This window comes from Oncorhynchus mykiss, chromosome 17 (genome assembly GCF_013265735.2).
Source record: "Oncorhynchus mykiss isolate Arlee chromosome 17, USDA_OmykA_1.1, whole genome shotgun sequence".
NCBI classification, from domain to species: domain Eukaryota; kingdom Metazoa; phylum Chordata; class Actinopteri; order Salmoniformes; family Salmonidae; genus Oncorhynchus; species Oncorhynchus mykiss.
In genome coordinates this window covers 35,232,827-35,375,944 of record NC_048581.1, presented here as the reverse complement: position 1 = coordinate 35,375,944, position 143,118 = coordinate 35,232,827, and the positions used below count along the sequence as shown (strand labels likewise).

The following is a 143,118-nucleotide window of genomic DNA, read 5'->3' as shown; positions in this document are numbered from 1 at the left end:
TTACTCAAGTTCAAAATCTATAAACTGTTGTAGGCGTGACATATTAGAGTGGTGAGAAAAGGACAAACAGACTGATCTTGGTGCAATGTAATTACTGCACAAATAGCCTACAATTGTGTATAATTATTGTATTTTACTGATTCAAAAACAAAAATATTTATCCTTTCCGTGCGGCCCGGTAGCGAATGTGTCCGGTTAGAGTCTTTGCTGCTCGTCCCCTGGCTTGAGATGTTGAACGTTTGATGCAAATTTAAGTATCAAGATTTAGGAAAACACAACATGGTGACACAATGCACTTCCATGTTGTCTCTGTTCTTGGCTACCTGTCAAACTTTCGCTTTTTACTCTTAACCATTTAATCAAACTCTGTTTACCAAGATCTTAGTTTTGTCCTCACAGAACTTTTTAAATTAAACTTTGTCACCCCGGACGCTTTATCTGGACATGGATTTGCAGGACCTCCTCTGAACAAAAAAGCTCAATTACATTATGCCTTGTCATTGCAGCTTGGATTCAAACTCAATCATTATACAAGGGCAATTTAAGTGTAGGAAAGCATGATAGGGGAATTCCTTTGTACAGCTCTTGAAGATTCTTGATATAGCTCTCCTGTTGCATCAGTATTGTTCCATCAACTGTTATAAACTCTATACCAACATAACGAAAATGATCATGCTCCTCACGGCCGACCTGGAAAACAACTGAGGTGTGGAATCACAGTTGTAGCAAAGGTCTGTGAGCCACCCCAGATGAAGTCATCAACATGACTCCAGTCACATTGCAGTCTTGATCAAGCCAATAAAAGACTGCAGCATCCACTTGTGACATGTTTCCACCTGTACTCAGCATTGTTGCCTTGACTTTGTTGTACCAGTGGAGTGATGCATCTGCCAGGCCATACACACACTTTTTTTTAGTTTCCAGTGTTCCTTCGCTCTTAGCTTCAGGCGGAGGTCAGATGTGAATGTCCCTTGACAGCTCTGTTCCCTGCAAAAATGCAGATTTGATGTCTATGGAATGAAGGTAAAAAAAATTCTGGCAGATCATCAGCAATCTGAGAGACTCTGAGGCGCATGTAGGGGAGTCTTTTGGGAGTTCTTTAGCAGCCAGCTCCTCAAAACCTCTAGCCACTAGACATGTTTTTGGCACTATTCCAGTTAAGGATTATTCAAGGGTTCACATCCACCTTGTTGAGACACATTTTTGGCCAATTTCTTTGACTTCCTCAAACACTAAATTTTTCCTCCTGAGCTCATCTAGGTCATCTCAAATGACACGTTCCTTGTTTCAAGTACATCATCATTTTGAATGTCATTCTATTTTTCTCGATTTTTCATTGGTTCAATTTTGAGATTATCTACAAGTGACAGGTCAGATGATCCTGTTTTACCAGAAAGTGTAGCTGGTTTAGAGTACTGGAAGTTGTGCCAGTTCTGGTATTTTCCTTTGTGTTCATGTTCTCTATCTGATGTTTTTCTCTAAAATGTTTACACAATAGTGGCCTGAGGTCGTAAATTCAAGGGTCACTGATTGCTTAAATATCACTGCCTTGTAATTTTGTATGTCTAGTACAGCCCCTTCCTTCTTGAGGGAAGTTTTGCTTAACAGTAAGGGGATATTTGTAGGGACCACCTCTGTTTCAATGTGACACTTACTCTGACCATTTTTTTGCTGGTATCTTAACTCTCTTGGTAGAATGGACGATTCTCCCATCTCCAAATTTGAAAGCTCTGTTGCTTGGCGTGTCAATCATATTTTGTACTTCTTTCATATTTAGTTAGCTATCAAGCTATTTTGCACCACACGCTGTGCGTGTACATGCAGTATCAATCATATCAGATCCTAAGGATTCAACTATAAAGATCTCAGTATCAGAAGCAGATTTGTTTGAAAACAGTGTAATGTTACACTGCTCTATCTCTGTTTACATTTTCCTCTGTTAGTTTAACTTGTTCATTTTTATGAGGGCAGTCTTTAACCCAATGGTAAGTGCTTTGACAAATAGCACATTTTGATCTCCTTCCATATTTGTCTAGTGGATTTGTGCCGGGCAATAGCACCCTCTTTTGGTTTTCTTGAGTACGTGACTTGTTGGCACCTTTTCTATGCTGCGTCACTCACTTGCATTCCATCTGTTATTGCCTCACCAAAACATTTTTTTTTTTAATTAACGCAAAATTCAGCACAGTACAAGCAGTCAAAGCCAGCTGTTTCTCCCTACCATCCAGACAGGCAGTATCTAGCAACTTGAAAGCTAACACTGCATCCGGGAGAACCATGTCGTACTTGCGCGTCCTATTGTACCTCTGTTCGAAATCAATTATGTAGTCTGTCATTGCAACTGAAAAATCTCTAACACTGTCCAAGTTTGAATATACCTTGTAGGCACTGTCTTTCTCTTCTTTAAGAAACACAGAATCCAGTGCTCTAATAAGTTCCCATACTATCATCCTTGTTCAAATCCTCAACGGATATTTCCAGTGCTGAAATATAACAATACTTAAAACATGAATGTAACATGTGTTAATCCCCCTGCAAAGTCCCACAGCCTGACAACTTTCTGGATAGAAATGTCAGCATGCTCAACTGGTGTCGCTCATTCAGCTGGTTTTCCCTACTAAGCCAGGAGATCAGTCAGTCTCAACAGGTTTTCCACACTAAGCAAGATCAGAGTCAGAGCCCTTAGCCTTATCAGGTCTCTCCTCCACCCGTTACGGGGTTTGAGCCACCATTAGCTCTGACACATTTGAAAACCCTAGTCATTGGCGACTCCATTACCCGCAATATTAGGCTTAAAAAGAATCATCCAGCTATTATTCAGTTGAACTCAGAAGTTTACATACACTTAGGTTGGAGTCATTAAAACTAGTTTTTTAACCACTCCACAAATTTCTTGTTAACAAACTATAGTTTTGGTAAGTCGGTTAGGACATCTACTTTGTGCATGACACAAGTAATTCTTCCAACAATTGTTTGCAGACAGATGTATCACAATTCCAGTTCGTCAGAAGTGTACATACACTGAGTTGACTGTGCCTTTAAACAGCTTGGAAAATTCCAAAAATAATGTCATGGCTTTAGAAGCTTCTGGTAGGCTAATTGACATAATTTGAGTCAATTGGAGGTGTACATGTGGCTCTATTTCAAGGTCAACCTTCAAATTCAGTGCCTCCTTGCTTGACATCATGGGAAAATAAAAATAAATCAGCCAAGACCTCAGAAAAATAACTGTAGACCTCCATGAGTCTGGTTCATCCTTGGGAGCAACTTCCCAATGCCTGAAGGTACCACGTTCATCCGTACATAGAATAGAACGCAAGTATAAACACCATGGGACCACGCAGCCGTCATACCACTCAGGAAGGAGATGCGTTCTGTCTCCTAGAGATGAATGTACTTTGGTGCGAGAAGTGCAAATCTATCCCAGAACAACAGGGTACAAAAGTATCTATATCCACAGTAAAACAAGTCCTATATTGACATAACCTGAAAGGCTGCTCAGTAGTGAAGAAGCCACTGCTCCAAAAATAGAACTGTTTGGCCATAATGACCATCGTTATGTTTAGAGGAAAAAGGGGGAGGCTTGCAAACCAAAGAACACCATCCCAACCGTGACGCACAGGGGTGGCAGCATCATGTTGTGGGGATGCTCTGCTGCAGGAGGGACTGGTGCACTTCACTAAATAGATGGCATCGTGAGGATGCAAAATTAAGTGGATATATTGAAGCAACATCTCAAGACATCAATCTGGAAGTTAAAGATTGGTCGCAAATGGGTCTTCCAAATGGATAATGACCCCAAGTATACTTCCAAAGTTGTGGCAAAATGGCTTAAGGACAACAAAGCCCTGACATCAATCCTATAGAACATCAGTGGGTGAGCAAGGAGGCCTACAAACCTGACTCGGTTACACCAGCTCTGTCAGGAGGAATTCTCCCAACTTATTGTGGGAAAATTGTTGAAAGCTGCACGGAACATTTGACACAAGTTAAACAATTTACAGGCAATACTAATTGAGTGTATGTAAACTTCTGACCCACTGGGAATATGATGAAAGAAATAAAAGCTGAAATAAATCACTCTACTATTATTCTGACATTTCACATTCTTAAAATAAAGTGGTGATCCTAACTGACCTAAGACAGAATTTTTTTACTAGAATTAAATGTCAGGAATTGTGAAACTGAGTTTAAATGTATTTGGCTAAGGTGTATGTAAACTTCTGACTTCCACTGTCTGTTGATATCCCTCTAGTGGTGTGGGTGGGGCTATATCCTGCCTGGTTGGCACATCGTCGGACTGGGCCACAGTGTCCCCCAACCACCCCTGTCTCTGTCTCCAGGATGCAATAGTCTGTGTGCCGGGGAGCTAGGGTCAGTCTGTCCTATCTTGTGTCCTGTGTGATCGCAAGTATGCTCCCTCTCTCTCTCCTCCCGGTGGACCTGAACCCTAGGAACATGCTTCCGGACTACCTGGCCTGACAACTCCTGGCTGTCCCCTTCCCCAGTCCACCTGGTCATGCTGCTGATCCAGTTTCAACTGTTCTGCCTGTGGCTATGGAACCCTGACCTGTTCACTGGACATGCTACCTTGTCCCAGACCTGATCTTCTCAACCCTCTCTCTCTTGCTCTCTACCACATCTGCTGTCTTGACCTCTGAAAGCTCGGCTATGTAAAGCCAACTGACATTTACTCTTGAACCCACTACAACCACTGTGATTATTATTTGACAATTTGGCATTAATGGCCATGTACTCGTATAATCTCCGCCCGGCACAGCCAGAAGACTGGCCCCCCTTTCTAGGAAGATGTTCCAAGCGACCGTGCTTCTACGTCTGCATTGCTTGCTCTTTGGGATTTTAGGTTGTATTCTGTATAAGCACGTTGTGACATTTGCTGATGTAAAAAGAGATTTATAAATACATTTGATTAGAGGACTTTTCAAATGTCGGTAGCACCCAAATGTCTACCCTCTTATCGGCGAAGTTGTCGACATAGTGGAAGATTCTCTGAATGTCCGATGACTCCCACACCATGTTAATTGTAGTCAAAATTATTAAACTAGAAAACACATTATTTAAAACATGCGCTGAAAAGGCACAATATTTTCTCAGCTCTGTTTTTTCTATTCATGATACAGCCTACTACTTATTATTTCTTAAATACCTCATGAACACTTGCATCCCCAATAATAAACGGAAAACAAAGTTGTATTAATCTTAAAGAAAAGGTGCACGTGTAGGAACTTGAATGTTTCTCTGCAGATTTGCTCACTATCAAGGAAATATGATGTCCTCTGATGTTTTGTTTCTCTTTGGTTTGCTCCTTTTCGACATGACTGAATCTGAGGTTCATGGAACCAGCGATCTTGCCAATGAGCACTAGATGTTTTTCAGTCATCGTCATAATCTATTCCAGCCAATACAACTACACATAACCTGCACTCATTGAAATGCATGCGTGAACACACACACCCACACACAGGACCCATAAATTATTAGCTACATCCCCCACTTCTTGCTCTATCCCTCTCTCCCATGCCACATATTCACTCTTACACATACACACACTTGGCTTTAATACGTTAGCTAGCTAGTCAGTCTACTTGTGCCTCATCACACACACATAATACGTCATTGAAAATAAGAATTTGTTTTTAACTGACTTGCCTAGTTAAATAAAGGTCCAATAAAATTACAGATTACTCACTCACAGCCAACAAAACTTGACTAATAGTTGAACGGCAAACACTTACCATTAGTGAGATAATACATCTGGACAGGTCTCTTGACCATCTCCTTGGGGACAAAAAGCAAACACCAGGGCTTCCCTTCATTGTACTTGCAAGTGCACCTGAACTCACAAGCCTTTTCAATTTCCTGCCTAGGATCACTGACATACTGTATTCTCCTTCGACTGACTGAAGCGCCGTAATTGACGGATCCACCATTAACGGCTGGTGTTCCTCGGTTGCCTCCTCAAGGGGCTCGTCAGTGTCTGTGGAGTCGCTGATGGAAATGCTCTCTGGCTCAGGTGCCAATAACTTGACGCTACTGATCGTCTGAACCAGCTTCCAGCACAAATGTACTATTTAAAAATCTAGCGATTTCCCTCTCCCGGGAATCCATCGATGCAGTAAAAAGCTAAACTAGCCAAGGTGTAGGCAGTAGTGACAGTGTGAAGGGCTTTTGACCGATCTGAAGAGTGGAGAGAGTGTAGCCTGAGGTGAACGTTTTTATTTTCCCGTGGATGATGCGCTACAGTAGCTTTGATTGAGCAAACAGGAAAATCATGGGGTTAAATAGCCTATTGCAGTTTGATTCAAAGTATATAGCTAGCTAGTTTGCGATTTATTAATGATTTCGGAATTGAGGGGGGATTTGATAGTGCCGCGAAAGTCTGATGTGATGTTACAAGTTAGCTTCCACCGAACTGATAACTATATCTATACTCTGAATTTGGCAATAAAACATTCAGATTATGAAAGCAAATACATTCATCTGGAGATTCATCTGGTATTAACAGAACAAACAGCGAAAAATCAACATTTTGACAAACACAAAAGATAGTGTGTCACATATATAATGTATTATCGTAAAGAGTTGAACACTTGAACACTTATTTTGGAAAAGGCTACAGAACTGAATGTCATTGAATACAACAACCATGTCTCTGTAGCTAACAAATACAGTCATGGGTGGTAACTACAATTCACTCTAAAGGCAAGGCACACTGGGAAATATGCAAATAAGATAGAATAAATTCTCATGTAGAATTGTATGTTCACTCAACCTAAAATTCAACTTGGGAATGTGTGTTGGTTCAGCTATATGCCCAAATGTTGAGCAAACTCATAATCCTATTGCAGCTGGTCGCATATTTATTTTACTACAGTGTATGTGAGAGTGCTCCCGAGGCTTCAAAAAGGATAACAACCACTCACCTGAAAGAAAGAGTAGATGGAGTAGAGTAACCCAGAGCATGACACCAGCCATGTGTGTGAGTGTGGAACAGTGATACAGAGAGTGTGTGTGAAACAGCAGGACCATCAGAGAGTGTGTGTGTGACGAGTCCAATGTGCAGGCTTGTCTGTGAGTGTTCGTGCTGTGTGCGCAGAGAGGTGCCAGAAATGATAGTCATCCATTATCACCTGCAACGACACTACAGGGAGAGAGGGGAGGGGCTTTGAGACACTTGACCCGGGCACACTGATTTGGTTGTGTGGGCCAGCAATACTTTTGATTGATTTTAAAATGATTAGAGTGACTTTTGATTGGTTTAGGGTGGTCTGACTGAGAGATGGGTTTAGACCCAGCAGAGAGAAAGAGTCTGTATCCCAAATGGGCTGCAGCTGCCTGTAAACATGGATCCAAAAACAGGCCCATGGGACTTTGGTCAAAAGCAGTGCACTATACAGGGAATGGGTGCCATTTAGGACAGAGCCCTTAACCATTGAGGGAAGGAGTTCGCCCACGACTGTGTGGCCATGCACACCTCCAACACAATCATCAAGTTTGCAAAGGACACAACAGTAGTGGGCCTGATCACCAACAATGACGAGACAGCCTACAGGGAGCAGGTGAGGGCAATCGGATTGTGGTGTCAGGAAAACAACCTCACTCAACGTCAACAAAACAAAAGGAGATGATCGTGGACTTCAGGAAACAGCAGAGGGAGCACCCCCCTATCCACATCGAAGGGACAGCAGTGGAGAAGGTGGAAAGTTTTTTAAGTTCACATCACAGACAGTGTGGTGAAGAAGGCGCAACAGAGCCTCTTCAACTTCAGGAGGTTGAAGAAATTTGGCTTGTCACCCAAACCCTGACAAACATTTACAGATGCACAATCCTGGTACGGCAACTCCGTCTCTCCAGAGGGTGGTGCGGTCTGCACAACGCATCACCAGGGGCAAACTACCTGCCCTCATCACCCAGAAGACAAGGTCAGTACAGGTGCATCAAAGCTGGAACCAAGAGACTGAAAACAGCTTCTATCTCAAGGCCATCAGACTGCTAAACAGCAATCACTAACTCAGAGAGGCTGCTGCCTACATTGAGACCCAATCACTGGACACTTTAATAAATGGATCACTAGTTACTTTAAATAATGTTTACATATCTTACATTGCTCATATCACATGTGTATATACTGTATTTTATACCATCTACTGCAGCTTGCCTATGCCGCCTCGGCCATCGCTCATCCATATACTTATGTACATATTCTCATTCACCCCTTTAGATTTGTGTGTATTAGGTAGTTGTTGGATTACTTGTTAGATATTACTGCACTGTCAGAACTAGAAGCACAAGCATTTCGTTACACTCACATTAATATCTGCTAAACATGTGTACATGACCAATAAAATTTGATTTGATTTGTAATTTGTATTTTTTTAGCCCCCTATTAACCCACATTTGCAAAATAATTAAAATGTAAATTAACTCTGGGTCCCCACCAGTCTCAGAAGGAAGGGGTGAGTATAAAAACCTATCCTATGCAGGATCAGCTCCGGGATCTACAATTGGGGATGATCTCACTCCTCAGTCAAAACAAACAGCAGAGGAGCAAGAGTCACCGGAGCACAGCCGGCCTTATCCCACAACAGAGACAGGAATAGGCCACACTCAGTCAACAACTTCAACTGTTGCAGACAGATGTGGACAGTAGGTGTGCGTGGGTAAAATCACTGGGGAACCCAAGACAGAAAAAAATGCTGTAATTGCATTGTTTGCTCTATAACCTGTTAGTACATTTGCCTTGCGACCGTGATATTTAGGCCTAAGGCAGAGACAATAAGAAGACAGTGGCAGAATAAGCTTCATCACGAAACCGGAAAGCAACAGCTGTCCAATGAAGTCCACAAACAGTTACACAACCTACTGCATGGTCAAGAAAGTACATGTTTCCAACATTTTCAGACCACTAAACAACTATTGATTTAAAACCACAGAGTTACTGCATGTCGCAAAGAAAACAAGAGCTGCCTCCTATTCCAGCACCATTTCAACATCATCAAATCACTTATTGCTTAGTCTAATACAGTAACAACTAAAAGATGCCAAAAATAATTTAGGCCAATCAATGTAAGCTAAATATGTGGCTGTCCATGGTTCTGATTTATGTGTGTGCATGTAGAAATAACATGTTGACTCGCCCTACTTGTAGAGAAACTCCAATGCCATCCTCCCTTTCTTTCATGTTGATGAAACGGTCTATGACTTTGTCATACAGTACATGCTTTTATCTCTTAAAACAAGAGAAGCCAAATGCTCGCTGGCTTCCCTTGCGCTCAATGCTACAGGAGGCAAAACAATGTTATACTCTTTATGACCAGACAGCATCAGAGGGGCGCTGTTTCGCCTTCTCAGATGAGATACAATCAGCTTCTTACGAATTGAAGGAAAATTATGAAAACACAGAGGGACGAAAGATAAATTATTTGATGTATTTTTTTCTTGGGTCAAATTTTTGGGCTTCCCTTCACATCCATGAATACACAGTGTGTGGATACCATCAGGAAATGCCAATGAGGCACAGTAACTGAGCAGACTGTGGCCCCCACTGTAGAAAACAGGCCTTTCCCAGTTTTACTTCTTCAGCTCTGCTGCCCCAGGGGCTTGTCGGGCCAGCTACTGTCGTTCTAGTTAAAATCAATGGGTAGTTTTTTTACATTTACATTTTAGTCATTTGCCATAGCCATAGTAATCATAGTCTTGTGAGATAGTGGCTCCTAAGTTACTATATTTTTTAGGACTGGTTCCAAGCACACTTGGGGCACTTGCCTGGAAGCCTGTAGAGGGTTTAGCTATATGGGGACAGTAGTTGCCCTTCTTGTGGCTATGTGGTCATTGAGTTAGAATTCCCTGAGGACGTAGCTGGGGTCCAGAGACCAAATGCCAGGACGGGGTTCCCATCCCATCAGTGCCTTAGCCAGCTGTGTGAAGAAACCACGGCAACGTACTGACCATCCACCCTATGTTTTCCATGGCCTACATCAGAAACCGGGACTGTATGATGATCCAGCTTGGTGAAGTCAAGTGGGTGGGGCCAGAGGCTTCAACTATTTCAACTGACTCTGTATACATTCCCTGCAGTGTGGGGCCACAGAAGAAGACACGTTGCCCGGGGGGTTGTTTGTTCACTGAAGTGACGTTGTGCTGTCTATCAGAGTATGTAATGCTACCAAGAAGGAAATTGTACTGGCAAAAGGTATTAACCATTGAACCTCTGACCTCCTCCACACCTCCATCCTTAGTGTCTCACCCTGCCGCGAACCCCATGATTTTAGATTTGGGGATTCCCCTATCACTAGCCAAGGATGTGATCCATAGCATCTGGCTTTCAGACTCTAGGCCTTTCAGAGAGAGATCTCAAAGGCTTGCACTAGTGAACATTGAGGATGTGAGAAGGAACCTGAAGGAGCTGTTGGTGACTGGAATAATTTCTGTCACAAAGTCTATGTCTCTCCTATTGTAGTGGCCAGAAAGACATGGAGCCATAAGGATGTGTGTGAACTACAGAACCTTGAACAAACGGACTATCCTGATCAATACACCATTCCAAGGATTGACTATGCTGAGTCTGAGAAGAGGTGTCCGGTTCATTGGTTGTAATTTTTGGCTCTGGCAGGGGTGGACTGGACATCCACCATTTTGGCAAATGCCAGATGGGCTGTCCAACTTGGGGTTTTCACTCAAAATGATCTGGCTAAATAGATGCCTTGAGGTAAAAAAAAAAAATGGACCGGTGTGGGGGCCTCAAGGGAGGTGTGTTAGAAATGCCAGGACCAATTTCTGGGGCCAGTTTTGTTACATGTACTGACAACAATCCCCTCACCTACATCTTGACCACAGCCAAACTCAATTCCACTGGGCACAGGTGGTTGGCCAGCCTTGCCAACTACAACTTCAGTCTCCAGTACCACCCGGGCAAGATCAACATTGACGCTGATGCCCTTTCAAAGTGAACCAATTCACTACCCAGCCCTGAAGACAACTTGTCAGTACCGGCCAAGGAAGTCACCACAGTGTGTCAGAAGTTGCATGAGGAAGACCTGCCAGGATGTGTGGCAAACTTACTTGGGGTACCGCCAAACTCCAGGTGCCCAGGAAGGAAGCAGACCTCATTCAAGCACAACAGTGACCCTGGATTTCAGACGGCACTCCTCCACCAAGCACCCAACAGCTCAGTACAGAGGAACTACCTTAATCTCCCCCTGTACTGAAAGGGGAAGTAGTGTGCTGCATGAAAAATACCTTACCCTGGTCCTGCCCCCACTGCCTGATGAAATGGGGCATATGCACATTGATAGAACAACAACTCTGGTGAAAGATGGGTTCTACTGAACAGAATACGCCCAGATCTTCCACAAGAGACCAGAATGCTGCCACTGTGGCCAAAGTTCTCTGTGAGTCCTCTAGCAATGCTAAGAGGAGTCAGAAGGTCAAGTCCATGCATACAACTGAATGAAAAATTATGCCACTGGATTTCCGCCATACTTCTTGATGTTTGGGAGGGAGGCCTGATTGCCCATAGACAACCTCAGAAATAAACGGCTGTGTGACCAGCGGGGATGCAGGACCTCCAGGTGGACGACAGAGTGCTGATCCGAAACTGGGGAGGACCAATCTCTCCAAGAGATGAAAACCTGAACCACATGTGGTGGTCACCAATATTCCTGACCTACCCGTCTACAACTAGAGAAAGGCACTGGCGAAGTGAAATCAATTCACAGGAATCATCTGCTGTCCATAGGAAAAATGGTGAGGGATGGTCAGTGAGGACCAGGCCTCGGATTTCCCACCCCCTTATGTGGCCTTATTGCTGTGACCAAAGTGGCTGTTGTGCTCTTGGGCTGAATGTAAAAATGTATAATTTTCCCGGCTGGCTGCACTCAGATATCTCAATTCTTATTGGCCAATGTCCTTCCTTCATATGTACAGTCATTGGGTCCTTGCAATTGCAGCTCCGAAAACAGTCAAGACCGTCCTTGAATTTCAATAAGACTTGCAAAAGCTACACTAGAAACAAGAAGGTAACCTTATATTTTCATAGATAAAAAACAACAATGACTCACAGTATTGACCCAGTGTTTATGATGCTCTGTAATGACTTAATTTGTAATTGGCTAACCTAGCTACCGTTAGATGGCTTACAGAGGCGCCAATTGTTGAAGATGTAGCTAGTTTAACCTAGCTAACATTGTAAGCTATCGTTACGTTATGGTGCTTTCATTGTTGTTATAGCTATAGTTAGCTTACTCAAATGTAATCATCAAAATTATTACCAGTCAATGACGTTCACTTGATAGTTACCAGCTGCTCTCAAGTACTAAAATGGGGGAAACAATTTGGAACCTAGCTGAAAAGGCTCTATAGAGTGTTGGAACCTTAGCCACTGCAATATATGTATATAATGTTATGGCTATGATGTAACCTTTTTCCAGGTTTGAAGGAGACAATGTACCTTATACTTTCAAAAAAGTTGTTTTATTAATATTACATTGATTGTTTGTCACATACTGCCAGAGGAACACTCTAGTAATCAAAACTCGTTGCAGTTGTGCGTCCTAATGTACTAGGCTGACTGCTCCCGTATGTATTCTTTAGTTAAGAGTTAACTAAAGTTTATTGCAACATACCAGCCGCCTACTCATCTTTTTTCTTTGGATTACCTGCCGTTTAGGGGTCTACCTTCCCACTGCCTTCTTCTCATTCTGTCTTTCCTTAACATATGTAAGACACAATGCTATTTATCATTTGGTTAGGTTTGGGAAGAAAACATTGATTTGTATCATGTTTTCATATACAGTTGAAGTCTACATACACATTAGCCAAATACATTTCAACTCAGTTTTTCACAATTCCTGATATTTAATGCTAGTAAAAATTCCCTGTCTTGGGTCAGGATCACCACTTGATTTTAAGAATGTGAAATGTCAGAATAATAGTAGAGGGAATTATTTATTTCAGCACATTCCCAGTGGGTCAGAAGTGTACATACACTCAATTGGTATTTGGTAGCATTGCCTTTAAATTGTTTAACTTGGGTCAAACGTTTCGAGTAGCCTTCCACAAGCTTCCCACAATAAGTTGGGTGAATTTTGGGCCATTCCTCCTGACAGAGCTGGTGTAACTGGAGTCAGGTTTGTAGGCCTCTTTGCTCGCACACGCTTTTTCAGATCTGTCCACAAATCTTCTATGGGATTGAGGTCAGGGCGATGTGATGGCCACTCCAATACCTTCACGTTGTTGTCCTTAAGCCATTTTGCCACAACTTTGGAAGTATGCTTGGGGTCATTGTCCATTTGTATAACCCATTTGCAACCAAGCTTCAACTTCCTGACTGATGTCTTGAGATGTTGCTTCAATATAGCCACATGATTTTCCTGCCTTATGATGCCATTTATTTTGTGAAGTGCACCAGTCCCTCCTGCAGCAAAGCACCCCCACAACATGATGCTGTCACCCCTGTTCTTCATGGGATGGTGTTCTTCGGCTTGCAAGCATCCCCCTTTTTCCTCCAAACATAAAAATGGTAATTATGGCCAAACAACCCTATTTTTGTTTCATCAGACCAGAGGACATTTCTCCAAAAAGTACTATCTTTATCCCCATGTGCAGTTGCAAACCATAGTCTGCCTTTTTTAATGACTCCAACATAAGTGTATGTAAACTTCTGACTTCAACTGTAATATTCCTAGCCTACAATTCCTATTTCCTGCCTTGATTCTAATTGTACGATGTTTTATAGGATTTGTTATTATTATTTTTGCCTATGTAGAGCTTTGAGAACACTAATAGAAAATGCTATAAAAATCTCTACACAAATTAAATGTTTTTTTATTTTGGAGTAGTCTGACTGCGGATGTCTTTTATTTAAAAAAAATGGTAATAGATCAGCTTTATTATTGCAGATTGTGGGTTCTATAAATGTAATTGTCTGCATAATTTCCAATCCCCCATATATATTTATGATTTATCCCTAACCCTACAACCCCTCCCTTAATTGGAGGCAACTAATGAACAACAATACTTATACTTATAGTATACATTTTACAGATATTTTATATTAGTTACCTTTTTTTTGTTTTTAGTCCCACCCTTCAGCTACCCACAACCCTTCCCTTCTATATCTATCTGAAAACCACCTTTCTGTCCTCAGTTTCTACAGGTTGTAAATTAAGTATTATTATATTGATTGACTTGATTGACTGGATTGATTGACTGGCTTTTCAAGTCACCGAGCAATGTTATTTGCAGAGTTGGCTCCGGGTAAATGTTGCAATTCTTCAGCCGTTCTTGAACCTGCGACCTAAAGCAATTTCCTGCCTTGATTCTAAATGTATGATGTTACATATGGACAGTACCAAAACAAATAAGTGATCTAATGATTCTGTCTCTTCACAGCAAAATCTGCAGAGCTGGGATGGTTGTATCCCACTAAAACATAACATTCAATTGGTTGCAATTTACATTGAAATGTTTTGAATCCATGTGCCATGGAATCAGCACATCAAATATATCTTCCTAACTATTTTGAAACGTGTGGCACAGCTGTCAATTTTTGGATCCTTAAATTGAACTGGTATACTTTTTTAATTATTAAAATGTTATTTGTCCAATTGTGTACTTTAGCAACCATTACTTACCATCAAGGCCTCGGTCAAGACTCCGACAAAAGACCAAAATTGGTTAATCACTGTTCGAGTCGAGTTTAGTGAAGGGTCAATTGGCTATCTGCTCCTGATATATCAGTAATTTGGTTGACTAAAGATTAAATCTACATTCTGGGATCTGGGAATCTGTAAAATTACCATTTAAATTCTTGAAATAGGTCAACCAATTGATTCTTGAATTCAATAACATACCTTCACCGGACAGTTTATTAGGTACACCCATCTAGTACCGGGTCGTACTCTCTTTGCTTCCAGAACAGCCTGAGTTATCCGGGGTATTCTACAAGGTGTCGGGAAACGTTCCACGGGGATGTTGGTCCATGCTGACGCAGTAGTTGCAGATTGGACGGCGGTACATTCATGCTGTGAACAGCCTGCTCTATTGGTTTGAGGTCTGGGGACTGTGCTGGCCACTCAAGTAAACTGAACTCGCTGTCATGTTCCAGGCAATGTTTCCACTCCTCAGCTGTCCAGTGTTGGTGATCTCACGTGCCCACTGGAGCCGCTTCTTTTTAACTGATAGGAGTGGAACCCTGTGTGGTCGTCTGCTGCAATAGCCCATCCGTGACAAGGGTGGTGTACCTAATAAACTGGCCCTGCTTTGGTTAACCTCACTAGGGTATGTGGGACGCTAGTGTCCCACCTCGTCAACAGCCAGTGAAACTGCAGGGCTCCAAATTCAAAACAGAAATCCCATAATTAAAATTCCTCAAACATTACAAGTATTTTTAAACATTTTAAAGATACACTTGTTGTAAATCCAGCCACAGTGTTCGATTTCAAAAAGGCTATGACGAAAGCATACCAAACAATTATGTTACGTCAGAGCCAAGTCACAGAAAAACACAGCCATTTTTCCAGCCAAAGAGAGGAGTCACAAAAAGCAGAAATAGAGATTGTATCACTAAACTTTGATCTTCATCAGATGAGACTCATAGGACTTCATGTTATCTGAGTTTCCCTTGGCGTGTTATGTTCAGTAGTTCCAAAACATCTGGTGATTTTGCAGAGAGTCACATCAATTTACAGAAATACTCATAATAAACACTGCTAAAAGATACAACTGTTATGCATGGAATTTTAGATCCACTTCTCCTTAATGCAACCGCTGTGTCAGATTATTTTTAAACTTTACGGAAAAATCACACCATGCAATAATCTGAGTACAGCTCTGACACAAAAACAAGCCATACAGATATCCGCCATGTTGTGGAGTCAACAGAAGTCAGAAATAGCATTATAAATATTCACTTACCTTTGATCTTCTTCAGAATGCACTCCCAGGAATCCCAGTTCCACAATAAATGTTTGTTTTGTTCAATTATGTCCAAATACCTCCTTTTTGTTTGCGCGTTTAGCCCAGTAATCCAAATTAATGAGGCGCGAGCAGACAAAGTCAAAAAGTTCTGTTACAGTCCGTAGAAACATGTCACGATGTATAGAATCCATCTTTAGAATGTTTTTATCATTAAATGTTCCAACCGGAGAATTCCTTTGTCTTTCGAATTGCAATGGAACGCAAGCTAACTCTCACGTGAACGCGGGTGGTCAGCTCATGCCACTCTGGGCAGACCTCGGACTCATTCAGCTCCCATTCCCCCCTCCTTCACAGTAGAAGCATCAAACAAGGTTCTAAAGACTTGACACCTGGTGGAAGTGCAATATAGACCCCATAGACACTGTATATTCAATAGTCAATGACTTGAAAAACTACAAACCTCAGATTTCGCACTTCCTGGATGGATTTTTTCTCAGCTTTTTGCCTGCCATAGGAGTTCTGTTATACTCAGACATCATTCAGAGTGTTTTCTAGCTTTTATGGCTGAGAAGCAGCTTTTCATCCAAATGCTGCCCCCTACCCTAGAGAAGTTTTAATCATGTCACATGACCCAGATTTTTTTATTTACCCCCTTTCTCCTCAATTTCATGGTATCCAATTGGTAGTTAGTCTTTTCTCATCGCTGCAACTCCCGTACGAACTTGTGAGAGGTGAAGATCGAGAGCCATGCGTCCTCTGAAACAAAACCCAACCAAGCCTCACTGCTTCTTAACACAATGCCCACTTAACCCAGAAGCACCAATGTGTCGGAGGAAACATCTTACACCTGGCGACCATGTCAGCCTGCACTGCGCCCGGCCCGCCACAGGAGTCGCTAGTGCGCAATGTGACAAGGACATACCTGCCGGCCAAACCCTCCCCTAACCCGGACGATGCTGGGCCAATTGTGCACTGCCCCATGGGTCTCTCGGTTGCGGCCGGCTGCGACAGAGCCTGTACTTGAACCCAGAATCTCTAGCGGCACAGCGATGCAGTACCTTAGAACACTGCGCCACTCGGGAGGCCTACATGGCCTGGATTTTAACCTTTTATTTAAAGCTTTTCCATGGAACTGTCCCCTTTTCTTTTTATGTCAGATGGTCCAGCACCATCCTCAGACAATTGCTTTAATTTTTGGTCTTGTGACATGCTTAACCAAAACACAGGGCCATACTTATAAATGCTTCCAAAAAATAATTTAAACCATGTATAGCTTCCAAATGTTAAAGGATGTCATGCATGACATGGGCTGTCAGTCCTTGCATCTAGAGCATGGTGTACATTTAAGGTGTTACAGCCATCACAAAGGGGAATTCGAGAACGGATTTAATGTCAAAATGTATCAAACGATTGCAGCTTCAGGATAGAAAGAAAAATATTGCAAACACAAAGTAAAGGTATTGTTAATCTTGTGGGGGGAAAAATCCTCACTTGAGTGGGAATATAAAATAAATCATATCTATTGACTCTTAAATTCAACAAAAAGTGATGTGAAAACAAAACACCTGCAGGAAAGATTGCTGATGAGTATGTCTGTTGCTCTGCTCCAAGGGTCCAACAGACGGAGACAATTAATTTATGTAACTGCAACAATGAGATGAGTGGCAATGTCAAGTCATCAAACCAACTATGATGCAACAGAATCTTCTGAATTATGATGCCTTGCCGTTTAGAACTCTGAGCGACAATGGACCAACCTTTTTACTGCACAGTCAGAGGTTTAGTTTATTAGGATTACCATGAACTACTGCACATGCAGCACTCTTCCTGGGGTCCACATAAAACACAAAAATACATGACCAAGTACAGAAGAGTAATAGACAATAACATAAGATATTGCATTCAATTCAAAATACACAATTAAAATAAGAGTTACGTATAGGAAAGACACCAAGAGAAAACAAAAACACTTGACATTTGACACTATTCATATATACAGCACAGTTAAGTGTGTTAATTGGAAAGAGGAGAGACACTTTGATACAATATGTTTTTTAAAGCTGAACTTGCTTTTTGCATGTGTAACCTCTTACGGCAGAGCATTCCACGATGACATGGCTCTATGCATTAAATCTGTTTTTGGTTTGGGTACCGTGAAGAAACCCATAGGGGCATGTCTGGTGGGGTATGTATGTCTGTTTGAAGTGTATGCAAATATATTATACAAGTGGTTAGAACTAAAAAGACTAGAAGAGAAGTAGTCAATTTCTCCTCAACCATGAAAGACTGTCATGTATGTTGTTGATGAAAGTTGTGTGTGTTGTGTGTGCTGCTTGTTTTGAGTTTTTCAGAGTAAATAACTCATGGACACTAGAGAAGCTTAATCAAGTTTAATTCTTCCCAAAGGGTCGTTTACAGCTGTAATTCAGACACACAAAAAACAGTTCACACAAGCACTGATATTTAACCCTTTCTCCTAGGCTTAGTCTCCTCCTCCACAACCTTAATGATATCTCTTCTTTCTCACTTCATCTGACCTGACCTCCACCCCAACTCAAGGTTTTCATGGTTATTGGTACCAGATTGTCTCTCTTCTCCTCCCAGAGGATCCCTGATGGCTAACAATAACATATCCTGACACAATGTAAACGTTATACATTACCCCCTCTCCCCTCAGTGACATTGTTGGTTTCTAAGATCTCCACCCGTCTCCCCTTATCAATGCCTGCCACATGTAATCACTTCTCTGCACTCAACACATTCCAAGCTTAGTTGCACCCACTATATACCTTCCTCCCATAACCCTTAACTTCTGTTGTGGACCCTCAACCTTAGCACTCCATCAGTGACACGAATAAGTAACATTTCATATTCTCAGAACCCAACACCTGACAGTAATCAAGATGGGACAAGATCAAAATCTGAACAACTAGTACAGTTGATCTTTGTGTCAAAACACAGAACATCTTTTTCAGAAGACATACTGTACCTCTCCGCATCTCCACGACTTGACCATAATAACTGGCCATCCAATGTTTCCTTAGATAAATTAATAAGTACGTTTTGAGTCCTTAACTATTTTGAACCCTGGATTTGATTCAATGCAATGACTGGCAGGCACATTTCTTTTTAAAGACATGGTAACTCTACAGAATTTGGAAACCTACTGTAACCCCCCAAACAACAAGCCTTATGTGGCAAGTAATAAATGGCCATTGTGTTTTTAAAAGTGGGACAACTCTCACCCTATTGACATAAATATCTGCACGAATTCCCATTTACCCTTAAGTTGCTTTATCGGTTTGCTTCTACCCTTGAGTAGAGATAAAAATGATGTAGGTCTACACCAAATTGCTGCTGTAATGTTTTCGTCACAGGAATACCTTTGCATAGCTACAGCACTCATGGATAATAGTTTTAAGAGAAACTATTTTGATTGCACAAATTGAATTAGACAAATGTTTTTAGAGTATATCGTGTTGTAGGCTCCCTAAAACGATGGATAGAATTAACAGGTTATTTTTATTCAGCATTTTCCCTCTACATGTTAATATACATGACCTTGAACAGCAATCTTCTGTCCACTATACAGATAATGTATCCAATAAATGTCGTTCCACTTCATGATTGTGTCCCACTTGTTGTTGATTCTTCACAAAAAAATACAGTTTTATATCTTTATGTTTGAAGCCTGAAATGTGGCAAAAGGTCGCAAAGTTCAAGGGGGCCGAATACTTTCGCAAGGCACTGTACTTTCTCATATTGTTGTGAATGGGCTTCAAGATAACTAAATTCATGAAAATTAGCTGAAGTTATTTTAGATCAAATTATATTTAATTATATTTTTATGGATGCATTTACTTCTACCAAATGCCTTTTCATATGACCAAAATCTAGACGTTAAGATATTTCAACATGTCCAGGCGATAACCCGAGCTTGGGTCCCAAGTTTCTAAGTCATACCCAACCATCTTTGGTATAGTGTGATCATAATCATTATTTTAGCAATCCGATAGTAGACGTCCTAAAATATCCCCCAAGCCTGCAGACGAGACCTAAACAGCGCACTTGCACTTGATGGTTTTAGGCCAGGCTTTGACAAATACACAGTACCAGTCAAAAGTTTGGACACACCTACACATTCAATGGTTTTTCTTTATTTTTACTATTTTCTGTAATCAAGGCAAAGGGTGGCTACTATGAAGAATCTCATATAAAATATAGTTTGATTTGTTGGTTAGTACATGATTCCATAGTTTGTCTTCACTAGTATTCTACAATGTAGAAAATAGAAAAACCTGGAAATTAGTAGGTGTGTTCAAACTTTTGACTCGTACTGTATATATAGTATTTGAGTTGAAAGTATATCCACAAATGTAAAAAAATAAATCAAATCGCTCCAGAAGGAATGGCTGCCGTTTTACAGGCTGCTAACCAATTCGCCGTCTTTTCACATTGTTTCTGATACCGTCTTATGACCGAAAGGAGCTTCTGGTCATAGAAAACAATGTTTTAAAAAAAACCACAAAGTATCACAATTGGCCGGGAGCTCGTAAAACGGCAACCATCCCCTCCGGCACCATTCTCACATTTGAGATCGTGTCTCAATGTCATCAAGGTATGAAATAATTGTTATTTTCAAATACAATCTCTTTTTGGGCATAGTTGGTCAATGTGCAGTGTAAAAAAAATGACCGACATGGACGGGACATAAATTACAGATGTGGTGATTTGTGCTTGTGCACATAATTAGGCCTACATAGCGGACAGTCTAAACTCCACTCCAAGGGTGAAGGAAGTTTCAGATGACTCCACCAATAGAGGGGAGCAGAGACCAGACTTTGTGGAATCTAACTGACTACATGATTAGCCCAAGGTCAATACTTCAAAATTGTATAATTATGAAACGCCTGCCTACCTTGTACTTATGTTTGTCCTCTGTAGTTGTGTGCCTTTCTTTGCTTAAATACATACTTTTTCAATAAAGGTTAATCAAATACAACCACTAACTGTTGATTTAATTGGCACATGCGCTTTAGCGCCGAGTTTCCATCTTAGAGCAACAGGAATGAGCAAACAGTCCGTGGTTGCATTTGATTAAGCTGGTATTTTGGCAGGTTAACTAGCAACAAACTCCACAACCAAAAGTATGTGCTCATCGAACATCTCATTCCAAAATTATGGGCATTAATATGGAGTTGGCCCCACTTTGCTGCTATAACAGTCTCCACTCTTCTAGGAAGGCTTTCCACTAGATATCTGGACTTGCCTCCATTCAGCCACAAGAGCATTAGCGAGGTGAGGAACTGATGTTGGGCGATTAAGCCTGGCTCGCAGTCGGTGTTCCAATTCATCCCAAAGGTGTTCGATGGGGTTGAGGTCAGGGCTCTGTGCAGTCGAGTTCTTCTGTATGGACCTCGCCATGCTGAAACAGGAAAAGGCCTTCCCGGAACGGTTGCCACAAAGCACAGAATGCCATTGTATGCTAAAGCGTTAAGATTTCACTGGAACTAAGGGGCCTAGCCCGAACCATGAAAAACAGCCCCAGAGCATTATTCCTCCTCCACCAAACTTTACAGTTGGCACTATGAGGGAAATAGTGCTGTAACTGGTATTACACTACTGTTTAGAGGTGGGCCGATATCAAGTTTTCATAACAATCGGAAATTTGTATTTTTGGACACCGATTTGGCCTATTTTTTTTTTACACCTTTATTTAACTAGGCAAGTCAGTTAAGAACACATTATTATTTTATATGACGGCCTAGGAACGGTGGGTTAACTGCCTTGTTCAGGGGCAGAAAGACTGATTTTTACCTTGTCAGCTCGGGGATTCAACCTTACAGTTAACTAGTCTAACCACCTGCCTTTCATTGCACTCCACGAAGAGCCTGCCTGTTAAGCGAATGCAGTAAGCCAAGGTAAGTTGCTAGCTAGCATTAAACTTTTCTTATAAAAAACAATCAATCATAATCACTAGTTAACTACACATGGTTGATGATATTACTAGTTTATCTAGAGTGTCCTGCGGTGCGTATTTGCGAAAAAGGACTGTCCTTGCTCCAATGTGTACCTAACCATAAACATCAATGCCTTTCTTAAAATCAATACACAGAAGTATATATTTTTAAACCTGCATATTTAGCTAAAATCCAAGTTAGCAGGCAATATTAACCAGGTAAAATTGTGTCACTTATCTTGCGTTCATTGCACGCAGAGTCAGGGTATATGCAACAGTTAGAGCCGCCTAATTTGCCAGACTTTACGTAATTATGACATAACATTGAAGGTTGTGCAATGTAACAGGAATATTTAGACTTATGGATGCCACCCGTTGGATAAAATACAGAATTGGGTTTCACTGAAAGAATAAACGTCTTGTTTTCGAGATGATAGTTTCCGGATTCGACCATATTAATGACCTACGGCTCTTATTTCTGTGTGTTACTATGTTATAATTAAGTCTATGATTTGATAGGCTTGAAGTCATGCTCTATCAACTCTCGAGATTAGGCTGGTGTAACCGATGTGAAATGGCTAGCTAGTTAGCGGGGTGCCAGCTAATAGTGTTTCAAACGTCACTCGCTCTGAGACTTGGAGTAGTTGTGGCTTTTGTGGAGCGATGGGTAACGCTGCTTCGAGGGTGGCTGTTGTTCCTGGTTCGAGCCCAGGTAGGAGCGAGGAGAGGGGCTATACTGTAAGCTATACTAAGCTATACTGTCACACTGGCAATACTAAAGTGCCTATAAGAACATCCAATAGTCAAAGGTTACTGAAATACAAATGGTATAGAGAGAAATAGTCCTAAAACTTCTTACCTGGGAATATTGAAGACTCATGTTAAAAGGAACCACCAGCTTTCATATGTTCTGAGCAAGGAACGTAAATGTTAGCTTTCTTACATGGCACATTTGCACTTTTACTTTCTTCTCCAACACTTTGTTTTTGCATTATTTATTTGAGGCTATATTGGTTTTATTGATGTATTATATCAAGTTAAAAGAAGTGTTCATTCAGTATTGTTGTAATTGTCAATATTACAAATCAATTTTAAAAAATTGTCAGATTAATCGGTATCTGCTTTTTTTGGTCCTCCAATAATCAGTCGCCCTCTACTACTGTTAGACCCATCATTGAATATTGACGGATCATCTATCTGCAAGTCAGATTAGTATGGCTCATGTTCTTTCTATCTGCTGAGAAATCAGTATAATATGTATTCTAACCATGGTTCAGTCTGTCCTCAGCATAGCTGACGGGAGGACTTGAACTAAGTGGAAAAACTGCAGGAACGATGGACCGGTTTCCTTCAGGTCCGCTTTTTCCTGTTAGTGACTGACTCCTGACTGAGAGATCAGTACAGTAGAGGTCATGTATTCTAACCTGCCCACAAGTCTATGTTCGGGCGGAAGGATGAGGGAAATAGTTTGTAACTATATTACAGTGCTATTAGACCAATCATTGAATATTGAAGCATCATCTATCTGCTGGTTCAGATTAGTATGGCTCATATTCTGTTTATCTGCCCACTAGCCATTGACTATGTCTCTGGACTGAGTGGGGCGGATTGTACTGAGGATACAGTATATTGTGACTATAATTCTACATCGTGGAGCTCCGCCCCATAGGGGAGCTCTGCTCCTAGTGGTTTAAGGCGGAGTGAAACGCTGCCAAAATGTCCTCCCTGCCGAGCCAAAAACAATTTCCACTTAAGAAAAGGTCAGCTCAGCAATGGCTGCGACCAAATCCCACAGTACTGTAACTTACAATGTACTGTGTCTTTGATCTAATCCGCTCACTCAGTTTAAAGGCAAAGCCAATGACTAGTGAGCAGATCATAGAATATGAGTCATACTAACTGTACCACAGATAAACTCAACTCTATTGATATTCAGATTGGTCTAATAGTACTGTAATATCAATTACAGAACTATATCCCTAATCCCTCTGTCCAACCCAGTCATAGACTGGTGGGCAAGATATAACACATGACTCAACTGTGCCATTCAGCCAGGAGTAATTCGACAAGTAGACAATGGACCTGATCAGACAGCTCAGAGCCTCTGCTCTTTTCTGTCCATAAGAAACAATTGGTTTTGGTGGAAGAGGCAGGGCAGGCCAGGAGCAAGGGAGGAGGGTGTGGTCAGCAAGGCATCCCCCGAGGCTGAATGCCCTAAGGTTTTTATCAGAACGGTTGTAGATGAGTTTCGCCTTTTTGCTTTTCCCGACATGAGTTTGTGGTGTTTTGTTTAAAAATAGAAGTAGAAAAAAAAAGAAGAAAAAAAGAACGTCATTTAAATTATAGCTCACAGCTGTGCATGGGGAGATGGGTGGAGGTGCTAAGGAGTGCATTCACATATATCTACACATTTTCGTACACTTTTTTTTGTATTTTTTCTTCCTCTCTTCTAGGTCAGCTTCAGCATTATGGACATGGGTGTATCTGTGGTCCATTTGGCCTGTCCCACTGCTTCCTTGAGTGGCTCTGTTGATGAACTTCTGGCCAATGATTGACTGTCTATTGTTGATTGATGTCAGTCCAGATATGCTATTAACGTAGTGGTTGCTGATGTATCTTGGTAGTCTGTAAGCCATCTTTATTGCCATGTTTTGGACTATCTGTAGCCGATTCATCTGCTGCGGTGAAGCTGTTATCCAGGCTGGCAGGGCGTATTCACAGAGGGGTCGGATGTAGCTGATGTAGACTTTCAGCACTGTCTGCGGTGAGGCTCCATATTTTCTTCCGCACAACCTTTTTAGTCCCTCTCTCTCTATGTTCGCTATATGGGTTGTCCAGCGCATGTTCTTCTGGAAGGTGACTCCAAGGAATTTAGCTTCTTTTTCTACTTTTATTGTTTCACCGTAGAGTTTGAGATCTATGGGTTTCCTGTTTTTTTTTTTGGTGCTTCTTGTGGGTTCAATTTTACTCGCCACATGTTAGACCACGACTCGATCATTTCAATAGACTTCTGGAGTTTTTTTGCAGCAAATTGAGGACATTTGGAGCTGGACCAGTAGCAGAGGTCATCGGCAAACTGTGAGACTTGACCTACGGTGGGTGGAGGGTAGTAGATATCTGATATGTGTTGATGATTAACTTACAGGAGAGTGAGACCAAATCATGGACGCTGGACAGAGTGGATTTCAGTTGTAACAAAAAGGCAGTTTATTGAGTCAAAAGATATCTTGTCCTGCAGTTTTAACGTGCTGATTCATATAGCTCAAATGGAGTTAGCTGAAAAAGGGACCTAAACAAAGGTTACAACAGTTTTTATACATAGAATAATGTAGGTGGAGTCTTGTCGTGGTGGTCTTCTGACTGGTCCCGAAGAGTTGGAGGCGGACCTGCTCTAGTCAGAGCAGGAGCTCCATTGGTGCGCAGCAGAGTCTTCTGCTCTGGGCACCCGACCAGTAGAGGGGGGGATGAAGTGTGTGTGTTTATGCAAGAAGGTATGTGTGTCAGGGGATCGTGTCTGTGTGTGTCCTGGGATAAGAGAACTGAGAGGGGCAGTTTATGGCTGGGGGTAGGGTACTTCCTGTTTGGACAGGGGTGTGTGCAATGACTTGAGTCAGGCGGCTTAATATATGTGCTTGATATATGAGCTATATATATATATATATGAATGTGTATATATGACAAATCCCCCTCTTCACATCTATTAGACGTGAAAACTATATAGAAATAGAATATGGAGCAACCAAACAATTTGGTAGAAACCAAATTTTGGAGTCCCCCTCTTCACGTCTTTTAAGACGTGAAAACTATAGTAGAACCGAGGAGGAGATGACGAAAACAAAAACCCCCTCTATTATGCAGCGAAACTAGGCAATAAGGTGGTGCTTCTAACCTTGTATGGAGTGCATTGTTGGTCTGTAGGTGTAATTCTGCGTTTGGGACGGGAGTGATTGGAGTGAGTGATGTTAGGGACGGTGTCAGGGATAGGGGACTGGGTAAGTGTACGTGATGTGGTAGGGTGTGATAGTTGTTCTATTACCCATGTGAAAGTGCCCAGGGACACCTCAAATATCAGTAGGAATATCACAAACAAAGGCCCAGATGTTCCTAGCCTTGCCTAGGGAGAGAGAAATATCCCTCTAACTGGGTGAGGTTCCTTTGTCAGGGGAGATGGAGTCTTAATTTGGTATCGAATTAGGCTGCTCAAATCAGCTCAGACTTCAGTCAGTGTTCTGGAAGGAGTTTGGGCTGGGGTGCAATGTGTAAGGTGGTGCCAAGGTGCGCCTGATTTACCTTTGACCTGGACTGAGTGTGAAGTAACCTCCTTCACTTCGTACGGTCCAGTCCACCTGGGTTCCAGCCACTTTCTCTTGTGGACTTTAACCTTCACCCAGTCACCAACCTTTACCTTCAGTGGTGGCGTGTCCCCCAGCAGCTCCCCCTCTTGGACCTTGTGAACCTGGGTAGAGAGTGCTGCAGAGAGTAGCGTCAATTTTTTCACATAATCAGACATTACAATTTGTTATACATCAAGAGCGGGCATATGACCTCCCTCCCTTGGTGTACCAGGCATGACTCTTCCAGTCATTTTCTCATGAGGAGAGAGATGGGTGCCTGCTCCTGGTGAGGCTCTCATAGCCATCAGTGCCAGAGGCAGGACTTCAACCCATGTCAACTTCGAACCTGCACACACTTTAGCTATCTTAGCTTTCAACTTTTGGTTTGACGTTCCACCAGACCTTGAGATTGGGGCCTATACACAGATCCAAATCTGTGGGTTATGCCAAATCTTTCTTCCACCTGTCTTAGGCTACTGAAATGTGAGCCACTGTCAATATCCCTGGGTATTAGTTTGGTTTGTAGCCACTTAATGACTGACTTGGCATCCTCTTTTGCTGTTGGTATTGCCTCTAACCATTTGGACACCTATCTACCATAACTAAGAGATAGCGTTTCCCTTTGGTTACATTGTCTGCACCCTTTTTTTTCAGTAAGTTGGCTCCCTTCTCCTGCAGCGGGTGGTGGGCATCGTCATGGCCAGGGCATAGCGTTCCCTGCCATATCTTGGAACTGAGGTTGATTGGTTGTATGCAGGTGCTGGCTGCTGCAGGTGACTGGGTCCTGGTTGATGGTGTTGCAGAGGTAGGTGTCCCCCGGCTCCACTACCACGTCCCCTACCTCTCCATAGGCGTTGCTGAGTGGAGAGTGGCTGTTGACAATTCCGTGAATAATGGCCAGGAGTTCCACAGTTGTAGCACACCCCTCTGGGTAGACCGGTGTAGGTGCCCCGTTGTTGCCAATATGGCTGCTGTTGTGGCGGGCCATACTGCTGTGGGAGAGGGTATTGGGGTGGTGGGGCCCCAATAGGAGCAGTGAGTGGGATTGCCTGCTGTTGGATCATCTGAGAGACAGTCTGGGCCACTATTTGAAAGATGTCTGTTTTATGTTCAGGATCCTGGGTTTCTTCTGCCATCTGTTTCTTTGGGTTTTCACCTTTCTGTGCCTCCTTCAATTGGAGCTTCAGGAGTTGTATCTGGAGGGACTGGACCTGGCTCTCAGCACCCCCCTTTTCCTTGTTGTGCTGGGTCACATGGTGGTGCACATGCGTGTTGAATTGAGTCAGTGGGAGTGAGATCAACCCTACCGTTCCTCTCAGTTTCATTTTCACATCTCCAGGACACCCGTTCACCACCATTTCCTTCCACATGCTGAGTGTGGTGTCTGTGTGATCGTATGGTTCTTCGTGGACCGATCTCCATGTGGTCTTAGCTCTGTCCAGGTATGCTGCTGGATGCTCACCTGGATTGATGGTAAATGAAGACAGGGTAGCATGGTTTCTTTCTGTAGGGTATGCTCTGCGCAGTTTCCCCCCATAGTATGGTCCTAAAATGTTCCAGTGGCAGGGTAGGCTGGTCGTCGTCCAGGTTGGCTGCTTTCATGAGAGCGGTCATTGTGCCATGGTCGGTTGCTCTGGCTAGTAGTGCTTTCATATCTCCCAGGCAGAGATTCAGACCCGAAGTCAGAGTCTGAAGTTGGAGTAGCCATGCTGAGGCCCCTCCATGCAGACTAGGCATTTGTTCCATCAGTGTGGTCAGGTCAGTCATTTTCCAAGGTTGGTACTCTAAGAAGCGTGGATCAGCTGCTGGGCGTAGGGGAAACATGCAGGCTCCACCCCGTTCGGAGTCCCAGTGTTCTCTGGCGGTCACTAGTTTAGCTCTCAGTCCGGCCTGCCGGGCAGACATCCGGGTGGTGGTAGCCCTCTGGGTGTCGGTCACGTCCGTCACCTTTCCCTTCACTATGCCTTCGATGTGGTATTCACCCATCCCTTCTCCTTTGTCGCCCATCAATCCTCTTGCTAGGGCTATGGATTTATTCAGTTGTCTTCTTAGGTCTTGTATATCATATTCTACCTCTACACTGGTGGGTGCGTGTCTGTTACTGTCCTCATCATCTTCCATTGCCTGGCTCACCTGGCTCTGGCTGGATCCTTCCTCACCTTGCAGGCTGTGCGGGGAACACTCTCGGGAGTAGGCGGTGTTAGGTGTGAGGAAGCGCACACCGCCATCTGTACTCTTCGGACTCGTGAGAGAGCCCACAGACCCCCTGAGGTCTATCAGGAGTGGTCCGGTTCCGGGGAAAACCCCGGAGTTGCATTGTTGGTCCTGTTCCTGGGAGGTGTTCCCTGGACCTGGAGTACTGGTGGTGATTTGCTCACACATAATCTGCCCTCCTGTTATTCCAAAACTCATAGCCCCATTGAGCTGGCCTGCCTGTATGCTTAGGACTGGGGCCTGTATTGCGGGCTGGGTCCTGGTGAGGAAAGGGTTGTTACCGTGGAATGGGTTGTGTGACGGGCTCAGCCCCCTTTGAGTATGGCGGGGGCTGAACTGCCTCCATTGACAATTTTGGGTATAGTGAGGGAGAAGCAGCCTCAGGGGGAGCCGTGGGCTAGTTCTCAGGCGGGGCTTTAACATCCCCCGACGCCACAGTAGCCACGCACATCATGTCTGGTTTGTTTTTTGGGCTGCACCCTCCTACACTCCTCTATAGCCCATGTCCCTACCTTCAACTCTGCTTCTGCCCGTTCTTTCTCTCTTGTCCCTTTCTTTTGGAACAAATTAGCTTTGTTCCTCTCTGTCTCACTTGCCATTGCTTTCCCTACGTCTTCCTGTAGCTCTCTCTGCATAGCTTTGAGCCGCTCCTCAACAGGAGGGGCTCCGCTAAGGTAACCTGCCTGGGTCCATTTTAATTTTATTCCCTCCCATACCGACTTTATTTTGTTATACTGTTCTTTCCCTCCAGCTCTATCCATCATGCTCTGATCTAAAAAGCCATTGAATTTAATTTTGGGCGTGGTTGTTGCAGCCATTTTATTTAGTTCGTCTGATAGTGTATAATGCGTTATTTAGGTATATTCAATCCTTACTATGTGGTGTTTATTTCTATCGTTGTATGCTTAGCCCGTCCCTGGTCGAGACCAGGGATGTACTGCTGTGCTGGCTCAGGCTTCCACCCCCACCCTCGCATACAAAGGGGGTTTTCAGTATGTGACGCCCAACCACGTGTGTGTTTCTCCGGTATTTTATTTGAATTTGTTCAGCGATTTATTTAGGTATTTTCTAGAAATGTTTCGGTGATTTCCTTTTGGAACAATATATTAGTGAAATCAAGCGATTCTATAACAATTGTCAGAATAATTTTATCACTTTGGGAACCGGTATTTTTTATTCGGATTTGTTCAGTGAATTATTTAAATACTTTCCAAAAATAATTCAGCAATCACCTTTTGGAACAATATATTAGTTAATTCAAGCGGTTCTATAACAATTGTCAGAATAATTCTATCTCTTGGGGAATACCGACAGCAGAAAGAGGGAAAAATAACAACCAGTCAGCATTCAGCACGGCGGCTGGGTTAACTCACAGCTCGGCGACTGGTAAGAACAGTATTCAGCTCAGTGTCCGTCAATATTACACCGTTTATCTATTCACAGTATGGCAATCATTCCCCAACAAATGTTCTCTCTGAATTTGGCACAACAAAATTGCGGAACGTCAAAACTGGTTATATTATGTTACAGTTTGATGTGCAATGGTCACATCATTCCCGATCTCTGTCTTGTGGAACGCCAAATTGACATGTACTATATCTATTCGACTACACCTCTAACATAACCAATTAAACAGTCTACAACTTATTTAATAGGATATTTTACATGCAGATTCAGTCGATCTAACAATTAACTATAACCACACCTCCAAGACCTATTCGATAATACAACATATCAATAGGACATTTTACATGCAGATTCGGTTCATCTAACAATTAACTATAATCACACCTCCACAAGACCTATTCGATAATACAACATATCAATAGGACATTTTACATGCAGATTCAGTTAATCAATTATTCAGCTTCACTTCATACACAACCTGATCAACAGGACGGTTTTCTATGCAGATTTCAGCTCATCAATTATTCATTTGGTCAACACATTAACAAATCATAAAAAGTTATATTATGCACAAGATATCTTCTGACCTATGCCTTCAACAGTTTAGTAGCAATTTTAGCAACGATTCATACTCACCCTCAGTACTACTGATCAAAATTTGGTTGTAGGCTAAGATACAATATGCAGATTTTGATTTAACAGGCTCTGCTTACCTTTTATGTCGAGCGCTCTGATCAGTTTCCTGAGGCAAGTTGAATGGCCGACGTCTCCTAGCGAGAGGTCACTTCTTCCGTTTGTTCCGAAGGATGTGCTGTGACAGTCTTAGAATGTTATCGGTGGTTGATCTTGCTTTCCTGAAGCCAGCTTGGTGGATTCCAAGGAGGCCCATTTCCTTGGTGTGGCCGCTCAGTCTTTGGGTGAGTACTCTCTCAAACAGCTTCCCGACATGACTGAGGAGGCTGATTGGTCTGTAACTTGTGACGTTGTATGGGTCTTTGCGACAACTGCAGATTTCCAAGGTGGGGGGAAGTAGTCTTCCGAGAGACATGCTGTGAAGAGGTTGGAAAGAAGGTGCAGGTATTCGTCAGGTGCTTGTTTGATGAGTGTGCTGTCAATGTTGTTTTCCCCTGGGGCTTTGTTTTTTGTTTTTTTGCGGGTGAGGGGATGGTCTGCTGGTGTCAGATTTGAGGTGTACACCGTTTACTGCATTTCTCTGTCGACGATGGTTTTCCAGTCTTTGTCAAAGAGAGGATCGTCGGGACAAGAATGAACATTTTGTAGGTGGTTTCTGAATAATGTTGATTTTGAGACTTTTGCACAGGTATGATGTTATTGGTTGTCTCCATTGATTGTTTAGATTTTTTGCCAGAAGGTCCAGGGGTTGGTGTCTGTATCTAGCTGGTGATAGAAGGCAGTCTACTGTTTCTGTTTGTGGAGGGTGAGTTGGTGTCTGTGATTCTGCAACCGATTAACTTCTGTTTTCAGGTTGGGTGCTCTTGTTCTAATAAAGTCTCTCCGGATCTTTCTTTTCTGCTTGATGAGACTGAGGATATGTGGTGGGAGTTGTTGTTGTAGTGGTCTGGTGGTGGTAAGTGAGATGGTCTCTTCCCGGGCCTGGATGAGGATACTCACTATTCTCTCCGCCAGCTGGTCCAGATCTTTGGGGTTCTGCGTTGTTACTGCAATATTTGTTTTCTTGTCTGTAATGCAATTTCTGTATTTCTCCCAGTCTGCTTTCTTGTAGTTGTATCTTTGCTTTTTGGGTGCGTGTTGGAGAAGGAGGCAAGGACGGGAAGGTGGTCACTTCCCTCGTCGTGGCTGACAGAGAAGCTTAGCAGCCAAGTCCGGGGAGCAGAGGACAAGATCAAGTATGTCTGCCGTGGAGTTTGAAGAATGGATGTGTGTGGGCTCTTTGGTGTTGAGGATGGCCAGGTTTGTGCTGTCGAGGATATCCCTTAATACTCTTCCCGATGTGTTTGGCTTTAAAATCTCCCATTATGATGGTGTGGCAGATGTTGTCTGCAAGGGTGGCGATCAATTTTTCGGAGGGTGTTGTTGCGGCTGGACAGTATATGGTGGCTACCAGAAGAGTTGTTTGTGCATTTTGGCGTATTTTCGCTGCAGTGTACTCATTGTTGTTGAGTTCTTCTTTGGTGAGGTTGAAAACGGTTTCAGAGTACTCTATTCCTTCTTATAAAAGCAGTGCCACACCCCCTCTGCATTCCTCTAGTCGATCCTTCCTTAGAATGTTAACGCCAGTGTTACGAATCCCTTTTGGCCTGACAGTCTAGGGGGGATGGTAATGAGACGCGTAACATAACTCATGCAAATTATAATTGTGACAAAGTAAAAGTGTGAACGTAATAACCAGGACAACTGAAATCTACCGTCAAACTCAAGGTTTACTTGAAAACACAGGGTAATGGGGGGAGCAGGAAAAGGGGCTGAGCTGGACCCAAGGAAAGAAACAATAAGTATTCAAAACACCCCTAAGCTAGACTAGCCTATTTTAACAACAGCTAACTAACTAACCAAAAATACAGTGGGTGGTCCGCCCAGTTCTAACTAGTGTATTTAACAAAGTCTACCTACGGGTAGTGTATGCCCATGGGCGACTTGTCTTGGTTTCCCCTTTTCCCACCAGCAATCAAACACAAACACCATAACCAAAAACAATACTCACAGGTGATGACAAAGTGCTATGGAGGTGCTCAAACAAAAGAGAGGTTAATACACAAAGAGAGTGAAACAGAGAGATCTACATGCATGGCATTTACAGAGAGATTGAGCTCTAGAGCAAACAACTGATGGGGTTTTTAAACCAAGGGAAAGGAACTGTGATAGGGTAGGAAACAGGAGGAGGTGTGTATTCTGATTGATGATTGATTGTTGACTGATTGGGGAGTGATGATTTTCACCTGTGAGGGGAGAAGGAGAGAAAAGAAACACACACACACAGGATACACACACAGGATACTTGTATCCGTAACAGCAAGGAATATGGAATCTTGCATTAGTACTTAGGAAGGTTTCGTTGATAGAGGCAATGCTGGTTTGCTTTTCTAGAATAAGTTGTTTCAGCTCCTGCTTGTTTCTCCTTAACCCTCTGATGTTGATATGTAGAACATTTATTGGAGTAGCCATTTGGTTTGGAGTGTAGTTAACTTGGAATCGCCTTCTACAGCCTTAAGAGGGGCCATCTCTGTGTTTCCTTATGCTGTCCATAACTCTCTTTACCATTTCTTCATCTCCGCATATTCCTTTCAGATCCTCCTGCAGGCGAGTGGTGCTGGTGAGAGGCTGGGAGCCGGAGAGGCTTGGTGTTGTGGGATGGTTGGTAGTGGCTGTGCTGGTGGTGGTAGTAGTCCTGGTGGGCTTGGTGGTGGTGAGGGCTAGATAGGTGGGGCATTGTCTGGAGACCGATGAGTGGGCGCCGCCACAGTTGGCACAGCTGGCATCATTTTTCTCTTTGGGGCACTCTTTATGGTGGTGGTTTTCAGCACATCGCAGACATTTGACCTGGTTTTTGCAGTCGGTGGATACGTGGTTGAATTCTTGACATTTGTAAGCACTGTTTGATAATGGCGGGGGGTGGCCGTGCTTTTTCCACCCTGAAGTGGAAGTAGTTCATGTAGAATCCCTCTAGCAGTAGGCCAGGCGCGTCGTCCGGGTTGCTGAGGTGAATACGGATGAAAGTGGTCGGTTGCTGTGTGGCTCGGCTGACGATCCTGTATACTTTAATGGTTGTAATGCGCTGCCTCTCCAGCTCCTGCTGGATTTCGTCGCTGGTGGTTTCCATTTGGATGCCCTTGATGACAAGCTGTTTAGTGGGTTTGTTGTCTTGGGTGGTTTGGTTTCCTCTCTGTGCCAACCAACACTTTATCATTGTCCCATTAAAGGCTCCTGTGGGCCAGGAGGGAGTTCAGGGAGTGAATATCCTTGACAAATACAAGGATTCCACCTCTTCTCATCTGGATGAGCTTTTGCAGCTGGATATTAGGTTTATTGCGTAGGATTTCTTTGTAGATGTCTTTGTTTGAAGGAGGTGGGAGGGCATCACTGTTCAAGAAGTCAATTACCACAGGAGACAGTTTCTGCTTGTCGCTTGTGCTTTCCCTTCTGCCCTGTTTTTGTGGGTGGCTACTGTGCAGCTTCCCATATCTTCCCATATTCTGAGTGAAAATATCAGAATAGGTATCTTGAGGTGGGGATTGAGGTAGAGCTTGTGGAGGGTTAGTTGCTGTGGTATCACCGTGTACACGCGCCGTGCCCATTTCCATGAGGGTATCTTGTAGTTGGAGAGAAAATGGGGCAAGAGGGGTTGATTGGGTATGTTTGCTGAGTTCGCTGGCAAGATATTGGAGCTGTGGAGCACCCGGTCCCGCTCAACATGCCTTAGCTCTTTTGTCCCACCCCACACACATGCGGAGACCTCACCTGGCTTAACTGGTGCCTCCAGAGACAACCTCTCTCATCATCACACAACGCCTAGGTTTACCTCCACTGTACTCACATCCTACCATACCATTGTCTGTACATTATGCCCTGAAACTTTTCTACCACGCTCAGAAATCTGCTCCTTTTATTCTCTGTCCCCAACGCACTAGACGACCAGTTCTTATCCTACTCCTCCTCTGGTGATGTAGAGGTTAACCCAGGCCCTGTAGCCCCCAGTTCCACTCCTATTCCCCAGGCGCTATCAATTGTTGACGTAAACGTAAAAACCTTGGTTTCATGCATGTTAACATCAAAGCCTCCTCCCTAAGTTTGTTTTATTCACTGCTTTAGCACACTCCACTCTTCAGAGTTTGTACTGTTAGGTGGGATATGCTTAGCAGTCCTGCAATCTCAAGGAACCTACCAGGTACAACCCTAAATCCGTAAACACGGGCACCCTCATAGATATCATCCTGACCAACCTGCCCTCTAAATACCCCTCTGCTGTCTTCAACCAGGATCTCAGCGATCATTGCCTGCGTCCGTAATGGGTCCGTGGTCAAACGACCACCCCTCATCACTGTCAGACTCCCTAAAACACTTCAGTGAGCAGGCCTTTCTAATTGACTTGGCCCGGGTATCCTTGAAGGATATCAACCTGGATGCGTGGTTGCTTTTTAAAAGGGCTTTCCTCGCCATCGTAAATAAGCATGCCCCATTCAAAAAATTTAAAACTAAGAACAGATATAGCCCTGGGTTCACTCTAGACTTGACTGCCCTTGAACAGCACAAAAACGTACTGCATTAGCATCGAATAGCCCCTGCGAAATGCAACTTTTCAGGAAAGTTAGGAACCAATTTACACAGTCCGTTAGGAAAGCTAAGGCTATCTTTCTCAAACAGAAATTTGCATCCTGTAGCACTAATTCCAAAAAGTTATGTGACACTGTAAAGTCCATGGAGAATAAGAGCACCTCCTCCCAACTGAGACTAGCAAACACTGTCACCAGCGATAAATCCACGACAATAGAACATTTCAATAAGCATTTTTCTACGGCTGGCCATGCTTTCCACCTAGCTACCCCTACACAGGTCAACAGCTCTGCACCCCCCACAGCAACTTGCTCAAGCCTCCCCATTTCTCCTTCACCCAAATTCAGATAGGTGATGTTCTGAAAGAGCTGCAAAATCTGGACCCTCTCTTTCTAAAATTATTCGCCGCAATTGTTGCAACCCCTATTACTAGCCTGTTCAACATCTCTTTCATATCGTCTAAGATCCCTAAAGATTGGAAAGCTGCAGTGGTCATCCCCCTCTTCAAAGGGGGAAACACTCTAGACCCAAACTGTTACAGACCTATATCTATCCTACCCTGCCTTTCTAAAGTCCTAGAGAGTCACGTTAGCAAACAGATCATCGACCATTTCGAATCCCACCGTACCTTCTCCGCAACGCAATCTGGTTTCCGAGCTGGTCATGGGTGCACCTCAGCCACGCTCAAGGTCCTAAACAATATCATAACCGCCATCGATAAAATACAATACTGTGCAGCCATCTTCATCAACCTGGCCAAGGCTTTCGACTCTGTCAATCACCACATTCTTATCGGCAGACCCAATAGCCTTGGCTTCTCAAATGACTGCCTCGCCTGGTTCACCAACAACTTCTGATAGAGTTCAGTGTGTCAAATTGGAGGGCCTGTTGTCAGGAATCTCTGGCAGTCTCTATGGGGGTACCACAGGGTTGAATTCTCTGTATACATCAATGATGTTTCTCTTGCTGCTGGTGATTCTCTGATCCACCTCTACGCAAACGACACCATTCTGTATACTTCTGTGCCTTCTTTGGACACTGTATTAACAAACCTCCAGACGAGCTTCAATGCCAAACAACACTCCTTCCATGGCCTCCAACTGCTTTTAAATGCAAGTAAAACTAAATGCATGCTCTTCAACCGATAGCTGCCCGCACCCATCCAGCATCACTACTCTGGACGGTTCTGACTTAGAACATGTGGACAACTACAAATACCTAGGTGTCTGGTTAGACTGTAAACTCTCCTTCCAGACTCACATTAAGCTTCTCCAATCCAAAATTAAATCTAGAATCGGCTTCCTATTTCGCAACAAAGCATCCTTCACTCATGCTGCCAAACATAGCCTTGTAAAACTGACTATCCGACCGATCCTTGACTTCAGCGATGTCATTTACAAATTAGCCTCCAACACTCTACACTGGATGTAGTCTATCACAGTGCCATCCGTTTTGTCACCAAAGCCCCATATACTACCCACCACTGTGACCTATAAGCTCTCGTTGGCTGGCCCTCGCTTCATATTCGTCGCCAAACCCACTGGCACCAGGTCATCTATAAGTCTTTGCAAGGTAAAGCCCTGCCTTATCTCAGCTCACTGGTCACCATAGCAGCACCCACCCATAGCACCCGCTCCAGCAGGTATATTTCACTGGTCATCCCCAAAACCAACTCCTCCTTTGGCCGCCTTTCCTTCCAGTTCTCTGCTGCCAATGACTGGAACTAATTGCAAAAATCACTGAAGCTGGAGTCTTATCTCCCTCACTAACTTTAAGCATCAGCTGTCAGAGCAGCTTACCGATCATTGCACCTGTACACAGCCCATCTGTAAAAAGCCCAACCAACTAACTTATCCCCATATTGTTATTTATGTTTTTGCTCCTTTGCACCCCAGTATCTCTACTTGCACATTCATCTTCTGCACATCTATCACTCCAGCGTTAATTGCTAAATTGTAATTATTTTGCCACTATGGCCTATTTATTGCCTTACCATCCTAATCTTACATTTGCACACACTGTATATCGATTTTCCTATTGTGTTATTGACTGTACGTTTGGTTATCCCATGTGCAACTCTGTGTTTGTGTCGCACTGCTTTGCTTTATCTTGGCCAGGTCGCAGTTCTAAATGTGAACTTGTTTTTAACTGACCTACCTGGTTAAATAAAGGTGAAATTGAAAAACTTGACCCCAAAAAAACATCTGGGTCAGATGGTTTAGACCCTTTCTTATTTAAGGTTGCTGCCCCTATCATCGCCAAACATATCTCCAACCTGTCTCTCATTTCTGGGGAGGTTCCAATTGCTTGGAAGGCAGCTACGGTTCATCCTTTATTTAAAGCGGGAGACCAAGCTGATCCTAACTGTTATAGGCCTATTTCTATTTTGCCCTGTTTATCAAGTGTTGGAAAAACTTGTTAATAATCAACTGACTGGCTTTCTTGATGTCTATAGTATTCTCTGGGGTATGCAATATGGTTTCCGCTCAGGTTATGGACATGTCACTGCATGTCACCTTAAATGTCCTCAATTAAGTCACCATTGCCCTTGATTCTAAGCAATATTGTGCTGCTATGTTTATACGGTTGTCACGTTTGTTTAGAGATGAATTGGACCAAGGTGCAGCGTGGTAGGCGTACACCTTTCTTTTATTAACTGACACAGAAAAAACAACAAAATACAAAACGAACGTAAAGCTACGTGCAGTGCAGAAAGCAACTACACACAAACTGAAGGTCGAAAAAAGGCTGCCTAAGTATGATCCCCAATCAGAGACAACGATAAACAGCTGCCTCTGATTGGGAACCATACCCGGCCAACAAAGAAATAGAAAAACTAGAATGCCCACCCAAATCACACCCTGACCTAACCAAATAGATAAATAAACAGGCTCTCTAAGGTCAGGGCGTGACAACGGTAGACCATTCCATTCTTTTGGGCCGGCTAAGGCGTATTGGTGTCTCTAAGGGGTCTTTGGGCTGGTTTGCTAACTACCTCTCTCAAAGAGTACAGTGTATAAAGTCAGAAAATCTGCTCTCTCAGCCACTGCCTGTCAAGGGAGTACCCCAAGGCTCGATCCTAGGCCCCATGCTCTTCTCAATTTACATCAACAACATAGCTCAGGCAAAACGAAGCTCTCTCATACATTTATATGCCGATGATAGTCTTATACTCAGGTGGCCCCTCCCAAGATTTTGTGTCAAATGCTCTACAACAAAGATTTCTTAGTGTCCAACAAGTGTTTCTCTACCCTTAACCTTGTTATGAACACCTCCAAAACAAAGGTAATGTGTTTTGGTAAGAAGAATGTCCCTCCTCCCACAGGTGTGATTACTACCACTGAGGGTTTAGAGCTTGAGGCAGTCACCTCATACAAGGACATGGGAGTATGGCTAAACGGTGCACTGTCTTTCTCTCAGCACATATCAAAGCTGCAGGCTAAGGTTAAATCTATCTATTGTAATCACTCCTAATTCACCACAGCTGCCAAACTAACCCTGATTCAGATGACCATCCTACCCATGCTAGATTACGGAGACATCATTTATAGATTGGCAGGTAAGGGTGCTCTCGAGCGGCTAGATGTTCTTTACCATTCTGCCATCACATTTGCCACCAAAGCTCCTTATAGGACACATCACTGTAAACTGGTTATCTCTGTATACCCATTGCAAGACCCACTGGTTGATGCTTATTTATAAAACCCTCTTAGGCCTCACTCCCCACTATCTGAGATATCTACTGCAGCCCTCATCCTCAACATACAACACCCATTCTGCCAGTCACTTTCTGTTAAAGGTCCCCAAAGCAAACACATCCCTGGGTCACTCCTCTTTTCAGTTCACTGCAGCTAGCGATTGGAAAGAGCTGCAACAAACACTCAAACTCAACAGTTTTATGTCAAAGACTCAATCATGGACACAGTTGTGGCTGCTTTGCGTGGTGGATTGTTGTCTCTACCTTCTTGCCCCTTGTGCCGTGGTCTGTGCCCAATAATGTTTGTACCATGTTTTATGCTGCTACCATGTTGTTGTTATGTTGTGTTGCTACCATGCTATGTTGTTGTCTTATGTCTCTCTTTATGTAGTGTTGTCTCTTGTTGTGATGTGTGTTATATTATATTTTTATGGGTATTGTTTTTTATTCCTAGCCCCCGTTCCTGCAGGAGGCCTTTTTGGTAGGCCGTCATTGTAAATAAGAATTTGTTCTTAACTGACTTGGCTAGTTAAAAAACTTTTTTTTTTTTTTAAATAGACCTTCTCTTTGCATGACTGACGCTGAAAGAAATTCCAGATACACATATTTTAGCATTATTATACATTAGATGCGAAATGGCATTCTGCAATATCACTACACACAGTTCATACAGTAATGTTAGCTAGCCATCTAACATCAGCTAGCTAACAGCAAGCTTTAACTTTGTCTTTTGTCTAGACATGTAGCTAACCAGCTAAACAATTAACCATCATCCCAATCCATAGAGTACTAGTAATACAAACCGATTGTCATAGCTAGCTGAAGTTAACCAATTAGGTTCAATGTTTGCCAGCTAACATTATGCTATAACTAGCAATGCGAAATGGCAATCTGAGAAAACATCGCTAACATTACACACAGTTCATACACAATGATAGCTAGCTAGCCAGCCATTTTACGTCAGCTAACATTAGCTAGCTAACAGGAAACTTTAACATGTAACGTTAACATTAGCTAGCTAAACAATGAACTATAATCCCAAACCATAGAGTACTAGCAATACAAACCGATTGTCATAGCTAGCTCAAGTTAACCATCAAACTTCAGCTAGCTAGTTAGCTAACAGCAAGCTTTAACTTGCAATGAAAACAACTTTCTGACTAAATCAGAAACGTATAATAACAAACTGTAAGTAGACTCTCTTTCCCATATACATGGATGAAAGCTTCACAGCAGACTGTCCCTTTCATACCTCTTACATTAAATAAGACCTGTGTCGTTTCCATTTTGTGTGTACAGCTTGCTTGGCCCATTGTTGTTGTATCAAGTCACTCTGGTTCACACTGACCATGTGCAATGCCACAAGAAACATCTTAAGCTTTAGCCCTCACCCAAACCATTTTACTCGCCCTAGCAGAGCTGGTTAGGCTGTTTTCATGTTATCCAGAAAATCTTCCACATTTTGGAAAAGTCACTGTAGTCATGACAGATTACTCTGATGACGAAGTAGTGGATGTCGGCTAACATCACCAGATTGCTGCTTTCAATGTCAATTACAGCAGGTCTTTGTGCTGAATATTTTTACTTATGAGTCACTTGACCGAAAACATGGTAATTACTTAATCATTTTTATTCTGAAAATATGTCTATGTACTGGTAGAAAAATGTACACACTCCAATCCAACTCATCAACATGTTGCAGACTGTAGTTGTAATTGTATTTTTGTCAAAGTTATTTCAGAGATTGGCAGCACAACTGAAAAAAGACGAACTGCAGACACTTGCAATTGGATCACAACCATTGACCCGACACTACCGGGAAGATTGATACCAAAGATGATCTATATATTGACAAGATATTGAACCGTCTGCTCAAACAATGGGCAAACATGTCCGCAAAGGCAGAAGGCGGAAGGGAAACTTCTAGCCAATGAGGGCATATTAGCATGTGAACAATTGGCTCAACTTATATCAGTACATTCATAACAACCTGAACATTACGAAACTTATATTCGATCAAATACGCCTCACTTAGCAATTACATTTTATATTGACCAAATTCGACACACAAAATCCTCACTTGGTCTGCTTCTCGCGCAGAAAGATTTGGGACGGAGTCAGTCCTCTCGCTTCTCCCTTTCCGCCAGTCGATACCATAGAGAATGATAGAAGGCTCGAGTGTCCAAAAGGCCGTTTTAGCATGGGCGTCCACCTTGCTTCCGCCATTTTAAAGCAGTAAAAAAGTTGTCAACTGGGTGGGAATTCCTAGGCTCAATGGCGCTGCCCATTTTTGTCAAAGGCGCTCTAATGGCACAGATATAACGATGAGTCCTCTGTCTATATGTGCTGCCAATGTTGTCAATGACACTATAATAGTACAGCTATAACAATGAGTCCTTTATCTATCTCTATGGCCAATACACTGTCGAAATGCTTGCTGGGATACCTGTCATGGCGGCGTCCTGTGAAGGGTTGAAATGGATGTTTGATATCGCTGAACGTGTAATGCAAATGGGATTGAAAACCACATTAACAATGTGGTGAAACGGGGTAGCCTAAATCACAAGGTGAGTTCCTCGGATTTGTGTTATTGCTAGTGGGTAGCTAGCCACATAAAATCATGGCATCTAGCTAGCTAACTCCCCAAAATGACTCCAGCTAACTTACTATGAAGTCCAGTGCAGTGAGCTGTGGTGTTTTGGACACTGTCGCCACAGAGTTTGACAACCGTATTTGCAGTCTCTGTTAACTGCAGTGTAACAGAACAATTTTGTACGGGCGTGGCTGAAGTGCGTCAAGGTTTGATTTGCCCGATAACCCGGTTCAAGTTTCCCATTTCCTCCATCTTTGAAGTGGGTGCAACAACACAAGCTGTGCTAAGGTCAACCACGACTGTTGCGTTTCAGGTTCTTTTTTTCTAGTGTCTTCAGGCGTTCTACAAATCTTTGCAGCCTGACTGTAATAAAGACAACATGAAACTCGATTTTATAATCCTAGCTCTATATTTTTTTCAAATGTAATTTGTTCCTTAAACTAAATGGGCAAATTAGCTTCCCAGAAGATACTGACCCTACCGTTACACTTGTTTACACTGAGCTGCACTGGAGTCAGAACGCAATCATGGTTCCATTAAGACACAGTGGAGCCAGCGTGAGATATGTGTCAGAAAACATACCTCAATGCAGGGCTGGAATATGTCACTGTACTTCAAATTTGATCTTTGTATCTGCACTGCTCCACTGAGAAGTTTGAAATACTGCAAATTTTCCTGGAAAGCTGCCCCTTTCGTCCTCATGTTAGTTAATAGTAGCCACTGCTGCCATTTTGGAATGGCAGTGTTAGCCAGTATGCAAAGTTGATATTCATGTAATAAGGAATTCCCTTTGACCACATCCCACAAATTGTGGGAAAACAAACACTATTTCCAAATGACCCACATTGTAAAAGAGCCAACTTTGTGTTGATTTTTATGTTATACAGAAATAACAAAACATGGTGAAAACCTACGGTTTGTGATGCTCCCACATAGGGAAATAGAAGCACGGTGGCTTCAGGTTTTTCGATGTGGGGACCCACAGGCCCCTTTTCATAATGTTGCTAGCAAACCGCATAGCAAATGGTAGTTAACCTACTGTACAGCACGACTGCAGATGCCAATGTGAAATGAAAATAACAATTCTGTTTTTTTTAGCACTGAAATGAATCGGGCGACCTCCCTGATAAGGAGGGTGAGACTGATAACCCATACCGACCCTACACTGGTTGCAAACTACCTCCCTTTCCCTATCTTTGCTCCAGCTTGGACCCCTGCACCTCCACTGACCTGCCACCATGCCAGATTCCTTGCTACTAAGCAGGTGAGACATAGGGGCAAGTTTTGAGTTGAAGAAAAACATATTCAGACCCCTTGACTTCTTCCACATTTTGTTACGTTACTGCCTTATTCTATAATGTAAATTGTTTCCTCATCAATCTACACACAATCCACAATTAAAGCGAAAAATAGGTTTTGAGGAATGTTTATAAAAACAGATACCTTATTTACATAAGTATTCAGACCCTTTGCTATGACACTCAAAATTGAGCTCAGGTGCATCCTGTTTCCATAGATCATCTTTGAGATGTTTATACATCTTGATTGGAGTCCACCTGTGGTAAATACGATTGATTGGACATGATTTGGAAAGGTACACACCTGTCTATATAAGGTCCCACAGTTGACAGTGCATGTCAGAGCAAAACCAAGCCATGAGGTTGAAGGAATTGTCAGTAGAGCTCTGAGACAGGATTGTTTCGAGGCACAGATCTGGGGCATTGAAGGTCCCCAAGAACACAGTGGCGTCCATCATTCTTAAATGCAAGAAGTTTGGAACCACCAAGACTCTTCCTATAGCTGGTCGCCTGGCCAAACAGCAATCAGGGGAGAAGGGTCTTGGTCAGGGAGGTGACCAAGAACCCAATGGTCACTGACAGAGCTCCAGTTCCTCTGTGCTGTGGAGATGGCTGTCCTTATGGAAGGTTCTCCCATCTTTGCTGCACTCCACCAACCAGGCCTTTAGTAGAGTGGCCAGATGGAAGCCACTCCTCAGTAAAAGGCATATGACAGCCCGCTTGGTTTGCCAAAAGACACCTAAAGGACTCTGACCATGAGAAATAATATTCTCTGGTCTGTTGAAAGCAAGATTGAACTTTGGCCTGAATACCAAGCGTCACTTCTGGAGGAAACCTGGCACCATCCCTACAGTGAAGCATGGTGGTGGCAGCATCGTGCGGCAAGGACTGGGTGACTAGTCAGGATCAACGGAAAGATGAACAGAGCAAAGTACAGAGAGGTCCTTGATGAAATCTGCTCAGGACCTCAGACTGGGGTAAAGCTTCACCTTCCAACAGGACAACAACCCCAAGCACACAGCCAGAACCCGGACTTCTACCTAATCTAACATCTCTGGAGAGACCTGAAAGTAGCTGAGCAGCGACGCTCCCTATCCAACCTGACCGGGTTGAGAGGATCTGCAGAGAAGAATGGGAGAAATTCCCCAAGTAAAGTTGTGCCAAGCTTGTAGCGTCATTCCCAAGAAGACTCGATGCTGTAATTGCTGCTGAAGGGTCTTCAACAAAGTACTAAGTTAAGGGTCTGAATACTTATGTTAATGTCATATTTAAGTGTGTGGATTGATGATGGAAAAAAACAATCAATTTTAGAATAAGGCTGTCACGTAACAAAATGTGGAAAAAGTCAAGGGTCTGAATACTTTCCTAATGCACTGTAAATGCAAATGATAAGAAATGTAATAGGTCTTGAAAATAGAGATCATGTGGTTGTGGTCTTTCCTTATGCTTTTAGATCCATTAACATTTTTTTTCATGTCTTTTTTTTCTAGGGTAAAGGCCATAGTAAAGTTCAGAAAGTCAAACCGAAGCAGGACAAACAGGAAGTAGAAATAAAGCAGAAGATGACGGTGTCTGCACTGGCTCAAGCTATGAACAAAGACTTTGGTAAGGCTGATTAAATTTAATGTATAATCATTCAATAGTCTTTAAAGTCATTATTTATTTTACTGAATTATGGTATGAAGTATTGAGTGTGTTCCAAGATGATTAAACTTGTCCAATAAGAAACGCTTGTTTTCGTTTTCCATTCTAAAACGTTTCGCTACGGTGTACACTAATGAATACAACGCAGGTCTGATGTGTAGTACTGATTTGAACAGCGTACCATTTATTCCATAGATCATGTCTTTGAGGCTCTGCTCAACACCTCAGTGGACCTGGATTCCCTAGAGCCCCACTCTGTTCTGGAGGAGCAGTGGATCAAGGAGGTTGTGAAGAGGTCTGGGATGAAGTTCAAGTGGGCCAAGCTGGTGGAGTCCAAAGAGCGTGAGAACAAAGACACTCAGAGAAGGTAGAGGACCTGTCTTGACGGCTGATTGTTAGAAGGGTGGTTAATAGAGTATTTTGGTTGACAGATGCTGGACATTTCAAAACAAAACCTCTTGAGAATTGGTTGTTGGCCGTCTGTAGGCGTTAGGGTAAAAAGTGCTCATTACCATCCAGGTACTGACATTCCCATTCAAGCTCATACCTGGATAAAACCCAAGTTATACCACCTGAATATGAACTTTTTTTAAAACATTTTATTATATTTAGAGTTTTTTTATTTTCACATGAATGAACATATAAAATAGAAACAGAAGTTGCATCTGAATGTAAATCAATGTTTATTCTAGAGCTCCACCAGATCCGGCCGTCCTGGTGTCTCGTCCTCCTGTCGTCACCATAATGGGCCACGTAGATCACGGAAAGACCACTCTGCTGGACAGCCTTAGGAAGAGCCAGGTGGCTGCGGGGGAAGCAGGGGGCATCACCCAGCACATTGGGGCCTTCCTGGGTAGGGAAACACCTAGACTCCACAAGAAGTGTTTTTTTAGTGGAATGTTTAGTGATCATAAAACTAGCTGCTAATAGTAGTGAATCTTACAGAATCTATGAATCAAGGGAATCATATTAATATTGTATGAAAATGTTGACTAACACCGGAAGCTCCCCTCAGACCTGTCCCCATATCCACTCTTTGCTTGAGGCTTGAGACCACCTGTCGATGCAGATCATTGCAAGGCTAAACTGTAAAAGTTATTTGTCAACCTGGTGCTATGATGCCTCATATCAATACATATTTTGAATATACCACATTTCTCGGTGAGGTTAGATTTATCTTCACAGATTTCAGAAGGTTCCATCCTGATTTCTCTCTGCAGTTCAACTTCCTTCGGGGGAAAAGATCACCTTCTTGGACACCCCAGGGCACGCAGCCTTCTCCGCCATGAGGGCCCGTGGAGCTTTGGCCACAGACATTGTCATCCTGGTTGTTGCTGCAGATGACGGAGTCATGAAGCAGACGATTGAATCCATCCTACATGCCAAAAAAGCCCAAGGTACTGTCATATTTCATATTGGTATTTCTATGCAACTATAACACATTTTGGGTGACATCTTTGAGGGACATTAATATTTTTATAGATTAAATAACCCTAACTGTAGGGATTGATGGCATTCAATCCAAACTGCAGCTGGCGATAGCATCATGTACAACACATATTCCTGCTGTTCACTTTAAATCTATATACACTGAACAGAAATATAATCGCAACATGTGAAGTTTGACCCATGTGTCATGAGGTGAAATAAAATATCCCAAAAATGTTCCATACACACAAAAAAACTTTTTTCTCAACTTTTGTACACAAATGTGTTTACATCCCTGTTAGTGAGCTCCTTTGCCAAGATCTTCCACCCACCTGAAATGTGTGGCATATCAAGAAGCTGATTACACAGGTGCACCTTGTGCTGGGGACAATAAAAGACCACTGAAATATGCCATTTTGTCACACAACACAATGTTACAAATGTCTCAAATTGAGGGTGCGAGCAATTGGTATGCTGACTGCAGGAATGTCCACCAGAGCTGTTACCAGATAATTGAATGTGCATTCCCTACCATAAGCCACCCCCAATGTCGTTTTGGAGAATTTGACAAGAATTTGACAGTACGTCCGACCTGCCTCACAACCACAGACCACGTGTATGGCTTCGTATGGGCGACGTCAACGTTGTGAATAGAGTGCCCCTTGGTGGGGTTATGGTATGGGCAGGCATAAGCTACAGACAATGAACACAATTGCATTTTATCGATGGCAATTTGAATGCACAGAGATACCGTGGCGATGTCCTGAGGCCCACTGTCTTCCCATTCATCCGCCACCATTACCTCATGTTTCAGTATGATAATGCACAGTCCCATGTCGCAAGGATCTGTACACAATTCCTGGAAGCTGAAAATGTCCCAGTTCTTCCATGGCCTGCATACTCACCAGACATCACCCATTGAGCATGTTTGGGATGCTCTTGATCGGCGTGTACGACGGCGCGTTCCACTTCCTGACAATATCCAGCGACTTCGCACTGCCATTGAAGAGGAGTGGGACAATATTCCACTGGCCACAATCAACAGCCTGATCAACTCTATGTGAAGGTGTCGTGATGCATGAGGCAAATGGTGGTCACACCAGATACTGGCTTGTTTTCTGATCCACACCCCTATTTTTTCTTTTTTTCTTTTTTTGGGGGGTATCTGGGACCAACAGATACATGTCTGTATTCTCAGTCATGTGAAATCCATAGATTAGGACTTAGTGAATTTAATTCGACTGATTTCCTTATATGAACTGTAACTCAGTAAAATCTTGCATATTGTGTTTTTTATATTTTTGTTCAGTATAAATCATCACTGCCTTTTCATGGCTAACGAGACGTTTCAAGAGATAACATTGTTGGTCTGAACAAGGCTCCCAATGAGCTCATTTAATGACAGTTCATTATTGTATGCCTTTTATGTACCTGAATAGTAAAATTGGTGGGGGGGGTTTTGGTGTGTCTGCAGTGCCAATCATTGTGGCAGTGAACAAGTGTGACAAGCATCAAGCTGACCCAGCGCGTGTGAAGCAGGAACTACTATCCCATGATGTGGTATGCGAGGAGTATGGAGGAGAGGTTCAGGCTATCCACGTTTCTGCCCTGAAGGTGAGTTCCTCATCCATAGGAAGGAGGTTTACTTTTTTAATACACTGCTCAAAAAAATAAAGGGAACACTTAAACAACATAATGTAACTCCAAGTCAATCACACTTCTGTGAAATCAAACTGTCCACTTAGGAAGCAACACTGATTGACAATACATTTCACATGCTGTTGTGCAAATGGAATAGACAACATGTGGAAATTATAGGCAATTAGCAAGACACCCCCAATAAAGGAGTGGTTCTGCAGGTGGTGACCACAGACCACTTCTCAGTTCCTATGCTTCCTAGCTGATGTTTTGGTCACTTTTGAATGCTGGCGGTGTTTTCACTCTAGTGGTAGCATGAGACGGAGTCTACAACCCACACAAGTGGCTCAGGTAGTGCAGCTCATCCAGGATGGGACATCAATGCGAGCTGTGGCAAGAAGGTTTGCTGTGTCTGTCAGCGTAGTGTCCAGAGCATGGAGGCGCTACCAGGAGACAGGCCAGTACATCAGGAGACGTGGAAGAGGCCGTAGGAGGGCAACAACCCAGCAGCAGGACCGCTACCTCCGCCTTTGTGCAAGGAGGAGCAGGAGGAGCACTGCCAGAGCCCTGCAAAATGACCTCCAGCAGGCCACAAATGTGCATGTGTCTGCTCAAACGGTCAGAAACAGACTCCATGAGGGTGGTATGAGGGCCCGACGTCCACAGGTGGGGGTTGTGCTTACAGCCCAACACCATGCAGGACGTTAGGCATTTGCCAGAGAACACCAAGATTGGCAAATTCGCCACTGTGCTCTTCACAGATGAAAGCAGGTTCACACTGAGCACGTGACAGACGTGACAGAGTCTGGAGACGCCGTGGAGAACGTTCTGCTGCCTGCAACATCCTCCATCATGACCGGTTTGGCGGTGGGTCAGTCATGGTGTGGGGTGGCATTTCTTTGGGGGGCCGCACAGCCCTCCATGTGCTCGCCAGAGGTAGCCTGACTGCCATTAGGTACCGAGATGAGATCCTCAGACCCCTTGTGAGACCATATGCTGGTGCGGTTGGCCCTGGGTTCCTCCTAATGCAAGACAATGCTAGACCTCATGTGGCTGGAGTGTGTCAGCAGTTCCTGCAAGAGGAAGGCATTGATGCTATGGACTGGCCCGCCCATTCCCCAGACCTGAATCCAATTGAGCACATCTGGAACATGTCTCGCTCCATCCACCACAGACTGTCCAAGAGTTGGCGGATGCTTTAGTCCAAGTCTGGGAGGAGATCACTCAGGAGACCATCCGCCACCTCATCAGGAGTATGCCCAGGCGTTGTAGGGAGGTCATACAGGCACGTGGAGGCCACACACTACTGAGCCTCATTTTGACTTGTTTTAAGGACATTACATCAAAGTTGGATCAGCCTGTAGTGTGGTTTTCCACTTTAATTTTGAGTGTGACTCCAAATCCAGACCTCCATGGGTTGATAAATTTGATTTCCATTGATAATTTTTGTGTGATTTTGTTGTCAGCACATTCAACTATGTAAAGAAAAAAGTATTTAATAAGAATATTTCATTCATTCAGATCTAGGATGTGTTATTTTAGTGTTCCCTTCATTTTTTTGAGCAGTGTATATCATTGAATATATAAAATGGACTCATTTCCATTGTTCTCATTTATTACAGCAGACCAGGTGGGAAACAAAATGTCAGACATTTAGCAAGCCTAATGTGTGTGTGTGTGTGTGTGTGTGTGTGTGTGTGTGTGTATATATGCATATGTTTGTTAATTGGATTCTGCCCCTTGTCTCATCTTGGGGGTTAGGACAGTCCGCCAAACATGGTCCAGCCTTAATACAAACACTACTGCCCACTTAAGTCATTCCTGTAATGTGCTTATTATGCATTTGTCACTGTCTGTTTTTGTCCCTCAATAGTTGTCTAAAGTTGGTAAATGTGGATAAAAATGTATGGATTAAAACTGTCTGGCCCCAGCCTAATTCACCTATTTGTGCAAGTCGGTGCATAATGCCAAAGCCATGACATTAAAAAACAACAATATGATTCCATAGGGGAACAATCTGCTGGAGCTGGCAGAGGCCACGGTGACCCTGGCGGAGGTGATGGAGCTGAAGGGTGACCCGACAGGCCTAGTGGAGGGCACCATTATCGAGAGCCGCTCGGATAAGGGCAAGGGGTGCGTCTCCCCATGGCACAGCCACGGATGAGAGAATGAGCTTAGCATTTGGTTGTTGGAATGGTTGCACCAAGCCTTCTAGCTCGATTTAATCGGGTTACAAAACTGCCAACATTCACACAAAATCACAACCTAAAAGCATTATATTGTCAAATGCATATAATCCATTACAATTTGAGTGAAATTATTGGAGTAACGGTAAACATTTCAAATGTTTAAACTATTTTTAAATGAATGTCAGTTCAATAAGATGCTGCTTACAAATACATTTTTACAAATGATTTCCTGTTTTGCAGGCCAGTTACGACAGCAATTGTCCAGCGAGGCACGTTAAAAAAGGGCTGCACTTTGGTTGCGGGGAAGACATGGGCCAAGGTGCGCTTCTTGTTTGACGAGAACAACTGCACAGTGAAAGAAGCTGGGCCGAGCACTGCTGTGGAGATAGTGGGGTGGAAGGAGCTCCCCTCTGCCGGCGAGGAGATCCTGGAAGTAGAGTCTGAGGTAATCTCTCCTGGACAGACATAACATAAATGTAACGTCTTTCCTAGGACAGTGAGATGAGGAACAATGGTTCCTGTGAACCTATTTACAGTGTACCTCTCCCCCAGAACCTTATCCAGTAGCCAGCGTTTCGGCAAGATTTTGGTTGTGGGTTGCCGAGATTAAGTCTGAGGTGACATATATTGCATTATTAGAAGAGTAGAGGAATTCTAAAGCCTGTCTGAATCAGCCAACTACGAATTTGGTAGTCATACAACCCAGCCTCAAAGCAATATCTGGACGTTTTTATTTATTTATGAGAATGAGGAGTACCGGTATTACAGTTGGAATAGGCCTTATCTGATTCATTAATTGCCTTCAGACACAATCCAATACCATGCATTGTTGACGTGTCACGTATGCAGCCGGCCAAGTCAATCCTTGTGCTGACAACTCCCACTTAAATTTGCAGTGAAGATTGTTTAATAACGCTAATGTCAGTTCTAAAACGGCTTGTTTGGATCCTGGATGCTGATTGGACAAGCAGCGTTCCATGCCGCGCTGTATTGGCCGTCACAGGTGCACTATAGATACACACGGCGAGGCATGGCTTAGTGTGACCGCCTCAGAGCAGAGTACGGAGGTAGGGTACTCCCATGTAATTAGCCTAACTTTAAACTACTGACACTTTTTGGTAGTTTCAATAAACATTTTCAGTAGCTTCATTATTAACATAATTCGCTGCCACAACAAGTGATTTGAGTGATACTTATTCTGCCACTCTGCGTTACCCGACCTGTTAACACTGACCGTAAACCTGTCACGTTATACTTACGTCACTGTTTGTTTACCCCTAGCTTTTTCGCTGGTTAGCCCGCTGGCTAGCGAGAGAAGTTAATCTCAATCTAATTCGCTAGTTTTAGATCTGCCAAATAACTACTTCCAGTCTTTTTGCCTTAGTCAGTGCATTCAACTAAGTTTAGTTTATCACCGTGTAATGTTGATGTTCCCTCTGCACAAAGCAGCATAAAACATAAGGCTAGTCATCATACACTGATAAAATATTCAAATCAAATTTATTTATAAAGCCCTTCTTACATCAGCTGATATCTCAAAGTGCTGTACAGAAACCCAGCCTAAAACCCCAAACAGCAAGCAATGCAGGTGTAGAAGCACGGTGGCTAGGAAAAACTCCCTAGAAAGGCCGGAACCTAGGATGAAACATAGAGAGGAACCAGGCTATGAGGGGTGGCCAATTCTCTTCTGGCTGTGCCGGGTGGAGATTATAACAGAACATGGGCAAGATGTTCAAATGTTCATAAATGACCAGCATGGTCAAATAATAGGTCTGGGACAGGTAGCACGTGGTGAACAAGTCAGGATTCCATAGCCGCAGGCAGAACAGTTGAAACTGGAGCAGCAGCACGGCCAGGCGGACTGGGGACAGCAAGGAGTCATCAGGCCAGGTAGTCCTGAGGCATGGTCCTAGGGCTCAGGTCCTCCCGAGAGAGAAAGAGAGAGCATACTTAAATTCACACAGGACACTGGATAAGACAGGAGAAATCCTCCAGATATAATAGACTGACCCTAGCCCCCCGACACAAATATTGGAGGCTGAGACAGGAGGGGTCTGGAGACACTGGGGCCCCATCCAACGATACCACTGGACAGGGCAAAACAGGCAGGATATAACCCCACCCACTTTGCCAAAGCACAGCCCACACACCACTAGAGAGATATCTTCAACCTACCATCCTGAGACAAAGCCGAGTATCGCCCACAAAGATCTCCGCCACGGCACAACCCAGGGGGGCGCGCCAACCCGGACAGGAATATCACGTCAGTGACTCAACCCATTCAAGTGACGCACCCCTGCTAGGGACGGCATGGAAGAGCACCAGTAAGCCAGTGACTCAGCCCCTGTAATAGTGTTAGAGGCAGAGAATCCCAGTGGAGAGAGGGGAACCGGCCAGGCGGAGACGGCAAGTGCCTTTCCGTTCACCCTCACACTCCTGGGCCAGATTACACTCAATCATAGGACCTACTGAAGAGATGAGTCTTCAATAAAGACTTAAAGGTTGAGACAGAGTCTGCGTCTCTCACATGGGTAGGCAGACCATTCCATAAAAATGGTGCTCTATAGGAGAAAGCCCTGCCTTCAGCTGTTTGCTTAGAAATTCTAGGGACAGTAAGGAGGCCAGAGTCTTGTGACAGTAGCGTACGTGTAGGTATGTACGGCAGGACCAAATCAGAGAGATAGGTAGGAGCAAGCCCATGTAATGGTTTGTAGGTTAGCAGTAAAACCTTGAAATCAGCCCTTGGCTTAACAGGAGGCCAGTGTAGAGGGGCTAGCACTGGTGTAATATGATAAATTTTTTTGGTTCTAGTCAAGATTCTAGCAGCCGTGTTTAACACTAACTGAAGTTTATTTAGTGCTTTATCCGGGTAGCCGGAGAGTAGAGCATTGCAGTAGTCTAACCTAGAAGTGACACAAGCATGGATTAATTTTTCTGCGTCATTTTTGGACAAAGTTTCAGATTTTTTGCAGTTACGTAGATGGAAAAAGCTGTCCTTGAAACAGTCTTGATATGTTCGTCAGAAGAGAGATCATGGTCCTGAGTAACGCCCCAATTCAGACTTACAAGCATTTCTCAGACCATAGTCACTTTTGAGCTCTGAGTTGTTTTTGTCTCGTCTGTTAATATATCTGTTGTGACACCATATTACCCCATTCTATCGATCTTTATCCACTCAACTATAGAAAAGAGCAAGGGAGGTGGTGGACTGGCGGTGCTACCAGGAGGAACAGGACAAACTGAAGGAGGACATGCAAGCCATTGAGGTAAAGCAACGGGAGCACCAAGAGAGCTATAAGAAGGAGCGAGAGCCCCTGGCCCACCTCAGCTGGAGGCAAAGGAAGTCTGCTCTGTACAAGGCCAACAAAAAGCTCATGGCCATGCGGCCCAGCGAGAAGTTGGAGTCCCAAGAGCTCTCCCTACCACTCATTGTCAAAGGTGACTAGATCAATGAATGAATCTGAATAACTCAATGACATGGCTAGACAATTCAATTACAGAACAGAATAGAAATGCTCCTAATTAAAATCATATTTCAATATTTATATTAAATGCATCATGAAATAACTAAATTAATCACAACATATTTAAAAAATAATGCTATGAATAATTATAATAAAGCATATGCCATTTCATACCGACTTGTCTTTTGCCACTGCAGGTGATGTGGATGGCTCTGTCGAGGCTATCCTGAACATCTTGGAGAGCTACGATGCGCATCACCAGTGCCAGATGGAGGTGGTCCACTTTGGCATCGGAGATGTTTCCGAGAACGATCTCAACCTGGCCGAGACCTTCTCAGGTGCATCCTCCACACATCACACCATGTCATTGAAAAGGGAGATGTTTGGTCTCAATAGAAGACTGAAATGCCGGCATCACTGCTGTAGTTAGAATGCCCCATGAGTACATTCTAACTGTCTTAAGAGTTATTATCCAATACTCAACTTAAAACACATCTGGTTTACTTTCACTTCAACAAACTTTGTTTGTAATGATTTTAACCCTTTACACTCATGGGAATGGGCCTATATGGAAGTGTTTCTTACAGAATACATTTGAATGGTATAAGCACGATGGCAATTAAAAGGGAACATTTTGGTGATTATGGGGAAATTATTAGACCAAAGTCTAGGACATAATAATTCACCTGACAAAAGACTGAATCCAAACATGACACTGTTGATTGTATGTGTATTTCACATTTACTGTACTTTTCACAGCATTAGCCAATAACGAAATCTGAAAATACTCTGGATACATTCAGTAACATAATAAGAATATTAATTGAAATGGTGCAGTAGGTGCAACATAAGACAATAAAATGACAAAGGTTAGAGTGAGAGGACTAACTGGTGTCTCTGACGTGACCACACACTTCTCCAAAGTAATTTCAATGCACTTCCATGACTCAAAAGAGTCTTCAACTATAAGGTCCTTTTTTTGAGCTCTCCTAGCTGTGCTGTTGAAGATCTAGAGCAAGCATACTTGTTTTGTTTGGAACACAACCCTGCATCCCCGCCGTCACACAATTACTGTTGTTTACACAATCCAAAAACTGACCATTTTTACAAATCGCCGAAAGCAAACATGACTAGCTAAGGTATGAAATACGATCTTACAGTGTTAGACTTTCACAGCAAATTTTCTTCACAATAGACAAACAGGCTCATTCTGTTCAGAACAACCCAGAGTATGACGCCATGTAATCTTCTAACTACATCAAACATGGTGATCATAAATATATATGACATTAGTTTTATGATATGGAAATGTCAAGTGCACATTTGGACTCCATTGGAGGGATGGGGGCAACTTCTTGTCACGTTGCAGTGCTCATGTTCAGAATGGCTGTCAGTCGAAACCAATACAGCGCTGTGAAGCCTGAGCTCTGACGTCATTTATAATATTTTACTGAATAGCCAATTTAGGCGCTTCTCAGTGCCCAAATGTGCCATTTTTCAACCCGTCTACGGGTACAAGGTTAAAGGGCTATAACCAGTTAAATATCATCTAAATATTATTTCCCTCACATTCCATTGATTTAATGTCCCTTCAAGCATGTGCTCTTGTATCCCCTCGATCTGTCTGCCTACCTGTTATATAAGTGTCTTATTATATCCCCTATATTTACACTTTTGAAAATGAAAAATAAGTCTTATTGGTAAACTAATGTTTTAAGGTCTTTTTTATTTTATGTTGACAAATGTTTTGTTTATTGTTATAGTAACACTTGCTATTTCTTCCCATGACCAGGCACCATATACGGCTTCAATGTGGGTGTCAATAAGTCCATTCAGCAGATGGCCACTAAGAAAGGCATCATGTTAAAGATGCACAAAGTTATCTACAAACTCATCGACGACCTAAAGGACGAGCTGAGCAGTAAACTCCCTCCGTCTGTGAAGGAGAATGTGATCGGTGTGTGGTATTTTAATTGAATAAATCAGGGTAGTCAACACAGGCAATTGTTACCGAGTGTTCTTGGGAGTCCTGGGATACATCGAATCAATAAACGTACACATGACATAGTAATTGTCAAAAATGACATACTGTAGTGGTCAAATAAATTGGCACTTTTGCAATGGAGCAGAATATTCAGTTTTCTCTTTCAAAACATGTCTCATGGCTATTTTTACTGTGTAGGCACCTGCAATTTACACAGGTGAGGTCAATTATACCGTTAACAAGAATCACTTAAGTCTCCAACCAGATTAATTTGAATTCTGAGTAATTCAGTTCAGGACATTTTTTTTCCTTCTTTGACTTAAACATTTTCTGTAACTTTTTGGGGATCCTATGCAGTTGTAAATCAAACACATACACGTGGGAACACAAAGTTTTCCCCATTTCAACTTATTTTAGAAGAAATAGTGAATCATGCAAGGATATGTATATCGGTAGTGTTAGTTGCTTTGTTTGCTGGTTTGAATGCAGTTTAAAAACACTGGATAACTGTCTTTTCACTAAACTGGGAATAGACTGTGCTAGAAACCCTAATGTATTGTTTGCGTCTCACACAGTTTGGGTTACTGTTTTGAATCCCAGTTCTGGTGGTAGTGATCTTAACTTAACCCCGTAAACTGCTCATTGGGCGCTGCATTGTGGCTGCCCTCTGCTCCAGCCTCTTCAACCTAATGTGTGTTTGTGTAGCGGAGGGGTTAGGTACAGCAGGAGACCGATTTCCGGCTCGTATGGATTGAAAGTATTTTTCCTCGTCTTCTCTTTCTAGGGGAGGCATCTGTTTTGGCCATGTTTGACGTGACTGTTGGGAAGAAGAAAGTGCCTGTCGCCGGCTGTAGAGTCCAGAAGGGTCAGCTAGATAGAAAGATGAAGTTCCGACTGGTCCGAGGCCGAGACGTCATCTGGGAGGGTAAGCAAGATAGCGCCAAGACCTACTACAATACCGAATAGCTAAAGGGAATGTCACTCATCCAGGATCCTTACTGCGGTTCAATATCTAGCTGATACTTTTAAATACATTAAAAAAGAGGAGATGCCAACACCTCCGGTTCCATGGTTGCCATGGCACTGTAGCCCAGGCAGAGAGCTCTGTAAATATTGTACATATGTTTATTAGTATTTTTTTTTACATTTTTTAAATGTATTTTGGGGGGATTTGGCTGCTCTAGGGTTTGATCACTATATCCTGTGGACTCTGACTTGCAGGATTGTGATGAAAAGTCCATATTTGGGTTTGTTAGCTAGCTAGCTTGCTGTTTGGATTAAAATAATGTGACTTTTTGTTTAATCTGTTTGGAAGTATTACACCAAGGATTGCATGCTGTGTCCAGAGATAGCTGAGGAAGTTCAGGGACTGTTCAGGGAATGCTCCTAACCACTGCCAAGATGTGGTGGCTTTTCATGCGTTTTTCAGACCTAATACTTTGTCTCCATTTCTATTTTTTGTCTGTTTGACTTTTTATGCGCTTTGAGATTCTTTAAAGCACTATACAAGTTCCAAAATATATTAATTATTATTAGATCTGTAACCCAAGTATGCCTAGTAGGCTAGGTCTACTGTGTAGCTTATGTTTGTACATTGTTTAAGCCATTTATTTAAGAGGACCACAATGGTAATAAGTTTTTTTGTGTCATCCCCAATTTTAAAAGCATTATCCACATGTGTGGTTGTATTGTGTTTTAAATGATCAAATATATCTAACCTTTTCCTTTATGAAATAGGATGTTATCTAAATGAGCACCTCATTCCATAGAAGCCTTTTAGGAGCATCTGCATATCTACACTATACTTTCAAATACATATTTTTAAGTATGTGAAATTCTGTATTTACTATCAATGCTCCATACTGGTAATTAGTCAAACCGGTTGCTTAGTGTATACAGATAATGTCATGTGATAAACCTGTGGCTTATCTTGTATGTACTCTGACGACGGGGTCACCTTTATTCTTGAGTCAGTCACAAATACATTTGGTGAAAGTTGGTTTCTTATTCTTGATTAGAGTGAAAACTGTGTGCGGCGTCTTGTATTACCTGCAGGCTCCTTGACAGCACTGAAGCACCACAAAGATGATGTCCAGATGGTGAAGACGGGGATGGAGTGTGGCCTCTCTGTGGATCAGGACATCGAGTTTAGACCTGGAGATGAAGTAGTGTGCTACGAAGAGACTGAGACGAGGCAAACAATTTCCTGGGATCCAGGATTTTAGGACATGCTATGGATATTGGCCTCATCAGGTGAAAAATCCATGATCTGAATTGAGGGAGTATTATTTATGCTAGAGACGGTTGAGCATTCCAAGACTTCGCATTTACATGTAAAATTGTGAATGTCATGACTAATTGAATTTGAGGTGTTTGACTGACTGCTCTGCTTGATGTAATAAAATTGTTTCTAGTAAGATTTTATTTTTTTCAAGTGACATGAGCGTACAGTACTTGTATCTGTACCAGCAGTGGCTTTATTTGTGTTCTACAATTGGACAGATTTTCTTTGCTTTGGGCTCACTGATTTTGAGTTAATATTCTATAAGAGGAACAGGAGCTCAAGCAGTGGAAAATTAGGTGCTGGTACTCAGCTCCAGTGAGCTCCTGCTCAAGTCAAGCACTGCATATCCAGCACATCATTTTCCAAGAGACGAAGTGTAAATACGTATTACAATAAAAAAATAATGTGCATATCGTTTAAGGAAATAAATATGCTGTTATGTTGAAAAGTTATGCACACACTACATGTAGCAGGGCCTAACTCCACTCACATCTCTCAGCTGTCTGCATTGCCCTGATGCCTTTAGTTTCTGGCAATTTTTTTTTTAGCTTCTTAAAAAAAGACAACTGTAGTGTCCAAATGGGCCAGCATCCCTGTGGAACGGTCTACTTTGTAGAGTCTATGCCCTGATGAATGCCCTGTTTCGCCCTTGTAAAAAATTTTAAAAAACGCAGCAGATCGGCTCGTGAAACGCACACTAGGCACTCTGATTAGACCAGCAAGCTGTCAATCAACACCGGTTGGGTGAGCTAGCGAAGAGATTGCTGATTTGCTGTAGGATCGGGTGCAGCGCAAACTTCAAATTGTATGAAGAGGGGATTGCCATAAATAAATATGCAGCTCCAGAAATTGGTCCCGGCGGGAGCGCAGGACACTGTGCTAGTTTAGCCAGCTAGTCCTAAGGAGGACTCCGTGTCCGTCGCTCCCGCCTGTCAGGAACGGTTTTCTCCTGAACACAGCAGGCAGGAGCGACACTGTGTCCGTCGCTCCCGCCTGTCAGGTTTTCCTGGCTGGAAAACAGACAGTCCCTCAGATATTTTTTAATAAGGACTCTTACCTTAGTTGTGGCCGGAGGGATGTCTGGGTCTTAGCCGAGTGAAAAGGGTCAAGAAGTAAGGTTGCTCATCTGGGTCACGGCACCAAATGTTGTTCACACTCATATTCGTCATGTGACCTTGTATTGAAGGCTGAGCTTCTTCAAATTACTAAAATATTGCATAATTAGAATGCTATCTGAAAGCTGCTAATAAATTACCAAATTTAGGTAAATAAATTGCACCTTCGCATATCAAGTGTAGCTTCTAAACATTAAAGGGCACTATAAAAACGGCTATTTGAGGATCTTTCTGACGCTGGGTTAATCGTTGCATTAAAATCTCCCCCCCACCATGAGATGACCGTCATGGAACTGAAGCAAAAAGTCGCCTATGGAAGCCAAGAACATGCTGTCATATTCATTTGGGCTGTAAATTGAAACTAAAAAAAAGTTTTTGCATGATTCACATTCACCTATACATAAACAAATCGCCCCCACAATAATAATTTCCTGAGAGCTCAACAGAGATCTGGAGTTTTCTGTCCACCAAAATCAGTACTCCCTTTTGACTTATTTGTAGCACGTGAATGGGCAATTAGTTTATAGCGTCTGTTTTGGAATCTGTGTTCATCTTTATCCAGCAAATGAGTTTCCTGAATCAATGCAATGGATACTTGCTTGCGGTGTAGATATTCAAAACATCATGTTTGATTGGTGCATTCAAGCCCATTAAATTAAAGCTCACCACATTCAAATCAGTCATTGGGATATATGTACATTAGATTGACATCAGTGATTAGCGGGCATGGCTGTGAATGTGAAACAGTAGCTGACCAAAAAGATAACAAAACAAAAACAATGCATGTGCTGTAATGACTAACATAGGCATGAAGTGTTGACAATAACAAATACAGTATATACAACAAAAAGTGCCCAACTTGGCTCTAAGAATGGCTAGCATAGAATCTCTGGGCAATTGAAAACTGGTTAACGTTACCTTATCAATACAGTATGACAGACTCTGTTAAACAAATGCCAGAAGGGCTAGACCATTTTTTTGTTGGGTGTGCTTGACACAAAAATACTTTCTTAATAAAAAAATTTGGGCTCATATCATGAAAATATATACATATTTGCACAATTTCTTTGTCATACTAATCTATAATGAGTTTTTGGCTGATGAGTGGGCAATGACAGAATTGCTGCAGCAAATGTCACAAAAAAAACCCTGCAAAATCCTGGATGGACTGACATGCACAGGCACTCATTTGCATTATAGTCTAAGTTGTTACCTTGGCTTTTATAACATATAAGGCTTAAGCAGGCAGACAGACAGGCAGAAAACAAAAAAAGCACAGAATGACAGCAGAGAAGATGCTGAGACAGATGCACAGCAAGGAGGCAAAAACAATGGCTAGAGCAGAGGCACTGCCTTCAGACATTTCCAGAGTTTCTTGTGTCACAGCCTGAATTTAAAATTGATTAAAATTGAGATTTTGTGTCATTGGCCCACACACAATTATGTTTTTAGACATTTTTACAAATAAATTAAAGTTGAAATGTCTTGAGTCAATACGTATTCAACCCCTGTGTTATGGCAAGCCTAAATAAGTTCAGGAGTAAACATTTGCTTAACAAGTCACATAATAAGTTGCATGGACTCACTCTGTGTGCAATAATAGTGGGATGCATGATTTTTGAAAGACTACCTCATCGCTGTACCCCACACATACAGATAATTGTAACGAAAACTGCAAGACATGTGGCAAAGAAATATCCTGAATACAAAGCGTTATGTTTGGTGCAAACACATCACTGAGTACCAATCGTCCTATTTCCAAGCATGGAGATGGCCGATGGGTATGCTTGTCATCGGCAAGGATTGCAGAGTTTTTTTAGGATAAAAAGAAACAGAATAGAGCTAAGCACAGGCAAAATCCTAGAGGAAAACCTCAGTCTGCTTTCCAACAGACACTGGGAGACAAATTCACCTTTCAGCGGGACAATAACCTAAAACATAAGGCCAAATATACACGGGAATTGCTTCATTGAGTTAGCGACGTGTACAGTGATGTGGGCTGGTGTGGATAAAATTCCAGGGCCGAATTCTTGTCCCAGTCTGCCCCTGGGTTAAACTTTGGAACTCATCAGGGTAAAACACTAAGGTAATACATTTGATTGCTCAAAGTGAGTATTGTGATCTGATTACTTTCACTTCAAACACCCAGATTTTTATTTTTTATTTTTTTAAACGTGCACCTAATCTGATTATTTAATTTAGTTCAATTTGGAGACTAGTGAGAGCATGAAAATCCTATAGTTCACGTGTTCTCTTCATGGTCTGTGTGAGAGCATACACAAACTAACTTTTTCCCATTAACTCATTTTGGTTGCACCAAAATTCACTCAATAGAAAAATTAGAAGCTTAATCGTATTATAGAGTGATTCAAAGTCCTTCATTAAGAAGTGGTCCTTTGTACTTTAGCTGGTAGAGCATGGTGCTTGTAATGCCAAGATAGTGGGTTCAATTCCCGGGATCACCCATGTAAGTATGCATGACTGTAAGTCACGTTGGATAAAAGCGTCTGCTAAATGGCATATATTAAGTGTACTAGAGTACTACAATTTAATTTATTAGGATCCCCATTAGCCTACGGCCACCAATGGCGACAGCAAGTCTTACACTGCATTCGGAAAGTATTCAGACCCCTTGACTTTTTCCACATTTTGTTACATTACAGCCTTATTCTAAAATCGATTCAATTGCTTTATTCAAACTACACACAATACCCCATAATGACAATGCTCCGTTCATCTTTCCCTCAATCCTGACTAGTCTCTCAGTTCCTGCCACTGAAAAATATCCCCATAGCATGATGCTGCCACCACCATGCTTCACCATAGGGATGGTGCCAGGTTTCCTCTAGATGGGACGCTTGGCATTAAGGCCAAAGAGTTCAATCTTGGTTTCAGACCAGGGAATCTTGTTTCTCATAGTCTGAGTCATTTAGGTGCCTTTTGGCAAATTCCAAGCGGGTTGTCATGTGCCTTTTACTGAGGAGCGGCTTCTGTCTGGCCACTCTACCATAAAGGCCTGATTGGTGGAGTGCTGCAGATATGGTTGACCTTCTGGAAGATTCTCCCATCTCCACTTAGAAACTCTGGACCCCATCGGGTTCTTGGTCACCTCAATCAAATGTATTTATAAAGCCCTTCTTACACCAGCAGATGTCACAAAGTGATATACATAAACCTAGCCTAGAACTCCAAACATAAACCAATGCAGATGTAGAAGCATGGTGGATAAGAAAAACTCCATAGAAAGGCAGGAACCTAGGAAGAAACCTAGAGAGGAACCAGGCTCTGAGTGGTGGCCAATACTCTTCTGGCTGTACCTGACCAAAGCCCTTCTCCCCCGATTCCTCAGTTTGGCTGGGCAACCAACTCTAGGAAGAGTCTTGGTGGTTCCAAACAACTTCCATTTAAGAATGATGGAGGCAACTGTGTTCTTGGGGACCTTCAACACTGCAGAAATATTTTGGTACCCTTCCTCAGATCTCTACCTCAACACAATCCTGTCTCGGAACTCTACGGACTATTCCTTTGACCTCGTGGCTTGGTTTTTGCTGACATGCAGTGTCAACTGTGGGACGGTATATAGACAGGCGTGTGCCTTTCCAAATCATGTCCAATCAATTGAATTTACCACAGTTGGATTCCAATCAAGTTGTCGAAACATCAAGGATTATCAATGGGAAAAAAAAAAAAAATCAATTTTGATTCTCATAGCAAAGGGTCTAAATACTTATGCAAATAAAGGTATTTATTTTTTCATACATTTGCTAACATTTCTAGCAAAACTTTCTAAACTTTTTCACTTTGTCATTAGTGTGGTAGTGTGTGTGTAGATAAAAAAAAATCAAATCCATTTTAGAATATGGCTGTAACGTAACAAAATGTGGAAAAAGACAAGGGGCCTGAATATTTTCAGTATGCACTGTATTTAAAAACATTAACATGTGGTGTGCATCTGTCAGTTACGTCACATGGGGAGAAGCATTGTGCTGTGAGGTGTTGCTTTAAAATGGTATGGTTCAATAAATGGTTTAATCTAACATGTTTTAGCAGGAATGCATGATTCAAGATACTTTGATGTGCAACATAAACCAGTGATTGTCATGCAATATTTTACTGTCAAAATAGGGTTTATTAATTTGGGGCTAATTCACCAACTCTAAATTTAGCCATGTAATTGATGTCTAACAGTACATTTCATGTGTAGGCCAATGCACTCACCGTGAATGGCTTATAGATAACTCAATGATAATGATTCATAAATAAAATGTAGACCTACAGAAAGCTGGGACTCTTCAACCGGAACAACAGTGGTTACTTTCAAACGTGTGTTTTCCCAGTGATTGCATTGCACAATCAGAAAGCATCTTTCTCTCCTGCTACTCAGAGCACAGAAAGTGCACTGTAAACAGCAGAAACTCTGTTGGGGCCATACTTGCTTAGACAATGGTTTAAACCATTGGTCTAAAATGGCTAGCTGCTATCTTTTCTCATAGGCCAAAATTAGCCATGATGCTTAGGACAGCCAGCTGAGCAGAAAATTATATCAGTTAACGAATCAACCTATCAGAGACTTTAAATGGTAGACCCACCATCCAATCGCATTTGTTACCCATGGTCTAAGTGGTATGTGCCAATATATTTTTACATGATGCTACTACGTGACAATAAAAAACATTACTGACGACATGCTGTTGTCAACTACAAGTAATTTAGCCTGTCGTGGTGGAATGATCCACTGAAGTGATGTTGACATATGGTGTCTGCGAGTTTCAATCCCCTTTGGGGAAAGATTATTTTAAAATGGAGAAAACCCTCCACTGCTGGTCCATGAGTGAAGTAGCAGATGATCAACATGCTTATAAAACCTTGTACGTCTTAAGTCATTTCACCTGAGTGACTTCAAGAGGCTCTTTTCATTATTGATTTACTACAACAGGTTGCCTGCTCTTCGATCCACAATTAGTGTAGGCTACAGCAAGGAGGATACTATCTGGTGTGAATGTGTGCAACGTTCAACCTATTTAAAGGCCATCTAGTAGGCTTGCCTGTATCAACACCATTTTTAGATACGATAGGCTGTCCCAAAACGGTGTTATTAGCTGTGCTGGCGTAGATCCCGTCTATAACCATGAAGATAGCCTAATAAAATTGAGCTAGGCCAGTCAGTCAAATGCATGTGCTACAGGAAAGCAGGATCAGTTTTACAACTTGTGATGCAAGGAGGCCAGGTTGGCAAATGAGAAAAGAGAACAGCTAGCCATTTTAGATCCTTGTTTAAACCATTGGTCTAAGCATGGTTCACAATTTGGAAGCCTTACATGTTCATTCAACCAGTTTGAATACGGTAGACAATCAGCAGGACAATATAATTTGAGTTGAAAACATGTGAGGGGTCACTAAATGACATCAATGCTGACAAAGTAATCCAACTAAACAAATTACATTGTGGGGAAATCTGGGTTCATCATTACAGTACTTTTTAAAAATCAGATTACGTAATGCCCATTACATGTAATCCATTACTACCAATCCGTGGGAACGACAGTCTCCATTATGTTAGGTGGCAAAATTGAATGATTTCTCAATCACACGCAGACCAGAATGCACCTCTGATGTAAAATCCTGAACTTTCCCTTTAACATCATTTCTCTTTTCCATAACGCATTTGTGCAATAAACAGTTACACACCCATCAACCCAAATAGATCTACAGTTTATTTGTTACAAATTCTCACATTGGTCAGCAGCCCACTACGTAAAATATAAGGCATTACATTGTATTGCATCTGCGTACCATGAAATAACCTCCCTTTCCAATGTCATACAAAAAGGACAGGCAAAAGGAGAACAAGAAAGTGATTGCACTAGTTGCTGCACGTTTAACGCACAGGCAATTCCCCTTTTCAATAACACTGAACCGCTGCATGTTCTGGGAATGTCAGGACAAATAAACAAGTTTCTGACACAGCCAGAGACTCTTCAATTGATTGTTGGTTCCAAAATAATAATAATAAAAAAGGGATACAATATTAAAACCCTTCTGAACTCCATCCCTTAACAAAATGATCATTTGACTACAAACTACAGTAAAAGAGAAAAGAGGGGAAAAAAGAAATAGGTAAAATAATGAAGGCATTTTGGAAAGTTGTGGGACGTTCATTTGGTCTTAGACGGATGTCCCTTCCTTTGATTGCTCGGGCTCCTCCTGGTGGAGAGAAAGAACCAAAAACAAAAAAGGACTTAATCACTGTCCAGAAACATATAAAGACCATCTAATAAATAGTAACGGCCCTAACAAGTCTAAACCACTGACAACTAGGGATGGGCAGTATACCAAAATATCGTGTTCTGACATGTTATTCAGCTTTTAACCACACCTCCAAAGCGTGTTATGCACCTTAAAAAAAGGTACACCGCATGAACAGTTTGAACATCACAGTTCCAAATTCATGGACATTAATATGGAGCTGGTCCCCCCCGCTGCTATAACAGCCTCCACTCTTCTGTGAAGGCTTTCCACTAGATGTTGGAACGTTGCTGCTATAACAGCCTCCACTCTTCTGAAAGCTTTCCACTAGATGTTGGAACGTTGCTGCGTGGACTTGCTTCCATTCAGCCACAAGGGCATTAGGGAGGTAGGGCACTCGCAGTCGGCATTCCAATTCATTCCAAAGGTGTTCGATGGAGTTGGGGGCCAGGGCTCTGTGCAGGCCAGTCAAGTTTTTCCACACCGATCAAGACAAACCATTTCTGTAAGGACCTTCCCCAAACTGTTGCCACAAAGTTGGAAGCACAGAATCTAGAATGTCATTGTGTGCTGTAGCGTTAAGATTTCCCTTCACTGGAACTAAGGGGCTTAGCTCAGACCATGACAAACAGCCCCAGACCATTGGCACTTTACATTGGAGTCGGTTGCGTTCTCCTGGCATCCGTCAAACCCAGCTTCGTCCATCGGACTGCCAGATGGTGAAGAGTGATCATCACTCGTGTTTCCACTGCCTGGCGGTGAGCTTTACACCACTCCAGCCAACGCTTGGCATTGCGCATGGTGATCTTCGGTTTAGGCTGCCGATCTTAGACTCCCCTGACGAACAGTTCTTGGGCTAACGTTGCTTCCAGAGGCAGTTTGGAACTCGGTAGTGAGTGTCGCAACCGAGGACAGACGATCCCGTTCTGTTAGCTTGTGTAGCCTACCAATTCGAGGCTGAGCTGTTGTTGCTCCTAGACGTTTCTACTTCACAATAACAGCACTTACAGTTGACCGGGGCAGTTCTAGCAGGGCAGAAATTTGACAAACTAACTTGTTGGAAAGGTGGCACCCTATGACGATAATAGGGTGCCACGTTGAAAGTCACTGAGCTTTTCAGTAAGACCATTCTACTGCCAATGTTATACACCTGACAGAAACGGGTGTGGCTGAATCCACTAATTTTAAGAGGTATCCACATGTGTGTGTGTGTGTGTGTGTGTGTGTGTGTAATATATATGTCTTTATACCAACTACTGAGAAGTGTGTAGGAAAGGCGTGGGTAAGAAATACATCATTTCTTAAGTCAGAATCAGGCCTTTACAGCAAAGTGCATATTTCTTGGATCTGCAGAGCATTAATAAAGGCCCATTATACTATGTTGAATATAGCCACATACCACAAAGAGTTGAGCCCCCTACCTACACTGGAATTCAGTGGAAACCCAAACATGAGAAAGGGGTTTTCCATAAAAGACATAAGAGTCTACACCCACACAGCGTAGGTCTAGGAGCTGTGCTGGGCCTGCTAAATAAGGTGGTGCAGTGTTGTTGGCCTACCTTCCCAACAAGTTGGCCCTGCAAGGTTTTGACGGTGTCCCGCTCTTTGACGAGCTGCTCCTGGGTGGCCTTGAGCATCTGCTGGAGTTTAGTAGCCGCCTGGCCAAGGTCCTTGGTTAGCTTCTTCTCTTTCTCCAGCCTCTCCTGGATCATTCAGACAACACACAAAAAAATACTTATTTAGATATTACTTATTTAGCTAGACCAGAAGACAGAAGGTTGCACTATTAAATGGTAATTATGTGGTGTTTATTGTATAATTACCAATTGGAAATTATTTGTACTTTCAATCATTGAACCAAACTGGTAACAATTGTGACCGAGAAGTAATAATTACGTGATTACCAGGTAATAAGTGGGGCAATATCCCAATTTCTTTTTTTTTTTACTAAAAGCTGCCGGACTCAAATGGCAATTATGAATTTGGGATTTGGCATAAAGCCAGTAATTTCCCACCACACAGTGGGGAACCATCACAGCCTTAGGGATCTATAAAAATGTATATTCATTTTCATCCTTACAGTATTTGTAATAATATTCTGACTTAATCTCTTCAGTTTGTGTTAGAAAGAGAAGGCTTAATAGTGAATATAATTTTTTTTGGGGGGGGGGTTCTCTGGGTAGAAAAATCTAGCTCAGCCAGCCAATGGCTAGGCCTTTAGAAGCTGGACAGAAGGCCTTTGCCATTCAACTGTATTAGAGCAGAATTTTGGCGTGACAGTGGAATGAACCAATCACATGTTGACTTGCAATGTGTGGGCCTTTTTAATTTATTTGTTGATAGAGAGAAGGCCTAGACATGTTACTACTGAGAGTGCAAGAGGTAATGAATTCATAATAGTTACGGCAATACACTAATAGGTTATCGTCTGCCAGAGAAAATAACCAGTGTTGCAAGCAGTAGTTTTCCCACGCCAACGCTAGTAACGTAAGCTAGCAATGGGAAGTAATAGCTGGTTTATTCTTCATTTCGGACCTGAAATGGTTGTGCTTTTGTATTGGTATGATTTTATGGGGCCTACCGGAGTGAATGGGCTGCTTAATCGTTAACATTATTTGATGCTGTGTGAGACTCCTGTCGCCTGTCTATATGTTTGACCAAAACTCTCACCTTCAGCGCCATGCAGTGCACAGGCATTACAGCCGCTGTCCTTTCAGCATCATGAGCCTGTCACCTTTGATGTGACACTGTTGTCGCTATTGGTGATAGTGGTGTTGGCTACTATAAGTTGAGTAAACAGTGCAATATTTTACAATGTTTGTCATGTTGTGTCCATGCCGGTTGTCGCTGTGTGTGCGGCAGCCCAAAGCACAGCCAGGCCTGTTTGATTAATTCCTAAGGTCTTCAAAAAGTATTGCTCTTCCTTCACTAGAACAAACCGATTACAGAAGATATAATGTTGGGCGCATTAAGTGATGCTGTTTTCTGTTACTTTCTAGATTTTTGGGGTTTGATAGCGTATTGGAAGATTTTTGGTGCCTCTGAAGGCCTAGGTCCTATAGTCACGGTTCACCACTGCCACCACCACACTAGCAGGTCCAGTTTGGTGTGCCATTACAGAACCATGTCGGAGTCTGTTGATAGCTTAGGAAAGCTGCTGCCGACTCAAATATGTTATCTAATAGGATGACCTATGAAGTCCATGTCGGTGAGAGAGGTAGAGCGTAAAGGAATAAACGAAGACCGGGGTAAGCACCTTGAGTTCTCCTGTGGAGCAGTCTCCTGCTGCCTTCATTTGGTCTATCTGTGTCTGTAGGTCAGTCACGCACTTCTGAGCCTGCAAGGGGAGAGCAAAAAGATTTGCGAACAAAGATTAAATAAATGTTCTTAGATAGAAATAAAAAATGCCATTGGCAATACATCCCAAATATAATGACTGATTGTCTCCAAAGACTGACAGCCAAAGGATGTGGTGGTATCCGAGGAGGTTGGGAATAACATAAGGAAGCAAAGATAATGTCCATTTCACATTGGACAATAAAGTTGTACTGTATTGTATGACCAATGGGTCACGAGAGAGCTGATTGAGTTAAAAAAGCTGTACGATTTCTGTTCCATACTGTGCTCATCCAGTGATCACTGGTGCCCAACTAACGATGAAAGATGCAGCAGAAATACTGTGGGAATGCATTAAGTAATAGATTGAAACATTGAATCAATTAACGTTCATTATTTTTTTAAGGAGATAGGAATTCTAACCTTACATGTTTATTTTTTTTAAATTTTGGACAGCACAGCTGGAAATGTAGAGATGAGACAATAGGGGCATAGACAAAAGGGTGGCCGAGTCAGGGCTCCAACTGCCGTTGACAGGGGTATATGTAGTTGGGAGTTTAGACTTCTACACCAGTCTCCGGCACGTCTAACCTCATTCTTACCATGTCAGTTGTATGCTCGCTATATCGCGATTCGAACTTCAGAAGAATGTCTTTATTATGACTTACCTGGTCAAAGTCAACGGCCAGCTGCTGTCTCATCTCTTCCTCCGTTTGCAACTTGTTTACAACCTGCACCAGCTGGGTTTGGACCTGATATAATACACACACAAACAGGTCAGTCAAATCACCCCCCCCAGATAGATCACATTGGGGGGTGGGCGTACTGTAGGACACAACGGGGTGGCGTATGGGCCAGCCCCGCTCCACAGTGTTCTCCCAAACGGTTAGGTCAGAACAAGTAGACTCCTGAAGGGCAGTTTCTGGTTCAGGTGAAAAAAAAGCAAGCTACGCTCGTCTTCCAAAGTGGCCCGTTACGCAATGTACCAAACAAGCATCAACAAAGACAACCTCTCACTACTGAGCTCTGGCATTTTGAAAAATACATTTGAAGGGTGCTAGCGTTCTGCTGTCCCCCACCCCCCTCCCGAAAGTATTACAACAGCCAATGGTGCAGCACATCACAACTCCAATGTCAACTCAGGAAGCAAGGGACTTGCAAACACACACACGCATACAGTTTCATGCAAGACAACTAGAGTTAAAAATAGGCATTTCGTTGCTGTAAAACATTTGTTTTCTAAAGCACATACGGTGTGGTTAGTGTATAGCAAAAGCTGCTGCCTTTGAGAACTCTCAGACTGAACAGATGTGGTATGATTCTACTGCCTCTGATTTGAATGAAGTCAAATGTGTCATAATTTAATATGATTTATTGTATATGGGCATAATTAGTGTGCCATCATGCCGCACATTATTATTTAAATACGGATTGGTCTCTAATATGCGAGTGAACGGTTTGCAAGTGAACACTACATTGGTAGGGTGCCCTAGCCAAATCCTTAAAGGGATATTACAGGCGAAAATTAAGATGAGCACCACAAATCTGAAAATTACGCGGTGCTTATCGTTTCCATTCAGGATTGCGGCTCGTAGTCAGTTCGAGGAATACATTCTGAGTCTGATAGTTCTCAGCTAGCTTGTGCAGGGTGCACCCCGTCGGTCAGGCACCCTGACCTGTGTTGACTCGGAGGCCTCCTGGCTCTGCACGTGCTCCGTCGTCTCGCTCAGCTGCTGTCTGACCTGCAACAGGAAGCAATCTGCCACTCAACACAAAGGCAATGTCGCAATGCTCCAATTATCTCTCCTTCCTCCCAAAGTGTGCACGTGTTCACTTCCCTTCAATGATTTGAAAATAAATGACTGGTATAAGAAATATGGTGGAAACTCCCACTAGCCAATGCTTTTAGATTTGAAGGATGTAGTGAACAAATGCACCCTTCAGGAGGAAGGAAATATTATTGGGACGCACCCAAAGCCCTGGGTCTCCCTCAGTAGGGTGCTTTTACTGAACATTGCAGATAGAAATACCACAAATTGAGCTGCCATTAACTCTACACATCAGAAAGCCATGTCTGTTCTACACAATGTCCTTCTATCAGAACATTCCATATCGTTGCACCCTTCTGAACTCAGACTTCTGTTCACAGGGGCCGAAGAGCTTTGTTGATCATTGCCCCCCTAAGGGCGCAATACAGTTGGTAGAAGTGACCACTAATACCAGATCAGATATTTTTTTCATAAGCATAATGGCAAAGGTTAGTGTACTCTGATCCTAGAGCTGTGGTTGAGCAAAACTTCTACTTCAAGCAGAAGGTCAAATAGTAGATTGCTCATTTACGCCTCCAAACAGCCGAGTCCATCACTGCAGGAGTGGAAATGGCATAATTTTACGGCACTAAAATGGCGACTGGCGCGTCAAACCTACCACAGAAAGTTCCTTGGCCTGCTTCTGAGCTTCCAATTGGGCAGTCTCCAGCCGACTCTGGGTCTTCGTTAACAAGGCCTTCAGCTGCAAAGGCAAACAAGACGTAGACTGTAGCTACAAGCAATCCATGGACCACCCAAGTAGCAAAAAAATGCATATAGGTGGATGTTAACGATGTAAAATCTTTGTTTAAACAACTATTTCCACAGTTGGAAGACTAGCCCCTGGTGGGCTAAAAGAGATCCTAATCCAAAATAAAATCTATGAAAATAAAAGCTTAACGTAGGTTGTGTCCTTTAGGCACAGACTACAACGTGACAATGAGAGAGTGAAAACATTTTCAATCTGAAAACATCATGACCCAGGTGTAATGGCGTGTTTAGCCTACCTGGGCGACCTCCTCGGCGTAAGTCTGGCTAAAGCTGATGGACTCCAGCTGTTTCTCCAACTGGGCCTCCAGAAGCATCACCTGCTCTTTCAGCTGCACAAAACAGGATAATAAGTCACTTTTTAATATCAAACTAAAACCAATCAAAAAAAAAGGTCTCATTGGTTTACTTGAGTCTGTGACTGGAAGTAAATCCGACATATACTAAAGTTTAGATTGAGCTCTGTATACACCCATCCCAATACCGGTACTAAAGCTCTACCTGGTCTGTACTTTCATTGTTCATCTTCATATCCTCTGCAGCTTGCTGCAACACCTTCACCTGATCCAAAGCCTGCAGGACAAAATAGCTTTTAACTTCGTATCAAGTCATCTTATAGGAAACCATCTCATCTGCTGCTATTCAGTAAGACCAGAGAGAGAGAGAATTTAAGAAAAATAACTCACTGCTTGCCCTTGCTCCTCAGCGTCTACGATTTTGAGCTTCCACACGTGCTCCTCTTCCTCCACACTCTTCTGAAGGTCTTTCAGCATGCCCTCCTAAAGGAAGGGTGATAATGTGGGAATGCAGTTCTTACATCATCATACCTACATCTAGGTGCAAAGCAGGAGTACAAGTATGTTAGTGGGGTTAGCGATTCTTGCCAGCTTACTTTAATAAATCTTACACATTATTCATGTCACTCCACCTTCTGTATTACACATTCTATTCCATATAAAGTGCACATAGTAGGATATAGGGTGCCATTTTGGGGACACAGTTAAGCTGTGTCCCCTTCAAACGGACTGAAGTTGGATGGAAAGTCAGGCATTCACACGCAGGACCATGGATTGACTTACCGTTTCAGCCAGGACAGTTCTGTACTGCTCACACTCCGCCTGTAGTGTTTTCTGAGACTCCTCGGCTTCTCCGAGTTTTGACAAAAGCTCCTAAAGAGAAAACAAGCACACAGTCATGACTGTCTGGGGATCATCTGAAACACCGGGACAGGAAAAGCCAAGATGCACTTTTGTTGTCTGTTTCCAGAGACAAACATGTAAGTAATGGTCAGCAGTAGGCAACTAAATATATTGTTATAGCAACAGGTGTAGAGGAACCTCTACTGGTATTTTGAAGCTGTCCAACCTTACAATAAATGTTGGTTACTTCAAAATGCACTGCATACACTATACCAGGGTAAAACACAGGGTCCTTACCTCAGAGTCTGTGGGTTGCAAATTCTCTTGCTGGACTTCTTGGCTCTGTGGAATTTCAGTAGCCTGTGCTTTCTGGATGAGTAACTCCAACCAGTTATTCTGTAATTAGTAATTGAGGCATTTTAACTACAGAGCTAGGAAAAAAATGTCTGCTGGTGTAATCATGTTTAAGGGGAATTCCATTTACATTGGCAAGTTTCCAGAGTGATTTTATTTTCCAAATCCATTCCTGACCACCCTGTTGGTAACGTTTGGGTATATAAATAAGGAATTAACTCAAATTCAGACTAGCAAAGAGTATCCACACTGTACAACAAACTTTGTGGCGGGAGACTAATAATTTGAAAAACAATACACCTTCCAACTCCAAGTCTGTCAGCGATTGCAAACCCAACTGACTTACCTGCTCAGCTTCTAAAGAGACATCAGGGCAGATCTTCTGAAGAGCCTTTTGAGCTTCTGTCTGGAACGAGCTCAATGCTTCCTCGGCTACGTGCTACAAATAGACGCAAAGTCACAGCATCATGAAAGCCATCCAACACAAACCGTATTCACAACAGTGTCTGTCAATGGGAGTGTAGCCAGTGTATTTAGCTAGAGTTCAAACAACCTTAGTGCCAGACATGTTGCTGTCTTTGAGCATTTCATTCATGAAAACTTGAATTCTAGTTCCAATTTTAGCCATTCAGATAGCTTTTGGAAATTCAGAAGATCCCTCACCTATTGGCCAATATTGATCAGGATGTAGCAAGAAGCGGAGCGCATATTTACAACTCTGGGTGTTGCATGCCACTGACCTGCGCACCCTTCGCCACAGCCAGTCTTTCCTCATTCAACTTCTCAGCAGCGGTCAAGGCTTCCATTGCCGCCCAGTTCTTTTCACGGAGATCCTGTAGGGTAGAGCAGAATTCAGCTAAGCTAACACAGTCAAGGGGCAACAAGCCCCTTTGAGCAACGCAAAAACCTCAAACTTACATTGCTTTTGTTCCTAACTTGTTCCATTTCCTCCTTTAGCCTTTGTAGCTCCTCTTCCAGAGATAGCATCTGGGAATCTTTCTCAAGGCTGAAAATATAACACTCATTAGGAGGGAAGTGGGAAAAGTCCATATCAATTCCAGTACCAGTTCAGGAATTGAAATTCATTCCTATGGGGAAATGCCATGTCCAATTCAACAGACCCCCAACCCTGCTCATTCGATGCATGCACTATGGGGTCAAATAATACACCTCAAGTGCTTAAAGACTTAGGAATGGACACGTACCATTCAAATGGCTGTTCGGCTTCAGTCTCACTTCCGGACTCCTGTGTTAGGGAATTGAAAGAATATGCATTGTTCAAGATGCCAATGGCTACGTTTTTCATCTGACAAAAGCACATATATAAAACCTACATTTTACAGAGTAAGACTAAACCTTAAACAGTAAGTCTTAACACCAAGCACACACACACTTGTGCGCATACACAGGAGAGAATAGAAGACTTACAGCATTTGCACTCTTCCCTTGCTCCTCTCTCAGCTGTTTGAGCTCTTCCTCTAACGAGGCCACCTGGCTCTCCCTCTCCTTCAGACTGCTCTGAAGCTGCTCCATGTCTGCTGTGCTCTCCACCTGCACAACAGATTCAATACAATTCAAATAACTTGATAATAAATTTGTCCCATGAGAGACCTGGTATGGAACATATAGTAAGTACATAGACAAATATAGGATTGAAAGAGAGCAATGTTGAATTTGAACTCGAAAGTTGCCAACAGGTTTGCTAATTTACAGCACCAGTGATCTTCACCTCCATCTTGGCTCTTAATGTCTGCAGTTGCTCTTCGAGGGACGTCACGATGCTCTCCTTTTCCTTAAGGCTGACATGGGAAAACTGAGTTAGGTTGTGATACAGTAAGACAGACTTATTTAAAGTACTACATAGTAGACAGGGCTAATCAATTATTGTCCTAGAGGGCCAAAACTAGGCAAATGTTGTGGCAAATAGAATTGTAATGAATAGAGCAGATGTGATTTCTTATCCTTTGCGTGTACATAGTGTTACTATCTGAACATTACACAACATTGTGTTCTACTGAACACTGCCCTGGTTTCATTCTTCGGACTTGGGACACCAAGTGAGTGAACTTACTGTCTAGTCAATGATAAATTGACCAATTAACAAACACAGGCAGTACTTTGTCCGTAGAGGGCCAATAATTGAATAATAGGTTTGTCATTGGAGATTTGTGCGTAACGGCTAAGTAAAGTGAATAGTTCATAATAGTATTATAGCAGATTCCTCCCATAACTGTTCTGTAAGAGTTCGATCTCTGCCGTATTGTCTATCTGCACATGCTGTTCTTCAACAGGCGATTGCTCCTCTTCCTTCACACTGACCGAATGTTTTTAAACATTTTATGGAGTGATTACGACTTCAGGTTCTTGACCAGATTTGATTGTTTTTGATTTTGGGCAGGGATCCTTCCCATTTGTTCATTTATTGGTCTACATATGTCGATAAAGCACCAGTAAACTTTATTTCCCGAAGAGTGGGAATTCCAACTTTTGTAGAACAGAGACTGTAGCATAGTTAGAGACAGCTAAGTGAGATGAGACAAGATGTGTAATAATAGCAGTGGGGAGCGGAATTGGAACCCACAAGGACGCGGTTGTACACATGCGCTGAGGACCGCGGCGCTAACCACTTGGCTAAACCAACCCCAGGCTACATGGTGTCCCAGTAAAAGTGAACATACCCGTTGACCTGTGGATCCTCAGTCTGGGAAGATTTCACCAGCTCCAGTTCAACCTTCAGCTGTTGGAGCTCCTCTTCTAGAACGGCCACCTGACCTTCTTTGGTTATCAGACTGAAAGAGGGAGAGAAATAAATATCCCCATTCGGTAGAGAAAGTTGGATACGGAGATTTGATACATGGTATCAAACAGAAATATGACTCAACGTACCGGTTCTTTAGCTCTTCAACCTCAGCGTAGTTGTCACCCTGTTTAGAAACAAGATGGATAGACTAAACTTCTGAGCATGATGTGCGGTGTAACACTAGAACCGCTGGGCCACGAGGAACCCCCCCTTCAAGCTAACGAGCAGTCATTCTAACAATGTAATTAATACATTTCATATACAGTATATGCAACAAAAAAGTTAATGAAGGCCATATGTAACATTACAACACATTTTTATAACAAAATAGAATTTTTTTATGTTACTGTAGGTAAACTGTGTGTATCATTTTTAAAAAAGTCAAATCAATTTTATTTGTGGAGTGCCAACTATGAAACGGAAAGCATGTGTTGGAAGGCGTTAACAGCTTCTTTTTATAACAAAAAAATGAAATAACCCAAACACCTAGACGCACGTTCATCAAAACTTGCTTCAAATTATAAACACATCATAGCCTAATCATTAGCGCCATGTGTGCTTGATAAAGTCAAAATCAGCAAGAAATAAATGGCAAAATAATGAATATAATGTTTTTTGCTTGCGATGTAAGGGATATGCCCTCAGTGTTTACATTTATGCTGATAAATCGGCCCGTAGCACTGTGGGTGTGGTGTGGTCCCTTAACCTCTCCTGTCTCACCGCTTGATTTGGTGGTGGCGCGGACACCTGTTCAGCGCGCACAATTCTGGATTTTTTTACGCTTAGGCGTCTGAGGTGTAGGTTCAGGCTGAAGCTCAGAATTAGAAGAATAATCAGACACGTGATGATTCATTTCTTCCACACCATAAATATTTTCAGATTTTGTAGCACTGCTAACGCAGCATGTGCAGCCATTCTTGGTCTTCTTGCCATTGTAAATTACGAACGCACCAACTGTGTACTCCAAGAAGACCAGAGGAGACCGATAAAGGCTGCTTGGATTCGGTGGACTGATATTGGGTACATAGCATTTTGAGATTATAATTAGAATATATCAATGCAATAGAAAGGCCCGTCCTGTTCTTCATTGACAATTGGTGCATTGTTCACTTCCCCTCGCTCATCAACTCAATCATTCTCCCACATCATACTTTACTTCATTTATATAATCTGTTATGTTTGAAGTTAGCGTTGGTATAGTTTAGGCAGTGGAGGCTGCTGAGGGGAGGACGGCTCATAATAAATGGATGGGATGGAGTCAATGGAATGGTATCAAACACAAAAAAGACGTGGTTTCCATGTGGTTGATACCACTCCATTGCAGCCATTATTATGAGCTGTCCTCCCCTCAGCAGCCTCCACTGAGTTTAGGTTCAGAAGAGGCAATTATCAGGGTGATTATCAACTGGGCACGGCACCTCAAACTGTGGGGAGGAAGAGGGGGAGCAGCCCTACAGTCGGGAGGGGGAGCAGCCCTACAGTCGGGAGGGGGAGCAGCCCTACTGTCGGGAGGGGGAGGAGGGGAGCAGCCCTACTGTCGGGAGGAGGAGGAGGGGAGCAGCCCTACTGTCGGGAGGAGGAGGAGCCCTACAGTCGGGAGGAGGGGCAATGGGAGAAAAACAAAATGGCATGCCCTCCTAAAACTGGTTATAACTCAAGTTGTTTGTGATATTAAGATTATAGCAACGACAGTGTGTTATATAGACTTATTTAGGACTATCAATGACTTTACAAAATGGCAGAGTATTAAAAATGTTAAACAATGTAGACTGATAGGTGGTCTACAGGCTTTTAGCATAAGAGTTTAGGGTCCAAGCTGCCTCATTTATGAACCGTGAGTAAAAGTCATACTAAATTCTGGCATATGTCGAGATTCTAGGATTTGCAATCTTGAGTAAGGACACACACCTGATTACACATAGAAGTAGCCCCAGGCTACCTACCTGGCCTGTGCGCAAATGTCGGCTTGTAAATATGCCTTTTGGGGATCTGATAGTATTTCTGATTGGCTTAACTTAAGTTGTAAATACTCATGATCTGAGATTTGAGTAGAGATGCGCACACTTTTGTCCAAATTTCAAGAATAGATAAATACCAACCTTCGCGGGAAAACTGGCGCACGCAAGGCTCAGAGTCTTTTTTGTGTGCATGCACCTTTGATAAATGAGGCCCCTGAGATTTGACAAAACAGGTTGATCTGAAAGTATTGGAATTGTAAGCAATATGGGTTCAGCTCCACCTATGGGTTCAGCTCCACCTGTACTCTGACAGGTTGAATGTCTGCCATCTTGCTTGCACCAATCGAAATAATTTCCGATCTACAAGACTGCTTAGGGGTTGATTTGGAATTTGGTCTACTGCCTAAACTATTTGCAGCTGAGAGAAAGAAAAAAAAAATAGGCCCTTGGAGATTACATTGGTGGCAGTGGGGGTCTCGGTAACACCTTCCGTCACAGTCTCCTGCTCCTCGGGGGGAGGTTCTATGGGAGACTCCAGTGGGGCAACCTGCTCCTTGGCGGCCTCCTCCACAGCTGACACTACTGCCTGTTGGGCCTTCAGGTCCTTCAGCTCGGCCTCCGTGGTGGCCATGCGCTGCTGGAGCTCTGTGGAGATCAAAGTTTTATTCAATTCAAAGCCAGAGCCTAGTCACACATTTTTATAAATCCACACAAAGGACAAAAAAATAAGAAATTTGCCGACGAGTAGAGTATGAATCTAAATCTAAAAGCAAATCTAAATAAGGTATCGGGAACATAGCTGTGTGGAAGGGACATCTCTCCCACTTAGTGCAAGGGTTTTCCTGTGATGGTTAAAATAGAGATTAGAGTGACTGGATTAGTGAGACTAGCACGTTATCATGTGGTCAAGGTATGTAACCAGTGAGAGGTGGGGTCCACTGACCGGCGAAGGCTTTGGCCTCCTGTTGAGCCTGGTCTAATTGGGCCTGCATGGTGTTGCTGGTGTCCTGGGACTTCTGGAGCTTCTGGCTCACCACCTCCAGCCTCTGCTGCCAGGCCTGCTCGCTCTCCGCTTGGCACGCCTGTGGATGAGCACGGCAACAGCTTATCATCATGTGCAATGAATCTATTATGCATGCATATTCCTTATCTTAGACATTCCAGAAAGCTGTATCAATGAGTTAGCCTTAAACGCCTTGAAATACCTTAATCATTGAGAAATATAGTCTTAAAATACTTGACAGCAACAACCAATATACATTCTTAGATTTCTTAATCAACCAGGAATTCAAAAAAGTTATTTGTGGTTGCTTAGCAAAGTTAGCTGGCTAATATACCTGCTTTCTGGAATAACCCACTGTTTGACCTGGGCCCGGTTTCCCAAAAACATCTTAAGGCTAAGCTAATCGTAACTATTCAGGGAGTGACGTGGCCGTGGCTTGCTATATAGAGCAGGCAGACATAGAGGCATTCAGTTACGGTTCGATTGAATGTTAGACTGGGCAAAACGAGTGACCTAATCGACTTTGAGCGTGGTATGATCTTCGGTGCCAGGCACGCCGGATCCAGGATCTCAGAAACGTCCATCCTCCTGGGCTTTTCACACACACACACACACACACACGACAGTGTCTAGGGTTTCCCGAGAATGGTAAGACAAACAAAAAACGTCCTGTGGGCGAAAATAGCTCTAGTTGATGAGAGGTCAAATTGAAATAATCTTGCAAACTAACAGGCGGGCCATAAACAGACAAATAACGGTGCGGTACAACAGTGGCGCCAACCTGCCTGGTGTCAACGGTACAGACTGGTGGTGGTGGTGGACCGCCGTCCAAACTGCAGCAACTACACGATGCCATCGCGTCAGCATGGACCAACATCCCTGTGGAACATTTCCGAATGTAGAATCCAGAACTCGGGTCTTTCTGGAGGTCAAATGTGGGTCCGACTCTGTACTAGATGGGTGTATCTAAAACTGTTCAATCATATTGACATCAATTTCATGTTCATTCAAATCGGCTTCTATTTAGCAAATTGTAGACTACCGTCTTTCTGCCACAACATATTTCATGACGTGTAACGTGCGCAATGAGCTGTGTATTATTATAGGGTAAGCATTAGAATAAGCCGCCTCAATATTTGCAGACCTAGGTGATAATACATCTATAGGAGCTAATCCATCGTCAGCATTGTGGAATAATTTGTAATGTTAAGATGTCAACGGAGAAAGCGGAACCTTTCCATCCTATCATGCGCCAACGACACACCTAGTGAAAGTTCTAGCCTAAAAGAAAGGAGAGATAATATTTAGATGCTTTTTATAGTGGAGATCAAGTTTATAAATAGCCTGGGTAGGGTGATGAGACATTGGATTGTGCAGTCAGATGGAACAGAGTAAATATGCATTTACACATCAGATTTAACCCGTAACAACTTGTGGAATAGACACCGGCTGAAATGCAGTTTTAACCAATCATCATTAGACACACCCGTTGTATAATATGTCATAACAGCTGACATTACATGCCATACTGTTATAATATGGTCATAACACATAGCCCTGATGTGACACAATACATTGCGTTGTTTTATGGCTGGTTATGACACCTACATAAGAGTGTCACAACCCACAAAACCACAAAACCAAGGCAAAACATTCCATTACACCATACATGTCAACAGCACGTTTGTTATATAAACAAGTTTTAAATAAATGTACAATACTAAATTAACATTGTAACGGCACACATTGATGTAGGACAAGACACCCTCTTTTTGACATACGGTCATGTATGTAATAGGCCTATCTGGCTTATATGATTGACGGTCATAATGCTGCGTCAGTGTATTTTCTTCATCCAAGTAAAGTGACAGGACGGTCATAATATTTCATGACAGTGTCATACTTTATTTTCAGTGACAGTGTCATACTTTATTTTCTACAAGTTGTTTAAAGTAAGAAAAAAAAAAAAAGTGTGACTAAAGTATTCATTACAACAAAAAAGGATTTAACAAACTTTCAAATGAAATGAAACTTATTGGCAGAAACGTTGACACTTAATTAGGTGTCATAACCAGCCCTAAAATAACGCAATATACGCCTCAACAAGTGTAAAAATATGGGTAATGATAGTGTTATGACCGTATTTTGACAAGTTATGCCAGCTGTTAGGGCATATTATGACAAGTGTTATTGCGGAAATCGACTCTAGGGGGTTAAGTAGTTTGTAATAGTTGTAGATTAGTTGGTAGCCTGGATGTCAGTCTGTGCATGCTCAGTCAACTCAGCTGTTTGACATTACATCGACAGGAGTTGACAAAAGCACAAACAGACTAGAATCAAAGCTATAATTTTGCAACGGAGTATAGAAACACGATAAGTGAAAAATATTTTGTCTCCATTCTAAAACCAACTTTATTCATACGTCTAAGGCACACTGTAGCAAAACAGAATAAAAACAAAACTATCTGTAATTATGCAACACATTTTAGGCATTACCTCCATATTTCATTCAAATGTTCTCCCTACTTGAACACGCCTCAGTTGTCCACATCTGTTCTAGATTTGAAAAACTGACTGACCTTAGTCCCAAATTAATTGCCACCCATGTAGTCCACTACTGGACAAGCAGTGCACAGATGCAGGTGAACTGAATTGACTAAAGCCAAGGTTTTCATTTTGGGCCCAAATCATGATGCCGTGTTGATACATACATCATACGTTTTGCACTCCGACTTTTAAATCGTACAATGCATACTTTTTTCCAACTAAACAAGATAAAACAGGAGGAATGCAAGGCCACACCTCTTGCTCAACTGTGGTTCTCCATTGTGGTTGGATCAAATCAAAGGTTGTAGGTCACTTAGGTGCAGTGGAGATTTTTTTTTGGGGGGGGGGGGGGGGGCAACTTCACCCTACTCCACTCACCTTGAACTGGGCAAGTTTCTCCGCAGAAGCTGACACTTTGGCCTCCAGAGCCTTCCTGTGCTCATCGTCAGCCTGCAGGGCTTCTGTCCTCTCGCCCAGGTCACGGTTCAGACGAACACAGTCCTGCCTCAGCTTGGCCAGCTCCGCGTTCTGCCTGGAGGGGGAAAGAGAACAGAGAGGGACTTGTCAGACTTGATGAATTGGAGTGTGGCTAGGACAGTTTTGCATATGTCTCAGTTGCTGGTGTCCAAGAATGGACATAATTTAAGCTCTTTAGGCGTGTTTCATTTCTGCATTATGTTAATACTTAAAATGAAATGGCATGCTAAGCAAATTGTGATACATATTGAAAATGCTAGATAAATCATGCTCACTTGTGGAGTCGCTTTACCATGTCTGTACAAGCTAGAATGAATTATTTATCCATCCAGCCAGCCAATACACCCACTTATACCTCATTATATTGTGTAACTAAAAAGAAAAATGTAATTTCTTATTGGGAAAAGTCCAGGTAGTTCCACCCCATTTTACTCAATTTGTTTACATTGGGTGCACACTGAACAAGACTCAGATTTCACCATAGAATAGAGAATAGGAGTTGTATTGTTAATTTCCCCATCTACCTGCTCTCGGCCTGGCTGGTGGCCTGATTGAGGGCGTCTCTCAGGATAGAGTTCTCCTGCTGCAAGCGGGCCAGCTGAGCGACTGGGCCATTGTCCAGCTGCTCCTGCAGGCTCACTATCTGTATGGAGGTGTTGGCAAAAATCATTTACATACATTTTTTTTGCAGACAGTTCATAGTTTCTCATCTCATCTGCCTTGTACTTTTATAAAAAAAAAGTCCAACAAATTTTTACCTAAGGGTACCAATATGTTATTACTGTCAAATTCAGAAGCTGCTGTCAATATCACACAAAAAGGAAATGGTGGTAGCAGCAGCTCCATATTCAGTCAAGCACAGGAACATTGTGGAACGTTCAGATGGAAACACTGAGTAGAACAGACATGCCTCTGATGTGGAGTCAGGACTCAAGTTAGCTCTATTCATTGCATTTCTGTCAGGACTGTTCAGTACGTTTTATCACTCCACCTGAACACGACACTGACGTTTATGGGGTCGTGAACTGACCTTGAGGTTGAGCTGCTGGGTCTCAGCCACATGGTCCTGGTAGGAGGCCTGCATGCGAGCCTGGAGGGCAGTTATCTCCTGAGTGTGAGCCCTCAGCTCTGAGCTCAGACGGGTCTCGACCTTCGCCATCTTCGATTTCTCTGCGCTCAGCTCCTGTGTGGGCATTGGGGATCGTTAGTGAAATCAGCGAAAAACACTTAGTTAAAGTCGGTGTCCTGGTGTGCACATTTTTGTTCTGCCTCTTTTTTGGGGTTTGTTAATCTGTTTCTCTTCCTGAGTGTTCCAACAGGCACATTGTGAGCCAGTGGCATAAATACTCCAGGGAGATAGTTACTGTAAGCACCAGCTACCAAATCCTGGCCTACTGCACTGAGGCCAAGACCTGTTTAAGATGCTACCTAGCCCAGCACTAACACAGTTCATTAAATTCATCAACGTATCATCATGCGGTTTCATTAGTCGAATAAGGTGTATATTGTACCCTGTGCCTGGAAGTCAGTAGGATGTTTAACCAATTATCTCTCCTTCCTCCCAAAGTGTGCCCTTCACTGATTTGAAATGGCATTACTGGTATAAGAAAAAAAGGTGGAAAGTACCCAGTAGCCCATCCCTCCACCAATCCAATGTTTTTAGACTTGTGTACACTTCAGGAAAAACAAGATATTATTGAACCCGTGGTCTTGTACCTTGGTGAGCTCCCTCAGTCGATTCTTGGCGGCGGAGACGCCCTCCTGCTCGGAAGACAACTGCTTCTCCTTCTCCTCTAGCTGTTTCTTCAGGGAAGCCGTGGGATCCCCCTTCTGAGAGGCCTAACCAACAGATACAACAAGTTGACCACCATTGATCGGCTACAGTTGATGTTAAGACAAGCCAGAGAATAACACCCCAAATAGCAACCTATTTGCTATATAGTGCATTACTTTTGACCAGGGGCCATAGGGCTCTGGTCAAAAGTAGTGCACTATATAGGGAATAGGGTGCCATTTGGGACACAACCAATATCATCTCTCAGTTGGGAAATACCGGAAAAAAGGTGCTTCCAAAACTACTAGGAAAATTCTACTTTAGAATATTAAAATAATTTGTTAACAAGTGTGAAAGGCTAGGGGGGGGGGGGGGGGGGGGGGGGGGCTACAGTGTTTTTACTTGAAATGTTGCTAAGCTTAATTAATTCAGGCTTCTGCAGTTTAGAAGTGTGTGTGATGACAGTTTGACAGACAAAAGATATTCCATGTACAATCATGTCTGAGTCATTTTAACCGTAGCCAAGGTTTCTCAATCTTGTCTCAGAAAACGCCTGTTCCTTTCTATTTATGCATGTATACAGTGCATTCGGAAAGTATTCAGACTCCTAGACTTTTTCCACATTGTTACGTTAGCCTTAGTCTAAAAATGATTAAATTGTCCTGTCCCCCCCTCAATCTATACACAATACCCCATAATGACAAAGGAAAAACAGGTTTATAGATGAACAAATGTAAATATTACAGCAACTTTGGCAGCGATTACAGCCTTGATTCTTCTTGGGTATGACGCTACAAGCTTGGCACACCTGTATTTGGGGAGTTTCTCCCATTCCTCTCAAGCTCTGTCAGGTTGAATGGGGAGCGTCGCTGCACAGCAATTATCAGGTCTCTCCAGAGATGTTCGATCGGGTTCAAATCTGGGCCACTCAAGGACATTTAGAAACTTGCCCCGAAGCCACTCCTGCATTGTCTTGGCTGTGTGCTTAGGGTTGTTGTCCTGTTGGAAGGTGAACCTTCACCCCAGTCAGAGGTCCTGAGCGCTCTGGAGCAGGTTTTCACCAAGGATCTCTCTGTACTGTGCTCCATTCATCTTTCCTTCAATCCTGACTAGTCTCCAAGCAACCTGCCGCTGAAAAACATACCCGCAGCATGATGCTGCCACCACCATGTTTCACAGTAGGGAAGGTGCCAGGTTCCCTCCAGACATGACACTTGACATTCAGGCCAAAGAGTTGAATCTTGTTTCTCATGGTCTTAAGAGTCCTTTAGGTGCCTTTTGGCAAACTCCAAGCGAGTGGTCATGTGCCTTTTAGTGGGGAGTGGCTTCCGTCTGGCCACTTCACCATAAAGGCCTGTCTGGTGGAGTGCTGCAGAGATAATTGTCCTTCTGGAAGTTAGTTCAATCTCCCCCAGAGGAACTCTAGAGCTCTATCAGAGTGATCATCGGGTTTTTGGTCACCTACTTGCCCGAAGGCCCTTCAATTGCTCAGTTTGGCCGGACGGCCAACTCTAGGAAGAGTCTTGGTGGTTCCAAACTTCTTCCATTTCAGAATGGAGGCCACTGTGTTCTTTGGGACCTTCAATGCTGCAGAAATGTGTTGGTACCCTTCCTCAGATCTCAGCCTCAACACAATCCAGCAGACATTTTTTGGCTTCATTTTTGCTCCGACATGTACTGTCAACTGTGCGGCCTTATTAAAGGGTGGGGTGCAAAATGATTTGCTGTGTGGATTTATCGAAGGAGATCAAATTCAGATGTAAAATAAGGTTAATAACACACGTGTGTGCCTTTCCAAATCATGTCCAATCAATTGAAATTACCACAGTTGGATTCCAAGTTGTAGAAACATCTCAAGGGTGATCAATGGAAACAGGGTGCACCTGAGCTCAATTTCAAGTCTCAGTCTGAATACTTATGTACAGCTATGTTTTGGGTTTTTTTTTGCAAACATTTCTAAAAAGCTATTTTCCCTTTGTCATTATGGGGTATTGTGTGTAGATTGATGAGGGGAAAAAAAGGTATTCAATACATTTTAGAATAAGGCTGTAAAATAACATTTGAAAAAGTCAATGGGTCTGAATACTTTCCGAATGCACTGTATGCCTGCATTTCTACTAAAGGGAATGACTTGGCCACGGGCCACTGTTTAATGCTTGCGCGTGTCAGTCAGTGTCATTCTGGATGGGAATACTGTACCAGTTGCCAGGAGTCGAGGCCAGCCTTGTCACTGAGCACTTTGATGAGCCTTTGGGCCTCTCCCTCGCTGAATGTCATGCTGCTCACAGTAGACAGTAGAGTCTTGTATGGCAGGAGGAGGGGAGCATCAGCAGAGTCGACGGCAGCAACCACTACAAGGAGAGAGAGTGAGTTGGGCGATACGTGTGCCAGGGAGTTCCCTATGTCAGGGGTTACAGGATGTACTACTTGCCTATCATTTGGATGACTTACTAGTTCATACATTGAATAATAAACACACTTTTCTATAACTTGGATGGTTTACTTTATTACTTGGATGAATGACCAGTTTGTAACTTCGATTAATTACTTGATTGTTTCTTACTTGTATGAGTTACTGTAGACTAGTAGTAAACAAAATATAAGTTGGGGATGGTTAGAGGGGGAGGTCTTGGGAGAATGAAGGGCCATGTGATCTTCAATTCTATTCTGAACAAAATTATTAGAACGCAACAATTTCGAAGATTTTGCAGAGTTAAAGTTCATATAAAGAAATCAGTCAATTTAAATAAATGCATTAGGCCCTAATCTATGCATTTCACATGACTGGGCAAGCTACCCCATGGGTGCCCCCCCTCTGATGATTCCGCAGGTGAAGAAGCCAGATGCGAGTGTCCTAGGTTGGCGTAGTTACAGGTGGTCTGCGGATGTACTTACTGCCAAATTCTCTAAAATGGAGTTGGAGGCGGCTTATGGTAGAGAAATTAACATTCAATTCTCTGGCAACAGCTCATGGACATTCCTGCAGTCAGCATGCCAATTGCATGCTCCCTCAACTTGAGACATCTGTGGCATTGTGTCGTGTGACAAAACTGCATATTTTAGAGTGGCCTTTTACTGTCCACAGCACAAGGTGCACCTGTGTAACAATAAGGATACAATCTTTACTGTCAGTGATGTAAACAAATTTGTGCACAAAATTTGAGAAATAAGCTTTGTGCTCATGGAACATTTCTGAGATCTTTTATTTCTCCTCATGAAACCAACACTTTACATGCTGCGTTTATATTTTTTGTTCAGCTTAGATGACATAGGGTCTAAACAACAACCAGAACCCATTGCTTTCAATTGGCCTTTCATCATAATACCAATGCTTCACTAGAGACACTGAGCTAACAACTTCTTCTAGGAATGCAGAGGTTGTTAGCAGGGCTGGGGTAAATTTCTAATAGAAATAACTGAATTTCTAATTCAATAATTGAAAAAAAGTGCATTTATTTTCAATGACTTCTTGATTAACATAAAAAGGGGAATCTATTCATGCTAAGTTATTTCATTCCTAAATTTTATATTAAATTAACTTCCTGAATTGACTTAATTGAATTTGGCAAGTATCCTAGTGGTAAAGAGCGTTGGGCCAGTAACCGAAAGGTCGCTGATTCAAATCCGAGCCAACTAGGTGAAAAATCTATCATTGCGCCCTGAAGTAAGGCACTTAACCCTAATTGATCTTGTAAGTTGCTTTGGTTAAGAGCGTTTGCTAAATGACTAAAACAAAAAAATGTCATTCGAATTGACTCCAAACCTCATTTATAGAGTACATGAATTGCAATAGTTTTATATTAAGAGTTACCATATAAACAAAAGTAAATATGTGATCAAAGCAAATTATTTACTACCAACCTGGCTCAGCCTTTGCTTTGGATTTTTTCTTCTTAGCAGGTGCCTCAGCCTTGAGCTCCTCTGCCTTGGCAACGGGTGCGGCGGGAGAGTCACTGGACACCGGAGTGGGTGCGGCAGTCACCGGGGCAACCTCAATCGCCACAGGTGGCACGACCATGACGGGCACTTCCTTGGCGATGGTCTCTGGGACGACGGTAGGCTTGGCAGGTGCCGGCGCCACCTTAGCCACCTTTTTCTTCTTTTTCGGGGAAGGAGCGGCAGCCTCTACGGCCACTGGGGCAGCACAAGCGACCACGACAGGATCCGGTGTAGCAATGGGCTCTGGTTCAGGCTCAAGCTCGGGGGCAGCGAGGGGCTCAGGTTCGGGTTCGGGCTCGCTAGCGGACTCTGCGAACGGTTCTGGGAGATCCCCGTTGGGCCGCTCTTCCTTCTTCTTGGCTTTGCTTTTGTTCTCCAATGCCTTCTTCTTCTTATTCTTCATAGAGAGCTGGGTCTGGGCAGACTTGCCCAGCTCATGGCGGTGCTTGGCCAGGGCTTCCTCGTACGATGTCTCCTTCATGGAGAGCGTGGAGACCAGAGCAATGCCGATGGCGGAGACTACCATGAATCCACCAAAGACCATGAAGCCGAGGGTTTGGGGGTCGTAAACGTCCATGTCTTTAAAAATCTTGTCCCTCCGCAAAGCCTAGCACAAAAGAAAGTAGAGGTTGCGATTAGCTAGGTGTCAAAGGATGCGAGCCATAATCATCAAAAGTCACAACATAATGTTTAGTAAATTGGTTCAATGACGGCCAGTTCACAATTTAGATTTTCCCCCCACTCAATATATTTATCAACCACCAGGGTGACATTTCACAGACAGATCAATGAGTTAGCCAGTTAACTTCGGTAACCGCCAAAATATAACTCCTATTTTTCTGGTTTTCCAAGAACGCTGATCTATGGCGATATAAATTAAGAAAACATTTGTTGTTTCAGAATATTTACAAGAGTTACACAAACAAAATTAAGTTGATGCTGGTAGCAAAACTTCCAAAAATGTGCTCGCTCATGTGTATTATTGTTTAAAAGCCTTAATTTATTTAGAAAAATGTTTTGGCTGGCTCACTGATCTAATATATTACAATGATCAGTCAAATAGGAAAATCACAAGCAGGAGTAGAGATGGCACACATGAGTGTCTCGCAGAAGTTGAGAAGTTCATACCAGTAGGCTATTAGTCCCCTGCGGTGCAGGAGATGACTGACACACGAAAGGCACTAATCACAATAAATATACATTTTACTGAATCTGTAATCCTTTGCATACTTTTCAAAATTAAGTAATTGATTATCAACCTAATCTAACAGTCACCTACCTATCCATGGATGAATTTATTGAGATTTTATAACAGTAACCAGATTCTTATAGTTTAGAGTTAGGCTGTCTTGTTTTAGTGGCTTTTTAGTTTCTTGTTTTTCAGTTTTGGTAGGAGTCTTCGATGAAATGTTAACGTCGAGGGAATAATGTTGAGGATGGGCAAAAATAGGGATAGGGTCTATGTGTCTCACACATTCCGGTCACTACATTGGTAAAGGTCGACCAAATTTTGCTGGCTAAAAACAACAATCTTTCCATAGCTATACGACCAGCTCCTGAACGTCTAATAGGGTTAAAGAAAAACAGATGTCTGAGAAAAGCTTATCCCCTCCTTTCCCATCTACGTTCATGTAAAAAAAAATGTACTTCGTCTCCAGTTTGCAGAGGATACACCTGTACGCAGTTGCACTGCACAAATTCAATATGAGTTACTTGACCAGGAACCATTCCGAAGAAGGACTCCTTCAAGAGTGGGCTTTCAGCTACTCATAGGCATGAGAGGCAATGCTGACTCTATACAGTAGATAATGTTTGTGTACCAAATGGTACCCTATTCCTTATGTAGTGCTCTACAGTTGACCAGGGCCCTCCGTTCAACAGTAGTGCACTACCAAGGGAATAGTGTGTCATTTCGGACATAAACAAATGCTGACTAATCGAGTGAAGACTTCCATGCTTTCTCTCTTCAATAGTCAAATACTCAATCAATCGGAAAGCAATAGTAGCAATCTTATGGAATACAAGCATTTGGGTATCCATTCTGAAACTGATACTTTGGGATAAAATGCTTTAGTGTTGAATTTAAAATGACTTGACAAGGTGATTCGGAGATATTCGATCAAACTGAAATAAACTCCTAAAGGAGCAAACTGTTGATTTACATCAACATTAGCCTATAAATAAATAGAGTCACTGATCAATCTATCGGTTTTGCAATAGGCAACAACTAGTCATTCTAATAATGCTATAAAACAAAACATTGTTGTGCACTGTTCAGTGTCTAGCTACAGGTTGTTACAACAGATAATGTGATTTAAATATTTTTGGTATCCATTATTGGGAGTTGCACGGAGAATTTGACCATCCTTAACTTTGCAATACTATTTTCGTTCTCGATTCGGCCAAACATGTATCTCCTAAAATGTCCGTGTCCAGTTGCAGATGGTGGGTTTGAATTTAGAAAACGCTCTGTTATTAAAACAAAAATGTTGCTCCATGTAGTAATCCAAAAATATGTACGCGCCATCTTGTCCATTTCAAATCTTCTCTTAGATCAAGACAGGTGAGTCATCATGATACTTTGGGGTGGACCCACCGGTCTCAATCAATGGTAGAAAATTATCTGTACTACACCAAACAGTACCTAACCTGTAACTCCCAGTAATGGATACCAAAAATCATTGGATAAATCACATTATCTGGTGTAACAATCTGAAGCTAATCATTCGAATGTAAAAATGCCCAATGTATCAAAACACACTACAGACATTTACCCTAACTGTAGATAATGCGGAACTCTCGAGAGTGTAGAAGGGGCTACGTGTCTCTACAAACAATTAACCCCTTGTGATGTACCCCTCTTGTTATGTAACGAGAAGAGTACAGTTGCCTTAACGTTTCTACCTATAGTCTACTTGACCACTTGCCAGTTTCACAAAGTTTATTGGCATCATACAACTTTACAACTTACAGTACCTCAAATATGCTACCCATTAGTTAAACAATTAATAATTTAAAAGCGTTGTAGAGAATATTATTGAGAACAGGTTTATGCAGTGTTAAAATGTTTCACCACAGGCCGGGCTACAATAGCCCATGTTATATACTGGTCCTTATTTTCATTATGTAGTGTTTTACATTTTAAAACATCTAGCATACCCTCCACACGAAATAAATGTAACTGAACAATTTGTTTTCGTCGTCTCTAGCTAAGAAAACTTAACTCGTGTCCAGTGTCCTTAGCTACGTGTCCTCCAGAGACGGCCTACAACCATCATTAGAGCCCGTTGATTGATCACTCATTGACCGCAGCATCTCAATGTGTTTGATGTTGAGCCCTTTAACTCAAGAATATGAGCCAGGAGATAAGGCTATCCCGATACCATGAATACAGCCATTGAAATGCATCTCAATGCCAAACGTATGATATTTGAGACGTCACTTGGTTAGACTATGTAATATAAAAAAAAATATTAGTCTGGGTCTACAGATGCAGTTAATCAGAATAGGGCACCAAAAATGAGTAAAAAGTAGGCTTAGGCTTCCACAAACATTAATCAATACTGTCTATTCTTTCACACTGAAAAGATCAAGCAACATTGTATCATGAAAAGTAATGATAGTTCCGAAGTCAAAGTTTCAAGAACATATTTTTTTTTCTCTCAATGTGAAAAATTATCAATTCATTTTCCGACATGCATTTGTCTATTCGTACGAGGCTGGGTTACAACGGTACAACTGTTCCTTACACTACGCTCAGTTAAGACCATTTCCTATTCTTTTTAAATGATTCATACTTTTTATATATATATTTTAAGAATCTCTTACCGCGACCACCAATGTTCACTCTTTCTGAATAGCCGCTGAGTGTGGAGTCGTGGCACTTTCTCTGAGCTGGCGAAAAGCCATCACGTTGCCCAAAAAACTAATTTCAAAGAGCGATTTCATTGGGTAGAGGGAGATCAGTCAAAGGCATTTAAACTTACCACGTCATTTTTAGGGTTTCAATTAGTTACCACAGCCACAAAGTGAATATGTCGCAAAAAAAATAATGGAAAATAAATACATATATATTGGTCTTAATTTAAGGTTAGGGTTAGACATAAGTTTAGGGTTAGGTTTAAACTCAGATTTTAAAAAGATAATGGTAGAAATTGGCGGGGGTTTATGACTTTATGGCTGTGGTAAGTAGCGAGGACAGTTTTAGGCTGCACGATACAAAGGAGGCGTGACTGTCCAATAAAACCCGACTTTTGGGATTTGTAGTCTCAAATCTAGGTCTCCGTATCTATTTCTGTTGGACTGTTCCATCAGTATCTATTTATCTCTCTCTCTCTCCCACACACACACACTTCACTCGGTTTCTTCCTATTTAAGTGAACCTGAATACCCAAGTACTATGCATATCCACATAGCCCACATGTAAAAACACCTGTAACAATATACACATTGCAACACCCATATACACACACACTTAACTTTGTTCCATCACATTTAATTGAACCTGAATTCCCAAGTTATATACATATCCACATAGCACACATGCAAAGACACCTGTAACAATATACACATTGCAACACACACACACATACCTCACCTACACCCAACTGCAGACACACACCTTCAAAGCACAGCACACATCCTTGACATGTGTTTGCTCCCAATTGTAAGGCAAACACAGTTAGGCAAGCAGGCCAGGTAGAACCGGGAAACTCTTGGCACCAGTTAATCATTATCATCGGTTTCCAAACACAACAAGGAGTACTGGCATTGGACCTTTCTTGTAGAGAAGAAAGTAGAGTTGTATTAAGAAAAAAAACATGGCAACACTTTACTGGAATAGACTATCTACTGACATAATACTATATCCACAGATTCAGAGTGAGCTAATCAAGCAAGCCATACTCGATGCTCGTTCTACCTAAGTCAGGCGAGAGAGACGACTGCAGGCCTACTAATCAAACACAACACAACTACTTTTTGGTGTGGTAAGACATCTCTAAGATGATTGTGACATAAATTCCTGCATGTCAACAGACTTGCAGTTAGCATTTACTTTACCAATGTTGTCCCATTGCACCATAAGGAGCATAAGCGGTGGCGGATTTAGGTCCAGGCGACATGGGCAGCAACCCAGGGCGGCATCTTGCCGGGGGCGGCACGGGGCACCCGCACAAAACAGTTTGGAATGGTGACAACTGCGAGATCTGTTTTCTACCTTTCATTTGCACGTCACGTCAATGATATCATGTCTTACTCACTTTGGCTGCGGAGAGGTTGATCACACAGTCTTCCGGAAAAGCTGGTGCTCTCATGCATGTTTCAGTGTTATTTTCCTTGAAGCGAGCATAGAAGTAGTTTAGCTCGTCCGGTATGCTCGTGTCACTGGGCAGCTCTGGGCTGTGCTTCCCCTTGTAGTCTGTAATGGTTTGCAAGCCCTGCGACATCCGATGAGTGTCAGAGCCAGTGTAGTATGATTCGATCTTAGTCCTGTATTGACACTTTGCCTGTTTGATGGTTCGTCGGAGTGCATAACAGGATTTCTTATAAGCTTACGGGTTAGAATCCCGCTCCTTGAAAGCGGCAGCTGTAGCCTTTAGCTCAGTGGGGATGCTGCCTGTAATCCATGGCTTCTGGTTGGGGTATGTACGTACGGTCACTGTGGGGACAACGTCGTCGATGCACTTATTGATGAAGCAAATGACTGATGTGGTGTACTCCTCAATGCCATCGGAGGAATCCCGGAACATATTCCAGTCTGTGCTGGCAAAAACAGTCCTGTAGCTTAGCATCTACTTCATCTGACCACTTTTTTATTGATCTAGCCACTGGTGCTTCCTGCTTTAAGTTTTGCTTTTAAGCAGGAATCAGGAGGATAGAATGGACAGATTTGCCAAATGGAAGGAGAGGGAGAGCTTTGTATGCGTCTCTGTGTGTTGAGTAAAGGTGGTCCAGAGTTATTTTTCCTCTGGTTGCACATTTAACATGCTGATAGAAATTTGGAAAAAACGGATTTAAGTTTCCATGCATTAAAGTCCCCGGCTAATAGGAGCGCCGCCTCTGTGTGAGCGTTTTCCTGATTGCTTATGGCGGAACACAGCTCATTCATTGCTGTCTTAGTGCCAGCATCTGACTGTGGTGGTATGTAAACAGCTACAAGGAATATAGATGAAAACTCTTGGTAGGTAGTGTGGACTACAGCTTATCATGAGATACTCTACCTCAGGTGAGCAATAACTCGAGACTTCCTTAAATATCGTGCACCAGCTATTGTTTACAAAAATACATAGGCAGCCACCTCTTGTCTTACTGGACTCCTCTGTTCTATCCTCCGGTACATCGTATAACCAGCCAGCTGTATGTTGATGTTGTCGTTGTTCAGCCACGACTCCATGAAGCATAAGATGTTACAGTTTTTAATGTCCCGTTGGTAGTTTAATCTTTCGCTTTTATTGTCCAAAGATTACACATTTGCTAGCAGAATGGAGGGAAGTGGTAGTTTATTCGATCGCCTACAAATTCTCAGAAGGCAGCCGGACTTTTGGCCCGTCTTTCTCCGTCTCCTCTTCAAGCAGATCACGGGGATTGGAGCCTGTTCCCGAGGAAGCCGTAGGGCCAGACGGATTACCAGGATGTGTACTGCTTCCCCCTAAGATACCTACTGCAGCCCTCATCCTCCACATACAACACCCGTTCTGCCAGTCACATTCTGTTAAAGGTCCCCAAGGACACACATCCCTGGGTCGCTCCTTTTTTCAATTCGCTGCAGCTAGCGACTGGAACGAGCTGCAAAAAACACTCAAACTGGACCGTTTTATCTCCATATCTTCATTCAAAGACTCAATCATGGACACTCTTACTGGCAGTTGTGGCTGCTTAGCGTGATGTATTGTTGTCTCTACCTTCTTGCCCTTTGTGCTGTTTTCTGTGCCCAATAATGTTTGTACCATGAACTGTGCTGCTGCCATGTTGTTGTCATTTTGTGTTGCTGCTATGCTATGTTGTTGTCTCAGGTCTCTCTTATGTAGTGTTATGGTGTCTCTCTTGTCGTGATGTGTGTTTTGGCGCATATATATATATATATATATATATATATATATATATACACACAGTTGAAGTCGGAAGTTTACATACACTTAGGTTGGAGGCATTAAAACACGTTTTTCAATCACTCCACAAATTTCTTGTTAACAAACTAAAGTTTTGGCAAATCTACTTTGTGCATGACACAAGTCATTTTTACAACAATTGTTTACAGACAGATTATTTCACTTATATTCACTGTATCATAATTCCAGTGGGTCAGAAGTTTACATACAGCTTGGAAAATTCCAGAAAATTATGTCATGGCTTTAGAAGCTTCTGATAGGCTAATTGACATCATTTGAGTCAATTGGAGGTGTACCTGTGGATGTATTTCATGGCCTACCTTCAAACTCAGTGCCTCTTTGCTTGACATCGTGGGAAAATCAAAAGAAATCAGCCAGGACCAAGAAATGTAGACCTCCACAAGTCTGGTTCATCTTTGGGAGCAATTTCCAAATGCCTGAAGGTACCACGTTCATCTGTACAAACAATAGTACGCAAGTATAAATACCATGGGACCCCGCAGCTGTCATACTGCTTAGGAAGGAGACATGTTCTGTTTCCTAGAGATGAACGTACTTTGGTTCGAAAAGTACAAACCAATCCCAGAACAACAGCAAAGGACCTTGTGAAGATGCTGGAGGAAACAGGTACAACAGTATCTATATCCACAGTAAAAACGAGTCCTATATCGACATAACCTGAAAGGCCACTGCTCCAAAACCACCATAAAAAAATGCCAGACTACAGTAATGTTGTAAATGACTATTGAAGCTGGAAATGACTGATTTTTAGTAGAATATCTACATAGGCGTACAGAGGCCCATTATCCGCAACCATCTCTCCTGTATTCCAATGGCAAGTTGTGTTAGCTAATCCAAGTTTATAATTTTGAAAGGCTAATTGGTCATTAGAAAACCCTTTTGCAATTATGTTAGCACAGCTGAAAACTGTTGTTCTCATTAACGAAGCAATAACACTGGCCTTCTTTAGACTAGTTGAGCATCTGGAGCATCAGCATTTGTTGGTTCGATTACAGGCTCAAAATGACCAGAAACAAATAACTTTCTTCTGAAACTAGTCGGTTTATTCTTGTTCTGAGAAATTAAGGCAATTCCGTGCGAGAAATGCCAAGAAACTGAATATCTCGTACAACGCTGTGTACTACTCCCCTCCCTTCACAGAACAGTGTAAACTGGCTCTAACCAGAATAGAAAGAGTGGGAGGTCCCAGTGCACAACTGAGCAAGAGGACAAGTAAGTTAGTGTCTAGTTTGAGAAACAGATGCATCACAAGTCCTCAACTGGCTGCTTCATTAAATAGTACCCACAAAACACCAGTCTCAACGTCAACAGTGAAGAGGCGACTCTGGGATGCAGGCCTTCTAGGCAGAGTTGCTAAGAAAAAGCCATATCTCAGACTGGCCAATAAAAAGAAAATATTAAGATGTATATGTTTTTATAAACACTGAGTGCACAAAACATGACAGACTGCCCAGATGAACCTAGGAGAAAACTATGATCCCTTATTGATGTCACCTGTAAAATCTACTTCAAATCAATTTGTATTGGTCACATACACATGGTTAGCAGATGTTAATGCAAGTATAGCGAAACGCTTGAGCTGTCAGGCCCTGATCTGTTTCACCTGTTCCTGTGATTGTCTCCACCACCTCCAGATGTCGCTTATTTCCCCCATTGTATTTATCCCTGTGTTTCCTGTCTCTCTGTGCCAGTTCATCTTGTATGTTAGTCAAGTCAACCATTTGTTTTTCCCCGTTCTCCTTTTCGCTAGTCTTTATGGTTTTGAGTCCTGCCTGTCTCTGGACCCTTCGGTACCTTTTGGACTGGTTTTGACCCTTATGCCTGTCCACGACCATTCTCTTGCCTTACCCTATTGGATTAATAAATATTGTAAGACCCCAACCATCTGCCTCCTGTGTCTGCAGCTGGGTCTCGCCCTGTGTCATGATAGTACGAACTGGCCATGACAGACCCAGCAGACTTGGACCAGCTCTGCCAAGCTGTCTCCCTGCAGGGAGCCACCATTGGGAGACATCAGGAGTTGCTACGGGGCCTTTTGGAAGGGCTCAGTTCTTTGACGGAACGCCACCACCGTAGGTTAAAGGCTATTATGGAGAAAATCCGGGAGTTAGCTCAGACTGTTTGCAACCCCAATCACCTAGTCATTATTTTTCCTTATCCGTGCTGAGTTTGTACAGCCTATCCCGACTCCCCATGAACCCCACTTACCACCTCCAGAGCGATTTTCAGGGTATCCAGGTACGTGCCAGGGTTTTCTTTCTCAGTGCTTGCTTATTTTTGAGCTACAGCAATCTTCGTTTTCTTCAGACCGATCGAAGATAGCGTATATAATTACGCTAATGTCGGTAAGGGCACTCTTTTGGGCTACGGCAGTTTGGGAACAACAATCTGCCATTTGCGGTCATTTGGAGGAATTCGTGGCAGAGGTGAGAGGTTTGAGTCTCCGGTATCGGGAGAAAGGCAGCCAGCAAACTGCTTGACTTACGTCAACTCCCGTAGTGTGGCAGACTACGCGGTGAAGTTTAGCACGTTGGCCGCCGAGAGTGCCTGGAATCCGGAGTCTTTTTTCGATACTTTTCTGCTCAGGAACTGCCGGCGTACCTCGACTCTCTTATCGCCTTAACCATTCAAATAGATGGACGTCCAAGGGAACGCAAGAGTGAGAGGGGGTCTGGTCTCGGGCACACTCGTGCATATGGCGCGTTCACCTCCTTTGAAATCCGGAAGTTTCCGAAGGCAGCCCAGCTCTCTCATGAATCTACAACGGGTGAGTTGGATACTCCTGAGCCTATGCAGTTGGGAAGAACTAGGCTATCAGTTTGGGAGCGCTCACAGAGGATGAATAATAACTGTCTGTATTATGGAGGGGCAGGACATTTTATTGCTACCTGCCATATTAGGAAACCCTTGTCTCTAGTGGGTACCAGTACTATGGTGAGTCAGACTGGGAGTTCCCTAATTCCCATCACCCGCACATCCCTTTTTGCTCTTGTGCTGTGGGGAGACCAATCTAAGTCTATCCGAGTGCTCATTGACTCTGGGGCTGATGAATGTTTTATGGATGCCACGACAGCTTCAAGACTTTCCCACTCAGTCTCTCTCTGTTCCCATGGATGCTAGGGCACTGGATGGCCGCTCTATATGGGAAGTCACCCATAGTACTGTGCCCGTTCAAATACGGGTTTCTGGTAACCACAGTGAGACTACAGTTCCTCCTCATTGCATCTCCCCATGTTCCGGTTGTTTTGGAATTTTCCTGTCTCCAAAAGCACAATCCTGTGATTGACTGGACCACAAGCTCCATCCTGGGTTGGAGCCCATTTTGCAATTCCCACTGCCTTCAAGCAGCACAGCCTTACCCTAGTCGTCTTCCTTAGGAGGTTAGCAAGACTGTGGATGTCTCTGTAATCCTCACGGAATACCATTACCTCCTGGAAGTGTTTAGCAAGGCACATGCTACTTCCCTTCTCCCGCACTGTCCTTATGATTATGCCATTGATCTTCTCCCAGGCACTACACCACCTCGGGGTCGGTTGTACTCTCTGTCCCGACCAGAGACCATTGCTATGGAGGAGTACATATCAGAGTCTCTGGCCACTGGGGTCATCTGCTTCTCATGCCGGTGCAGGGTCCTTTGTGAAGAAGGACAAGACCTTGCGCCCGTGCATTGACTACTGTGGACTTAACGATATCACTGTTAAAAATCGTTACCCCCCACTACCTGTCCTCGGCATTTGAACTTCTCCAAGGGGCTACCATGTTTTCCAAGTTGGACCTGCAGAATGCCTACCACCTGTTTTGGATACATGAGGGGGATGAGTGGAAGACAGCCTTCAACACAGCCAGTGGACATAATGAGTACCAGGCCATGCCATTTGGACTCACCTGTCTTCCAGGCTTTGGTTAACATGTCCCGAAGCACATCATTGTGCTAAACCGGTTTGTTTGTCTACCTGGATGACATCCTGTTTTTTTTCCCGATCTTCCCAAGAACATGTACTCCATGTCAGACAGGTCCTTCAGCGCCTCCTGGAAAACCAATTATTTGTGAAAACCGAGAAGTGTGAGTTCCACCACTCTTCTATCACCTTTCTGGGATGTGTCATTGCTGAGGGCAGTGTTCAGATGAATCCTGGAAAGGTGAAAGCAGTGGTGGATTGGCCTCAACCAATGTCCAGGGTGCAGTTGCAACAGTTTCTTGGTTTTGCAAACTTCTACCGCCGTTCATTCGGGATTACAGCACCCTGGCGGCCCCACTCTCGGCACTCACCTCCCCCAAGGTACCGTTCAAATGGTCTCCAGCTGTCAACAAAGCCTTTGTGGACCTGAAGCATCGGTTCACAACAGCACCCATCCTCATCCATCCGGATCCCTCGCGTCAATTTGTGGTGGAAGTGAATGCTTCGGATGTTGTGGGGGCCATCCTATCCCAGCGATCTGCCCAGGACCAGAAGCTTTCCTGTCCCATCGTCTCCATCCTGCTGAGAGGAACTACGATGTTTGCAACGGTGAAGATGGCGTAGGAGGAGTGGCGACACTGGCTGGAAGGAGCAGAGTAGCCATTCCTGGTCTGGACCAACCATAAACTTGGAATATCTCCATTCAGTCAAGCGCCTCAACTCAAGGTAGGCCCGGTGGGCCCTCCTGTTTACCAGATTCAATTTTACCATTTCCTACCGTCCAGGGTATAAAAATGTGAAGCCTGATGCTCTCTCCCAACTATACAGTTCCTCTGCCACACCCTCGACCTCTGAAACCATTCTCCCTACCTCATGCCTTGCTGCCACTGTGGATTGGGGTATTGAGAATCTGGTTCGCGAAGCTCAACGCTCCTAGACTGGACCTGAAGGAGGCCCGGCTAACCGGCTGTTTGTCCCTAACCCAGTCCGGTCCCGGGTCCTGGAATGGGCTCATTCCTCCAGGTTGATGTGTCATCCAGGGTCCCGTCGTACACTAGCCTGCCTTCGACAACCTTTCGGGTGGCCCACAATGGTCCCTGACGCCTTTGTCACTGCATGCACTGTGTGCTCAAAAGCAAGACTCAACTGCAAGCTCCTACTGGCCTTTTGCAGCCACTACTGGTTCCTCATCGTCCCTGGTCTCCTATATCTCTGGACTTTGTCACTGGGCTCCCTCAGTCTGATGGCAACACTGTCATTCTGACGGTAGTCGAACGGTTCTCTAAGGCCGCCCATTTCATCCCTCTCCCCAAACTAACGGTCAGTCGGAGCGAGCCAACCAAGACCTGGAGACCACCTTAAGGTGCCTGGTCTCAACCAAACCCACTACCTTGAGCTGTCAACTGGTCTGGGTGGAGTATGCCCGGAACACTCTTCCCAGTTCTGCCACGGGACTCTCCCCTTTCAGGTGCTCCATTGGGTATTAGCCTCCACTCTTTCCTGAGCAGGAGGTCAGCATACCCTCGGTCCAGATGTTTGTACGCCGCAGTGCATGTACCTGGAGAAGAGCCAGGGCGGCTATTCTCAAGACCAACTCCAGGTATCGTCGACAAGCGGACCGTCACCGGACCCCAGCTCCCCATTACCACATTGGGCTGAGGGTATGACTTTCCACTCTGGATCTGCCCCTTCGGATAGAGTCCCGCAAGCTGTCTCTCCGGTTCATTGGTCCTTTACCCATCTCTAGAGTCCTGAGTTCCACTGCTGTCCGTATTGTTACCCCGTACCCTCCGTAGTCACCCTACCTTCCATTTGTAGGATTAAGCCTGTGTTGTGTCTCACTGTCCTTTTGTCTTTTGTTTTCAAGCCCATCCCTCCCCCTGGATTATCGGTGGCCAGCTAGTGTAAACGGTGAGACTCCTCCTGAAGGTTCAACCACGGGGTTATGGCCCAGAGGAGAGGTGCTGGGTCCCTGCTAAACACATCTTGAACCCGGCCCTCATCGCCGACAACCTGCTCAGCCAGGTATGTGCCCAGGTAGGACACCAAGTGGCGTCCCTAGGTTGGAATACTATCATTCCCTGATCTGTTTCACTTGTCCCTGTGATTGTTTACACCCCCTCCAGGTGTCACTTATTTTCCCAGTATAGTTATCCCTGTGTTTCCTGTCTCTCTGTGCGAGTTCATCTTGTATGTTAGTCAAGTCGACCAGTGTGTTTTTCCCATTCTCCTTTTGTTTTTCTCTTTTTGATAGTCTTTCCGGTTTTGACTCCTGCCAGCCTCTGGACTACTTTCTCGCCTGCCTGATCATCCTGCCTGCCCTGACCTTGGCTACCTGCCCTTCGGTACCTTTGGGACTCGCCTTGTGTCATGATAGTGCTTCTAGTTCCGACAGTGCAGTAATATCTAACAACTACCTAATACACACAAATCTAAAGGGGTGAATGAGATGGATAAGCGATAGCCGAGCGGCATAGGCAAGGTGCAGTAGATGGAATAAAATACAGTATACACATATGATGTGACACGTTAACATTATTTGTGGCATTATTTAAAGTGATTAGTGACAAGCCAAATTTCTTCAGCCCCCTGAGGTTGAAGAGGTGCTGTTGCGCCTTCTTCACCACAATGTCTGTGTGGGTGGACCATTTCAGATTGTCTGATGTGTACGCCGAGGAACTTAACTTTCCACCTTCTCCACTGCTGTCCCTTCAATGTGGATAAGGGGTGCTCCCTCTGCTGTTTCCTGAAGTCCACGATCATCTCCATTGTTTTGTTGACGTTGAGTGAGAGGTTGTTTTCCTGACACCACACTCCATGTGCCCTCACCTCCTCCCTGTAGGCTGTCTCGTCATTGTTGGTAATCAAGGCCACTACTGTTGTGTCATCTGCAAACTTGATGATTGAGTTGGAGGCGTGCATAGCCACGCAGTCATGGGTGAACAGGGAGCACAGAAAGGGGCTGAGCATGCACCCTTGTGGGTCCGCAGTGTTGATGGTCAGTGAAGTGGAGATGTTGTTTCCGACCTTCACCACCTGGGGGCGGGCCGTCAAAGTCCAGGAGCCAATTGCACAGGGCGGGGTTGAGACCCAGGGCCTCCAGCTTGATGATGAGCTTGGAGAGTACTATGATGTTGAATGTGGAGCTGTAGTTAATGAACAGCATTCTTACATGGGTATTCCTTTTGGCCAGATGGGATATGGCAGTGTGATGGCGATTGCATCATCTGTGGACCTGTTGGTGCGGTATGCAAACTGAAGTGGGTCTAGGGTGGCCAGTAAGATGTAGGTGATATGATCCTTGACTAGTCTCTATAAGCACTTCATGATGACCGAAGTGAGTGCTACGGGGCGGTAATAATTTTAGTTCAGTTATCTTTGCCTTCTTAGGTACAGGAACAATGGTAGCCATCTTGAAGCATGTGGGGACAACAGGCTGGGATAGGGAGCAATTGAATGTCTGTAAACACATCCGCCAGCTGGTCTGCGCATTCTCTGAGGACACGGCAACGGTTGTCGTCTGGGTCAGCAGCCTTGCAAGGGTTAACACGTTTAAATGTTTTACTCACGTCGGCCACGGAGAAGGAGAGGGGGGGTGCACAGTCCTTGTTAGCGGGCTGCAACGGTGGCACTGTATTATCCTCAAAGCGGGCAAAGAAGGTGTTTAGTATGTCTGGAGGCGTGACGTCGGTGTCCGTGACGTGGATGGCTTTCTTTTTGTAGTACGTGATTTCCTGTAGACCCTGCCACATGCATCTCTTGTCTGAGCCGTTGAATTGCAACTCCACCGTGTCCCTGTACTGGCATTTCACTTGTTTGATTGCCTTACGGAGGGAATGACTACACTGTTTATATTCAGCCATATTCCCAGATCTCTTTCCATGGTTAAATGTGGTGGTTCATGCTTTCAGTTTGGCGCCACCATCTATCCACGCTTTCTGGTTAGGGTAGGTTTTAATAGTCACAGTGGGTACAACATCTCCAATGCACTTCTTTATAAACTCATTCAATGAGTCAGTGTATAGGTCAATGTTCTCTGAGGCTGACCAGAACGTATTCCAGTCCGCATGCTCAAAACAATCTTGAAGCGTGGCTTCCGATTGGTCAGACCAGGGTTGAATGGTTCTCGTTACTGGTACATCCTGTTTGATATTCTGCCTATAAGACGGTCGGACCAAGATGGCGTCGTGGTCGTATTTGCCAAAGGGAGGGCGGGGGATGACTTTGTATGCATCGCGGAAGTTAGAGTAGCAGTGGTCGAGTGTACTACCCCTGCATGTAGTATAATCAATATACTGACAGAATTTAGCCTGCCTTGTTCTCAAATTTGCTTTGTTAAAATCCCCTGCTACAATAAATGCAGCCTCCGGATACATGGTTTACATAGAGTCCATTGAAGCTCCTTGAGGGACGTCTTGGTGTCTGCTTGAGGGGGAATGTACACAGCTGTGACTATAACTGACGAGAATTCTCTTGGTAGGTAAAATGGCCGGCCTTTGATTGTTTGGAATTCTAGGTCGGGTGAGTAGAAGGACTTGAGTCCCTGTATGTCATTAATCATGAAGCATACAACCCTGCCCTTCCTTTTCCCAGAGAGATGTTTAACATTGTCGGCGTGATGCATGCAGAAGCCCGATGGTTGAACCGATTCCGACAACATATCCCGAGAGTGCCATGTTTCCGTGAAACAGAGAATGTTACTTTCTCTGATGTCTCTCTGGAAGGCAACCCTTGCTCGAATTTTGTCTACCTTGTTGTCAAGAGACTGGAGGCCGCTCCGTTTTGCCACTTCTGCGGCACAGTTGTTTTAGGTCGGCTACGGTGATTAGATTCACTGTCCTGGATGGTGATCCGAACAAGGGATCCGCTTCGGGAAAGTCGTAATGTTGGTAAGTTGCCGTTGCTCTTATATCCAATAGTTCTTCCCGGCTGCATGTAGACTTAATATTTCCTTGGGTAATAATGTAAGAAATAATACATAAACTAAATACTGCATAGTTTCCTAAGAACTCGAAGCAAGGCAACCATCTGTCGGCACCATCTTGAAGTGGAAGAGACAGGTTAAAAAATATTTTTAAGCCTTGAGACAATTAAACATGGATTGTGTATATCAAATTTATTTTATATAGCCCTTCGTACATCAGCTGATATCTCAAAGTGCTGTACAGAAACCCAGCCTAAAACCCCAAACAGCAAGCAATGCAGGTGAAGAAGCACGTATATGTGCCATTCATAGTGCTGAATGGGCAAGAGAAAAGATGTATGCGCCTTTGAACGGGGTATGCCAGGCATACTGGTTTGAGTGTGTCAAGAACTACAACAATGCTGGCCTTTTCATGCTCAACAGTTTCCTGTGTTTATCAAGAATGGTCCACCACCCAAAGGACATCCAGCCAACTTGACACAACTAGGGGAAGCATTGGAGTCAACATGGGCTAGCATCCCTGTGGAACGCTTTCAACACCTTGTAGAGTCCGTGCCCCGACGAATGGAGGCTGTTCTGAGTGCAAAAGGGGGTGCTTTCTGGTCACTTGTTAAACTACATTTGGGATGGAACTAGCTAATTCAAGAACTAGCTTTTCTGTTCCCCCTTAGAAGGAAAATGCACTACAAACATAGCTATGTGTACACATTTTATAACACAGGGTTAAAGTTTACACCCAAGAATGACCGGAACAGTGAAAAGCAAATCTCTTACTGTAAAAGTAATTTGCCTTTCTCAATCACACCACTGACACAGTTGTCAGTCAAGACTCTTAAAATACATTTTCTATCAGCAAAGATACAAGAGAGCATATTACCGTCCAGTGATTAAACCACTGTAATTTAGACCTAATTGAAGAAAAGGCAATGATTGACTTTGCCTCCCACACCCCCTTTGTCAAAACACCCCAGTCATTGGGTGACCTCATTGATGGTGGCATTTCTCAGGTGTGTTTTTGCATACGTCACGGTTTAAGATAACTCCCCATATCTGACCATGATCGCAGAAGATAAATGAACACATTTGTATAACAGGCTATGTTTGTGTTATACTCAATTGGGTTAAAAAAATGTTTTTGTTGTATACTTAAACTTTTTACTATATACACTACATATACAAAAGTATGTGGACAAGCCTTCAAATTGGTGGATTCGACTATTTCAGCCACACCCGTTGCTGACAAATATATAAAACCGAGCACACAGCCATGCAATCTCCATAGACAAACATTGCCTTACTGAAGAGCTCAGTGACTTTCAACGTAGCACCGTCATAGGATGCCACCTTTACAGTTCGTAAAATGTCTATGCCTCGGTCAACTGTCCTATCTCAGCCTCCAGTATTTATGCTGCAGAGGTTTGTGTCGGAGGGCTAGGGTCAGTTTGTTATATCTGGAGTACTTCTCCTGTCCTATTCGGTGTCCTGTGTGAATTTAAGTGTGCTCTCTAATTCTCTTTCGGAGGACCTGAGCCCTAGGACCATGCCTCAGGACTACCTGACATGATGACTCCTTGCTGTCCCCAGTCCACCTGGCTGTGCTGCTGCTCCAGTTTAAACTGTTCTGCCTTATTATTATTGGACCATGCTGGTCATTTATGAACATTTGAACATCTTGGCCATGTTCTGTTATAATCTCCACCCGGCACAGCCAGAAGATGACTGTCCACCCCACATAGCCTGGTTCCTAGGTTTAGATTTCTTCCTAGGTTTTGGCCTTTCTAGGGAGTTTTTCCTAGCCACCGTGCTTCTACACCTGCATTGCTTGCTGTTTGGGGTTTTAGGCTGTGTTTCTGTACAGCACTTTGAGATATTAGCTGATGTACGAAGGGCTATATAAATACATTTGATTTGAAAGTGCTGTTATTGTGAAGTGGAAACATCTACGAGCAACAACGGATGTCGATTATGGCAGCCCCCTGCACCTCTCTGATTCAGAAGGGTTGGGTTAAATGAGGAAGACACATTTCAGTTGAATGCATTCAGTTGTACAACCGACTAGGTATCCCCCTTTCCCAATGGCAGCGAGCTTTAAACCACTTGCTTATGGTGATCTTAGGCTTGTGTGCGGCTGCTCGGCCATGGAAATCCATTTCACAAAGCTCTCAATGAACAGTTCTTCTGCTGACATTGCTTCCAGAGGCAGTTTGGCGGTCCCGTTCTGTGAGCTTGTGTGGCTTACCACTTCGAGACTGATCCATGTCTTCGGCGCCCGGGGAACAGTGGGTTAACTGCCTTGCTAAGGGGAAGAATGACAGATTTTTACCTTGTCAGCTCAGGGATTTGATCCAGCAACCATTTGGTTACTGGCCCAACGCTCTAACCATTAGGCTACCTGCCGTTGGACTCTGGAGCAGTGGAAACACGTACTCTGGAGGGATGAATCACACTTCACCATCTGGCAGTCCGACGTACGAATCTGGGTTTGGCGGATGCCAGGAGAACGCTACCTGCCCCAATGCATCGTGCCAACTGTAAAGTTTGGTGGAGGAGGAATAATGGTCTGGGGCTATTTTTCATGGTTCGGGCTAGGCCCCTTAGTTCCAAAAAAGGGATGCTACAGCATACAATGACACTAGATGATTCTGTGCTTCCAACTTTGTGGCAACAGTTTGGGGAAGGCCCTTTCCTGTTTGAGCATGAAAATGCCCCTGTCCACAAGCAAGATCCACAAATAAATGGTTTGTCGAGATTGGTGTGGAAGAACTTGATTGGCCTGCACAGAGCCCCGACCTCAACCCCATCGTACAACTTTGGGATGAATTGGAACACCAACTGCGAGCCAGGCCTAATCGCCCAACATCAGTGCCCAACCTCACTAGAGCTCTTGTAACTGAATGGAAGCAAGTCCCCGCAGCAATGTTCCAACATTTAGTGGAAAGCCTTCCCAGAAGAGTAGAGGCTATTATAGCAGCAAAGGGAGGAACAACTTAATATTAATGCCCATGATTTTGGAACGAGATGTTTGACAAGCAGGTGTTGACATACTTTTGGTCATGTTGTGTGTAAGAAGTTAACGTTTTTAAATAGTTAAATGTACTTTAGCAAAACATGTCTTGTGAGATCCATCTCTCTTCAACATCAGATTCACAACTTTTCTGTTCACAATCTAGATCTGTCTCTTTACACTACACAAGTATCTCTCCTGGACCTAGTTTTTGTCGTCATAGTAGTGTAAAGAGGCCATTACTATACATGGAACAGGCCTGGCATACAGACCTACCTTTGTGCTGAGTACATTGACACAGCCTAGCTCCCTCCCTGGGCCTCCCCGGAGCCATAGTGTGGATGACGTGCCAGTGCCCTACTGGGCTAGATGTGATGTTCAGGGGGGTGAAAAAACAAACATGTTTGTGGGACCTTTTCCTCCTCCCTTCAGAACTGGTAAACCTTTGCACCTCAGACTGTCATTCCACTTTAGAAGAGAATCTGTATTTACACTGACAAAGAGGTAGATTTTCATTGTTGTTAAAATTAACCTGAAGGAGAGGCAGAGTGAGAAATACACTGTATGAGGGACTGTGGGTCATCAAAAGGTTTTCAAAAGTTGTTTTACAGTAAACATCCAGGGAAAAACTTAAGAAAAACAGTTGTGTCCTGAACAAGTGTGGTCTGCAGCTAATTGAAATGTTTATGCAATAATTATGAACTGATTCGGCACGTAGACCACACATACTCAGGAATGGACCCAACACTCCACATTTCTCTGATAGAACCTGGGAAAACAGATCATTTCTATTTCACATTTCTGAGGAGGACAAAGGATTTATTTATTTTTTGCCCAGAGGCTACACCATGGGACATTAAATGTTTGCTCAGCATGTTTGCTTAAAAAACATATTGGAGACTCCTACTAGTTTCGATAATTGTTGGTGGGTGCAGATGGATGCCAAAAGATACACATACCAACAAAAAAAATCACATAGAAATTGATATATTGCGGGTTAGTATTGAATGGAATCATGAGAAAAGAAGTAGGCCTATTTTGTAGTGTCATTATTTTAAAAAAAATATTTGCAACAGTGGAAATTTGGAGTAGGTTTATTTGCAATCAAGTTCGCCCACTCCTAAGTGATATCCTGCCAAAAGAACAGAAGTTTGCATAGTGCAAACATGTGCCAAGAACACAATGACCATATAAACCGGTGAAACGTTGATAAACCGCTGAAACGTCAGCCAGAAATCCCAAATATGAGGCAGGATTTTGATTCTGTATACAGTACACTACATGGCATGCAGACCTGGGTCATGTTCATTATGCGCCAAATGGAAGAAAACGGAAACGCTCATTTTCTGTTGCAAAACGTTTTAAAGAGCATTCCATTGCATGCCCTCATAAACATGACCCAAATCCCTGAGGCTCATGGAAAATGTGACATCTGGTAACTGCACTTTTAGGAAGTTAAATAGAAGAGAGATATAGTTGGGGGCGGTCAAATATATTTGGGAAGTCTGACTATTTGCTTTAGATGTCACGGGCGTGGATAACGCAAGGGAAAAGTTACCCCCCCAACACACAAAAGCAAAGGTGAGCAAACCTCTGGTACATAAATTGCCCTAACATGCCAAAGGCTTGTCAAGACAAGAGAAAGTTTAAGGTCTGGTGTCATCGTAGTAAACTGTCTACATAGTTACTACTTTGCAATCCTTTTTGAATATTAGGTCAAACTGAATCTTTTACCAACGAATGCAACAATAGCGCAGAGAACGGTTCATTTAGTTTCTGTTTGAAGCACTTAACAATGAGAAGCTTTCTTATTTGTTATGAACTTAAGTAGTACACTCAAAGTGTGATTCCGTGATTCCATCTATCAATTGGGCTACATCCAAAATTCCAAAAACAATATTTATCAAAGTCATCCTGAAGCAAAAAAAATTATGATAAAACATCAATTTCTGATAAATAATTATTAGATGCTGCAACATCAGTCTTTGCAAGCAAAAAGTATACTCTTTCTGGAAAATGCTGAGTTCCTGTAGTAGTGTGATTTGTGTACTGTGCTGAAATGTCCACTTAGGGTTTTGCTCAAGACACATTGAAGGGAGGGAGAGGTATGTGGGATACATTACAGACACATTCAAGCAGAAAATTGAATTATAGGTAAAATGGGGTAAACAAAAATTGCATCTCAGACATATCCTTTCAAAATTCAGTCAGAACAGTGTTGGATATTCTGGACAGCTGAGCGCATGAATGAACATTGTTAGATAGGAGAGGGGAGCTGCTGTACATTCAACTTTTTCCCAAAAGTGAGTTGCCACTGCTGCGTTTTATGTACATTATTATGTAATGTTACATAATGTGCAGAAAGGGGAGCTCCTATGGTTACATGCACCACTAGAAGCTCGTGGGATAGGGGCAGTGATAGGCTAGAGCCAAATTTGAGGTCTTGTGAGCGGAAACTTGAACATTGTGAGAACTTTATGCTTCTTTCGGGGCACTTTACAGTGAACACAGTAGCTAATAGGTTATTGTGGTTATTTAAGCATAATGTAGGCCTACCAACAAAACCAATGGAGCAAATCACAGAACATTTTCACATGGAAATAGCTTTTATAAAAGTTTACATTATGAAGGGCTTTAATTAATGATTTTTACTTGGTCTGTGACACCATGGGCCAAATAGGTGACTGTAAATTGTATTGTGTTGTATGATGTAAGAAACCACTTTACAAAAAATATATATTTTATCACCATACAGAGAATTAGACAATGTACAGTAGGCTACCCCTCTGCCTATTGGCTTATTTGCATTTTCAAGCCTGTTTCAAAATACAACACTGCTCCTTTAATTAAGACATGAGCGTTTTCAAAGACATGGGCTTTTCAAAGACATCTTGAAATGTAGCCTACACATTTTGCAGGAAGCAGTAACTCCCCATTGCTGACCTATACTTATCTATAACTGGGCTAATAACTCGCTAACTAGCCGGCTAATTTTCAACCGCAGGTTATTTAAAAAAATTACAATATAGACAATCATTGAGCAGTGAGCACACGCAGAGCAACATAGGACCAGCAATACGTAGCATACAGACAGAGAACAAAAAGCAGCAAGACAAAATTCATAAAAGCTCTGGCACTGAAACGTTTACTGTGCACCTTTGTGGTGTTCCCAAGTCACAGACCCACAAGACTCAAAGAAGAATTCCAGGTATCCGTCTACTCAATTATTTTAGTATGAAGCACTAATCAGTTAATTTTATATATTTTAGGGCTTCCATGTGTGATTCGCTGCATAGATGGCACTCTTATTCCCATCACAGCTCCTTCAGTAAATGAAGGAGATTATGAGAATAAGAAGTCTTTCCACAGCATTAATGTGCAGGTAGGCCTAAGTAGTAGCCTTTAGCATCCCAAATGAAAGATACTTCACAATACAGCTACTACAACTAATTACTGTTCTCACTGTGAAGATTATATGTGATGCAGCCCACATCATCAGCAATGCGGAAGCAAAGTGACTTGGGTCTGTGTATGACTCGCAAATTTTCTGTGAGTGTACACTGAGCGCTAGATTTGCCCATGGTGAGTTTATATATAGCTATATCCTATTATAATCATTATTTTCTTTCCACCTATTGCAACTGAAAATGTAAACCGTATACTCGTATTATCATAGGAGAGTTCGATGGTTACCTGCTCGGTGACAGAGGGTACCCCTGCCAGCCCTATTTGCTGACCCCTTACCCTGATCCTGGCCCGCAGCAACATTATAACTTGGCTCACTGCAGGACATGAGCCATGGTAGAGATGACCATTGGGATGCTCAAGGCCCAGTTCCAGTGCCTTCGTAATCTCAGGGTCACTCCAGAAAGGGCATGTGACATTGTGTGGCATGTGTGATTCTCCACAACATTGCCACAATTAGAGAACAATGTCCTATTCAACCAGTGAACAATCCTGATAATGAGCCTGACCACCCCGCTGACACACCAGATGGAAGAGACACAATATGCTACCATCATTTCCGACTGACCCATCACCTCCCCAGTGTCAAACAAAGACAATGCCTTTCTTTTTATGAAGGAGTCTTTATTTCTTGCCAGTGCAAATGCAGTACAGTAGTTAATATTTATGTTGTTCAACCAAGTAAAATCATCCACCTGTGGGCACCTCACCCACCTTTAACTGATGTTCCAGCTGTTGTATTTCTATGTTCTTGCATCTGCAGCCTTATGTGGTCAATTTCTAAATTACATGTTTAAATTTGTTTCTCTAAGTACAGCTGTTTCACAGGGAACTATAGGAACACAAAAAAATGACATTGAATTTCACAGTGCCAGGTCTACTTAGTTTCATTGTAAATCATGGGCAAATGCTGAATAACATCTTACGTAAGTTGTACTGTGGAGGTGGATGGACCCTCTTCCTCATTGTAATTTCCAGCATTGCTCTGTTAGAGGAAAAAGGTGCACGTTTTATTATGGTATAACACTCATCAACTGTTAGCTGTTATTTTTACCTCAATAGGCCTCTCTGTAGCTTCCCTCCCTGTGGCAGCTAACAAGGTGTCTTCATCATTCTCCTGTAATGAAAACTAACAATGTTGGCGTTCTACTCTAACCCATTATGAAAAATCTGTGGAGTACTAAGAGTACTTACAACTGCATGGAGGTCTGTTATGGCAGAAGGCTCCACCAGACAGATTACACCATCAGTAGCTGGTAGCAGATGAAGATTAGACAGTTAAATAATAACTTTACCCAGAAAAGTGCCACACATAGTTTGAATTTTGTTTTTACAGTGTGCAGGCCACATCCGAATTTCAAATAAATAACTCAAGAGTTACCTTAAAATAGATTATGATGTCTGAAGGACAACTAAGAATCTGAAAAAGTAACAGCAGTCAATTACATAGAATTGTATCGCTGCAAGAAAATCCTTGTGCCAAGTAGTGTCTAAGATGGATGGGTGGGAATCACTGAGGTAACACTGTGGCAAAAGGATGAATGTACATAGATTATTCATTTTAATAAGTAACCTCTTAGGTAGGCCCACCCTTGGGGTGGTTGGGTCAGATGAGGTTCCTCCAGAGATGCCTTTAGCAACAGGTCTCCCACTGTTTTGACTGAGGGCCATCTCTTTAGCCTCGGGAGTGGTGGTGGACCCCCACCTTTTCTTCAGCCCTCAGCCTTTTTTCTATTGGCTATAATGGGAGGTCAAATTTGAACATGTCCAGTAAGCACAACATTTGGAGACTTGTATGCATGAAGGAATTTAGGCGTTACTTTCAAATAGACAATATGAAATACTGGCAGTGTTGGGAATGACTGCAAAATCAAACTTTTGTTTTGCTTAGAACATTTCACTAACTACATAAATATATTGAATTTAGCCACTGAATGCTGTTTAATTAGGTACGGTAGGGTAAACCATCACAATTGCTTGTAAAGAAATGATACCTTACCCGTTTGAAGTATATTTTTTAAATATTTCATCTTCAGTTGATGCCAAGTACGTTTTCTGCATGTTGGGTTGCACCTGCATAAATATTTAACACGCACACACACACTATATAAAATGTTGAATAAGTGGAACACGAGATAAAAACGTATTTTTTTCAATTAATTAACACATTGACTCGGTCAGCAATTTTCTGCCACGCCAGCTCACGTTATTTTGCTGTTGTTACTTTTTTTCTTAAATATTTTGTAATGTAACAGCAGGGAGCAGGTCTCGAACCCCCGACCTTCGAGCTCGAGGTCCGGCGCGCTATCGACTATGCCGCAAAAGCATGCTCGTGCGGCAGAGTCGATGTCCGCGCTTATAAACCCAGGGTCGTTACAATGTATTCATATTTCTAACTCCACTAGAGAGAAGTAGGAGGTTCGATCATTTTTTTATCCTGTTGTGATGATGAATCATGTTATCTGTGTTCCATTGATGAGGGCTTTTTAGCTCCTCATGCACGTGCTTTACTCAGGGTTAATTTAACAGAGTTGATTGAACTAATTGTTATCAGCTGTTCTGAAAAGAAAACTCAGAGTTTGACAGCTCAGAGTCCAGGTTTAAACTCAGAGTTTGTTAAACCTGCTTTCTGAAACAGGGCCCAGGAGCGACAAAAAAACAGGGCCTGTAGGACCTACCTTGTTGATAGTGTTGTTAAGAAGGCAGAGCAGTGCTTTATTATGGACAGACTTCTCCCCATTTTAGCTACTGTTGTATCAATATGTTTTGACTAATCCATGGTTACGCCAAGCAGTTTAGTCACATCAACTTGCTCAATTTCATTACGACTTGTCCCAAATACAATGTTTTTAGTTTTGGAAATATTTAGGACTAACTTATTCCTCGCGACCCATTCCCGAAACTAACTGCAGCTTTTTGTTAAGTGTTGCAGTAATTTCAGTCCCTGTAGTGGCTGACGTGTTGAGTTATCCGCGTAATATAGACATACTGGCCTTACTCAAAGCCAGTGTGGATCACATTTAGCCACTTATGCAACTTATATTGAAGACTTTAAACACATTTTGTATGACTTAATTCGTGTCATATGTCCCGAATATTTGCAAATTATTATTAATTGCATAAATGTTTAGAAAGTCTAAATCGATTTGTTCGACTGTCTCCTGATTCGGTACTCCACTCTACAGCCTAAACTCGTCGACCTCGACACATAACTGAGATGTCCTGTGCTAACGTTATCCAATTCTTAGTTTAGCCATACCCTTTGTCTTCAAACTACATGCAATACTAGATAGCTAGCTATGTCTACAACCTCTAAAGTTGTACTGGGTGTTTCTGTGATACTTACGGTGAGCACCGTTGCAGGAGTGCATCTCAAGCAAAACTGGGATCAAGAGGTAACCAATTAACGTTAGCTAGCTAGCTAGCCTACGGACCAGCTCAATTACTGTACACTCCAATTCATAGAAAACGTTAGCTAGCTAACTAGCAAGAAGTCATAGTAGGGTACAATGTGTCCCATTCAAAAATCCGTTGCAACTAAGCTAGCTACATTGAGAGAGTTGTAAGCAGAAACATTACTTTTAGCCAATGTTAGCTAACTAGAGTTAGCATCTTTATACTTTTCTGCTAACAGACAGCTAACGGTAGATGGCTACATGCAATACAAGATAGCTAGCTATGTCTACAACCTCTAAAGTTGTACTGGGCATTTCTGTGATACTTACGGTGAGCACCGTTGCAAAAGTGCATCTCAAGCAAAACTGGGACCATGAGGTAAACAACACCTCTAGGCATAATTTTAGATAGCTTTTACAGTGGTCTTTTTGTTTGTTCTTCATCAGAGACTTCATGCGGGAGTACTTAGAGACATTGAACGTTTGGAGAGGAAGAGAGAGAACCTGCGAGTGCTCGAGCAACAAAGAAGTCTGACCAAGGAGCTCAAGGCAGAGCGCGACAGGAGAGAATCGGGGCAGCAGGGCTCCGACCAACCCCAGGCATAACAACAACTTCTTTGACAGCCTTCACAATTGTTATGTAGCCACGTGTAGTATGGCTATTGTACGTGTTGAAATATTGATAAAGCAATGTAGTACACCATAGATTGTTTTCGAACTAGGCTGGGCTGTCTTTATGGAAATTGCCTTTTACAATAGACATCCTTGTAGATTCTCTGGCCAATGATTTATCAATTAAGGGTTTGGAGGAAAAGTAAACTAGCTGACACTGCAGAAGCCGTTGCCACCCTTCTGGATAGCTATTGATTGTCACTGGTTTTGAAAAACATATAGGGCAATGCGTGGCATGCAGTTTGAGCCCTAAAGGTAGGCCATACATAGTCTTTAGTTAGGTAGTAGGCAACGTTATGATTTCTCTCATAGAATAGGGAATCCCTGAATTATACTGCTTTTATTTGAAAATGTCCTTACCCAATTGTGGCTGGTAAAACTAAAACTCTTCACTCTTTCTACCCAGGAGTAGACTGTCTGACCACCTGGTTATGATGGAAAGAGGTGTTGAGCAGAGGAGCCAAGTGGAAGATGAGGCCATGTGCACCTCTGCCTCGGAGGGGCTGGAGGAGGGTGAGGTGGAGGGCGAGACGCTGCTCATCGTGGAGTCGGAAGACCAGGCCTCGGTGGACCTCTCGCACGACCAGAGCGGTGACTCGCTCAACAGCGATCTGGGGGAGGATGCCGAGGGTGGCTGGAATGAAGACATGGCCTTCTATTGCGACAAGTGCCACAAGTGGATCCCCATCGGTGAGAGGAGGGCCAGGCAGCCCCTGGGGGGGAGATCGACCTCTCCCTGCGACGAGGCATCGTTCTTTCTCAATATCACTTAACAATTGCAAATTTGTCACTACAATTTGGACAGAGTATATTTTACGCTGTTATTTCCTCTGTAATTTCACTGGGATTTGCCTTATCTGTCCATTCATACATATTCTAAAGGGCTGCTGTTCAATATTTGGATGTCATGTCGTGTCCTGTTGCACCGTACATGCTTTTCAAATAAAGAATGAGAATGAAATGAACAGAATGCCTTGTCTCTTAGCAGTCTTTTTTATTCTCATCCCCACCATTCAGCACAGCTGCACGGAGAGCAACCCAGCTACCTGAAAGGAGACAACTTCTTCAAGTTCACCTGCTATGACTGTACAGAAGATGTCAAGGAGACCTTTGAGAGGATGAGACTCACCTGGCAACAGGTACATGTGCCACAATGAAGCACTATAAAGAACTGATTTGCAGTGCAGCTTACGTAAGATAATAAGAACATGAACAGGGTCAAAAGAGGAACACCTTAATACAAATATATGGGACTTATCTAGAGTATGAACAAGTATAAAATTGCAGAGTACTATATATTGTATATTGCTGTAGACTTTTTCATTGATTATATTTGTTCTGGGCAACCGCCCTCTAGTACTGAATGAATGTCATATTATTTTCCTGGTTTTCACTGCAGTTCGGTGTGTTTTCTGTTTTATTTCAGGTTGTTATGTTGGCCATGTATAATCTTTCATTGGAGGGCATGGGGCGTCAAGGCTACTTTAGATGGAAGGAGGACATCTGTGCCTTTATTGGGAGACACTGGACCTTCCTACTGGGCACCAGGTTAGAAAGAAAACAACCTTAATTTGGTTGTCAGTTGGTAAGGTTTTGATAAGTTTGCATACAACCCTAAAAATGTAAACAGAAAACCTGATAATTGTTCAGTCAATTATCAGAATATCAAGGGCGGACATATTTGGAACTTGACCCAACCTTTGTGGAAAGAAGAGCTATGTTTGAGTTATTCTTTACAAGTCTAGTATTTTGTAAATGGATCGAGTTTTTGATGCTTCACCTGCAGAAAGAAGACTTCCACGTGGTGGAGCACGGTAGCGGGCTGTTTGTCGGTGGGGAGCCCCACATTCTTTCGCTCAGGGGCCCAGGAGTTTGGCGAGCCAGGCTGGTGGAAGCTGGTGCAGAACCGTCCACCCACTCTGCGCCCAGATGGGGACAAGTCCTCTGTGGCCTCCCTAAAGTCTAAAGGTGAACTGCGGAACACTCATAAATAACATTAAGTTTTCACATTTTCAGACACAACCAAAGGATTATTTTGTGTGGTAAATAGACTTATTTAGGAAAAGTCAAGGGGGGACGTGACTTTAAAAATGACAGGGATATTACAAATGTTAAATTATTGTTAGAGGTAGTTAACCCTAAGCAGTTTGCAGAATTGTGCAAAGTCTGTTGTGCGAATCAATTACATGTTTTTGAGGGATAACCAGCTACTGTTGAAGTGTAGTCCAAATAAATTCACCCCTCCAGGCGACTGTACATGCATGTGTTTTTGATTGAGCATTTAGAGCCCTTTTTGTTTAACCATTTTTGCTTAGCTGGTGTTTGTTACTTTCTCAGCTGCCTCCAAGCCAACCCTAGAGCCCATCATCACGGTGGAAGGCTTACGGAAGCGCGCGGGCCGTAATCCGGTGGAGTGTGCCATGCAGCTGAAAGAAAAGCGCTCACGGACCCACGAGGCCAAGGACATCCGGCGGGCGCAGAAGGAGGCGGCGGGGTACATGGATCGCAGCGCCTCCTCCACGCCTGTCAAGTTCAGCGGCCGTGGCGGTGGGAGGCGACCCGACTTTGTCCTGGAGAAAGGCGAGGTGGTGGACTTCTCCTCAATGAGCTCCTCGGACCGAACGCCACTCACCAGCCCCTCGCCGTCGCCCTCTCCAGACTTCTCTGCACCCGGCACCCCCGCCTCCCACTCAGCCACGCCCAGCCTGCTGTCGGAGGCTGACCTCATCCCTGACGTCATGCCACCAATGGCACTCTTTCACGGTAAGAAGTCGGGGTCCCCTTGATCTTGGAATTTTTAGTCTAGATAGAAAATGAAAGGAACCATTCAGAATACAGTTACTATTTTAGTGGTGAGCAGTCCAAATTTGGCCCACAGGGGCAAGATGAGAAATGGTGTCAGATAGCATTTAATACCACAATGTAAGATTCGTGGGTGGGCCAAACGACAACAAAAAAGTCAACAATGGAGCAATATTCCAAGGTGCATTCCATGCCAATATCAATTTATTTATAGGATATACAGTACAACATTTCATAAATCATATTCCTCAAAAACTAAGTGGTATTTAATTAGTTGAAATAATCAGCGAATGTCTGGAAATCTCACAGAATGTATTGTTTATATTTCCCATTTCTGATTTGAAACTCCAGATGATGAGGAGCTGAACGGCGAAGGCTTCATCGATCCCGGCATTGAGTATATCCCCTCATCCAGCATGTCCCTGGGCACTGGCACCCTTTTCGTTCGCAAGAAGCTGCGACCAGGGGCGCACATCAAGCAGGAAGCAGAGAGTGATGAAGAGGAGGGCCGGGACGATGAAGACGACGAGAGAAGGGGGCACGGCAAAGGCCAATCCAACGTGGCCAGGGGGGTGTGGGGTGGCGGGGAGAGGAGGGGAGTCCTAACAGAGAAGGGGGAGGGTTTGCCTCCCTCAGAGCCCCGGTTTGCCCCCCTCAGCCTTTATGAAGAGCGCGTGCTGCTGCGGCGCCTGGAGGCCTGTCCACAGGCGCTGGCAGTGACTGCGCAGGCCAAGCGGCTGCACAGGAAGCTACTGGTGAGGCAGGCCAAACGCCAGAGAGGGCTCCCCCTGTTGGACATCGATCAGGCGGTCAGTGCCACCCTCAGTCTGGTGGGAGGGGTGTACGGGGGACAGGGCCGCTACGGGGGCTCCGGCACGGGGAAGTACCGCACCACCAGCCAGGACCTCCGAATCCTCGACCGCTTCCAGGTACACCTTCACTACCATGAGCACAGATGGCAAATTCGTTCACAGGTCACACACGCACACAAATGTATGCACTCTCTGTACTCTTGGTCGCTTTCGATAAAAAGTCTGCTTTGTGGCATTTATTATTACGATTAAATTCCGATTTGTTATGAGCGGTCACGAACTAGAAGAACAAAAACGAGAGGAATGGTTGGAATATTTCCAAACACATTACATCACATGCGTGATACATATTTTGCTTCAATCACATGTCTATGGAATGCATTTGATCCCTTTTAGACAACGGTGTCCAGCAGAAGAGGGTACCACCAGCCCACAGTTTCCTTCTGGCACCGGATCATGGGCTTGGACGCCAGTGTAGACCAGGGCATCAAAAGCCCGTACACCTCCCGCACTCTCAAACCCTTCATAAGGTATGCCACACGCCCTTACCTCCTTCATGAGGCACACCACATGCAGCCATATACCCCTAATATGGTAAGAGACATTTGTGACCACCTGACCTATGACATTAACCCGTAATTAAACCCTGATACTCAAGGTGAGGTATAACAATCACAGCATGGAAGGAATCAATATTATTGTGGCTCTATTCATGACGCTTTTCTCTGTCATGTGCAGTATGTAGTCCTCCTGAACGTGCCCCTGGATGTGCCCAATATCTTTATTACCTTCAGATTGAAATGCATTGTGAAGAATAGTCATTCCTCTCTGACACACAAATAAAAAGATCATGTTGCCTCTTCATGGCATTTGTTTTCTACCCAATCTCCTGGGTCATATTCACTAGACACCAAATCGCGAGAAAAAAATGGACAAACGGTGATTGACAATTTGAACTTCTCCAATAAGAAACTTGTTTTTGTTGCGAAATGTTTTCCATTGCAAAACGTTTTGGTACTGTGTGCACTAATGAATCCATCACCAGGAGGGACTACGAGAATAAGCCTATGAAGCTGAAGCTGTTGGCGGAGATCCGTGCCTACCCACACAGGAAGGAACCCCTCTGGGATCCAGATCCAGAGGCCCCCATCGACTACTGTTACGTCCGGCCCAACCACATCCCCTCCATTAACTCCATGTGCCACGACATCTTCTGGCCAGGTAGGAGACTGAACAGGGCCATACTATCATGTTTGGATTTTTATTTTACTTGATCATTTTTACATTTCAGACTAGGGGCTGGGCGGTATACCGTATTTTACTATTATTTACTGTATTTATGCACATACCGGTTGGGGTTTTTACTTTACCTTGTATAACGGTATTTGAATGTTTGGTTTGTTAAATGTGATACGCCGTGTCCATTTTTATAGTTTACTCCGCTACTTGAGTCATCCCTCTCCTCTCTCTCCATGCTGATTTCCACACAGACCTAGTCCCACCAGTGATGCCAATTTAGCAATTTTGTTGCTATATTTATCAACTTTTCAGACTACTCTGTCAACTTTTTTTTTTTAAATCACCTAAGCAACAAATGTAGCTACTTTTAAAACATTTGTTTGGAACTTTTAGCAACTTTTGAAAGGTGACTCAAATGCTAAAATGCACACATTTTCCCTCTAAATGACACAAAAACGATTTTCTCTGTCACACTCAGTCACAACACACATGCCTGGCTGCAATAGTGCATTGTGAGTGACGGCAGCAGCAGGCAAGCAGCAATTTCAGCAAATTGCAAATCATTGTTGGCTGACTGCAGCAGCATTAGTACGGGTTCGACGAGCCAGACCCAATGAATATAGTTGGTCACGAATGTTTGATCTTGAACAGAACTTACATCAATCAATATATCTCAATCAAAAGTGTACAGCCAGAAGTACAGAAAAGAGTGGGAGTCTGTACCTGAACAAATGTCAAATCATATTTTTTGCCGAGATGGCCAGTCAATTTGAGTAACGTTATTATGTATTCTACGTAATGACGCAGCTATGGTGACCAGCGAGCAGAGAAGGTGGGACTTTATCTAGCAGGGTCTTGTAGGTGACCTGGAGCCAGTGGGTTTGGCGACGAGTATGAAGCGAGGGCCAGCCAACGAGAGCGTACAGGTCGCAGTGGTGGGTAGTATATGGGGCTTTGGTGACAAAACGGACGGCACTGTGATAGACTGCATCCAATTTGTTGAGTAGGGTGTTGGGGATCGGTAAGATGGTCAGTTTTACGAGGGTATGTTTGGCAGCATGAGTGAAGGATGTTTTGTTGCAAAATAGGAAGCCAATTCTAGATGTAACTTTGGAATGGAGATGTTTTATGTCAGTCTGGAAGGAGAGTTTACAGTCTAACCAGACACCTATGTATTTGTAGTTGTCCACATATTCAGAACCGTCCAGAGTAGTGATGCTGGACAGGCGGGCAGGTTCAGGCAGCGATCGGTTGAAGAGCATGCATTTAGTTTGACTTGTATTTAAGAACAGTTGGAGGCCACGGAAGGAGAGTTGTATGGCATTGAAACTCAATCTGGAGGGTTGTTAACACAGTGTCCAAAGAAGGGCCAGAAGTATACAGAATGGTGTTGTCTGCGTAGAAGTGGATCAGAGACTCACCAGCAGCAAGAGTGACATCATTGATAGATAGAGAAGAGAGTCAGCCCCAGAATTGAACCCTGTGGCACCCCCATAGAGACTGCCAGAGGCCCGGACAACAGGCCCTCAGATTTGACACACTGAACTATGTCGGAGAAGTAGTTGGTGAACCAGGCGAGGCAATCATTTGAGAAACCAAGGCTGTTGAGTCTGCCGATGAGGATGTGGTGATTGACAGAGTCGAAAGCCTTGGCCAGGTCAACGAATACGGCTGCACAGTATTGTTTCTTATCGATGGCGGTTAAGATATCCTTTAGAACCTTGAGCGTGACTGAGGTGCACCCATGACCAGCTCTGAAACCAGATTGCATAGCGGAGAAGGTACGGTGAGATTCTAAATGGTCGGTGATCTGTTTGTTAACTTGGCTTTCGAAGACCTTAGAAAGGCAAGGTAGGATAGATTTTGGTCTGTAGCAGTTTGTGTCAAGAGTGTCCCCCCCTTTGAAGAGGGGGATGACCGCAGCTGCTTTCCAGATTGTCTAGCCCGGCTGATTTGTAGGGGTCCAGATTTTGCAGCTCTTTCAGAACATCAGCTGACTGGATTTGGGAGAAGGAGAAACGGGGAAGGCATGGGCGAGTTGCTGTGGGGGGTGCAGTGCTGTTGACCGGGGTAGGGGTGGCCAGGTGGAAAGCATGGCCAGCCGTAGAAAAATGCTTATTGAAATTCTCAATTATAGTGGATTTATCGGTGGTGACAGAGTTTCCTATCCTCAGGGCAGTGGGTAGGATAGGGGTAGGATGAGGGTAGGAAATGCAGAAATTGATGGAAATGCAGTAAATTATTTTAGGTTGAAGTTGAATTGAACAGTATAAAACAATCCGAATGGAGATAGACCCATTGAAATAATTTAGTATATATGTGTTGCCACACACTACTCATGAAGCAAATCTAGTACTTTTATTAATCAAAAACATAAAATACTGTCCACATTTTTTAAAATACCTTGATATGATATTTTGGCCATGTCGCCCTGCCCTATTTCAGACTGGGAACTTAAAAGGGACATTTTTTAATTTTTTTATTAAGTCTGTCAGATGTTTACAGATTTCAAGTTGGCTAGTGTCGAGTTATGTTCCAGGCCATCGGTTGTGTAGATCCAGCTATATGCCTCAATGCCAAATGAATGGAAAAGATGAGCATAGTCTAATTTCCTGAGTTTAGTCAGTGCTTATCTTTTCCATTCATTTGGGGTTGAGGCATATTGCTGGATCTTCACAACCCATGTTGTGGGACATGGAGTCATCTTGATATTAGACTACTTATAAAACATCTGACAAACATTGATTTAAAGTGTAATATTCCTTTAAATATGTTCATGTGAATGCCGATGGAAACATTGTCCTTGTAAAATAAATCACATGGAAGCATACAACAATGTGCATATTTATTCTACTTTAAACTATTTCCCTCAAAGTTTTAGATTGACGGCTGATTTTCTCTCTGGCTCTCTTATCAGGAGTGGATCTCTCCGAGTGTCTCCAGTACCCAGACTTCAGCGTCGTGGTCCTTTATAAGAAGGTGGTGATCGGCTTTGGGTTCATGGTGCCGGACGTGAAGTACAACGAGGCCTACATCTCCTTCTTGCTGGTGCATCCCGAGTGGAGGAGGGCTGGAATCGCTACGTTCATGATCTACCATCTCATTCAGGTATGGTAACAAAATCATTAATAATAATTATAAACAACAATACTCAAGTTGCAAGCAGCAATTAAATAATTAAATTGTCTACATAAAAAGTGGTTAAGTGCAGCTTTTATAGACTCTAAGCCACACTGCCATCATACATGGCATTGTAATACACACTGAGTGGACAAATCATTAGGAACACCTGCTCTTTCCATGAGACTGACCAGGTGAACGCTATGATCCCTGAAGGATGTCACAGGTTAAATCCACTTCAATCTGTGTAGATGAAGGGAAGGATGATTTTTATTGCCCCCTTTTTCTCCCCAATTTTATGGTATCCAATTGTTAGTAGTTACTGTCTTGTCTCATCGCTACAACTCCCATACGGACTCGGGAGAGGCGAAGGTTAAGAGCCATGCGTCCTCCGAAACACAACCCAACCAAGCCGCACTGCTTCTTAACACAGCGCGCATCCAACCCGAAAGCCAGCCGCACCAATTTGCACCTGGTCAGCGTGCACTGCGCCCGGCCCGCCAAGGATATCCCTGCCGGCCAAATCCTCCCTAACCCGGACGACGCTAGGCCAATTGTGCGCCGCCATATGGGCCTCCCGGTCGGGGCCAGCTGCAACAGAACCTGGGCTCGAACCCAGAGTCTCTGGTGGCACAGCTAGCACTGTGATGCAGTGCCTTAGACCACTGCGCCACCAGGGAGGCCGAAAGGAGGATTTTTAAGCCTTGAAACATGGATTGTGTATGTGTGCCATTGAGGGTGAATGGGCAAGATTTAAGTGCCTTTGAACGGGGTATAGTTGTAGGTGCCAGGTGCATCGGTTTGAGTGTGTCAAGAACTGCAACGCTGCTGGGTTTTTCTTGCTCAACAGTTTCCCATGTGTATCAAAGATGGTCCACCACCTTAAGGACATTTAGCCAACTTGACACAACATTGAAGCATTAGAGTAAAGTTGCTGTACTGGCGCTTAGTGCTTTTTAGACCAGCTCAAGAAATGACTATAAATAAATAATCGTAAAATGCACTTAAATGGTTTGGATTGATCTACAACAGCACATGTTAAGTGGTTGAAAAAAGGGAAGATATATTTTCAGGCAAGGTTCTCTTTTCCCCCACAGACCTGCATGGGAAAAGATGTCACTCTACATGTCTCGGCCAGTAACCCCGCCATGCTCCTATACCAGAAGTTTGGCTTCAAGACTGAGGAGTACATCTTGGACTTTTATGACAAATACTACCCGCTGGACAGCAAGGAGTGCCGACACGCCTTCTTCCTGCGGCTACGGCGGTGAGACAGGAAACGGGACAGGCCAGTATTCGGGCCATAGAAATACAATTACTAGAATGGACAATCCCATGTAAATTAACGTTCCATTGGTGAACTGGTAGCCATATTGAGTGTACTAGTCAAATTGTCGCTGTCTGTTGTAGGGTTTATTTCTATACAGGCATCCAGTCAGAAGGAGGAAAAAATACATCTGGAAATGTCTGTGCTATTCAGTTTAGCCACTGTTTCTTTGGTCATTATATTTGTGAGAACCTATGGTGAGCTATTTTTGTTGATCGACAGAAGAGACTGAAGGACGATATTTTATTGTAATTTGTACACTCGCATTTCTGAATAATTCTACAGCTCAAGTGGCAATTATATAAAGAACAAAATCACTCACATTCTGAATTGTCTTAATTTGCTTGCTGGAATATATACTGTACAGTGAGATCCAAAAGTATTTGGACAGTGACAAATGTTTTGGTTATGTATTATAGCACTTTAGATTTGAAATGATACAATGACAGGTTAAAGTGTAGACTGTCAGCTTTAATTTGAGGGTATTGTCATCCATATCGGGTGAACTGTTAAGAAATTACAGTACTTTTACTCCGTAATACTAACATAATTGACAGAGTGAAAATGATGCATGTACAGAATAAAAAAGTACACAGCAAAAAATGTGGCAAAGCAATACATTTTTTGTCCTGAATACAAAGTATTATGTTTGGGGCAAATACAACACATGACTGAGTACCACTCTCCATATTTTTAAGAATAGTGGTGGCTGCATCATGTTATGGGTATGCTTGTTATCATTACGGACTGGGGATTTGCAAGATAGATAAAAAATTGAATGAAGTTAAGCACAGGTAAAATCCTAGAGGAAAACTTGGTTCAGTCTGCTTTCTGCCAGACACTGGGAGATGAATTTACCTTTCAGCAGGACAATAACCTAAAACACAAGGCCAAATCTACACTGGAGTTGCTTACCAAGAAGCCAGTGAATGTTCCTGAATGGCAGTTACAGTTTTGACTTAAATATGCTTAAATCTTTGGCAAGCCTTAAATGGTTGTCTAGCAACAACCAATTTAACAGAGCTTGAAGACTTGTATAAAGAATAATGGGAAAATATTGTACAATGCAGGTGTTCAAAGCTCTTAGAGACTTACCCAGAAAGACACACGGGTATGATGTAAATGAGATACTTCTGTGTTTATTTTTCAATACATTTGCAACAATTTCTAAAAACATGTTTTCACTTTGTAATTATGAGGTTTGTTTACAGATGGGTAAGAGGAAAATATGTAATATATTTTAAATTCCGAGTGTAACAAAATTTGGAATGAGTCAACAGGTATGAATACTTTCTGATTAAGTGAATTTGTCCAAATACTTTTGGTTCCTTAAACTGGGGGGGCTATTTACAAAAAGTTATGTAATTTCTATGGATGAAAATATCCTAAAATGAAAGCTGACCGTCTGCACTTAAACATCAGTTATTGTTTTATTTCAAAGCGCTGGAGTACAGAGCCAAAACAACAAAAAATGGGTCACTGTCAATACTTTTGGACCTCAGTGTACATGCCTCTTAGAACTAGTGTTAGTTACTATAGCTAGTAGTATGTGTACCATTTATTATTATCATCAAGTACTATATTGCGCAACTGTATTCAAATCGAATGTTTTGTTAGTATTAACAAATTAGCCATTTACAAGAAATGGGTGTTTTTCCTCAAACGGTTGTAGATGTTTGTAGCACTACAGTACATAAGGTTGGGGTAAATTCCTTATCAATCCCATTTCTGGAAATTATAATTGATTAACAGATTCAAGATAATTGATGAAATGTCAATTCAGAAAATAAGGCCACCATGGAGAAAAGGTTTGCATCCCAAATGGGAACCTGTTGCCTATTTAGTGCACTACTGTTGAGCAGGGCCCATAGCAGTGCACTATAGGGAATAGGGTGCCATTTGGGGGCCGCACACAATTCTCTCTGTCATCGGAATGCATCTAGGTTTGGGTGAGTCCTGGGTTTGACCAGTCTGTCTAGCATGCCCTGACCCATCTTAGCAGCTAGTAGAGACACCAAGGGGCTGCAATCTGAAGTGACTGCCAAGTCATAGGCCGTCAGACCTCTGTCGTTCTTCTTCCGAATGCTGGCGTTGCATCTGGAAGAATTGGGATGGGATAAATGAATTGACCCTGGTTATGTACAGCAGGGTTTCCCAAACTCGGTCCAGGGGCCCAACCTGGGGGCACATTTTGTTTTTTGCCCTAGCACTACACAGCTGATTCAAATAACCAAATCATCATCAAGCTTAGATTATTTGAATCAGCTGTGTAGTGTTAGGGCAAAACAACTAAATGTGGCCCCAGGGAAACCCTGATGTACAGTATTTTGGAAATAGTAAATTCCTGATATGGGCTATGCAATGGCTTGGGGCTGTCCTACGTGCGTGCACTAAACCGGAGCATGCAGATATAAAATATATAGCTGGTAGTCTCTTACCCTAATAGTGTCTCTGCACACCGTAAGCCCTTACTCCCAAGAGCAGCAGCCTCATGCAGAGCAGTGTTGTTCACCCTATGAAAGAAGAAAGAGAGAAACTTAACCTTTTTTAAAGTGGAAAGACACAGGAATGACAATCCCAGGTCCAACACCTCAGAGTATTTTCAGCATGAAATTTATACCGGTGCGATTAATGGTTGGATGCAGCTCATGCACATGTAAAGGCAGCTACACACTACGCAGACGGAGCTTAGTTTGCGTAGAGTTTTTGTGCCGCTGAATTTTTTAGAATGGACATTAATACGGCACTCCGTTCGCGTAGTGTGTAGCAGGCTTAAAGTAATAGCACTTCGGGAGACAACTTCCGACAAGATTCTCCGGGGGAATCTGAATACAAATCTGAATGACTTTAATCCGTTAGCACTGTACTTACGGCCCAGACTGCCAGTTGACGTCAGCTCCCCTTTGTACCAGCACAGGGAGGACCTCGTGGTGCTCGTGCTGCACAGCAACAACCAGGGCAGGGTGCCCGGCGCACCCCTGGCATGAGGGATCTGCACCCTGGCACAACATCGCAATGGAAAATTTGATTTTTTTTTTCTACCATGCCGACCCGAAAGCTGCAGTGCTGGCTCTGATATTCCTTTCACATGGATGTAACAAGATTCCAGCAACTCTGGAATCTGTGCAACCAGGTCAGCGTAGTACAGTTCGGTTCGGCTATAGTCGGTGTAGTTATTTCATGGTCCTTCGAGACAGAATCTTAACTAGCATCTCAATATGAACATTCCTTTTACCAGCTTTGATTAAGTTACCTCATCAAGCAGTTGCTGGACCACAGAGATCTCCCCCCTCCCGTCTGGGCCAACTTCCCTCAGAAGCAGACTGTCTTTGGATGGCTTGGAAATATAAATAAATTGTCATAAAAAATTAAGGTCATTGGACAATAACACCATTCACTTACAGTTAGATATGCAGTGACCTAGCACCATCGTGAATGTGTGCATTGAAACAGATCATGCCCGTGAAATAATGCAGTTGGATTCAACTGAACTGCACTGCGGAAAGTTTGCACTTTTCCAAGGGCACAAACGACTGAAAACAAAAGTATAAAGCTATTGCTCGGTCCAGAAACAACCCCAATCCCTTAAACCCTCGGTACCTGTGGAGATCTGAAAGGATTTGACAGGCAAAAGCAATATGCCTAAAGTCCTACCAAGCCTATTGGAGAGCCGGGTGGACCATATGTGATCCTCTCAGATCCCCACAAGGGCTTGGGGTTGTTTCTGGGTTGTTCCAAGTCTGAGCCAAAACCTCAGCTAAGAAAAATTCCAACTCACAGGCGGTTTCTGTGCAACGTCAGAGGTCCAGCTCTGACTGAGGTTTTTCACTGTTCTCCTGGAAGCTGCAGACTTTGAGGTAGCGTTCTCACTCTCTAACAGCAACATCACAGCCAGACAACATGTATACACAGTGGGGCAAAAAAGTATTTAGTCAGCCACCAATTGTGCAAGTTCTCCCACTTAAAAAGATGAGAGGCCTGTAATTTTCATCATAGGTACACTTCAACTATGACAGACAAAATGAGAAAAGAAATCCAGAAAATCACATTGTAGGATTTTTAATGAATTTATTTGCAAATTGTGGTGGAAAATAAGTATAGGTATAAGTATAAGCATAGTTGAAGTGTACCTATGATAAAAATTACAGGCCTCTCTCATTTTTTTAAGTGGGAGAACTTGCACAATTGGTGGCTGACTAAATACTTTTTTGCCCCACTGTACATAAAACTGTACCTAAAATAAATTCACATGAATATAAAGAATGATCTAAAACAAATAATAAACCAATACTTCTGAGACGTCAATGAATAACTAAGGTTAGTATTCTGGCTTAAGAGTCAAGCATGTAGTGTTGGATTCTGGTGTATTGGTCTACACATGCCCCATGGTGACGGGGGTCAGGCATGTAAATTTAGTAAATCTCTTGCAAAAAAAATCCTCTAAAGTAGAATAAATAAAATATTGCGTAATTGCGTCAGATGCTCAATTAGGGTCTGGCAGGAGAGGTTGATTGAAAGATACTAGCGAAGTCTCCACCCCCCTAAACAGAAACGTAGTCTGTCCCCGAGTGATAAGTATAAGATAGACAGTAGCTTGTATTAATATCTCAAGTTGAAATAAAAAGTAGGTAGGTTTACCTTTCTCAGCCAGGCTGGTCTGTCTGGCTGATAGGCCGCTCATGCCTTCCGTCACACTGCTGAGGTTCTGGTTCTCTGATAGTATAAGGGGCTTCTCAGTCCCGTCTACCTGACAGGACTAAGAAAATATTTGTTGTGGGCCTTATGTTTGGCCTGAAATATGCTCCAGACAAGACAAAGAAGAATTTACTAAAGGAAGATTTTATACAGGACAAGGAATCCCACAATATTTAGCAAATGAATAGTGATTGACGGGTGACATATTACAATGTATAACAGGCATGTCAATTTAAATGTGTCCATTTCAAAGTGTCATAGCATAGCACAAATGAAAGACCTTAGTTTTTTCAAGTCCGGCAGAGACAAAGTTGATCCTCAAACTGACTTCATAGTTGTCCTCCTGGATCACAGCTGAAACCATCTTGAACCGAGGAAAAAAAAAACCAGAAGCACATGAACATACATCAAAGATCATGTTTCCCCCATTGTCCTGGGGATAAGGAATATTTTTATGAATACCTTCTTAGGGACATTTGCATGAATTGGAACCAATGCTACAGATAGTGTTTGGTTCCAGATAATGATAACACCTTACAGATATAATGTGTTGTAAGACTTGTCATAAACATCTATGACACCCCCCACACAATTTTGTCATATCCAATTGGTAGTTAGTCTTTTTATTTAATTAAAAAAACATATTTCTTAATTGAATATTCGAAACATACAATATACTTGCAGTGAATCTGCTCAATAACTACATCATACCAGTCATCCAACAGATTCCCATTCAGAGTGACACACAGAAGCATCCAGGGTCAATGCCCTGCTCAAGGGCATGTTGACCGATCTACCACCATGCCAAAAAACGTGAACCCGAACCCTCCAAGATCCCCCCCACAGTTCCCCAATAGCTGTCCCTCAACCATTCGAGACCCCTCCCACAGTCCCTCCCTAGGAAGAAAAATAAATAAAAAAGTACAATTAATTCCATTCCCCACCCCCCCAATGCACCAATTACAATGCACCAATTACAGTCCAATTACAGTCTTGTCCCATCGCTGCAACTCCCGTACGGACTCGGGAGAGGCAAAGGTCGAGAGCCGTGCATCCTCCGAAACACAACCCCGTCAAGTCGCGCTGCTTGACACAATGCACGCTTAACCCTGAAGCCAGCCGCACCAATGTGTCGGAGGAAACGCTGTACACTGCGACACAGCCCTGTATCGAACCAGGATCTGCAGTAATGCAGCAAGTACTTTGAAGCAGTGCCTTAGACGGCTGCGCCACTCGGGAGGCCAACACCCTTTTTAATGTCTTAGTGACACTAATGATCTTATGATGACCCTGTCTAACTTACAGTTATAGAAATACAGTTGATGTCGGAAGTTTACATACACTTAGGTTGGAGTCATTAAAACTTGTTTTTGAACCACTCCACAAATTTCTTGTTAACAAACTATAGTTTTGGCAAGTCGGTTAGGACATCTACTTTGTGCTTGACACAAGTAATTTTTCCAACAACTGTTTACAGACAGATTATTTCACTTATAATTCACTGTGTCACAATTCTGGTGGGTCAGAAGTTTACATACACTAAGTTGACTGTGCCTTTAAACAGCTTGGAAAATTCCAGGAAATTATGTCATGGCTTTAGAAGCTTCTGATAGACTAATTGACATCATTTGAGTCAATTGGAGGTGTACCTGTGGATGTATTTCAAGGCCTACCTTCAAACTCAATGCCTCTTTGCTTGACATCATTGGAAAATCAAAAGAAATCAGCCAAGACCTCAGAAAAAAATTGTAGACCTTCACAAGTCTGGTTCAGCCTTGGGAGCAATTTCCAAACGCCTGAAGCTACCACGTTTATCTGTAGAAACAATAGGTCGCAAATATAAACACAATGGGACCACGCAGCTGCCATACCACTCAGGAAGGAGACGTGTTCTGTCTCCTAGAGATGAACGTACTTTGGTGCGAAAAGTGCAAATCAATCCCAGAACAACAGCAAAGGACCATGTGAAGATTCTGGAGGAAACAGGTACAAAAGTATCTATATCCACAGTAAAAATGAGTCCTATATCGACATAACCTGAAAGGCCGCTCAGCAAGGAAGAAGCCACTGCTCCAAAACCGCCACAAAAAAAGCCAGACTGCGGTTTGCAACTGCACATGGCGACAAAGATCGTACTTTTTGGAGAAATGTCCTCTGGTCTGATGTAACAAAAATAGAACTGTTTGGCCATAATGACCTTTGTTATGTTTGGAGGAAAAGGGGGAGGCTTGCAAGCCGAAGAACACCATCCCAACTGTGAAGCATGGGGGTGGCAGCATCATTTTGTGGGGGTGCTTTGCTGCAGGAGGGACTGGTGCACTTCACAAAATAGGAAGGAAAATTATGTGGATATATTGAAGCAACATCTCAAGACATCAGTCAGGAAGTTAAAGCTTGGTCGCAAATGGGTCTTCCAAATGGACAATGACCCCAAGCATACTTTCAAAGTTGTGGCAAAATGGCTTAAGGACAACAAAGTCAATGTATTGGAATGGCCATCACAATGCCCTGACTTCAATCCTATAGAAAATTTGTGGGCAGAACTGAAAAAGCGAGTGCGAGCAAGGAGGCCTACAAACCTGACTAAGTTACACCAGCTCTGTCAGGAGGAGTGGCCCAAATTCACCCAACTTATTGTGGGAAGATTGTGGAAGGCTACCCGAAACAATTTAGGCAATGCTACCAAATACTAATTGAGTGTATGTAAACTTCTGACCCACTGGGAATGTGATGGAAGAAATAAAAGCTGAAATAAATCCTTTACTATTATTCTGACGTTTCACATTCTTAAAATAAAGTGGTGATCCTAAGGACAGGGAATTTTTACTAGGATTAAATGTCAGGAATTGTGAAAAACTGAGTTTAAATGTATTTGGCTAAGGTGTTGTGTAAACTTCCGACTTCAACTGTACATAAAGGTTCATACAAGCTAATAAAACATTCTGTATGTGTTTGTTTTCAGTAAAGTATTACCAAGATTATAGCCCGGATTAGTTATGAGAGAGGCTGGTCATACCCGGCCCATGCGAGGCTCCGCTATGAGAGCTCGAAATTCAGTGTTGTTCTGAGTGTAGCTGCGCAGGTGAGCACACACATGGTCCAGCTGCTTCCTCCAGTACCCTAGAGAAGAGTGAGAGAGCGATAAAAGGGAGAACAAAAGTGTCAGAGACAGTTTCTAAAAAAAAGAGTCCCCAGCATTTATTTTACTACTTCGTGGTGCAAGCAATAAAACAGTAGGAGGCTCCTGCCTTTCCAGGGAGTTTTTCCTTGCCACCGTGCTTCTGCATCTGCTTTGCTTGCTCGTTGGGGTTCTAGGTTGGGTATCTGTATAGCACGTTGTGACAACTGCTGATGTGAAAATGGCTTTATAAAATACATGTGATTGATTGAGAAAGTGGTCAGCTCTGTAGCGTTGGTTAGTGCTTGTACTGTATAACCTCCGTCTATGCAGGTGTCTTACTAACTCTGCCGGGAGGCCTGGGCTTTTGGGGCACAAAAAAATGCCCTCGCCCTGTGCTTTTGCCCTGTAACCACATGGTCGCCAGTTCAGGCTTCACTGCGGATTTTCTCCCTCTATCGCTCCATTAGGGTTAGTAGTGCTCTGGGATAACGTTCCCCCTAGGAACAGATCTAGGATCAACTTCCTCTCCCCCAATCCTAACCTTAACCAATAGTGGGGAAAATGCTAAATTGACCCAAGATCAGCATCTAGGGGCAACTTCACTCTACACCAGTTAGCAGTAATTTAGGCACTGGCTAGTGGTCACCTCTGCCTGGGCTTATAGCTGTGAGCAGTGGTCTGCGGTCCCTCATCTGCTCCTGTCTCCTCAGCTCCAGCGCCACCTGCTGGCCCTTCCTGTGGACTTCAGTGCCCGACGGGTAGAACAAGCCCACCGTCTGAGTCTGCTGGTCCGCCCGTGCTGGAGCCGGGGCCAACGCCACACCGGGGGAAACGGAGGAGGGCACAGCCTGCCAGGTGGCAGTGGCACCGTCAGAGGTGTGAGTGGACATCTGTTGAGAGAGGGAGAAAGAAAGAAAGAAAGAAAGAAAGAAAGAAAGAAAGAAAGAAAGAAAGAAAGAAAGAAAGAAAGAAAGAAAGAAAGAGGAAGAGTGATAGACAGAGAGAGGAGGGGGGTGAGAAATAAGGAGAGATTGAGAAAGATAGAAATGTTTATTTATTTAATTGTGGAAAGGATGGCTCTAACAAAACACTCAGAGAATGTACCACTGTACCACATTTGGTGACTAAGAGTGCATGCACACACGTGTGCCCTTTTAACGAGGGTTATTAGAATCAGGGTGGGGCTCAATATCATTTCAATTCAGGAAGTAAACTGAAATTCCAATTTTCCTCAAAGATTCTCCGTGAGCAGAATATGGAATTGGAATTTAAGTTTACTTCCTCAATTGACTGAATTGAAACGAAATTGACCCCACAACCCTGTTTAGATATGAGTAAATATGGCAAGGTGAGGGACGTACTCGCTCCAACTCCAGTTTCCCCCCCATGGAATAGGCAAGGCTGGCACGTGACTCCCCCCTAGGTGGCCCCTCCAGAAACACCCCACAGGAGCCACAGAATTTGGCATAGGGGTGGCTGCTCGCTCCGCACCGGGAGCAGATCAAACAGCTGACTGAATGGCCAGGCTGGCAGGGATGGGCACCAGTTTACAACAGAGAATGAAATGGGCAGAGGATAAAAGGTACACTTTGTGGAGAAAATGTGCGTGCTTGCTTCAGCTTTCTAAAAGTATGTTTATGGTAGTGGAAGAAGTTTAAATTGCTAGAGGCTAATGTTAACCTGGTGGAACCAGCCTCATTGCTGCTTTTCAACATTCTGTTTTAGTGAAATGGATGGAAGGTTGAATGGATGGAGGAACAGATGCTTGGGGCAAGTAGTATGCTTACCTTGGAACCGCACCAGTCACAGAAGCGCGCATCCGAGTGGTTGACCCGGCTGCACTTAGAACAGGACATCATCTTGCCTGCTCCAGATGGAAGTGGCGGGGCACTCTGACCACCCAAAACAGCCTAGACAGAAAAATGTCAAAAAGCCTATGGTAGCACCTTGACTTCTCAAGAAAGGAAATCTAATGTGTACAATCACAACATGTAGGGCAACATCTGATAATGCACAAGAGTCACAATGTCTCTCACAAGGTGGATGCTGGAGAGCTAGTGGATGTGCAGGCTTTCATTCCAGCCCATCACTAACACCACTGATACCACTAGTCCAAACTGAATCCATGACTAGATCATTATTTGAAACAGGTGTGTTAGTGATGGGATGGAACAAAAACCTGCAGACCCAGTGGCTACGTACTAGTAATAGTAGCAGCGGAATGGGAGAAACCCGGTTGTATAAACTCCTCATGGTAGTTCACGCTCTCAATATGTTGAGAGAGATACTCTTCAGAAGGTAAGCTTGATATTCAACTATAAAATATTCGGAGTGTAGATACATTAAACTGGCAGTCTGGAGCATATTATACAATAACTAAAGTATATGTGTACAGTATATATGTTTTATTGTCACATACACCGTATAGGTGCAGTGATGTGTGATGTTTTATAGGGTCAGCCATAGTACAACAGTGACCCTGGAGCAAATTAGGGTTAAGTGCCTTGCTCAAGGGCACATCGACAGATTTTTCACCTTGTTGGCTCGGATATTCAAACCAGGCAGCAACTTTTCGGTTACTGGTCCAACGCTCTAAACACTAGCCTATGACGAAAATCTTATGTCTCACAAACTAATGTGACCACCCTCTTGAAACGCCCTCTTGAAACGCTAGCTGCGCCCTTGAAAGGCTAGTAATTATATGCTGCGGGTGGAGGTTTTTCAACTTGAGAAGTGAGTTTACCCAATTCAACTTGGTTACATTCTTTTGTAGTTTGCTTGCTTTCTGACTAATTTCATACTACAACAAAAACCTAGGCATTTATACAAGTCTAAATCTAAGCCTAATAAGGATAATTAGGCTACTATAATACAATCAATGAGCTCTTACAGTGGGTGGCTGCAGTAGTTTAGTTTCACAGGTGACACAAGTTGAGATATGCGGAGGGTTTCCGGTTCCACATGACGGACAGATCACCTTGTTCTACAGCACAGGAAAAGGAAGCGAGTGGACACACACACACACACACACACACACACACACACACACACACACACACACACACACACAGAGTGCAAGTGAAAAAAATGATCCATTTACACTGCTTTGCATTGAAAAGGTAAATGTTAACACACCTGCAAATAAAGTATTCTATATTCAAACGTGTACATGTGCAAAGTCACAAGGTGTTTGAAAGCGGAGTTTTCGTGGCAGTAAACTTGATATTTACCTGGAGTCTTAAGCTGGCCTGAGGCTGGAGCTGGGGGCTCATGGGGGCCTCACATACCACACATGTGGGGGTGTTGACAGGCACCATTGTTTTACAGTGGACACACAAGCCCATCTAAATAGAAAGGAGAACCCAAACCTGGGCTGGTAAACATTGAATTGAAATGCAAGAATGAACACACAGGCCAAATTGAACATTGAATTGAAAGGCCTGAATGAACATACAGACCTTTTATCCTTGGGTGACTTAAGGGAGGAAAACTACTTAAAACACTGAATAACACTAAACTGCATTTAGTATATCCAAATCCTATTTGTGATTTTCCCTGAAATCATATTTTGTGGTGGCATTTTTCTGCATCATAAAACAAACACAGTAAAATGAACCTAATGTTAAATGCCACACTGTAAAATGTGCACACAATCAAAGAGTAGGCCATCAACAAAATGTTAACAATAGTAGCAGTATCAATAGTAGAAGTTGGTTTTAGGACTGGGGTGATACCTGTCCACCCTCTGTGGGTGGCAGCCTCTGGCCTGGCACAGGCAGCACAGCGGTGCCGCACTGCAGACAAAAGCGGGCAAAGGGGTCTGAGGGGCGATGGCTCAAGCACTTCGCACACCTGGGGAAAGGTAGAAGGTAGAAGTCGCGAGAGATCATTTGCTTCTCCATTAGAAATAATCTCTCTGCATCTTTGTCTCATGCTTTTTCTCTTTCTTTTCTCTCTCTCGCTTTCTGTTCACTCACCTCAGAAAGTCTGTCTCCCTTTGGATCCTTGACATTTGAGTGCTGGTTAGGTTTTTGAAAGGACTGTCTTCCAAGCTTGCATTCTGAAAGACCATTTAACACCAAATAATTCATGTTCTGTGGCGTTCTAAGTAAGGAGCTGTATTTGCTCATATGATTTGATAATCTATGCATGGTATGACAATGACCATAGGCTAACTTGGAACACCAGGGTTGTGGGTTTGATTCCCGCATGGGTCACAATGTATTTGTTAACTCTTAGCAGATTCTGATAATTGACCAAAGTACAACCAGTCACCATCATCACCGTAATAATGATATAATATAATTGATAATATAAATATAATTATAAACCGGGTGGTTCGAGCCCTAAGGGCTCTGCGTTGGGTCGTGCCTAAGAACAGCCCTTAGCCGTGGTATATTGGCCATATAACACACCCCCTCGGGCCTTACTGCTTAAATAATATTCACAATATATTTTTGGTGAATGTACCAGTGTTTGAGAATGATGTGAAGACATGGGCTCCAGAGCAGGGGACACAGGCCCTAGACGGCTGCTGAGGAACCGTGGACCTTTAGGGGGCCGGTAGGTCTTTGGCACTAAAGAGGACACACAACTATTACCAAAACTTACACGCTCTTACACTGCATAACATTCATAAACTATCAGGAATCCCCTTCATATTATAAAGGGTATTATTGATAGCTTATGAAAGTTATAAAGTTTATAAGAATTATATGAATCTCCATATATATAGTACATGTCCGTTTGACAGTGTTCGCACCATAGAGATCCTATTCTAACCCTATGGTATGCACTGACACAGCAGCTTGCACTTATCGAGACAAGCATTTAGAAATGCTGATATTGAGTTTATAACAGTGTTTCACATTGCACATGAATATGATATTTAGTACTTACATTACAGTATGACAGTTGTATGGTCAAGTGTACACAAATATTTTTGTGACACTAATATTTTTATAGGGGAGGGGGAAATAGCCCTTTAGGGAAATTGGTATTGAGCTATCTTTGGGATGTTGTTTGGGCAGTGTAAATTGCTCATCAGTAAAAGTTATTCAGTGAGACATACCTTGAAGCTTCAGTGAGGCATCTCCAGAACCGTTCGCTGTCCCCATCTCCTGTGAGAAACAGTACAATACAATAGACCCACAGTAAAGGTATACTCAGCTTCCCCTCAGCTTGTTCAGAACAAATATTGATGCAGATGACAACACATTTGTTTGAATGCTCCTTCATTGTAATGCATACAGTTTTCATGAGAATGCCTTAGCGCTTGATGTAGCCTAACATGCAATAACAGTTGTGTCAGTTATGTCACGTCATTGCTAGGCTTCCCCGGAAAATCTGTGAAGAAGCATGACGTTTTAGTAAAGTTTTAGAGATTCATAGCAAATTTAATGCAGACTGGCAATGTGACATATCTTGTCATAAGCTGTCGTTACATGTCAAACTTCACACGACATTGAAATGAAGTGTTGGCATGCAAATATGCCTGACTATACCTGTCTAGAGAGGTCTCGTTCATACTCCTTCAGAAAGTTATCATCCTTGTCCTCAATGGAAGGTGGCTCGTTTGAGGGCACATACTCCACCAGAAATAGCTTGGTGACAATGGCACTCTCTCGACCATCCCTAAGGCAGATAAACATAAGGTCAGTTTCAGTCATCAATTATCCATAATAGCAATTATTATAACATAACAGCACCAGAACTCAGTCAAATAAGCATTTAGGGTACCCTTGATTTTGCTTGGAGTTTGCACTTTTGGGACTATTATGTTGATTCAATTGTACAGGGAAAACTCAATCATATTTGACCCTAGACTGAATGCCAATGAAACAATAAATGTCTTTGTGTGATATATTTTTGTAGAATCCTTTCACAATCCAACCTGGTGATAGCCAGAGCTTTGACTGACACTTTGCCCTCAGGTAAGCGTATTGGTCCGCTATACTTCAAAGTGTTGTTCTCTCCAAACCCTGGTCTCTTCGTCACCTCTGGTTTAGTACCATCCAGAGTGTAGTAGATAGTGACATCTTGGGTATCTAGGCAGCAATATATGTTGTTTGTCAAAAAACCTTGGAATCTAGGGCAGATGTTGTCTATCAGTGCATTGTGGATCTCAATTTTAACAATGAAACAATGTTCAAACATAAAAGAGGTAGATGATATATATTAATGTTTACTCTAGCAACATCCACACATTATGGATACACGCTTGTTTTCACCTGATTTGAGCTCCACAGGAGTTGTGGTGTCTATCTCATGCTTGGCTTTTCCAGGAGGGGGGATTCGAATCGGTATGATGAGAGGCACCACAATGCAACCGGCTGCCATATTCGGTCCTATAATAAAAAATGCATTCGGCTATAAAAAACATTTTCATCAGTCCATTGCAAAAGTGACATGTCTTATTATAAAATGTTTAAGCGGGATAAAGGCGTTGTTCTACCTGATATAGATGCGATGATCAGTGACCGCTGATGTTTCATTGCCTATTCGACGCAGCAACGGAGAAACATACTCCTTAGCAACCACCACAGCCAATGGCAGGATTCACAATGTTTTCATGGTTTATTCTCAACTTTCATTATATTAGTTATCATTTTGCAATTCCTGAAATACTTTGAACTTTGAATGCTCGCGCCATAGAAATGTAATTCACTGCGTTCTATGCATGTCTTGCTGGCTCTTTCATTATATTCAAGTCAACCATTCTCTAAGCATCTTTGTTATTGTTACAAAATGCACCGACTGCTTTGCTATCACTCACCAAATACAAAAATACCGATGACAATAGGCTGAGGAAAGAAATCTAATTATAAATTAATTTAACTACAGTGAAAAGTATTTTCTACAGGCAATTTCCGACCTTCTATATAGCCAACCAAATGCGACTTGGACCCAAAGTCGCATGTTCAAATGTTGATTAATTGCATTGCTAGCTAGCTACCTACCTAACTAACTAAACAAACAAACATACAATATTTTACAATTCTCCACGATGGCGGATGTGAAAGTAAAGAAAGAATCCTCAGATCCTGTAGACATTGAAAACAGGTTTGTCGCTGTCAAGAAGGTCCTAGCATAGGCTAGCTCGCAACCTAGTTAGCTGTCTATTTTCACTTGCTCAAATGGGCTACATTTGACCAACTATAGTAGCTAGCAAGACTTAGACCAAGGGACTTAACATTAGCTACTTTTAAATATGCCTTATACAACTTAACAAAACTGAAAAATAAGGCGTTTCAATTCATTCAGCCATGTTTTCAATCCTAAACTAGACCCACAAGTTTGACAATGACGGTTTGATTCATGTAGCTAGCTAGCTAACTACTGTATAATAGATGAGCTAGCTACTGTAATGCTCGTAATTCTAGCTATCTAGCTACGTCAATCATTATTTCTGAGTAATCAGTAAGACATTTATTGTTGAATTTATAGTAAATCTGATGTCCCGACTACCTAGGTTCCTAACTAACGTTAATGTTCTCTATTATAAAGGATAAAGGCACTCTGTCAACAGTTCCCTCATGGAATAACAGACCAGGTGATCCAGAATGACATGCCTCATTTGGAGGCTCAACAGAGAGCCATGGCCATCAACAGACTACTGTCATTGGTAAGTGGCACAGGTGTAGCCGTGGTGCCAGTCCGTTTCTGCTCTCTTAACGACTCCTTATGGAATTGTCATGCCAATAGGCTCAATAGTTCTGGTTGATAGCGCAATGCTGAGGATAAGAATATTGTTAACAAGTTTGATTTTGTGCACACAGGGTCAGTTGGACCTTCTACGAAACAGCTCAGGACTTCTATACCGCATGAAGGATGCCCAGACAGCAAGGTAAATGTCAGCATTGTCATTTAACAATGTTTTTTTAAGGAAGCCTTTAGGAAGGACTTTTATTTTTGTATGATTGGTGACTAACTGTGTTTTTATTATGTCCCAAAGTAAAATGAAAGGCTCCGACAATCAAGAGAAGCTGGTGTATCAGGTCATTGAGGATGCAGGAAACAAAGGTAGGAATTTCAGAGGGGTCCTGTCCAGACAACCCATAGCCCCTGTCCCCTTAGGTAGCCTACTTGGGTAGATCAGACGGAATTGGATAGGTATAAGCTAGGCTAGGTGACTAGGCTAGGTGATATTTTCCCCATATTGTTTACATCTATCCAATCCTCTCAGATCTACCCAAGTGTTATGGGGTAAGAGATGGGTGTTGTCTTTGGATGGGGCCATCAAGTCCATTCAAACCTGGCCAACTCACCCAGTTCCCACTTGACACTTCACAGTATCCACAACCACATTATTCTCCGTTAGTGTATTTCTTTGTGAAATGTTCTTTCCATTTGTATATTTATGAACTGTCCTCTTGCTTTTACACAGGGATCTGGAGCAGGGACATTAGATATAAGAGCAACCTTCCTCTGACAGAGATCAACAAGATCCTTAAGAACCTAGAGAGCAAGAAGCTGATCAAGGCTGTGAAATCAGTGGCTGTGAGTCGAGCTTCAAACACTAAAATATTCTGAAATGCACGTTTTAAAAACCAGCGAAAAATAATTGAATCAAGAAAAGCACCACTTAATAATATGAATGCATCAGCAGACATGCTATCCAAACTCTATATAATTGTTTAGTCTCACTTATAATGAGTTATTGTTGTTGTTTGTCCAGGCGTCAAAAAAGAAGGTTTACATGCTATACAACCTGCAGCCAGACCGCTCGGTGACTGGGGGAGCCTGGTACAGTGACCAGGACTTTGAGTCTGAGTTTGTGGAGGTTCTCAATCAGCAGTGTTTCAAATTCCTTCAGAGTAAGGTGAGGGGTCCACTGAATGGGAGTGGGACAAATGTCTTACAATGGCCAAGTCACGGAAATTAAAAGGGTGTGTTCTGTACTGTAAATGTTTGAAAATAAGCTACTAATTACACTGATTTTATATGAGCACATCAACGTTGGGAACAGTGTGAAGCATGCTTCAATCTAATATATTATGCCATGAAGAAAAACTTTACGGCTTCTGGGGCATCTGTTTTGGAATGCACCCTACAATTCTTCCAATTCTAAATGCAGGGCTGGTTGACAAAGCCAGAAATGACTCTGGCTCCTAGTTATAGGCTCTCTGGTAACCAAGAGTTTACTAAGACATCATTTCTTCGGTCATGTTGGTTTGTTTGTCACCCTCTAGGCCGAGGCGGCGAGGGACAGCAAGCAGAACCCCATGGTGCAAAGAAACAGCTCCTTCGCCACCTCTCACGAAGTGTGGAAGTATATTTGTGAACTCGGTATCAGCAAGGTGAGACTGCTGCTGGCTACATTCTGTTTGGTTTTGACTGCAAATTTGTCACGTTTTGACAGGGAACGGCCAAATGTTGTCAAGACCAGGGTGAAATCCTCCACTGGTTGGTCAGGACCGGGGCATATTTGTCCTTACTTTGTACTATTTTCACACTATTGGCCTAACAGAGCTGTACTGTCTGTACTGGACTGGTTATGAATCTGCCATAGTTGCAGGAAACGGTCTGGAAAGGTCCATGCAAAAAGAAAATATCAGAGCCAACAAAGTATGGTTGGTACACTGTGAGGGGGTCAAATGTAACAACTGTCTCACTTTTTTAGCATACAGTTGCTATGTATTTCCTATGGAGGTTGTAAGTCTGAATATTGCACTTTGTGTACAGGTGGACCTGTCTATGGAAGACATTGAGACTATTCTGAACACACTCATCTACGACGGCAAGGTGGAGATGACCATCATCGCGGCCAAGGAGGGCACTGTGGGCAGTGTGGACGGCCAGATGAAGCTGTACAGAGGGGTCAACCCCATCATCCAGCCCACGGGCCTGGTCAAAGCGCCCTGTGGCCTCTGTCCGGTGAGCCCCCCTTCACAGGCAACAGCAGCCAAGTGGCTCCGTTTCAATACCCATACCAGCATATCACTTGGTATTAAACATTGCATTGGGGATATACACTGAGTGTACAAAATATTAGGAACACCTCTTTCTGTGACCGACTGACCAGGTGAAAGCTATGATCCTTATTGATGTGACTTGTTAAATCCACTTCAATCAGTATAAATGAAGGGGTGGAGACAGGTTAAAGAAGGATTTTGAAGCCTTTAAGACAATTGAGACATGGATTGTGTGTGTGCCATTCAGAAGGTGAATGGCAAGACAAAAATATTTAAGTGCCTTTGAACAGGGTATGGTAATAGGTGCCAGGCGCACCGGTTTGTGTCAAGAACTACAACGTTGCTAGGTTTTACACGCTCAACAGTTTCCTGTGTGTATCAAGAAGGGTCCACCACCCAAAGGACATCCAGCCAACTTGACACAACTGTGGGAAGCATTGGAATCAACATGGGCGTCTGTGGAATGCTCTTGACACCTTGTAGAGTCCATGCCCAGATGAATTGAGGCTGTTCTGAGGGCACAAGGGGGGTGCATCAATATTAAGGTGTTCCTAATATTTTGTACACTGTGTATACCAGTGGTCGACAACTGGTCGATCTTCACGGCATTCCTAGTTGATAGCCAAATATTTCTGTAGAAAAGCCAACGAACAATAAAGGCTTGCGCTCCTTTTTGCCGGCGGTCCGGCAAATCTGTGACTAAATCGAGTGCACCTACTGTGCTGCCCGAATGGATAGCTCAAATCACTGGCCACAGCCAAGTTTAATAGGCTACTAGCCTACGTAAGATTGAATCACTTTTAAAACCATGACCACAGAGAGACTGTCAATGAATTCAGCAAAGAGCTGCTGTTTTTATGAGGGAGTTCATGTTTAAGTTTATATTCAGCACTGTCACTGTTTTTATTCAACACTATTACAAAACGCGCTTCTCAGTACTTCCGCTCGGGCTGCAGCTGCAATGAATGAGAAGCCAAGTATCGACAGCCCTGCGTTTTATTATTATTAGCAGCTCGTCGTGCCGATTTTAAGATTAGGGAATATTTAACTTTCTCTGGTCATAGGAACAACATGCATTTGTGCGTGAGGCAGATGCGGTGCAACTTGGAGTTTTGCCATCAGGTGGAAGACTGTGTCCCCTCTCTCTGGTCAGTTTCACCGGAGGAAAGGAATGAGAGAGCAGGGACCGTGAGAGGCGGTTGGGAAAAATCGTTTTGAACGGTCATCCAACTCGGAATTCCAAGTCGGAAACTCTGGTGTCTTTCTTGAGCCCAGACTTTAACCTGAAGATCACTGATGTCGCGATTTGATGTCGTTGACCATCAGGTACCACCAGCCCAGTAAAAAAAAAAGGAAGCTATTTCAATTCATGCTCCACAGTGCCTCACAAGTGCTAAACCAACTGATCTATTTTGTCATCAAAGCTCGAGTTTTGAAATATAATATAGTCTGATTAACAGTATTGGCAGGGCCAATCATATAGCCAATATGCTGTGATAATGTATTAGGCCTACAGCCCAAACCTCATTCTTACAAAACTGTTTGTGTGAGGTTAATGTAAAAATAATATAAAATAAATAAATAAAAAATCTGAGGGGTAGATCTCAGCTTGCTTTTTGACTGCAAAAGTGATCTTGACTCAGAAAAGGTTGGTGACCACTGGTGTATACTAACACTGAAACTACATCACTAGTGTTGCGTTTTCCTTCATTAGCGTTGTTTATAGTTTGCTACACCAAAAGCAGCAAACAGAGGCACAAATCAAAATCAAAGCGCCAGCCACTTTATCAGTTGAGAATGCTTCAGAGACACGTGCAGAAAACACGGAAACACACATGCCCTGTATAGTCTGGCCGTAAGTGGTATGCTAGTGTGGACATTGGAGAGCCCAGTCACTCGTCAAACACTAGAAAGGCATGTTTTGACCTTGAGCTGGGCAGAAAGAATGCAGACCTGCAGAGTTTTGATCCTAAATGTTTTACTATTTCTATTCAAAGTACTTCACCTGTAGCCAGATAGCCAGCAGGAAATGTTAGAAAAGGGTAAAGTAAGAATGGTGATGCAGGAGAGTACTTTTGTTTATTTAACTAGGCAAGTCAGTTAAGAGCAAAATCTTATTTACAATGACGGCCTATCTGGGAACAGTGAGTGGATTAACTGCCTTGTTCAGGGGCAGAATGATAGATTTGTACCTTGTCAGCTCGGGGATTCGATCCCGCAACCTTTCGCTTACTGGCCCAACGCTCTACTAGGCTACCTGCCGCCCATAATCTCCACTAAATGCATTTCTCTCTTTCTTCTCTTAGGTGTTTGATGATTGTCATGAAGGAGGCGAGATATCCCCCTCTAACTGTGTGTATATGGCAGAGTGGCTGGACTTTTGATCAGTGACTTGGCATGTTTAGTTTTTTTTCCCTCTGTGGAAAAGTTTCATGTATAATTTTTTTTTCTAGCAACCTTTGATGCATCTGAAGATATTTTATTTATACGGGGCTTAATAAATATTTTAAGACTGACTGAGAACATCTACTCTCCTTGGGAATGTAACAAGCTCAATTGTGTCCTGCCACTACATTTTCATCTATTCTTAAAAAAATAAAATAAAAAATGTATTTAACCTTTATTTGTCCAGCACTCATGAAAGTGTTGAAGATGGACAAGTTTTACAAAAGCATTCCTTTTGCTCTGGAAATAAACATAGAAATTGTTTAACTTCTTCAGCACACATGATATAACACAGCATTGTTATATTATAAAAAAGCCTAAAGCGTTTTGTCAGACACGTTTTTAAACCCCTTGTGCCAATGTGAATATTACCTGTAGCAATAGCAATCATACAGCTGCCTACATTGCAGTTATGTAGATATCAGATTGCTAAATCATGTTGATGATGAGCCTTAGCTTCAAAGGGCAAGTCAGTCATTTAGTGGACACTATATATAGCAACTATAGGGCATTTAATTCAAACTAAATCACAATTGCAGGTAAAACTTGTAATTATCTGCAAAATCTT

The 143,118-nt window shown here is 43.0% G+C and overlaps 7 protein-coding genes and 1 long non-coding RNA gene across 17 annotated transcripts in view; 4 read left to right on the top strand and 4 right to left on the bottom strand.

The window, feature by feature from the left end:
- LOC110493172 (5-hydroxytryptamine receptor 3A) overlaps positions 1-7,059 on the bottom strand; it is a 23,470-nt gene extending 16,411 nt beyond the window's left edge. The window contains exon 1 of one of the 2 annotated variants that reach the window (XM_036949795.1): positions 6,945-7,059. In XM_036949795.1, coding sequence (XP_036805690.1) covers positions 6,945-7,050 — 106 coding nt within the window. In that variant the 5' untranslated portion in view covers positions 7,051-7,059. Of the gene's footprint in view, positions 1-5,756; positions 6,069-6,944 lie in introns of those variants that run through there. The other variant, XM_021567460.2, reaches the window with a different exon arrangement.
- A 24,642-nt stretch (positions 7,060-31,701) lies between these two features.
- mtif2 (mitochondrial translational initiation factor 2) lies at positions 31,702-57,732 on the top strand. 2 transcript variants are annotated; one of them, XM_036949794.1, is made up of 14 exons: positions 31,702-31,721; positions 42,492-42,657; positions 44,182-44,296; positions 44,531-44,702; positions 45,028-45,188; positions 45,556-45,732; positions 47,238-47,377; positions 49,410-49,534; positions 49,831-50,035; positions 52,776-53,028; positions 53,252-53,392; positions 54,847-55,011; positions 55,823-55,963; positions 57,094-57,732. In XM_036949794.1, exons 2-14 carry the CDS (start codon positions 42,499-42,501, stop codon positions 57,261-57,263), a joined length of 2,124 nt encoding a protein of 707 aa, XP_036805689.1. In that variant the 5' UTR covers positions 31,702-31,721; positions 42,492-42,498; the 3' UTR covers positions 57,264-57,732. The 2 variants fall into 2 exon arrangements, with proteins under 2 accessions (XP_036805689.1, XP_021423986.2); XM_021568311.2 differs by lacking the exon at positions 31,702-31,721 and adding an exon at positions 41,210-41,367.
- Positions 57,733-64,128: 6,396 nt separating this feature from the next.
- On the bottom strand, positions 64,129-95,949 carry rrbp1b (ribosome binding protein 1b). Of its 5 annotated transcripts, none has more exons than XM_036949791.1 (28): positions 95,925-95,949; positions 86,509-87,193; positions 84,847-84,998; positions 82,590-82,712; positions 81,904-82,056; positions 81,398-81,516; positions 80,775-80,928; positions 77,790-77,928; positions 77,304-77,491; positions 74,975-75,012; positions 74,767-74,877; positions 73,818-73,887; positions 73,517-73,639; positions 73,294-73,334; positions 73,007-73,094; positions 72,829-72,921; positions 72,435-72,527; positions 72,032-72,130; positions 71,675-71,764; positions 71,282-71,374; positions 71,097-71,168; positions 70,835-70,927; positions 70,447-70,530; positions 69,696-69,761; positions 68,688-68,771; positions 67,940-68,020; positions 66,243-66,386; positions 64,129-64,641 (listed from the first exon to the last, which is right to left on the bottom strand). In XM_036949791.1, exons 2-28 carry the CDS (start codon positions 87,161-87,163, stop codon positions 64,603-64,605), a joined length of 3,285 nt encoding a protein of 1,094 aa, XP_036805686.1. In that variant the 5' UTR covers positions 87,164-87,193; positions 95,925-95,949; the 3' UTR covers positions 64,129-64,602. The 5 variants fall into 5 exon arrangements, with proteins under 5 accessions (XP_036805686.1, XP_036805685.1, XP_021423984.2 ...); XM_036949790.1 differs by lacking the exon at positions 95,925-95,949 and adding an exon at positions 94,016-94,117; XM_021568309.2 differs by lacking the exon at positions 95,925-95,949 and adding an exon at positions 90,415-90,566.
- Positions 95,950-109,634: 13,685 nt separating this feature from the next.
- On the bottom strand, positions 109,635-111,750 carry LOC118940403. The gene is made up of 3 exons (XR_005036966.1): positions 111,174-111,750; positions 111,008-111,081; positions 109,635-110,746 (listed from the first exon to the last, which is right to left on the bottom strand). It is a non-coding gene; the product is annotated as an uncharacterized LOC118940403 (long non-coding RNA).
- Positions 111,751-112,037: 287 nt separating this feature from the next.
- On the top strand, positions 112,038-114,040 carry LOC110493810 (protein PET117 homolog, mitochondrial). Its single transcript, XM_021568308.2, has 3 exons — positions 112,038-112,403; positions 112,851-113,003; positions 113,482-114,040. Exons 1-3 carry the CDS (start codon positions 112,308-112,310, stop codon positions 113,485-113,487), a joined length of 255 nt encoding a protein of 84 aa, XP_021423983.1. The 5' UTR covers positions 112,038-112,307; the 3' UTR covers positions 113,488-114,040.
- LOC110493806 (cysteine-rich protein 2-binding protein) lies at positions 113,483-122,698 on the top strand. Its single transcript, XM_021568302.2, has 10 exons — positions 113,483-113,765; positions 114,093-114,214; positions 114,502-114,623; positions 114,862-115,043; positions 115,413-115,838; positions 116,229-116,806; positions 117,086-117,219; positions 117,735-117,910; positions 120,846-121,036; positions 122,146-122,698. Exons 1-10 carry the CDS (start codon positions 113,507-113,509, stop codon positions 122,317-122,319), a joined length of 2,364 nt encoding a protein of 787 aa, XP_021423977.1. The 5' UTR covers positions 113,483-113,506; the 3' UTR covers positions 122,320-122,698.
- Positions 122,699-123,491: 793 nt separating this feature from the next.
- Positions 123,492-137,049, bottom strand: dzank1 (double zinc ribbon and ankyrin repeat domains 1). 3 transcript variants are annotated; one of them, XM_021568303.2, is made up of 21 exons: positions 136,646-137,049; positions 136,422-136,538; positions 136,085-136,238; positions 135,696-135,825; positions 135,263-135,311; positions 134,662-134,768; positions 134,169-134,251; positions 133,926-134,043; positions 133,422-133,535; positions 133,082-133,174; positions 131,979-132,101; positions 131,553-131,717; positions 130,838-131,081; positions 130,087-130,190; positions 127,351-127,434; positions 127,014-127,131; positions 126,154-126,248; positions 125,629-125,712; positions 125,247-125,374; positions 124,814-124,888; positions 123,492-124,472 (listed from the first exon to the last, which is right to left on the bottom strand). In XM_021568303.2, the coding sequence occupies exons 1-21, from the start codon at positions 136,683-136,685 to the stop codon at positions 124,301-124,303; spliced, it is 2,397 nt and encodes a 798-aa protein (XP_021423978.2). In that variant the 5' UTR covers positions 136,686-137,049; the 3' UTR covers positions 123,492-124,300. The 3 variants fall into 3 exon arrangements, with proteins under 3 accessions (XP_021423978.2, XP_021423979.2, XP_021423980.2); XM_021568304.2 differs by having other exon boundaries at positions 134,662-134,741; XM_021568305.2 differs by lacking the exon at positions 131,553-131,717.
- Positions 137,050-137,071: 22 nt separating this feature from the next.
- polr3f (polymerase (RNA) III (DNA directed) polypeptide F) lies at positions 137,072-142,621 on the top strand. Of its 2 annotated transcripts, none has more exons than XM_021568306.2 (9): positions 137,072-137,253; positions 137,698-137,815; positions 137,970-138,037; positions 138,146-138,213; positions 138,578-138,690; positions 138,869-139,012; positions 139,383-139,490; positions 139,876-140,067; positions 142,412-142,621. In XM_021568306.2, the coding sequence occupies exons 1-9, from the start codon at positions 137,198-137,200 to the stop codon at positions 142,487-142,489; spliced, it is 945 nt and encodes a 314-aa protein (XP_021423981.1). In that variant the 5' UTR covers positions 137,072-137,197; the 3' UTR covers positions 142,490-142,621. The 2 variants fall into 2 exon arrangements, with proteins under 2 accessions (XP_021423981.1, XP_036805684.1); XM_036949789.1 differs by lacking the exon at positions 137,072-137,253 and adding an exon at positions 137,375-137,610.
- Positions 142,622-143,118: the final 497 nt, after the last annotated feature.

Bases quoted from the DNA above. Each gene is read 5' to 3' on its own strand.
- mtif2 (XM_036949794.1), top strand. From the start codon at position 42,499: ATGAATCGGGCGACCTCCCTGATAAGGAGGGTGAGACTGATAACCCAT. The intron at 42,658-44,181 runs GTGAGACATAGG...TTTTTTTTCTAG, and splicing joins GATTCCTTGCTACTAAGCAG to GGTAAAGGCCATAGTAAAGT. The intron at 53,393-54,846 runs GTGCATCCTCCA...TCCCATGACCAG, and splicing joins CCTGGCCGAGACCTTCTCAG to GCACCATATACGGCTTCAAT.
- rrbp1b (XM_036949790.1), bottom strand. From the start codon at position 94,045: ATGTCAAGCAAAGAGGCACTGAGTTTGAAG. The intron at 72,131-72,434 runs GTAAGTCAGTTG...TACTAATTACAG, and splicing joins TCTCTTTAGAAGCTGAGCAG to AATAACTGGTTGGAGTTACT. The intron at 71,765-72,031 runs GTAAGGACCCTG...TTTTCTCTTTAG, and splicing joins TGCAACCCACAGACTCTGAG to GAGCTTTTGTCAAAACTCGG.
- LOC110493810 (XM_021568308.2), top strand. From the start codon at position 112,308: ATGTCTACAACCTCTAAAGTTGTACTGGGTGTTTCTGTGATACTTACG. The intron at 112,404-112,850 runs GTAACCAATTAA...GTTCTTCATCAG, and splicing joins AGCAAAACTGGGATCAAGAG to AGACTTCATGCGGGAGTACT.
- LOC110493806 (XM_021568302.2), top strand. From the start codon at position 113,507: ATGATGGAAAGAGGTGTTGAGCAGAGGAGCCAAGTGGAAGATGAGGCC. The intron at 114,624-114,861 runs GTTAGAAAGAAA...CTTCACCTGCAG, and splicing joins ACCTTCCTACTGGGCACCAG to AAAGAAGACTTCCACGTGGT. The intron at 121,037-122,145 runs GTATGGTAACAA...TTTCCCCCACAG, and splicing joins TGATCTACCATCTCATTCAG to ACCTGCATGGGAAAAGATGT.
- dzank1 (XM_021568303.2), bottom strand. From the start codon at position 136,685: ATGAAACATCAGCGGTCACTGATCATCGCATCTATATCAG. The intron at 134,769-135,262 runs GTATGTCTCACT...TGTCCTCTTTAG, and splicing joins TGCCTCACTGAAGCTTCAAG to TGCCAAAGACCTACCGGCCC. The intron at 131,082-131,552 runs GTACGTCCCTCA...CTCTCTCAACAG, and splicing joins GGAAACTGGAGTTGGAGCGA to ATGTCCACTCACACCTCTGA.
- polr3f (XM_021568306.2), top strand. From the start codon at position 137,198: ATGGCGGATGTGAAAGTAAAGAAAGAATCCTCAGATCCTGTAGACATT. The intron at 139,491-139,875 runs GTGAGACTGCTG...CTTTGTGTACAG, and splicing joins GTGAACTCGGTATCAGCAAG to GTGGACCTGTCTATGGAAGA. The intron at 140,068-142,411 runs GTGAGCCCCCCT...TTCTTCTCTTAG, and splicing joins CGCCCTGTGGCCTCTGTCCG to GTGTTTGATGATTGTCATGA.